Source organism: Candoia aspera, chromosome 9 (assembly GCF_035149785.1).
Source record: "Candoia aspera isolate rCanAsp1 chromosome 9, rCanAsp1.hap2, whole genome shotgun sequence".
NCBI classification, from domain to species: domain Eukaryota; kingdom Metazoa; phylum Chordata; class Lepidosauria; order Squamata; family Boidae; genus Candoia; species Candoia aspera.
The window spans coordinates 15,144,573-15,254,713 of NC_086161.1; the positions used below are offsets into that span (position 1 = coordinate 15,144,573).

The 110,141-nt window shown below is 42.2% G+C and overlaps 3 protein-coding genes across 4 annotated transcripts; 1 reads left to right on the forward strand and 2 right to left on the reverse strand.

Annotated features, from left to right (window-relative positions):
• Window positions 1-11,408: 11,408 nt before the first annotated feature.
• LOC134502497 (G protein-coupled receptor kinase 5-like) lies at window positions 11,409-78,139 on the reverse strand. The gene is made up of 16 exons (XM_063310865.1): window positions 77,331-78,139; window positions 39,826-39,921; window positions 35,181-35,293; window positions 27,838-27,915; window positions 27,118-27,218; window positions 25,614-25,706; window positions 25,438-25,501; window positions 21,779-21,919; window positions 20,895-21,085; window positions 18,450-18,487; window positions 18,081-18,170; window positions 17,234-17,442; window positions 16,332-16,469; window positions 14,914-15,051; window positions 13,367-13,498; window positions 11,409-12,544 (listed from the first exon to the last, which is right to left on the reverse strand). Exons 1-16 carry the CDS (start codon window positions 77,380-77,382, stop codon window positions 12,455-12,457), a joined length of 1,764 nt encoding a protein of 587 aa, XP_063166935.1. The 5' UTR covers window positions 77,383-78,139; the 3' UTR covers window positions 11,409-12,454.
• Window positions 78,140-81,950: 3,811 nt separating this feature from the next.
• Window positions 81,951-89,504, reverse strand: LSM1 (LSM1 homolog, mRNA degradation associated). The gene is made up of 4 exons (XM_063311153.1): window positions 89,283-89,504; window positions 87,833-87,901; window positions 83,589-83,704; window positions 81,951-82,473 (listed from the first exon to the last, which is right to left on the reverse strand). Exons 1-4 carry the CDS (start codon window positions 89,479-89,481, stop codon window positions 82,303-82,305), a joined length of 555 nt encoding a protein of 184 aa, XP_063167223.1. The 5' UTR covers window positions 89,482-89,504; the 3' UTR covers window positions 81,951-82,302.
• Window positions 89,505-91,600: 2,096 nt separating this feature from the next.
• Window positions 91,601-102,662, forward strand: BAG4 (BAG cochaperone 4). Of its 2 annotated transcripts, XR_010068456.1 has the most exons (6): window positions 91,601-91,757; window positions 95,930-96,031; window positions 97,582-97,836; window positions 98,914-99,159; window positions 100,655-101,258; window positions 101,739-102,662. XR_010068456.1 is itself a non-coding variant. In XM_063310889.1 (5 exons), the coding sequence occupies exons 1-5, from the start codon at window positions 91,608-91,610 to the stop codon at window positions 101,141-101,143; spliced, it is 1,242 nt and encodes a 413-aa protein (XP_063166959.1). In that variant the 5' UTR covers window positions 91,601-91,607; the 3' UTR covers window positions 101,144-102,662. The 2 variants fall into 2 exon arrangements, 1 of the variants encoding a protein (XP_063166959.1); XM_063310889.1 differs by having other exon boundaries at window positions 100,655-102,662.
• Window positions 102,663-110,141: the final 7,479 nt, after the last annotated feature.

Below are 110,141 nucleotides of genomic sequence, written 5' to 3' on the forward strand. Positions count from 1 at the left end.
AATAAACTAGTCACACATGTTTTATACCTCTTTTTATCTGACCAAGCAATCTCTGGAAACATACTTTTCCTGTAGAATGTTTACATAAATTTGCTTATACGTACTCAAATGTCCATCTAAGTTCAGTAGGCTAATTCAGTGAGCTTATTAAATCCAAATATCCTATACAGAATTGAACACAGGCAGAAGGAGACAGTGATGATAGTTGTTGCAACTTTGCCACAGCTTCTGAAAAAGAACCTTCACCCTTTCTGATCCCATATTCTAATACGTCCTGACCATACCTTCTAAAATGTAAGCAAGTACTGTACATCATCAGGAAAAATACATTTTTGTATTTCATGTTGCATACTTCAGAACTTTATCAAAGATAAGCTCACTCACGTATCTTGGCTCTGCTCCTAGTCTTTAAGTAAATAATGAACTCTTGAGGTCCTGAATGCAAGTGAATTATGAGTCCTAAACTGCAGATAATTAGCTAAGATCGTTACTTTATCATTTTTACTATTATCAGGCTGACTTTGTCCTTAAACAATAGATCAATATTCCATTGATAAAATCGGTATTAAAAGATCATGTGTAGGGGAAAAAAAACCTTGGGAATGAAAAGCAAAGAGTGTATTTGGGAGGGACAGAATCAAACTGCTCACAATAAATACTTTGATTTCAGTTGTTCAGAGACTGATTTTTTGAGGACAGGGTTTTGAAGAAATAATAATGGTTTTATAGCTTTGGTACCATGGCCCAGTGAAGAGGAAATGTCTTGTTTACAATATCTCTTCTTTAGCTTTGATATCCTTGGATGATGATGATGATGATGATGATGATGATGATGAAGATGAATAAATCATCCTGATTTTGATAACCTTTTAAAATGATTATTTTTAAAATGTCAGTCCAACTGTTAACTGAACATTGCAGCTCAAACCAATAGTAAGACCAAGAGTGTTTAGTTTTTTTTTTTAAAGTAACCTATTACAATGTTTTAACCTTTTCAAACTATCCTTAATTTTAATTCATTCAGCACTGTCAGAAAAGAGAATTCAACATACTTCAACTTTTGAATCTTTCTGATTGGTGTTAAGTTATATTTACAAAAATAAAACAAACTGACCAAAGCCTTGATGGGTAATGGAGGTCTATAGTTAAGGGTGATAAGGCTCATCTGTGATATTTATTTATTGCTCATTACCTATCTTTACAAAAATATCTCTTTACTTTTGCACTTCACTGAGGATAATACGGAACTGGTTAGATCACTTGGTGGTTAAAAGTTGATCTAAAAAGAGATATGTTATTAAAAGTTACATCATTGTAACCTTCAGGGCAGAAGGTTGAATCTTGCTCTGGAACTCAAAGATAAGAAAATAATGATTGAATGTTCAAAATGTTGCAACATGTATTTCTTAACAGTGTTGTGATCACTTTATCATCCCTGCTTACTTATTTATTCATCAGTATTTGTTGCTTGCAAACAAATGTTTTTCAAAAATATGAGTGATTTTTAAAAAAAAAATTTATTTGATGGTGGTGGTCAAAGTCACCTTCAGTAAATTTCAGCAAGAAGTTGCCAGTCCTCAAAAGATATTGCTGAAGCAAAGGGATCTCCACTTGGACCTCTCCTTCCTTCTTTCCTTCCTTCCTTCCTCTTTCCAGAGTAATTTAGCTTGGAGCTGGCCATTCATCCAGGGCCAAAGGAAAGTGATAAATTCAGTCTCCTGACTGTATCATGTCTCTAGGCTACAGATTTAGGAGAGTGATAAACTTTTTAAACAAGAGGATACTTCTTAACATTTCTTAAGCCTATCAGAAAATAGAACCAAACTCAAAGTTAGATACTGTGCTAAATATACATTCCTTTAAGTACTTGGATTTATTTGTAGATAGAGCAAGGCAAGGGTCAGTTATTTCTTTAAGCTTTTCAGACTCTAATGCATGGACTGACCATGGGCACAAGGCATATTCTCTTTTCAAAGAGAATCCAAATGATAGGCCATATCCCATTTTGGACCCTGATCCAGAAAGCATCTTGAGTAGCTGCTACTGGAGACCTCCCAATTGCAGATTGGCCGTCAAAGAATTACTAGATTCCTGTTACTACTTCCGAAGACCAGCCACTTCTAGGTCAAGCTGAGCTATGGGAACAATGGACTGTATTTAAAGATGAGGCAGGCCATATCAAACTAACAGATGGTATAACTAAGTAAGAAAATCCCATGATTACAACATAAAAAGAAGACAATAAAAAACTAAGCTAATGAGCTAATCCTCTGAGCTACAGAGAAATGTTTTCACAGCTCTCATTATGCTGAGATCATGATCATCAGTCAGACCCTATATGTGAATCATTGAGTGCTAGTTAAGATGTTACACCTCAAAGAGAGGGCAACTTAAATTTGCATTTGAAGAATCTTGATAGCAAGAGCTGATACTGAGTTCAGATCAGGAAGTTCAGATTACTGAATGCCTTTATTCCCCTTTTGTTCATTCACTTGCAAAGAGAATTGAGTGAGTTAACCAGGTTTTCTATACATCTTTGGCAGCTGTGATGTCTAACTGGTGGTTGGGCTATGATTATTCTAACAGCAAACTGATGCCTCAGTTGTTAAGATAAGGGTGAGTAGTTATGCAAGAGGAGAGCCTTACACTGTTCTCTATACCCAGGCAAGTTAAAGCTCAGCCATTTCTTCTTATGTCTCTGATTTGTGATGCTGGTAATGGCTGTGGATACAAATCAGCATGGTCAAGGTAGTTATTTTAGGGTCAGGAGGCAGCTGGCTAGGCATATCCATTCTTACAGATGAATACAATCCTTCTATTAAAGATGCTTCTTTCCCTCAAAGTAAAAGAGTGTTTATTCCCATGTAAGACCAATGGTTGTCTGGAGGAGGGAGAGGGACATATGATTGTTGTCCAGTATCTAAAATAACTTAGCTGAGCCATGCTGTATCAGACCAGATGCTTAACCCCACACCAACTGAATACCTATGCAGAGTCCACAAGCAGACATGTCTTTCATGTCCCCCAGCCATTAATACTAAGGGACACACTATCTTTGACTGTGGAAGTAATATATAACCCATCATAATTCAGCAGCACTCAACATACCTCATTTTCTTTTGAAGCCACCTAAAATTGGTCCCCTCCTTTGTGGATGTGAGTTCAGTTGCACTTCTTTTTGTCTGCATAGAATTCCCCCTCTGATCCCCATTATTGCATGACCCTGAGCTGTCTTACAATGGGATGGAGGGATGAATATTCTCCCCATAAATGAGCAATCATCTTTCTTATAGCCAAATCCATTGCAAACATGTACAGAATCACAAAGAGACAGTAAAGCTATGGTAGGTACAATGCAATTAAATTTCCCCATTGCAGGACCCATCTTCTGAGGTCTTCACTTTGCCCTTCAGTCTGCTGCTATCTTGCTCAAATAAGGAGTCCCAAACTTTCTTGCAACAGCAAACTTGCAACTGGGAACAAAGGGGCAACAATTGTCTGCCCCAAATTGATAGCCATCTCCTGTACGGAAAAAAGTCACCCTTTGTTGGAAGATGGAAGCAATATTTTCTCTCTAGGGATCAGCATAAATCTCACTCAAAAAGTAGATAGGTGAGATATCTTCAATTGCTCCTCTTTCACAAGAAGACATTCAGAGGAATTTGAGAATACCTCCAGTGTTTGCTGAGGGCACTGTTTGCAGTTACCTTAACTCGGTAAAGGCTCTGCCTGACATGGAAAGAAGTTTGACTTGAAGATACCAGTTTACATAGCTCAGATGGCATACAAAGGCAGCCCTTTAATAAAAGTTCTTGACGATAACTAATAATTTCAAGGGCCGAAAGTGTGTATGGATTTAGATTGTTCTAGGTCTTGGGGAAAGGGGCAGTAATGGTGATTTTCAGCTTTAGGCTTAAGTGTTATGTGGCAAGCCCCTTTGGGCTTATTGGTCTTGCACAGATACCCCTCTTTACTCATTTGTCTATTTTAAAATGTGATAGACCAGTCAGGCTGGGTTTAGAGCTCCCCCTTCTCAATTAGTCTGGTGGGTCTTAGTTCCTGCTCTAAAGTCCTGCATTTATGGCATCACTGTCCCACAGGTTATTTCATCACCCATCCCTTCTGCAACCAAAACAAAGAGGACAAACAGTTCATGTTTACTGAACAAATGGGGCTCTGGTCTGGTCAATCACACTGTGGTGTCAGTGCTTGCAGATCTTCACATGCACATGTATTGTCTTATAGGACAAGGAGATACCATACATGTTGATTGTCTCTTGAGGTCTTGAAACAGGTCTCAAACAAAGAAGTCATTACCTGAGCGAATGGAATTGGGGAGCATGGAAGAGCTCCATTCTATTTGATGTCAGATCTGCCATGGTTCCTAATGTATCTTTAGAATGGTATATACAACCCACCTTCCTTTTCTTAAGCTCTTAGACCAGAGGAATATACAGATGCTGGGGAGTGTTTTTACTTATATGGGCCTCCAGGAGACAGTACATGAATGATTTATCCTATTGGGGACTCATCAGACATATAACTTCATATGTGAGGACATAATATAGCATCCATATATTTCTCTGGTTTGACAGCTTAGGAAAGGAAGGTGGACTGTACCATTCTAAAGACAGACTGTACTGTATATATCCTTTCCTGAAACATTACTGAGGACCAGGGCTCAGGGCTGGATAGCGCCTAAAGCTAATGCAACGTATATTGTCATCTAAAGTGCAATAGCCTATGAGTTCAATTCCTGGTAGAAGAATCCAATCCCATAAAAAGATCTGAGGCTACGTACATCTGATAAATCCTAAACAGGTTGAAACCAATCACGTACTGCCTCCTAGTGATCAACATAAGTAAAAACCCAATGCTTCTGAGTAAACAGATACAGAACTTGCACTGGCTGCTGGATATATCAATATGTTTTAAAAAAACAAAGGGATGTTGAACCCTTAAAACATTAGTTTAAAAATGCTAAATAATGAATATAGATAGGACTCCTTTCTTCATTACCATCCCTTTGTGGGTGTGGGTAGGTGTGCCTTCAAGTCAGTTTTGACTCCTGGTGACTGCATGGACAAGTCCCTGCAGTTTTCTTGGCAGGATTTCAGAAGTGGTTTGCCATTGCCTCCTTCCTAGGGCTGAGAGAGAAGGACTAGCCCAAGGGCACCTAGCTGGCTTTGTACCTAAGGGGGGACTAGAACTCATAGTCTCCGGTTTCTAGCCTGATGCCTTAACCACTACATCAAGATGGCTCTCACCATCCCTTTAGCCAGATGCAAATAGGTTGGGTTTATACATCAGACTCAGCTGAAATTGGATTATGGAGTTTGTAGTAACAACTCAGTAATTGTTGGAGAATTGTTTGTGATCAAGGCTATCACATTATGCCAAGAGATTTATTTACTCACTTACTTTTAGGTACATGGTAGGTAAAGGTAAAGGTTTCCCTTGACATTAAGTCCAGTCGTGTCCGACTCTAGGGGGCGGTGCTCATCTCCGTTTCAAAGCCGAAGAGCCGGCATTTGTCCGTAGACACTTCCGTGGTCATGTGGCCAGCATGACTACACAGAACGCCATTACCTGCCCGCCGAAGTGGTACCTATTAATCTACTCACATTTGCATGTTTTCAAACTGCTAGGTTGGCAGGAGCTGGGACTAGCCACGGGAGCTCACCCCGTTATGCGGATTCAAGCCGCCGACCTTCCGATCGGCAAGCTCAGCAGCTCAGCAGTTTAACCCACAGCACCACCGCGTCCCTTGGTAGGTACATGGTACTTGTGCTTTATTTTACCTGGGTGTAGCGTTTGGTAAACCCAATCATAAAATCAGCAGGCACAAAGGAAACGGTTCTGTAGATAAGTTTATGACCTATGAGGGAATCTAGTGGACTGGCCAAAGCCTTGTAACTATTTGCAGAAAAAAATGCATTTATTTAGAAATTCATGTGCAGTGGTGAGTTTAGCAACCAATTTTTTACATGACGAATAACTCACTTCAGGGATTGGCTGACTGACTGACTGACTGATTGATTTTTGGCCAGTAGGTTATAAACAGGGTGGGGGATGCTGGCCCTAGCCAGCCTGATCAATGGTTAAGGATGCTGGGAGCTTCAAAACAATTGCAAGAGTTAAAAGATGATATGATGGCACAGGGTAGCTTTGTTTGCAATGCTTGTAATACCCAGCACAACACGAGTATGGAAATGACCCAACTGGGACATCCAAGATTCCAAATCATCTCTTCCTCTGCATTGCGCCCAAGGAAATAGCCTTTTATCTTGAGAGAATAAGCAGCAGGCTGGACGTGTCTCACATTCCTATGAAATCGCAACACCAGACAGAGAACGTCATTCCAAAGCTTTTGTTTAGGATAAGCCTGTAGCTCTTGTGCATGCAAAGTCTGCTTGGAGAGATAGGGGACATTCTTGCTGAAACCTCATCTATGGATGAGTCGTGGTTCCAAGACGATTGTACCCATGCCCTGATTTCTTCTCTTCTTCTTGGGAGCATGGGCAGATCAGCTTTCTTGGCTAATTCAGACCAGAGAATGCAGCTCTCTTTGGTGGAGATTCATGTATATGTTTATTCAGTGCAGATTACACACAACCCTGGGAATAAGTAACAAGAAAAAAAACAACAAACATAGCACATATATACTGTATGAAATTTTAAAATCAGGAGGAGAAGAAATCCCAGTTGGCTCACTGAGATAATTTCCCCCCTCTCCACTCAGGCTTCCTTTGACTTGAATAGGGGCTTTTTGCTGTAATAAGTTTGGATTCATTTCTCTCCCCCCACCTCCCTCTGTATTCCCAATTAAAAAAACAAAAAAACCCTGACACATCTGGGTTACCTTTCCAAACATGGCTTGGCTTGCAGCTTTTTCACGTTTAAAAATGTACATCCAAACATTCAACGTACAAATATTTACAAATGTACAAAATAAAAACCCGAGAGGTCAGCCCAAATGCTCCAGAATCAGAAAGGAACCATGTAAAAAAAAACAAATAAAGAAATAAAAAGCATTAGATCAACCCAAGGACACTGATGTACAAAGAAAAGGGAATTACAAAAAGGTGTAAGTGTCTCAAGTGAAAAGGGTCACCAGAACTGCAGAACATTTTCCCCTTTCTTTCTTCCCAGACTGAGAAGGCAATACTTCCTTAATACTTCGCTTAGAGTCTTTTCAAATATCTTCCAATTCAATTCATCTGGAAGCTCTCATGCTAACGAGGTTCACCCATCACACCATGCCATTATCCAACCATAACTTACTGAATAAGCTATCACTGGATGGGACACACAGTACACTAAGCTGCAAGCCATCCATCCATCTTATGGCTTAGCATGATGTGCGAATCACCATTTCATATGAGCCTTTCAGAAAATGTTTTCCCTTTTTTTCCCCCCTCCTGATTTTGGCTGAATTTTTTCATCCATTCCTTGTGAGAGAGATCTGGGATAAAGGATGTGATGGTGACTGACCCAAGAGATTTAGGCAGAGGGGCTGACAATGTGTGACCATCTGGCTCATTACAGCCCAGCAGCAGCTCACCTATTTTGGACCAAGCCCCACTCAGCCTATAATTGACTTTAAAGATTGAATCAACATCAAATGATGTAAACACTGTTAACTGGAGGACTCATCTATAGAACCAACTCCCTTTCAATCAGTTAAATTTTTGGAGAAGTTCCAGGAGTCAATATGCAAAGAGGTGCTAGTATTTCAAACAGCAGGATCTCCAAAATTTTGCCCAAAAGGTCAGGCTGGCATTAATCCTGATACCTTCTCATTCCACTAGAGGGCAGTAGGGAACCTGTGTTGACATTGGGGCTTTTCACAAAACCATTTGGGCAAGGGACCCTTATCTGCTTCTTTAAGAAGGGGAGCAGGCAGGGCTGATGTCAGTATTGGGCCCCATCATGTCGGCTGGACTCCTGGCTGCTCAAAGATGCTAGATGAGGAGTTTGGACTGGTCTTCCTTCACCTGCAGAAGCTGTATGCATGTCTCCTGTATGAACACCAGGCCCCTTCCCTCAAGCATGCTGTCAACACATGAGAGAGAGGATAAGCTATTTAATCGAGATCAAAGGTATCTAATCTAACCTCTCCTACTGTGGCAGAGCTTCCTGCTTAAAACTGCTTTTAAAGGGTCAACATAGGAGCTAATTGAATAGCTGGAAGTAGGACCCAGTTTCCCTTGGGGTATTCCATTTTGCCCTTTTTCCAAATTCATGCCCAATCTGGCTTGCAGCCCTGCCTATAGCTTCTTACAGCAACCTGAAAGATTTTCTGCCCCAGTCTGTTAACACTAGAGCTGTTCTGGTACATCTGTTCTTGAAAGTAAAGGCAATCCAAGTCCACCTGTTCTTAGGAGAGTAGGGGTCAACATCTCTGGCTTGGAGCTTCTTTGGACTGGTTCACACAATGCTCTAAAGAAGCCATTCCAACCTTTTTCAGGAGGCAAATAAGGATCCATCAGCCCACATGGAAAATTGGTCAGGGGAGGGAGTAATCGCTTCTCTTAATTTCTAGAGTTGAACTTTATATTAGGAAGAAGAAATCCTAGGATTCCTGCTCTGTATTTGTGTTCTAAGGGTAATGCAGGCAGTTTTATGGAATAATCAACAGATGGACAGTAAGCATTTGCACAGAAATGGGAGGTGGGAAGGAAGCTTGGCCCCATTTGCTGCTGTGCGATTTCCATGTGCAAAGCCACACACCCACATATGTGGTTCTGTCTCTTTGCAAACATCTGTTGGTTGACCTTTTAGAGAAATGGCATTAGATAGGCACCTGGAACAAAGCAGGACAACTTTCAGGAGGCAGGGGTCGCACTTAAGTTTCTGGGAGGGTCTCAGTGGGCAGAGTAATGATGCAAAGTGGGCGAATAGACCCTGACCAGGATTTCATGTCTATTTACTTTGCCCACTAACTTTGATTGCTTTTGTTTTACAACAAAGGTTCATGTTACGGATTTTGCAGATTCACATCTCAAAATGGCAGGAAGGTTTGCCTCCAGTTAGGGGCAACTGAGACTGCACCCCCCCCCCAAAAGAAAGGGGTGGAAAAATGCCAACAGCCCTGGAGGTTCAGGTGGCCTACCTTGGACATTAAGAGGAGACTGTATTTCCTTGACCATGATCAGTATTTGTGCAGTTTTTAAACAATCACACACACATGTGAAGATTGCAATTTCTCCCTGGCTCTACTACTAGAACCTTTGTTCACCATACAGTTAATAATGGTCAGGCACATATCCAAAATATCAGTACTGTGTCACTTGCACAAGAGGAATGTGCAAAGGAAGGCCCCCGAGTTCTCCCTGGTCTCTCTAGCCTCAAAGACAGCCACTGCTCTTTAGCCTTCCTTAAGGATTTGGGCCTCCAGGAAGTCAAACTTTCTAGATGGGGCTTGCCAAAAGCTGGAATTTAATGGACAGGGGAGCTTCAGTCTTTGGGTGAAGCTTGCAGCTTGCTCATCAGGGCTCAGCTTCTCACCATGGGCCCAAATTTCCAATCCTGCAGCTGGGAGCCAGAGGGCAATTCTCATGCTCAAGACTAACTGCTGAGAAATCAGCCTGCAGAGTTTCCCTGATATTTCACCCAGAGAGTCCTTCCCACCCCAAGGACATCTCTGCCTCTTTAAAAAGAAAGCACCAGGCTGAGAGCAAGCCATTCCCTCAGCAGGTCATGCAACAGCCAAGTGATAAGATAAAGAGGAGCAATTCTGAGTAAAAATAGATCTATCTTCCCCTGACCTTCGCAACAAGTGATGGCCTTGGGCATGGCAATTTAGAGCCAATCCCTTGCAAGGTACTTTGGAAGGCAGAACTTCAGATTTTGGGAAGCCCCCTCCAGCTGTTAACCTTAGAGGGAACTGGTGCATGGTTTAAGTCTCAGCCTGAGCAACAGGCATCAGTGGAAAGAGCATCACACACTGGCAGCCTGAGGGGGGACACAGCTTGGTCCACAGATCTGCTATCCCCTCCTTTAGAGCCTCCTCTGATCACGGTCACTAAAAAAAACAGCACAATTTTAAGACAAGCGGAGGTGGGAAACAAACTGTAACACTAAAGTAGGCATATTTTAGCTAAAGAAAATTTCCCCATCCTAGCCCTGTTTGGGAGTGGAAAACCTATAGCTGTCCAGAAGTCGCTAAACAACAATTTATTTATTTATTTTATTTTATTTATTTTCCATCCCGCCTTCATTATTTTTTTTTTATAAATAACTCGAGGCAGTGAACATGCCTAATCTTCTGTCCTCCTCCTCTTTTCCCCACAACAACCACCCTGTGAGGTGAGCTGGGCTGAGAGGGAGTGGCTGGCTAAGGTCACCCAGCCGGCTTTCATGCCTAAGGTGGGACTAGAATTCTTATACCACACCTGACTGGCTCTTGGGCTGAGAGGGAGTGACTGGCCCAAGGTCACCCAGCCGGCTTTCATTTCCCAGCAGGGCCACCTAGCAAGGTCATGGAAAGAGATGCTGAGAGTTGTGGTCCACCAGCCTCTGGAGAGCCATGGGTACCTAACTCCCACCCTGCTCTCGAACACAGCTCCAGAGACCTGCTCCCGGCTCTGGGCTTGGAGAATCCTGGGAAGAATGTTTCCTATGGTGGGTCTTCCATCTCCTCCCCACTGTTGTCATTTGCTTTTTCTCTAAGCCCAGAGAGAAACACTACTCACGCCTTGAATCATCATTTCAGGAACTGCAAAGAAAAGAAGCAACAGGGATTCCCAATTATTTAGCAATAGCAGCAGCAAAATGATCTTTCCCCCCACCCGAAATGAAATAAGTTGAGGCAACCAGAAGTCAACCTTTCGAAGGCAGCACTGTGATCTCAGATTCCACACCCTGTTCTTTATTTTGCTTGCCCTTTGGCTCTGATTGGCTAATTTCATTTACTTTTGTGTTAGTACGTTTTCAGTATATCCTGTCCCAACCTATGGCAAAAAGAAAAATAGACCCAATGCACTTGGGGGGCATGGGGAGGATCCTCTCTGAGAGTTGAAATCCAGAATACTATGGATTAAAACTTTAACCCAGTCTTACTCTGCTTTTCTACTTGCAGAGAGGTTTTATTTTTCAATGCAGAGAAGCATTTTAAAAGACGATGGTCCACCTGCATCCTGCCTCTTTATTATCCTCACATTCGGATGTTGCACTTTTTAGGACAGGCTTAATTTTTGAGGAAACGGACAAGGCGGGGTTATCTGGCTCCATCGTACTTGTGCATACGATCACAGCCAGGGAGACCCTGCATCAACTTTAATTCATCAGGATTCAACCAGGTTGGGTGGCATAAAAAGAGAGCGGAAAGGTCAGGTGGGAATAGGGGAATGGAAATAGAGAGACAGAAAGGAAAGGAAATAATAATATAGATGAGTAGACAGACCTATGGAAACCAATGTAATAAAGGTTAAAATATATAAGGATTTTAAAAAAAAGTATCTCTTCAACACTGCAGGTTGAGGTTAAAGTCCTGGGTTTGGGGACACTGAAAGCTTCAGGCTTTATTCAGGCTGAGATGTCAACCATCTCTCCTCTCAGTCTTTTCCTACTGGTGTCTCTAAAGAAGCGTTCTGCACCTGGTGGTTTCCACACGTCCTGGATTCCAGTTCATGTTGCCCAACTATCTGGTCCGAAGGCTGTATTGCTAAGGGATGACAGGTGCTGGACAGCCCAGCGCAGCTAGAGGATGGCCAGCAAAGAAAGGGTGTTGTAAAGGAAAGACTACCAATTCCTCTTCACCCTTCTTTGTCTTCCATGTTCTGGCTGTGCAATGGCCCCAGGCTGTAGAATTGACAGTGTGGGTGGGAGAGATTCCTGGAAAAATCCTGAATGAACTCCAAGGAGCTAAAAGTTCAATACATATCCACATGCAAACCGACACACACTTATCCATGAGTCTCAGTTTGGCATTCCCCAGCTCCGGAAATGCGAAGGCAAGAGTAGGGAGTCTTTCTCATCCCCACTGCAATTTTGTCCAAGCTGTGCGTTCTCTTCTTCTCCCCAGTCTAGGGCTCCAGCCCTCATCTCTGCCATCTCCAGGTGTCACTGGTGGTTGTCTTTTTTAAAATCCTCCATTCTCAGGTACATCTCCCCAGTCGATCTCCCATTAAAGTTGGGTCAGGAGGTGGTGAGATAAAGAGAATGGGGGACAGCCGTGGATGTCCCCTGTGCAGTCAAAGTACAGAAAGATGAAGGAAGACCCTGTCAACAAACAGCAGCCAAGGCTCTGGACAACAGGAGCCTCCATGCCCCCAATCCACATCAGCACCAGGAGGTGGCAAAGGCTTTCTGGCCCACTGCTGCCCTGCCAACTGGAAGGCTGTGTTTCTTCAGCTCCAAGCAGAAACAGAGCCTGGCCCAAGACAGGGACTTCCACATTTCAGCCTAAGGCAACCCTGAGAAGGCAAAGGATGAGTGCTAGTTCCAGGGGTCAGGAGGGAGCCTGTGCCATGGGCCAGGCTGGTGAGGGGGCCGCTGACAAGTTGGAATGTACGTTGGTGCTGATGGTGAAGTCACTTGGCTACAGAGAAGAATGGAGAGAGGGAGAAAGGTGAGCACAGGTCTTGGAGATGTCAGGTAATGAACCCAAGAACTTCTTTGTGCCATGCAGTTGCTCAGCCACTGAACTACAGACCCACCACCATTCTTCAAACAGAAGAATCCAAAAACATAGGAACCTAGGAAATTGCCTTGTACAGATTGGGACCACTGGTCCAGCATTTCCCAGCCATAGCAACTTCTAGAATGTATGGACGTCAACTCCCAGAATTCCCCAGTCAGCATGGCAATCGCTGAAGATTGTTGGAGTTACTGCACACCAACATGTTGCCAAGGTTGGAAAACACTAATCTAGCATAATATTGCCTACACTGGCTGGCAGCAGCTTTCCAGAGTTTCAGGACAGATCTAAGGGGCACCCAGAGATCGAACCTGGGAACTCCTGCAGTGCTTTATCACTGAGCTGCATAACATTCCTCCAATCTCCAGTCTGTAGGCAGAGACCCTATATACCAGGCTTCTTCAACCTGGGTGACTTCCAGATGTGTGGACTTCATCTCCCAGAATGCCTCAGCCAGCATGGCCATTGCTGAGAGTTCTGGGAATTGAAGTCCACATATCTGGAGGGTGCCTGGTTTGGAGAAGACCCCTATGCAAATTTACCTGGAAGTATGTCCATTCAAAAATAAACTTCTGACAGACAAACTGCATGAAGTATCTCTTGAAACTGAAGGCACAACCCTGCTACTTCGCTTCACCAGGCTAAGTGGCTACTGAAGAAGATAAGCATGGAGTGGGCTGCTGCAGAGATATAAAGCAAGAAAGGAACAAGACTGGATCTTACGTTACGCCGGAAGAGCCTCTGCAAGAGGCTACGCTTCGGTGGGTCAGGGAGCTGCTTCCAGTCCAGATCTGGGGATCGGGTGCCATTTGGTCCAAAGATGTTGAGATCTTTAAAGCATTCTGTCTCGATCATCTAGGTAAGAGGAAGATGATGATGCAATGGGTAAGAATGGTGGGGAGACAAGGTGTTTTACAACCAAATCTTTAAACAGATACAGCTGGACTGAATGGATAGCTGAGGCACCCTACTCTCACCGCTATGTGCCTCCTTAGATCAAGAGGCTTTGCCAATGATTTTTTTTTTATCGTATGGCATAGCAGTTTGGTGTTCATGCTGCTTTTCTTGCTGGGAAATCCTTGTTGAGGTCCAGCACCCAGATGTGTAGACTATTTAGCCATGACAAGTCACGTTGCCCAGGGTGCACCACGAGGAGGCTAGTCTACATTGCACCGAGTTGGGCTGAGAGACAGTGACTGGCCCAAGGTCACCCAGCCGGCTTTCATGCCTAAGGCGGGACTAGAACTCACAGACTCCTGGTTTCTAGCCCAGCACCTTAACCACTAGACCAAACTGGCTCTCTTGCCAATGATCTGTTAGCTTAGATTGCATTAGCCCCAGTGGGTACTTGTCACCAATGCCTTTAAGTCTGATTATAGGCAGGAGGTGACCAGAGAAAGTAGAATCAGCTGGAAAGGAAAACGGGCTGGGCATCACCCTTCCCATGGATTATCTTTCAGGGTTCTTTTGGTCAGCATTTCTCCTCAGCCATACAACCATACTGCAGTGATGGCAGTCCTTGATCCAAATGGGTCAACTTAGGGCATCCACAAAAAGACACCTTATGTTTATTGAAGCAGGATAGATCAGCCTTTCCCAGCTTGATCCTTCTTGATGTATGCCAATATGGCATTCCCATCTGGCAGAGCTGAAGAATACACCTTCAGTGTACAATGATTTTCACTGCTGTGGCCTTCTCCTCACTAACAGAGTTTGCATAATATCTACCCAGCCATCATTGTCATGCCTGACCTCTTTATTGTTATTTTGGTACAATGGTGGTTGGAGGACTCTAGGAGATGCTGTAAGTTGCTAGTGAAGAAATTACCTAGGGTTTGAAGGAAGGCATAATAGTCTGCTAGTTGGTGAATGGACCAATTATGCAAATAGGTTAACTGCTTTTTGGTCCAATTACGCCAACCTGAAGCTCATTGTCTTAAGGGAGGTGACATCAGACAGAACATTACAAGTGAACAGTGGACAACTGAAATCAGAAGTGTAAATTTCTAATCTCTTCTGTGCAGCTATGACAGATGGGACCAAAGATCTTTTGGTCTTATTTTCATTAACTTCAGCGATGTTTGGAATGGCAGCCACTGTGTTTTGAACTCAAGATTCAAGTGCTGATTAAGTGATTAAGCTTTTATTGTTCTGTTTCACTGAAAGTCTTAGTGGAACTCCCGTTTTGGTATTTTTAAAAACAAGAGGTAGTATACAACTACTTGGAATACATCAGTCTCTTCCCTTATTTGTAAAGGTCAATTCCTCACCTCATTCTGCCAGGGGATAGGGACGCAGCCTGTGGCAAATTTGGCATAGAAGTCATTGTCGGTTTGGTCTAAGTTGACACCCTTCACAGTGGAGAATTGTTCAATGTCCAGTACATCCTTACAGTACACAGCCCGAGGCTATGGGAAAGACAAGGATTCCAGTAAGTTTGTCATCTCCAGGACTTATGTATCAAAGTGTGCAAGTCATGTGCAAGAAGAGATGGACTTTTTCCCTTTGGAAACCAATGGAAGGATTGGGACCAATAAGTTGAAATTAAAAGAAAGGAGATTCAGGATGAATATTAGGATGAGTTTCCTGAAGATAACAACAATTAAGCAATGCCACCGTCCATCCAGAATGGTGGTGGAGGATTCCTCCTTTGAAAATGAGCTGGGGGGTGGGTTGGTGGGCTGGATGGCCATCTGTTGGGGATGGTTTTGTAAATTCCTGCCCTCAACTATGAGTTAAACTAGAAAGACCCGTAAGGCCCCATCTAGCTCATTTTGTCATGAGTACTGATGGCGAGCAGGAGGAGGCCTCTATCCAGGGGGGAAAACGCATGCGTAGTACTGAGGAATTAAGCAGCCATTCAAAGAGACACAGATCAGACCCGCCTTAACGTTTGGGGTTTATCTGTCTGGGTTTCCCCACGCTTCTTCAGTTTGTTAGGATTCTGTCTTATGTAGCAGTAATAAACACTAGAGACCTACTCCTCGTCTCAGCGTGATTCCTGACTGTTAGGACACATTTTATGATATTAAATCTAGCTGAAAAGGCATAAAGTGGACACTGAGGAACTCATAAAATAATTTCTGTTTCTTTTATTTGGCTTCTTTGGGACAGATTTGGAATTTGGGGGAGGGGAAAAAAACTGGTGAGGATAGAATATATGGAAACTAATGCTATGACAAAAGGCAGAAGAAACCAGACATTGTTAGGGTGAGGAAGGGGGATATGATAGCGCTCTTCCAAGATCTGAAGGACTGTCCCAAAGATGACAGTGAAGAGATCTCTATTACCTGAGAGGACAAGAATAGATCTAAAGGGCTGAAGTATCACAGACTGGACAGCTCATGGTCCAAGGTTATAAGAAGCCTCCTGCCTCCTTTTTGTTCTGAAGCCCCTAGAATTCCTTACAATTGGGGCACCAAATTGTGCATCCACAATTGCCAAAAATCAGGAGGGTTCTCCTATGTTAAAGGAGGTAACCCAGAAGCAGTCCTGCATGCCTAAAACAGACTTAACCTAATTTAAAGACAAAGAATATCACACTACAAGGATTGTGGCAATAACTGTAGGAGGAGGAAAATTTTGGCTCTGTCCCCTTTGGATTAACCCCTGCAGACAACAGGTTGGCCTGTCCATGGTCTTCCTATCTCTCTCCTTGAGTTTCTCACTCTTACGTGTAAGAACTTACATCTGGCACGAATGAGGGCTTCATAATCCCAGCTTCCAGTCGCTTGAAGTTGATAGTCTTGAAGAATGGGTGCTGCTTCACCTGGATGGCCCCCTCACCTTTGCTTCCAAGCCGCTGTTTGGGGTCCTTAGTCAGGAGCTGAAAGGAAAAAAAAAACTTACTGTAAATGGAGAAGGTAAAGCCTGTGACAGTGTTAAACTCAGAACTGTGGTACTAGACTTGGTAAACTGTCCCCAAGTTGGCTCTTTCTGCCATGGAATGTAAATCAACTTGGTTCTCAAGCCCACTTTGTTCCAGGATATTTGTCCAACATTGGCCCTGTAAGTGCAGCTTCTTATAATAGAAAGAGGCTATCCATGCAGAAGAGGAAGGCATCACCCGCCTCAGCAGAGGCATTTTTAAAAACATACCATCAATATCAACTGATTTAAAAATAAAACCAATGGAAAAGAAAACAACGGGGAGTCCAAAAATGGCCAAACACACGATACAACAATAGCATGGCACAGCTGCTGATCAGAAGCATTCCTTGCTGCAAGTTTTGTATCTCTTATGTAAAAGAAAGATTTACAATATAGCTTTTGAAAACCCCTGCAGAGTTGAAATCTTACGTGAATAAAATTTGGGGCTGCTTGACTAAATTAACCCAGCCAATATTGACTGATCACGAAACTCCAGCTTGTCCTTACTTGACAGACCAAGTGGAAATTCGTTGACAAGCTGAAACAATATCCCAGCAGAAGATAATGGCGAACTATTTCTCGATCGTGCCACAACAGGTTCACATAGTCACCCAGAGTTGACCTCAGCTCAGGGGGTATTTGATTCTTCATCTGATACTACAGACTCATGGCAAAGACTCCTCCTTATTTTGCTTGCTTCTCCTGTTCTCCATCACTCACCAACTTGCAAATGGCTTTAGCATCTTCAGAGAACTTGTCTGAATACTGCTCATGGTCCTCCTGAACCCGCTTTTCCACCTCCTCCCTCTTCACCCGTTCCTTGCGGGCCCGGAACGGTGATTGGCCTTCGATCATCTCATAGATGAGGCAGCCAAGCCCCCACCAGTCTGGGCTGAAGGAGTAGCGCTCATTGTTAATTACTTCAGGAGCTGGGGAAGGGAGAATAGGGGTGGAGAGTGCATAGTGAGAGATAATAATTTCATGTAAAGCACTTGATCCCTGGTGTCTCAGCTCAGGTTGCAGAGGATGGGAAAGAATCTCCTCTGTTTTGTTTCTTGGAGAACTACTGCCAGTCGCAGGTGATAATGTAGGATCAGATGGGCAAGAACCTTTCCCCTGGTAAGGGGGAGGGATTAAATGGGTTGCTTTTTAGCAAGTAGCAGCACTTAACTAAGTTCAGCTGGTTGAAAAAGTGATACCTGGTTGGACCTGGTTAGTTCTTGGATGAGAGACTACCCAGGGTTGTAGGCTGCATTAGTAAGCTGAAAGAAGAAGGCAGTAACAAACCATTTCTGGATTGTTGACAAGATTTCACTGGGGCTCAAGGGAATCTTTACCTTATTTTACTTAGCAATGGGCTATATATACATAACAAGGGAACCAACAATGGTACTAATGGTAGAAGTTTGGTTTTCAGCCTCAAATAGCTTTCTTGTCCCTGTCTTAAAGTACCATGCCCTCTCAGCTTGTGTGGTCAGGTAGACCCAAAAAGAAGGTTCATGGATTGAGCCAGGTTTCTCTTGAGTCAGCAATATAACAAGACCTGAAACAGTTCTCCAGCACCTACCCATGTAGCCCACAGTTCCTACACGGCCACGGATGGTGTCGCCTTCTGGGATCTTAATGGCCAGCCCCAGATCTGAGATCCGGATATGACCTAAATGGAAGAAGGAAGGAGGCAATTACAGAGGTTATGGAATTATGATGGCTATCCTGTGATCTTCCATGATGGATAAAGCTCTAAGGGAAGACAGTTCTCAGTGGCAGAAATGCTCATTTGCACAAAAAAGAGTTTGAATTGTTGGAGAGGGTCTGAAGTTCAGTAGTGGAAGATGTATTTGGATGAAGGAGGACCTGGCTGTGACCCCTGGTATTTCTAGGTAAGAGTGACCCTGAAAGTCAGGAAAAATGCAAACATACAACACTCAGCACTCACCATCATCATCCAGGAGAATGTTCTCTGGCTTTAAGTCCCTGCAGGGGAGATACAGAAACAATCCAGAATAAGAACCAGGTAACCAAGGGGCTTCCGGAGCACTTAAGACTTTCCAAACATAATAGATGGTTTGATTTTTGTCTAGGCACCTGTCCTAACAGCCAGGAACCATGCTGAGATGAGGAATAGGTCTCTAGTGCTTTATTACTGCTACATTAGACAGAAAATCCTAACAAACTGAAGAAGCATGGGAAAAACCCAGACAGATAAACCCCAAAGTTAAGGCGGGTCTGATTTGTGTCTCTTTGAATGGCTGCTTAACTCCTCAGTACTACGCATGCGTTTCCCCCCCGGGATAGGGGCCCCCTCCTGCTCACCATCAGTACTCATGACAGCACCTCCAAATAAAAGTACTTCCAAATATCCACCTCTCTTTTGGTTGCCTTTCAAAGCTCAGAGGACCACCTTTTAATTTGGACAATCTTTTCATTTTGCAGCTGTTTTAATAGCCTTCATTACCCCATTTCATGGTTGCTTGCTCACTTTGTGGTTATGTTTATCTTTAACAGAGCCTTTCCCAGACTAGTGTTCTTGGGAGGTGTTTGACTACAGTTCCTTCAACTCTCCTGCAAGCACAGTCATGTTGATTCAAATTTCACATAAGCCACAGTGCAGTTAGTCTGATGACATATTATTGAATAAACTTGGTTAAGAAACCATGGCATAATACAATGGGCAAATCCATGAAGGAATGCTTGCACATGTGCAGACAGGTAGCTGCAATGTATCACACACACACCCTTCCCCCCCCCCCTCTCACATGAGCAGGAAAGAACCCAGAATTCACAACACCAGTTGTTTGGTTTGCTACTATGTACAAACCAGAAATAATTCTTGACTCCTGTCAATTATTACACAAGCCAACCACTTATACTGGCTGATTTTGCCAGTTTGTTTAACAAGACAGAATATATTTTAAACCAGAATGATCTTGTCTTATAATACCCAGGCATTTCCCTGACTCTTCGCCAGTGATTACACGTAGCTGATGCTCCTCGGTTTCTAGTTTGTATTAATTTATATTTATTTTAGTGAATTGCATTATAGTACTTTCCCCCCATTTTATTGCTTTATTGCAAAGTGCTGTGGGAGTTTTAAAGAAATGAAAAGCCATATATATGTTTTTAATAAGTGAATATAAATAATGCAATACAATTTTCCCAGTTGCTAAATACTTCCCAGTTGTTTTCATTCCATTTGTGACCAGCTGTGTTGTGTGCATTATTGAAGATAGATAATTTTGAAGCTAATCATAGCATTATATTATTATAGTGCTATTTCCATACTATGAAATAAAGCACATTATGATTTTCAAAAATGGGGAGGGGGTTCTAAATGATGCCTGCACAGATTTTTAAAATCAATGTATGAATACATGTTAAGTGCTCCTACTGTAGATCAAATATAGAGCGATGTGTGGACAGATAATGCAATATTCCCAGATGCTGCGTTTGTACTTCCAGCTTACAAGGAAAGAGTAAAGACTAGGGAACATTCACAGTGTAGAGTTCAGCTATGCAGGTATGGCTCCTGTGACTTGGCACCATTTACACACAAGAGGGAGCTAGTAGTAAACTTGGGAGAATCCCAATTTCTGTAGAAATAGAAAACATACTTAGGGAGAAAGGTTAACAGAGTGTGCTTCCCCCAAACAGACCAATGAGAATAGAGAACACTCATGGGTGCGGAATGCAGGCTGCTTGGGAAGGGGAGCTTATGAAGAAGTGGGGTGGTGGTGGAAATAGAATGATGTTTTTTTGGAAGAGGATGTGACTGTCTAACAAGCTCAGTGATCAGAAGGACCACACTCTATAGCATTCTGTTGCAGTTTTTACTGATGAATGTTATCCAACATGAGGTCTGAGTGCTGCAGAGCTATCTTGGAAAGTTCTGAATCCAAAAGAGATAGATGACCACAATTAGGAACCTGCTTCCAAAGCTCTACAGATGGACAATTGTCTTCCAAGTTTAGGTCTATGATGCATTCATTTGGTCAGTGACATCAAGTGACAGGCCGATAAATGTTATCCAGTGCCAAATCTGAGTGCTGCTTTAAATCTCAAAGAGATAAATGACCACACTGGAGTTGCATGTTCAAAAGGGATACAGAGAGAACTGGATCCATTTGTCTAACCCATTATGGTTTAGCACATCTCTCCCTCTGAAATTGTTGGTCACAACTCCTAAAGAATCCACATGGAGTATGCCAGGTAGAGAAATGTTGGCTTAGCAGTTGATTCCCTCTGCCTTTTAGATACCTCAACACTTAATCAGATGAAGGATGATGATCATTTCCCCATGATGCCAGCTAAGCAACAAGAGAGACCTTACATTAACACTTCCTCTACCTTCTTAGAACCAGGAAATAACTCCATCCCCTCTCACCTGTACACAATGCCCTCACGGTGCAAGTGCTCAAGGCCACAGCAAATCTCTGCAGCATAGAAAGTGACCCGTTCATTGTCAAAGCCTGGGTTGCCCATGTTGTAGATGTGAAACTTCAGGTCACCTCCATTCATGATAGTGAGGACCAGACAGAGAGCATCCTTAGTCTCATATGCATAAGCCAAACTGACCTGTAGGCACAGACGAAAAGAAGGAGCAGTTGACTCCAAGCAAATATTATTATCAACTCCAGAATTCTGCTTTTTACAGTGTCCAACCATCAAGGAACCTGTAAATTGCAATGATCTTCCTTTTGTTTATCCCCTTACACAAACATATGGCATTCAATAGTTTAGGAACACAGAAAGCTGCCTTATTTTCTTATTTGTTAGGACTGTGCCCTAACAAATAACAGGTACATTTTCACTGAAAATGAATCTGTTCAAATCCTTCAGAATACAAGCCCAGCTTCTCTGCTACTAATTAAAGCAGCCACAAGTTTTTTCAGACTTACGAAGCCTGGAAAATGACATGGCTGCTTTAACAGTCACATGGGTCAAGTAATTTCTGGAAATGGAAGTGTAGTTTTGGTACAACATGATATTCCCAGTTGTATCTGGAGAAGACAGACATTAAAACTGGGCCGTGCTGCCCCTAAAACATACTTGGCTATTGCTTTTGAATCCAGGAAGCTTCATTTAATTATCAAGGTCGATAACTGCACATAAACCAACCATGCTGAATCTGATACTGTGAAATTCCCCTTAGAACACAAAGCCAGATGGCATTAGCAAATGAAAGTCTTTGGATATTTCAGGGGAAGACTCTTCTAAAGGCCAACTCCAAATGCAGTAATCAGCAGTACAGGCAAGACTGTTGCTCACCACAAATCGGCTGTTGACCTTCTCCAAGATCTGCTTCTCATTCAGGGCCATGGCTTCCCCTTTCCGTTTCTTGATGCGCTTCTTCTCCAGCTTTTTGCAAGCATACATCTTCCCTGTAGCACGCACTTGGCATGCGCAAACCTAAGGGCAAGACAAGGAGGGAGTTCAGTGGCTCATTTAGTGGTTGCTAGGGGCTGACAGAAGCCCTACTCTGTTAAAGCAAGGTTCCAACATTTAAGATAGCACCACTTTATTCTTGCATCTTGACACTTCTTCCTTACTCAGTCATGAAGAACAAAGCCCTTCCTCCAAGTCACCTCCTGGATAAGTGAAAATCACAAGCCTTCCTTAAAGGCATAACAACGACTTCTGAATTTGGCTTATGTTCCAGAAGTTCTCTAAGCATCAGACCAGAATCAGCACAGAACTCACTTTCCCGTTAAAAGTCCTGTTGAGCCAAACTACAAACACATAAATGTTATGCTTATTTGCCTTGATAATTATGTAAAAACCACTTGCAAGAAATATGTATCTTAATGAAAACAGCTTTAAAGAAGCAAGAAGGCAAAGCAGGAAATGACAAGTCATCCCCTCTGCAATCTAGATGATTCCTCGGGTGACGTTGAAGGCATCTTTTGACAAGTGGGCAACAACCGAGGGGTGGAGACTGCAACTTAGCCTCCCAAACTTCTGAAGAGGAGCCAGACAACACTGTATTATTCCAGTGACACCACTGGAAGGGGCAGGGCTAAAGTGGTTCAGCTTGTTTTTTTCCTTTTACTGGGAGGGCTATGATATGGGGGAGCAGCAGGAGGACTGCTAGAGGCAAATGGTGCTCATTCCCACTCTTAACCCCACTGCCCAAATGGTCTGAAATTGCCCTGCTTAAAACCCAACCATTTTGCTTCCCAATTTCAGCAGGGCAAATACAGGAAGTTGTGGCTTGTTGGGTGAAAAAGGCAAATATGAGGAGAGAGTTGATTAGGAGCAGGGAAGGAAGGGAAAAGATCATGAGTCACTCACACTAATACTTAGCTCCTTCTCAAAGCAGCTTTTAGAATGACGGAAGGATCTCTGGCTGCAGTGACATGTCCTTGCAGGCACCAGATGTAGCTATGCGGCCTCTCTCCCTAAACAGGTGACCCTCTAGAGCAATGTTTCTCAACCTTGGCAATTTTAAGATGTGTGGCCTTCAATGCCCAGAGTTGGCTGGCTGGAGAATTCTGGGAGTTGAGGTCCAAACATCTTAAAATTGCCAAGGTTGAGAAACGCTGCTCTAGACGGTCCAGCTGCAAGCAATCCTTTCTCTCCCTATGATCTACTTGGATTCTGGGTCATCTTACTGTTCGTAGCCACATTCTACTTCCTGCCTTGGGCTTTTAGGAGGAGCAGGAAGGAGAATGCCTCCTCATTTTTCTAATATTTTGTGCTTCTGTAAACCTTGGGAGTCCACTAAACATGGTGACATTGTCCTTTATTCCTCAGCAGGGCTCAACTTGGCTACAATCCTGTTGGAATTAAAAACCCTGAAGTTGCTATTCAAATGCTCTATTCAATCAGTCTAAATATTTATAACAGGAGCAGGCAATCTGTGGCCCACATTCTATTTGAGGACCATCCCCAAGACCATGCTACAGAAATCAAGGGGCAAGATGACATTTTTTGGTGGTGTGATTTTTTTTTTTTTGCTTCCCTCCTTCCCCCTTGCCAACAAAAAATTAATGTGAACATGGGTAATGGGAGCCATCTGCAAGATAAAGTTTCACTGCTTTCTTCTGTGACATACCTCAAAACAGCCTAAACTGTATTGCCACCACATTGCACTGAATTGTGGCCATTTTGCCACCAAAGTTCAGCAATGCAATTTGGGGCAGGTTTGGGGTGGGGTTCTTTCTAAGCATGGAAATGAGAATGGTTTGCTTCCCAGTGACTTCCTCCCTCCACGTCCACCCTGGAACCCTCCACCCGAAAACCAAAACGTAGGCAAAATAAATTGTCCCAGCCTCAGCATATGAAGTCATCACCCTAAATTTTCTAGCCTGACTTTTGGCTCTGAAATGGAGCCTCAGCCCCCTCATGCAGAACTAATAACAAGGATTTAGGTGGAATAACCAGGAAATGAGTCATGTCTATTTTTTACATAATGTAAATACAGCCTCTGGGTTGAGATACTAGACTTGGGGCTGCACACCTTCAGAACAGACCTCTTCTGGCTCTCAGCAAATGACTTCATGGAGCAGGACTATAGTACATACTTCCCCCTTCCCCAGCCTGATCTGTCTTGACAAAAACTGTAGAAAAAGCGGGTAAACATGTTTAATTGGATGGAGTTGCAACTCTCCATGGAATTGGAATCAGATTCGTTGGGCACAGGGCTCCAGCCCTCATGGAAAGTTGTGGTCACATTCAGATGAACACAAGTTTCTGCAGACCTTTTCCATCAAAACAGGAATGTCAGAGAAGAAGGAAGGAAGAGATGGAGCACTGGTACCCATCCTTCTCCACACCTTTCTTTCTTAGAGGTCTCTACATTTATTTCAATCTCATTTCAGGACTTCCAGCAGCCCAGAAGAGGACAGGCTGAGTGGGACTTTCCTGGTTTCTTGAATATTTTGGTGGTGTCTGATGCATCTCTAGTTGGAATGATTTATAAGCACCACCCACTCCTGCCAAAAATGCCATTTTCAATAAATGTCACTGGGAGACTTTCCCCCCACATTTTTTTTCACAACTACCAGAAACTCATTGAGTGTGAGCTGTTGGGGGACTTGTTAGTGAGATATTCCATTTCTCCATTACGCCTGATTCAGGAAAAGGAGTGTAATGCTGAATTAATGCTGGGTTCTCCTAAGCCATAATATTATGTGTTTGCTCTTGACTTAGTGGGTTGCAAACCATAGGCCAGAGAGATAGGTGTGAATTCAGCCAATTGTGGGTTATTGAACAAGACCAATCGTAGCTTGGTGTGATACGCATCTAGAGTCTAGAATTACTCAGGAAGCTCTGAAGATAAAGGCTATTTTACTAGGTGGCTCCTTTGCTAGAAAAAACTATGCTCACCCAGTTCTGGATGGGACTATATTACCTCTCTAAAAATCAGGATCACAATTTGGAGGTGTTCATGCTCATAGGTTGGTCACATAAATCTACCCTGGTCTGAAACAACTTCTACAGACAACAGTGAGCCTCTCATGCTCAGCGTTAGGAATTGCTATGATAATTCACCATTTGGCAGGCCATAATAGAAGTGTTATAAGTGGGCACAGCAGCAAAATCAGTCTGATGCATTTTGGTGAAAACTTAACCCATGTGCACTTCATAAACCTAGACCCCAACTGCACCACCCTTAAATGACAAAATGTCTACTTTCCAGAATTTCTTGATGCGGTTCGTAATTCAAACACTACACCCCCAAAAGCACACAAATTTGGAAAAGTGCTGATTACATTTGAGGAAGTTTGTGGACTGATGTGGAAGAAGACTGAAACCAGCTTTTGTTGGAAAACTGAGAACTGAGCAAAACTGACTTTGGCATATTCAACCATCCCTAGATAGAACTGTGGCCAAAGAGATGATCCTAATGAATTTGAGATTACAGGAGTCAAAAGCTGCTCCTGACCCCTAATGGGGAAGCAGCTGAAGCTGTCACCACTTCCTACCTCTCCGAAGCCTCCCTTGCCTAGGATCCGGTATTGCCTGAAGGTGTCTTTGGTCACCGATTGCCTAAAGATATCAAGAACATCATGCTGCATCATTGAAAACCCATTCTTATCAGCATCAGTTCAGCAAACGAGTAGGACTGTTGGATTCCAGCTGCCCAAGGTTGTCGTCTTACCTCTCCAGGTATTTCCACTGGAGGAATCTGTCAAAATACATGCTGTCCTGGTAATTTGTGAAAGGGGCACCACCCAGGTATTCATGCAGGTGCCTAGGAGATAAAAGGAATTGAAAGTGGGTGGCTTTTTCCTACGATTTAGGAAGGCAGCTTCTTTGGGGCTGTCAAAGTGATTGATATAGGATGCTCTCTATAGTGGTATAAACCCAGTGCTTTTTCTTGGGCTTAAGGCTACTGTTGCCAACGATTGTCCAACCTGGAATTAATAGGCAAGAAATACAGCCTTGGTTGATTGTGGATTTCTTACAAAATGCAAGATGAACCACTTAGGTTGGTTTCTTACGTGGTACTAAGCCAGAATAGGATGGGATGGATGGGATGGGATAAACTTTTGTCATTTTATTGTCATTCCACTGTACACCAAGGTGCACATTAAAATGAAATTTCATTGCAATTGGCTCACAAAAAATAATTACTATAATACAATATATAATATATATTCTTAACCATTCCACTGCCCTAATCATTATCCCTAATAAATATCACGGTTTGTTTGAGATTGAGAGCAGGATTAGGGACTCAGCCGTCATGGTTTGTAAACCATGATTTATTGCTTAGAGTGACACATGAATCCAGTAAGTTGTGGTTTATACAAGAAAGCATGGTTAAGCAGATTTTAGCTTCATGTAATATGTAAAGCCAATGCAATTTAGGAACTAAATTCCTACTGGATAAATTGGCTACAAATTGGTTATCACAAAAAATCAGCTTTCTTCCGTCTGGTGCCCCCATGCATCTGAAGAATATGTAATAGGGGAAAACTGCACTAAGCATGGTTCATTGTAAAGGGAATGAATTCAGCCCCACTTCACCTTATGCACACCTCTCCCTTCACTGGGGGCACACACACACACACACACACACACACAGAGTTGGGAGTTATTAGCTGTTTTTATGACACACTGAGCCCCAAGTTAACCAAAATCCTTTCAATATAGCATTTTGTGAAAATTCAGCCCTTGTGGTTATGAATTAGTGTAGTGTATGAACCCAGAAACCTGGACAGAGTTCAATACGGTTAACTATGAGTAAGTGTGTTGCATGAATGTATTAGTCACATCTAGCCACATCATTCGAACCCAACAAATTGTGGTTCTTTTAATTACCCTTTGAGTTTAAAACAAGCCAACTTCAACCATGATTTATGAAGCTGCCTTGGTTTTAGAAAATTATGTTTAAGGTAACCATGTTTTGTCCCAATGTTCTATGACTGGGCACCCTCCACCCATACACTTCAACTCCCATAATTCTCAGCAATGGTCACTTGGACTGGGGAACGCTAGGGTTGGTCTACACATCTCAAAGGGTTCCTAGATTGGAGAAGGCTGGTTGATCATGCAAAAAATGGGATTTCTATATATACAAATGCAAGCTTGTCCTGACCAGAAACAAAGCCCACTCCCTTGCCCCTCCAGCTTCCAGTTCCACCGGATGCAGCACTCACTGTACACAACTGCTGAAGAGGTCCTTGCAAGGGCTTCTCTGTAGATCTTCTATGCACTGGTTCAGAAGAGGTTCACCAATCTCTGCCATATAGCCCAGGGACTGAGACCAAGACACATACACCGAAAAAGAAGGAAACCAGACATGAACCAACATACTTAATCATTCTTAATGCCACTGAACCATCTTGCACACTAGATTTCATTTCTTATACTTCTCTGCCCCTCACTCCCTACCTCAGCTCCTCTTCCTTGGGGTAAAACAAACACTTCCTAAATGCTTCTAAAGTCTCTGCTCTGGGTTCATAGACCAGCCTTCCCCAGTTAGTGACCCTCTGGTTGCTAGAATACAGCACCCATAATCCATCATCCATACTGTCTGGGAGGATGAGAGTTGGCATCTGGAAGGCCAACAAATTGGGGAAGGCTCTTCTGGATTATTCAATGTTTGGACTCTAAAATGAAAAGATGGGGATACTCTGAAAGCCAACACACAAGATCACATACTTTGAAATGGGCCGGGCACTTTTACTCAACCTAAAAATCTCACATGATGGCTGGAAGAAGGAAAATGGGGCAATTTTTGAGAAAGGAAACGTAAGCTCCTGCAAAGGACAATTGAAGCATTTGTTAACTACACTTTTGAACTTCTGTGTATAGAACCACATTTTCACAGGGGCCACATCATCCCCCACCTTCATCCTGTGAAGACATATACTGACCTCCTTGTTGAAAAACTGCCGAATAACTTCTTCGCCCATTTCCTTGCGCTTCTCGTCTGGAGAAAGCTCATATTCTGCCTGGAGAAGAAGAAAAGAGGATCACCATACCAGAGGCTCCATCTGAAAAGGACACCATCCTTCAGGGCTGGGATTTTGAGTCTGAAGGCCAAAGAGAGCATCTATCCCACACATCTAGGGGCCATTTCTTGCCTCCATCAGGCTTTTTTGAAGCCTTTATGTTTCTCCTCATTCTCTGCTGGCTCACAAACCACATTTTGGGGCTGGCAGGGAGGAAACCTAGCTCAAAACTAGAGTGCCCTATTCATATGCCCAAGTCCCAGGTTCAGTCCCTGAGGTCTTCCAGCTTGTTCCTTTCATTTTTAAAAGCTCAAGTGGCTATTCAAGGAAAAGAACCTGAAGAGACCTCTGTCCTGATATAAAGTTGTGAGTTGCGGATGAAACATTGGTTGCTGCTCTGCCTTTCCTTTTTGTTTGTCTTCAGAATTGCAACATCTCCTCAACTGCAATGGTGATATTTCAGGTGCAGTTCCAGAGAAATGTTATTTCTGCTTTGTATTTAATAACTGGCTTGTTGGCCAGCCAGAGTCATCAAGAAATTCCACACCCACAGATGTGTCTTATTGCATCAGCTACGTGAATGGGCTTCTCTATTCCTTCCCCTTGCCCTCTCAGTTGCAAGGAGGAAGGAAATGGACTGTTTCTTTATTATCTTGAAAAGAAGCCAGCATCTCTCCTCTTCTCTGAGGTCAAAAAGAAGTCATAAGTTACTAACTACTTAGTGAGCTAGTAAAGAACCAAAACGTGACATAAGTTACTTTTGCAAATTTAAGGCTGCCTTATACTGACTGTGTTCACATTAGGCCAACTGATGCATTACTTATTTATGGTTAATTGACTAAACCACAATTGAATGGGTTCACACAACTTGCTAAGCCACAAACAGGGCTAGTATGTTGTGTGAATCAATCTCTTTCTCAGACCTCTGGTCCGTTGACCTCAGTGTCATCTATTCTTAGCTAGCAGCAATTTTCATAGCTGGGATGGACAATTCACCAATATTTTCATTTTACCAAATGCAAGTATTGATCAGTATATTTATTTATTGAACAGGAAAAAAAAGTATGCATGATTTTGTGCATCTTTGCAAATACATGTATTTTGTATACTTCCTGGAATGTGTCAAGCTGCAACCGTTTTTTTTTTCAATAGTAAAAGGAGCTTTAGGTTTGCTTTCTCCAGTATCACATTGTTTCAGTATGTCTTTTACCTTAATACATTCATCTAAGTGCATATACATGGGGATGGCACACTGGATTGAAAAAGCTCTGTGTGTGTTTCAGGTATTCCTATATCGAGGATAAGCAACCATTCGGATGTTACCCACCAGAAGCCAGATGAGATTTTCAGGGCCCAGATTTTTTGTGTCCAGGCATGAGCAAAGAGTAGATGGGAAAGCACAAATACTAGAGCTTTTCCCTGGGGGAAAGGGGATGTTTATAGCTCCCTAATCAGCAAGATGCCTGGGACCATGGATGGAACACATTTCGCCTACTGGCTCACAATGACAACTGTGATGAAACACATATGGACGTTGCTAAATTGGTTTACTTGTATATAAACTTGAATGTCACCAATTTTCCATGCATATTTGTACTAGACTCTCAGGGAAGGACCTGGCCCAATCTAAAAAAACCCCAAAAACACAAAAATATAAAGGAGCTGTCAAGCTTCTTCTAGAATGTTTTACTGATACCAAGACTAGCCTAAAGCCTTAGGATTTCTTGATCTCTTCCATCCAAATACTAACCGGATCTCATCCTGCTTAGTTCTTCAAGCTCAGCAAAGATTGGCTAGGTCCTTAAGCATCCTAGGTATCTGAAGATGCTAAGGAATGAACACCCAACATCCTGCAACACCACACATGCCCTCAAGCACTGAGCTTTACCATCTCCTTAGTCTGCTTCTGGAAGGGATGGAAATAGCCATATTGCAAATGCTTGGGAATGGCAAGATACATTTTCTGATCTAGCTCAGAGCTGATCCAGCAGTGGTTCAGGGCAAGATGCAAGAGTGACCAGGACCTGTGGACATCCTAGCAGGGTCACATCCCACCCAAAACAGCAGACAAAGTGGCAATGCTCTGTTAGGCTGGATTGTGGGATCTAAATTGGGGAAAACTAAGGCACTTGGGCTTTTCACACCACAATGGGAAAGCATTATAATCTGCGCACTGATGCTGCTGTATGAATGGAGAAATGCTTCACATCCACCCCTACTAAGAAATAAGCAAGGATTTCTGCATCTCCCAGAGTGGAATCCTAAAGGGAACTCCTAGAATTGAGACATGAAGCCAAAAGTGTGGCCCCGCATTCAGGTCTGCTTCTGGATTCAGGCTTAGAGTCCCTGTCTGAGATTCCCTTTAACCCCCCCGCCTCCTCCTCCCACATTCTTTTTGTCTCTCTAGTATCCCACTCACTCCCCTTCCTGGCCTGTTTCCACAGGACCACAAGCTGTTTGCCTGACAGTGGAGAAGAGCACATTGCTGCTATTAAAAAATCTGACCCACAGATCCCCTCCCCATTGTTTTGGAACAGGGCTTGCTGCTAAGCAACAGAAGAGAAACAAGACAATGACTCCTGATCCTGTCCCAATACTGACAGGGGGAGAGGCAGGTAAATTGGCCAAGCATGCACCAGACAGAACCAACTTCAGCAGACCACTGCCATAAAGTCAAGTGTGAAAGTGCCTTGCACTCCTTTTCAAGTACAAGAGAAAGGAGCTGGAACTCTAGTGGCCAATCAAAGCAGGTGGATACAGGTGGATTTTCTTCTCCGCCTTAAATAAAATGCCACAGCATCTCCCCACTTCCTCAAAAACAGGAAGATCCAAATTAGAAGGTCTGTGTCACTGGGATGGCTTGCAGGTCATAGCTACTCTCAAGGCTCAAGTGACATCTGTGTTTTTGTTACTGAAAAGACTGCTGGGCAATTCCCACAAATGGGAAGGAATGTACAACAACTCCCCAGGGGAGGAGATGAATGATCTCTGCTCTGTCACCAACTACAGGGTGCTTGATGAAAGCTCCCCATCTTGCTACTGTACAAGACTGTCGACAGCTAGGAAAGTAGGAGAAGAGTCTTGGGTCTGGGGAGACTTTGAGAAAGGGAGGAAGATGGAAGAAACTAAAGGCTGAGTTGTTATAAACCCTGCACTGCTGAGCCACAAAATAATCAAGGGGACAATGATTTACTAGAGGGGCCCCAGATCTTCAGCAGGACTGGGAACCTGCATGCACACCCAAGGCATCCTGGTGATGGATGAAGCCTGGCTAGAGAATGAACGCAGAAAACAGCAGGAACTTAGAAGGATAGGGATCTAACAGCCCAACAATCAAATTAATTATTTTTATCCTGCTCCCCTGCCCCAAGGGTCAACAGAACGGTGCACAAATTAAAAGAACAATTGCACAGTTTTAATATAAAATAGCACTCCATCGTCATAAAAGAAAGGGATGGGAAACAGCAGCACATAAAAGCTCAATCTGATGAAAGATAAGCACCATATTATAGCAGATAATTTATTAACTAAAAGCATCTTGAAACCACCTTCAGGAAGAATATAAAAAAGAGAGCCCCAGAGATTTCTGTGCAGGCTATAAACAGTGCCACTGCTGGAACAGCTCAGGCATCCTGTTACAGGCGTGCCTGGACACAGACTGGGGCCTACATTGCTGGTGATACTTGTAAAATTCTTCCTCTAGCAGCACCCAGCTATTGCATCCAGTTTTATTTTCCCAGATGGCAATGGCTCCAACTTCTAATTCCAGTGCATTATGGGTTTAATGCAAAAGCACAATTGCAGATGTCAAAATAAATATGGCAACCACTGTGACATCACTGAACTCCCCATGTTGTTGGATGTTCAGATAGGAGGCACCCCAAAATGGCACCCTGTTAAATCCCTCACCAACTTAGGACCTAGCCCTGTGCTCTATAAACACAGTGACTAAGTTCATACAGTGTGATTGTTTGGTTTGAGGTTGGCATGCTGTGTGAATCTAAAATTAATGTTTTTAAACTATGGCCTATGGATTTGCAGTATATGTAAATTCAGCTAGCTGTGGTTTGTTCAAGAAACCATGACTGAGGACAATGTGTGAGCCAAGACAGTGATTTCCAGATGTGTGAGATGGGCATTATTAAAAAAAGAAGCATGTTGCAACTGGAAGGCTTTTTCCTGAAGCCATTCTAAACTCAGTAAAACCAACTCTGCAATGCTCAATTATTATAATTAATCAGGCTGAAGATATATTTGGTCTTATTCAGACTGTTCAGTATTATACAAGAATCTAGCCTTACACTAAATAGGTTTCCTTAGACCATAAATTTAGTCCTGGCTAGACCACTGAGAGAGAGCCAGTTTGGTGTAGTGGTGAAGGTACCAGGCTAGAAACCAAGAGACTGGGAGTTCTAGTCCCACCTTAGGCATGAAGCCAGCTGGGTGACTTTGGGTCAGTCATTCTCTCTCAACCCTAGTAAGAAGAAGGCAAGGGCAAACCACTTCTGAAATCTTGCCAAGAAAATTATAGGAATTTTTCCAGGTAGTCACCAGGAGTCAACTCTGAGAAAAAAGGAAGGAAGGAAGGAAGGAAGGAAGGAAGGAAGGAAACCACTGAGAACCCAAGGGGTGGGGAAAAATCTCCACCTGCTGTAAAAGATATTAAGGCTGCTGGTCTGGCATGGTAGAGCAACAGGATCATTGGCTTTGGAGTTACATACAGTAAAGGTACCATCTGGACCTCTATAAGCAGCCTGGTTCCATTACAGCAACCACAGAATTTTAAAATCTGGTACCTGAATGTTCTTATTTTCCCCTGCCTTCTTTGTCAACTTTTCCCTCTGTGTGTGGAGGGTTTTTTAGACCACAATTCTGAGAGCTGTCCAACTGTTGTTATTATATAAGCTATTCTGGGAGCTTTTCAGGCTATAGAGCAGGGTACAAATGGTTGATACACACACACACACACAAATCTAGTGACAGATTTCTTGGGATTGTAGTTGTACCCATTTCTACTACCTTGGAAACAAGAGTGGGAAAACGGGGTGCTTAACTATGAAACATGAAAAGCATAAATCCTTCTGGATCCTTCAACACCACACCTGAAGCATTTGATGCTCACCAGTTTTAATTTCCCTGAGAAGAGATCTCCCGGTCTGGTCAAGTTCCTGAACCAGATTTAAATAAACCATGAGTTTTTATCACTCAGTCTTTTTCTGGCTGTAAGAGTCCAAGCCTTACGGAGGATTGCTTTCCAAGCATGTGTTTCCCATTTTGCAGCCAGCTGACCAGATCGGCATTCCTGTCACTCACATTCAACAAGCTTATGAAAATAAGAAAAAGGCCCAAGGTTCAACAAACTCCCTCCAACTGAGAGGAAAAGAGGGAGAGAGAGAGAGAGAGAACAACGTTCAATTGCATAAAAAGTTTGGTAATGAGAAACACAGGGTGTTTTGTGAGGTTGATGTTCCTACTTAAAAAGCATCTGAAAAGGCCTCCTGGCCCAGGAGCAAAAACAAATCGATTTCTGATCGTAATTTTGCCTTGGTTCAGATGTGGAAGAGGGAACTTGAAGATGAAAATGAGCTGAAGAAACCCTGAGCTATGGTTTGTTCTACTTGAGGTTAAAATGCTTTCGGACTTAGCAAAATTTTCAAAAGAAAGACATGAGTGGGGGTTGCAACCCACAAAAACACTAGGATAGTATTTCAGATGAAGCACTGACTTTTAAATTCCACGTCATTCCAATGGAATTTTTGCACCGTTGACTTTAGAATGGGCTGAAAAACACACACTCCTCTCCGATCCTCTCCCAGAGGTCACTCTTCAGGAATTTGGGTGGTTTTTTTCCCTCCCCCCCTATTTTTTTTAAAGTTGTCTTCCGTCTACAAGAAAATCAGGAAGGCAGTACTGACAGGAAGAGGTTATGTAAAGAACAGAAGATAAAAGGTTGCTGTTAGAGTTTCGGTGAGCAGAATATCTCAAAAGAGCGACTGATTTTGTACTTCCTCTTTCGGTTTCAAAGCTGGACACTTGCAACCAGAAAGTTACGAATACATACCCCTATCTAGGAAGGAATCTCCCACAGCAGAGTGATTGAGGCAGCCACGTGAACAAAGCCACAAAAGTTCCTAACCTGCATCCAATGTTTACTAGCCAGGCGGAGAAGATGGATGGGAAACTTCAAGCCACCAGCGAGAGACCACCATCTATGATGAGCACAGATGAATGATTGTTTTTTTTCTCTGAGATTCCTCAAACAGAAGGCTGTAAGCTGGGGGTAGTAAGTGAAAAGCTGAAGAATAGAGGGGCTGGGGAATATTTTTGCATGTATGTTTGAGTGTGCACTGCATGGTTTACCTTGACATGTGTGTGTGCTGGTGGAAGGGTAGTGTAGATGTGTGTGTTTTCTGAGTTTCACCAGCTTGGCTTCTGGGAAACAGGTATTCTGCTGTGTTGTGTGAGTGCAGATACGCAGTCTGGCACAGGAGGCACAAGGCTCACCTCCATCCGAGCCTTCTTACAAAGCTATTTTTCTGTTTCCCTCATCATTTTGCCTTGTGATAAACAGTGGCTTATGCAGACCTGGACATGAGCAGCTTGTTAGGTGGCTGTCATTTTGTCATGAGAAACACCCATGAAGGATTCTCCAAATTACAACTGGTTGCAAAGGATGAAGGATCCAAGCTGAAGCACCTCTCTATAGTGCTTGGAAAAGGACCTTTCTCAACCACTTGCCACCAAATCTTGCTTGTTTTCAGTAGGAGACCCTACATGACTGACTGAATGGAAAGCAGGTATTTTATACTCAGCTAAAGCATTCCTGGAGGAGGAGAGAAAACAAACTAATTGTTTAATTAGATAACTGACCCATCTACCTCAATTTGCATCTGCTATCAAGGGTCTTTTCCCATCACTCTTCTAGACTTGAAATATCAAGGATTCCATCAACTTTGCTATTGAGCTACAATACCGTCATCAATCCCTTGCCTTCCAAAGCTTTTTGATATTCTAAACCAGTGGTTCTCAATCTGGGCCATTTGAAGATCGGTGAACTTCAACCCCCAGAATTCCCCAGCCAGCATATGCTGCCCGGGGAATTTTGGGAGCTGAAGTTCACCCATCTTCAAATAGGCCAGGTTGATAAACCCTGCTTTAAACAGAAGTTCCAAAGGGAATCCAATTGTCCCACAATGGCTAGCTCAGCATGCTGAGTGTTTGTCAGAGCCAGACCTAGAACCAGAGCCAAACTGCGCTCGCCTTACCACAGCATCCAGGAAGTGGATACACCGCAGGAGTTCCAGACGGGTCTCACAGAACTGGCGAAAAAGCAGTTGGCCAATGGGTTGCTTGTCACACAAACTGCTGTAGTCTCGTTCTACAAAGGAAGAGATAGGGGAGGAATGATTGTCACTCGCAAGCAGACAGCTCTGGGCCATGGGGCTCTCAAGGGTGACCCGCCCTACAGAGGGGCTTCAAATCCACCAAGCTGGAGTGCCATCTTTTAAAGGAAATGCAATAAAACTAAAGGCTGTTTGAACAGGATTCCCCCCAACTCATTAAACCAGGGGCCTGCAATTTTTCCAGGTGGCAGATGCCAAATGATAATGGTATGTTAATACGGCTAAAATCTCAGCCTCGAAAACTCATGTAAAACCCCTGAAATCATACAAGAGACACTGAGATTCTTTATGGTGGTCAACGACCAGTCCATAAAACCATTGCCCACATAAAATTAGTATTGATTAATGTGAATGAGGTAAGCATATTAATCAAACTGCTCCATGTCTTACATACTGTATTACATGACAACGTTTGTCCATACTTAAAGTAATAGAGTAATTTGAGTGCAGAAGTAAGAGTTTTAAATAAAATTGATAGGAGTGACCAGGTAATTTAAAGATGGGGCTAAGAACTCACAACGTGTTTCACCATAAAATGAGCAATATAGTAAGACACGTTGAGGTGGTTTCAGTGGTTCCTTCTCCCCATGGACATATGGATTTGGATGGGATGCCCTTGCATCTTCCCTCTAAAACTGCTGATGGGAGTGCACTGAACCTTGCTAAGATTAAGGCCTGCCTTACTTTGGGGATAGTATTTCATTTAAATATCTGGCAAGTCTGAAAGGAGTGCAAAAGCTACTTAGAAATACGCCTTCAGGGAAGAACCCACACCAAACTAATCGTATCTTATGATACCTGACAATCTTGCAGGAGTGCAGAAATTAACATAGTTATTTCATTTTTGGATCCTAACCATAACCTGGAAATAAATCCAGAATCTAAAATCATCTAATTGTGCTACTATAAATAATGAATTTTCTGAACAGTATAAGTAGGGGGGAAAGAAAGATGCATCCTTCCAAGATTCTCCACTATTGGGAAAGAAAAGGGACATATAACCAACATATATGCAAGAATGAAACAATCTTGTCAATGAGGTGTATGAGGGATTTTTTTTTTCATTCTCGGCCAGGAGTAAAATGGCCCACAGCTAAGATATTTACAGCTGAAGATGCACAAAACTCCCCAAAGAAGAGGGCTATGTTTAGATTTCAGATCAGATCATAGTTAAGGAGATTTAAATTTGCTTTGCAAATTCATTTCAGAATTGTCTGAATGGCTCAAGAAAAATGAAACCAAGTCTTGCTATGAGTTTGAAGCCCATGGTTTGGGCTAATTCAAACACTGTTTTAAACCATGGTGTGCTTAACAGTGGTTTATTAAATAAGCAACTATTCTAACTAATTAATTATGCTTTCAAAACAACAATGGCTGGGTGCAGGCTATACGCTAAGTCTTAACAAACAAGCTGCATTATTGTTTAGTGTGATGCGTGAACACAGATTATGACTCTGTGCAACATTTTCATTAGCACACCTGAGGTCTGAGCATATAAAAGTAGAAAAGCAATTCTAAATCGTAGTCTGTCTGTGTAGCTACAAAACTGTCCAGCCTTGGGATGATGTCTTCGCTGATCCTGAAACACAAATTCTTCATACAATCATATCAAGCAAAGAGGACATTTGGAACTGGGTGCAGAATTCAAGGTCCTTGAAAAAATTGGATTCTCATGACTTGCTTTTCAGGTACTGGGGAGGCCAGCAAGTTCTTGCACTCAGCTGCTCATGGCACATTCCATGCCTGCAACCTCTGGCTTTGACAGTCACGTCCTGCTGAGTCCACTCGCAAAGTTGCCCCGTCCTGCCTTGCCTGACCCCTTAGCATCCTCCATTTCAGCAAGTAGGAAACTGCTCCTTTGACTCTTCTGTAAACATATTTCCAAGCAGTAGGAACATGTCCTCATTTGCATCTCAGCATGTGTCTTTTGGGAACAAACTGAAGCATGAGAGGATGAGGGCAGGGGCAAGAATCTCTAATAGTCTGCAGGGGGCTGGGAGAAGAGGAGGCTTACTTACTTTGAGAGGACATGTGTTTGTGGAGCACCCGAAGTAGAAGACATTGCACATGTCCTGTTTAATTGCCAACTATATGCCCCAGCAAGGGCTCAGTACCTTCAGACATAAATTGACAGAACCACATACTGGGACCGTAACAAAAGATTAGGTTACTTCCTCCAGGGCACAAATATGTATGTGGTCAATAGAACTGTTAAGTTTCTAGTTAGGGCTGTTGAACTGAGAACGCAATTTATAGAACGCATTGGGGTGGCATGTAAAGGTGATGAATGCATCTAAACTCACATTGTTTCTGTATGTTATTACTTGTTTTATTACATCTTGCATTTTATCTTACAATTTTATCTCTATTTTACCCTACCGTATTTTATTGTATTTTATCTTACCGTAGTATATTTTAGCTAACTTTACTGTATTTTAGCTGTTTTATGGTATCATATTTTATATTTTATATCTTATAGTGGCTGATGCCCAACTTTCTGATATGGTCATTTGACTAATCAATAAAGTTACCATACACACACACACACACACACACACATATATATACATACATACATACATACATATACACTTATAGTCAGAGAGCAGGATGCACAACCGTCAAGGACATTAAGTTATACTTTTGTGTTGATTCACCTGAAGGAAGGCTCACAGAAGCTGTTGGAAAGAGATGACTTGAAGATGATCCGACACATAAAAATCACACAGTAGGCACCTGATAGACCCAGGCTCTAGTCCAGCCCCTCAGTCATTCACTCACAATGACTTTGGGCCAGAAATTCTCTGTTAGCCCACTTTATTCTTCAGGGTTGCTGTTGTGGGGAATAAAAATGCAATGTGGTCCTCACACCGCAAATACACAGTTGCCATGCATACATCAGAGGTGGGTAATTTCTTTAGAAGAGGAGCCCACTGTTCTCTGCTCCTCATATTCCAAGGGTTATCTCAGCCCATTTTTTCTCCTGCCCTGCACCAATATACCTTCAAGGATTTTAAGAAGTAAAATAATACTAAGCCTTGCAAAGGCCCTAAAAAAGAGAGAAGGAGCTCTGAGAAATCATACAGCCATATTTTATCAGATGTCATCAAATTTCAGAAGTGTAGTTTTGGAAAATCTGGAAATCATTGGTGTGGAGGTGGAAATGGATGAGATGTACATGGCCCATGATCATAAGAATGCGCTGGATCAAGTCATGGCCCATCTTTATGCAGCATTTTATTTCTCTCAGTGGCCTACTAGATGTGTCTAGGGCAGCCTTTCTCAACCTCTTGACCCTGGAGGAACCCTTGAAATATTTTTCAGGCCTCAGGGAACCCCTGCACATTCAGAAGTTACAAAATTATTGTATTAGCTTCATACGTAGGCCTGTTTATATGCATTAATAGTGTTCTTAAACTAAAAATAATGAAACTTACTTCTTTAATATGAAGTTCCTCGAATTTGAAAAACTTTTTAAAATAAATTGTAATCCCCCAGGGAACCCCTAGTGACCTCTCACAGAACCCTAGGGTTCCATGGTACCCTGGCTGAGAAACCCTGGTCTAGGGTGTACACAAATGGGAGATGGAAAGACTTCTCTCCCACCATAATTTTCCTGCAGATGGTATTTGGAAATATGCAACTCAGAACTACGCCGATCTTCCAGACTAATCACCTTCAACAGACCAACCCTCCCTGAATTGATTCAATCCCTTTATTAAGTCATCCAAATTAGTGGCGATCACCACACCTTGTAATGAATTCCACAGGTAATTATGCACTGCATGAAGAAGTGCTTCCTTTTGTCTGTCTTAAATGTTCTTCCAATCAGTCTCATTAGATGGTATCTGATCCTAGTGTTTGGGAGAGGCAGAAAAATAATGTCTCCTTCCACTTTCTCACGCCATGCATGATTTTTTCCTTCTCAATCAATCTTGCCCAGTCATTTTTTTCTTCAAGCTAAAGAATCCCAAATGTTCTAGAGAAGGTGCTTGAACCCTTGTTCAGTATGATTGCCCCCTTCTGCTGTCTTCCAGCCCCATTATATTCCTTTTCATGGACTGTGGCTTTCCCACCTCTCCCATACAGTAACTTAGCTTAAGTATCCAAAATAAGTATTGATTCCTCTTGCTTAATTTTATTCTCAGATCCTTTCCTTGCTTCTCTGTTAAATTTTAGGCTGTGCATTCCTTGGAGGAGGCATATGACCTCTAATACCTTTTCTACTCTGTAAAGCACCTGCATGTTGATGGAACCAACATCAATCAAAATAATAGCAACAGCAATAGCAAAAGGTACACACACACACACACACACACACACACACAAGATCTTGTAACAGGAAATATGAAATCCTACTTTGGTGAGGCAAGAGTTTCTGTGTTCTGTGCTGATCACTAGGAAGTAAGGTAGGCAGTGCTTTGAGATTCTTTCAGCCACCAGCTCCTGCATTGAGGGCCAAGCTCATTTTCTTGAGCAGGCTGGGTCTGTCTCATGTTGCACTTACCCAACCCTTTCCGGAGCTCATCACACTGGCTGATGTGCGGGAACCTGAGGATCTCCCTCCATTTCTTGCTCCTTCCTTTCCGCTTCCCTCCACCTCCTGCAAACCAGATAGAAAAGGGGGGAGGGGGGCAAATGATAATATAATGAATAATATAATGACTTGTAATTGTTTGATTTTCTGACAGTTTTATCTTCCTTCTAGGATGGCCAGGGTGGTGTTGGTTCACTTTGATTTGGACAGTTCAGCACAGCACCACCATGCCACTCAATCCTTTCCATCATAAATGAGAAGAACATCCTGGTGTGATTTTTCCTGGGTAGAGTGCCTGTATTTAACTTAGTTATCATCTGCTCCAAGGGTATGTCAGAGCATGACACTTTGGATTCAGTTCAGTTTTATTTATTATGGCCTTTAGCCAGGAAAGACACTTTGGATTGTGCAGTAATCTCTTTAGAATTTGCAGCCTCCCTGGTATCCCATGTATCAGTTAAATCCAGGGAAAACTATTGCACAAAAATAAATTAAAGGTGAAGCAGAAAAACAGAAGCCTCTTCCTCAACAGAAGAAAACCTTCAGAAAACCAAAACTTCATGACTAAATGCAAAGCAAAGACTGGCTGAGAATGTCAAACTGCTACCCAGAGAATTCACAGAAGCCATTAAATTATCCGACACATTTCAACAAATCTGTTTGTCAGGTGCAATAACCACAAGCTCTTTTAAAGTATTTTTACTGACACATACAAGGAGGCCTGGACAGACTAAGCAAGTCTTGGCATCAGCCAGGATAAAAAAAAAAAGTCTTGGCGTGAGGCTGCTTTACAGAAACACCCAGCTCTCTGCAAATTATAGCTCTTTGTAGGACTTCTTTCAAGCAAGGGGTAGGCGATGTGTAGCCCCTCCCCAGGTTTTATCAGGCTAAAATATGGTCACACTTGACCACTGGCCATGGAAACCTGCGCTAATGAGAGTTGGAGTGCAACAGGAATCAAGATCGCCCAACTATCTGAAGCACAGACAGCGTCGTGTGAAGGAGGTATAGGGATGCATACAGCTTACTGATTGAACGGGAAGATTTCAAGTACACCCAGCTGAATGCAGATGAATCCCCCTTCACAATTTCCCGTGAATGACACTGGGATTGGATAAATGGTGATTTCAAGCAGAGGTGCCACGCTAATTCCCACTGTTTTTCAATATATTATTTTTCTGTGGTTTAAAATAATGCCCGAGTCAGGCTTATGATTTGGCATGACCTCAAAAGTGATGAACTATAGTCGAGCTATTGTTCCACCTCCAGAGGCTGCTTCACCATGGAAACAGGAGTGCACTTATGATTCTGAGTGCTTGAATGAGAACATAAGTGCTTTGCTGGATGAGATCAAGGTCTTCATGGTCCAGCATTCTTGGTAACAATCCCAGGAACCAGAAGATATTAGATCAGCCTTCCCCAATTGGTACCCTTCTCATGGATAATCCCAACATATTTAGAAGGCACCAAAATGTCATTAGATGATTTGTGAGAAGAAAGTCCTAGTGGTCCACCCTGAACCTATTGCCTGCTTATACAACCTACACTTCATCTCTAGCTTGTCCCTACGCTGCTTGTCAGCATTCCTCTCCACCTCCGTAACAAGTAAAGCTATTATATTTTTGTCCTTCCATATCAGCAGACTTCCAGCCTATAGTGGATAGCTCAGAAGCACTCTGCTCAGTACATAAATAGAAGATTGTATCTCCCTGTATACGGTGTCCTGAAAGATTCTACATGAGATGACACTTCCCATTGCATAGACATTATTTCATGTGGACTAAGAAGAGAAGCTAAAGTGAGCATGGTCCTTGACTTACTCCTGCAAGGAGTGTCTTAATCCAGTGAACCCCAAATAATTAGGAGGAGGAGGAGGACTTTAGGTATTCCAAGCATTTCATACATATTATCTTGATCTACTTGTAATAGCTAAGGCTATGCAAAGCATTTGAAAAGGGTGCTTGCAGTGGGTGTTGGCATGAGTGAAACAATCCACCCCAAAACATTCAAGCAGCCATATTTTTAGGAAGGCTCAGCATGGATGCTTTGAAGTCTTCTCTGATGGTCCATAAGTACATGTGCATGCACAGATACCTTCTGCTTGGATTGCTATCAAGAACAAAGCAGCTATTCCTGTAAACCTACATAGATAACCAAGGAAATCCTTTGAAACATCCATATTGTTTCCAAAGGAGGTAGCTGATTTAAAAAATTGAGGAAGGGTGCTTGTATTCTCACTAATGCAGTTTGGAAAGTGTCCTAATATTAATCTTACAAGGTAGATTCCAATATTGTAGTGATACTGGTGGCTGAGACAATGGCTTGGGCTGCCAAACTGAGTAAGTCTGATCCATAAGAGGTGAATCAAGGATCTTAATCAGCCCATTACCCTGGCTCACGCTGGATTCTGGAGGGCCATTGGTTCCCAACCATATCATGGTTACCTGAGCGACCATCTCATCCCCATAACATCGACCTGCCCCACCTGATCATGCAGACAGGGTATGTTACGGACCCCGTCTGTAAAAGAATTTCATCTGGTGGGGTCCAGGAAGTGGGCCTTCTCTGCAGTAGCCCCTGCCCTTTGGAACATCTTGCCCCCAGAGGTGAGGCAGGCCCCTTCACTTCCGACCTTCAGGAGGATCCTGAAGACTTGGTTCTGCCGTCTCGCTTGGGGCAGGAAGGTGGGTAGCCATTCTTGGGGGTGGCTTGCACCTTAGAGCCCCTCCCACCAGATTAGAATTTTTATAGCCTCTTGGATTTTATATTTATACTGTATTTTATATCTGTAAATTGCTTTATTTTTATAGGATTTTAATCGTTTATTATTATAGTATTAATTTTACTGTAAACTGCCCAGAGTCCCTCTTTTGGGGGAGATAGGCAGTAGCAAAATTTGAATAATAAAAGAACAAACAAATAAATAAATAAAATTTAACTCGATGTGTGAACCAACCTAGGTGTGAGCCAGAGAGATGGCATGGTTGAAAACGAATGACCTGTTCTCACTCAGTGATGAAACTTACATGGCACACTTGGGCTAATCATCATCTCTCAGCTTCACCTAGTGTATACTGCGGTACTGTGATGAGAAAAAAAGGAGTGGGAAATCATGTATACTGCTATGAGACCTATAGACAAGAGGAAGGATACAAATGCAATAAACAACAGACAGGAAGGAAACAGAAAGCACTCAAGTGTTTGTCCCTTTACTACAGCTGCTGCAGGAACTACCTTCTAACTTTTCTCAGAGTTTTCCAGTCTCCAGGAGGGGCTGTTCCATCCCTGCTGTTGTAATCAATCTTTTCCCTTTCATAAGAGCTGTCCTTTCAGTAACCTTGTTGGACCATTTCCAAGGGATGATGGACTTCACTTTCAGAACAGATTCTAGGAGCTGGAGACCAAAGGTGGTTCCCACTTCCGCCATGGACAATGCTCCATCCTCTGGACTCACCCATTAGCAGTCAACTAGCTACCTTATCTCGCTGGCTGCCATCGGGAGACTCCCGTCTTGTCCAAGACAATGCTCTTGCATGCACAATGCAGACGCCTTAAGTTTAGGAAATTCCCAGGAAGGATAATCCACCCATAGCACGTAGCCATAGTTTTCTCTTTCTCAGACACACTCACATATGTACATCATACACTCTTTTGTGTAATCCAAAAAAAAAGCTGGGAAGATCCTGCACTTTAAAGAGCTCATGATGTCACACATCAAAGCTGGCTTCCTGTGTTATCCTAAGTCATAATATGGTTAGTTTTGATTTAACGTGAACATGAACATAACCTGCTAATAATGGGTTATGAGGGAGCTGCATTTTTTTTTTCAGATGGAAGACCACATCTTGGACTTTGAGCAGTATCATTCCAACAAGTGGGTGGATCCAAGCCAAAAACTAGGACCAGGTTAAAACAAATAAATTTTGTTTTAATGTTTTTAAATTTAATAAAAATCAAATTAATTAAATGCACATGATAAGATTGTCCCCCATGTATTTAATAATGTTGCCGTCTATCATGTTAAATATGGCAGTAAGATAGCACATTTTGGAAGAGTTTTGTATCCAATGTTTTTGGCAACTGCACGTGGAACCTTTCATTTATGGATTAGAGTTGGTTATAAATCTTATCAATCAATGTGTGAACTCAGCCAACAAGTTTGCTGTTTAGTTGGCATCTCATTATTATGACTTATGAATCTAATTGTTGTTGTTCCTCTATTTACAAAGGCAGGTTAACTTCTGCGTCAGCTTTTTTGCAGCTTCTGTGCTTAGGAGCAGGGTTGTATGTTGTAGAGTGTGTGTGTGTGTGTGTAATTGTTATATGCCACCCAGAATCACCTGTGAGATGGGTGGCCATATAAATCAAATCAATCAATCAATCAATAAATAAATAAAATGTTGTGGCCCTTCAGGAATTTTGGAACATGGACCCACATCAGCTATCACCAACGTGATAGTCAACAGTTAGGACTATCTATTATTCAGCTCCAGTATTCCTTACTTTTGGCCTCCTGTTCAGAATCACATGCCTTGCTGTTTCATTTTCCCACTCCATCCTTTTTCATCCCTCTTCTACTTTTCCCCCTATGGCTTCTAGCTTAGTATCTTGATACCGTCAGATATATTTAAACTAGCAAGGCTAGATCTGGAAGCACCTATATTCCTCTGTTCCCGCAAACAGGCTTGGATTAGCAACCTTGGAATCTTCTGTTAGTTAAGCAAAAGAAGTTCTCTGCTCCAAAAGCTGAAAATGTGCAGGGAGGCGGTATTTGCTGTTACAATTCAAAAGCGACACTGAACAGGCTTAGGGCATCCAAATGGGTATATAGTCTCCAGTGTTTCTTGGTTCTTCCTTGGCTTAGCAAAAATCAGAATAATCCATGGTTTGGCCTTTAGGAATAGCGGAACACCAGACCTCAAAACAGCACCCTCTGGATTTTCAGACTGTTGCCAAAAACCTCAAATAGGGTTGGGTGAGAGAGAAGCAAAGACAATCCATGGGTCTTTTGAAGTTATAATTATTCAAAAGACTCAGGGGATCTAGTTACTGCTTATGCCTGATACAGCTCTATACCAATGCTTCTTTTTTTCACTTTTAAAACTCTTTTTGGAAAAAGGAGACTTCTGGGGAGTGTGTGTTTGTAGGGGGGGATGTATGGATTTGATTTTCTTCCTTTGCTCCCCCCTCCTGCTCCCCTCCCTTCACAGCCTAAATGCTTCACTTATGAAGTAATCCCTATGGAGGTGTGACATCAGCACTCCTCTGGACAGCTCAGAGCTGGTGGCTGGCCAGGCAGAACTTCTTCCGTTGAACGTTTCCCATCCAAGAAAAAGCGCCTTATGATGTCAAGGTAAGCAAGCAGGAAGTGCCGACACCACCGAAAGGCACACGGCTCCATCACCCCACCAGCAGGGTTTGAGTGTGCCCCAGATCTTCACAAAACTTGTGGAGAGTCCTTGTAATTCTCAAAAACCCTCCAGGGAACAGGCTGGGCAAAAGCTTCCTGTTGGAATCAGTTCACTTCCTCTCCTATGAATAGGCTGAGCATCAGAGCTGGAACGGACTCCTTTCAGTAAATATGCAGGATAGCCCAACACGCTCTGTTTCTTCCAGTAATTTCAGAGCCTCGGCCTGTTCTGCCTTGCTAAAGGCTTCTGCATCTAACACCAGTGCAGAGCATATGCTGGAACCTTGGATTCAGAAGGAACACACTAGTCTTGGGCAAGGTAACAACCACAGTGCAGACATGCCTATCTGGGAAAGACAGAGACACAAGACAGCCCCCGTCCCACCCCCCCACTTCTGAATGTTAACATGCTGCCAATGTATAAAACCTCAATAAACTGCCCACCCCCCGCCCTGAATAAAACATGCTGACAATACCTGCCTTGTACCCAAAGCACCTATTTTGCACAACAAGGTTCCTTCGGTAGACAAAGGGACCAAGAGCTGCAAACTGCCATTTCAAGAATGAAAAAGAACATTGGTTTTCCTTTTCTGACAGTGCCCTAAATCAGTGTTTCTCAACCCTGAAAACTTTCAGATGTGTGGACTTCAGCTCGCAGAATTCCCCAGCCAGCATGTTAAAGTTGCTTAGGCTGAGAAACACAGCCTTAAATCATTCTGCATAAACCAACTTTTCTCCTGATTGGTTAAACAATTATTTTAGCCTAACTTTAGCAGGCCAGAAAAGGGCCTAAAAGGTACTCAAAGTAGAATGAAAGGCTTTTATAAATTAAAGTTTGATTCAAACATTTAAAACAAAGCAAAGCATTCCGGATGGTATTGCGACGACCTCAGGAGGCTGGTGGGAGACTGAACTCTATGGTGTTCTTGTCCTTATGTTGAACCTGGAAAGCTAGTATACGGGCTAAGAAGATTTCTCAGCCTGACATGCTAGCTGTCAGACTGAGAGAAGCTTCTTCCAGTCTATAGCATTTGGCCATACAAACCATTTCCTATACTTCGGAATAGCACTGGCCCCAGAGGATAGAATTAGATACTTTTCCCAAAAGTTTCCAAACATATAAATAAGGATTTTCATGTGAGCTTTACAGCACAGGAGGAGATCAGTCCATTATGCCATACTATAGTTGGCCTTCAGGCACATAACTTTTCAGAAAATCACATGGAACGAAGGAAGAAAAGAAAAATGTAGGGTTGTTGGAGAAGCTGGGCATGGCAGAACAAATTGGAATATTGAGAAATTCAGCTCAGGATTTCTCAGTAGCTTTCATGTCACCAGAAAAGACTTGAGGCAACTGAGTGAGACATTTCTTCTTTGAGCTGACCATTGTTTCTTTCAATAACAAAGCATAATAGCAGAATGATCTTGTTTGTTTATTTAAGTGACTCCATCAACCAAATTGCCTTAGCTTTGCAATGCTGGAGTCACACACACTACCACCACCACCACCACCCCCATTACCTCAAGCCTGCAAAACAATGAGAAGTTTATAGTATCCCTATCTACAAATGAATTAAGGAGCAACATATTTGATCCTGTCTATAAAGCAGGCCATTTTTAAAATAGAGAGTAGAATACATTGATGCATTAGACACAGGACTACCTTCAAAGACTCTAACAGTGCACCCAGAACCACATGGGTGGCTTGGCCCTCTACATAATGTGGCATGACAAAAAAGTACTATTTCCCCAGATTTCAAATTAGTAGCGGAGACATGGTTTAATTGTCCTCATCATGTGGGTAGATACGACAAGATACGACAAATGATTGGCTCAGCCATGTGGTTTTATTCATCCAGTAGTCAAACTTCTTCACAGTAATAGCCATCTATTACCAATAGATTTTAAAGCACCAATTGAAAGGGGAGAAAATACCATACAATGTCTCAAAATCACCTCAAGGCTGCCTCCTGTCCATCTAAATATTTAATGCTTGTCACAATGAGTTTTTAACTGTTTCTGCAACAGTGAGCAACACAACATAGGATTTATGGTCATCCCACATTCAACTCTTGGCACTTCAGTTAAAACATCTTTAGCTGCAAAACTGGGAAAAAACTTGGTTTTTTGAACTGAAGACTTGGGCTAGGTCATGGTGAAATATGTTTTCTCTTATCTCCTTTCCCCAATTTCTTTTGCTTATTACATCTTCCCCCACTTTTTCCCCCTGGTGCTTTACATAAGGTTGTATTCTGTACCCCAAAGGAAGTGGCAGGGTAGGTATGTAAGTATATACTGTATGTGCTAAGCCCACACAACATTTATGAAACCCTGAAAGTTGCTTCGATCTTCCTACATTATTCCAAAATGTTTCCACTTTGTTTCAATGTCCATGAGGTGGTACCTATGGTTGAAAGAAAATGCACTAGATCTACACTATCCTCCAGTTCACAAGACCCACTAAACCATGCTGTAATTTATTTTGTTTTTCCTGACTGCACAGTGTGAATCTAAGCATCATAGCTTGGAAACTGTACTTTATGGCAGAGATGCACAAAAGGTGCCCACCCCAGTTTGTTGCTTAGTGTACTCCCCAAACCCAGCTAGTTGTGGCTCATAAATCATGGTGTATCTCTCAGCCTGCTGTACAAACCCAGATACTATGCATTCTTTATTGGGTTGTTTTGGCTGGGTAAAAGCGGCTATCGTTTGACTAGTCATTTTTGGAAGGAAAAAAACGTCCAGGAACCTCATTCTCTTTTGATTCTGGTCCTCTCAAAAGAAGAATGATTAGTCATCAATGTAAGCGGGGCAGAGGTTTCCAGCTGCAGTTTGGATTAAACGAAGCATCCTTTGCCAGATGAAATTGAAAACAACCGACTACATCAACTTTGCAGTGATGAAAACAGAAGAAAAACCTAAGCCCAGCCAACAGTGATTGGAAGCCTCCCATCACCATTATTTTCCAACCTGTACAAGGGCTGAGCAGCTGAAGGGGTAACATGAGCTGAAAAGATTTGGCTGGAAAATCCAGGCCTTTGGCTTTCTTAACTCTACTTACGCACTGTGAGGTTGTTAAATGGACGGCTGGATTTCCTCTTCCTAACTTGCAACAATAGCAGGGCTTGTCCTTGCCAACTTTTAAAGAGATCTCCCCCTCCCAAACCTCTTACCCCCACCCCCACCCATCTTCTCAAGGTCCCTTCCACCCCTCCATCTTAATAGAAGCCTGATAATGATCTTATTAAGGGCTATTCTTACCTCATGTCTGCCGTCAGCATGAATTCTTGACAAGAACACAGACGTCTGGACATTCTTCCACATGTTTCAAATTGAGTTTGGAAAAAAAAAAAAAGGAAAAGGGTGGGCAGGGTGATTTCTGCCAGGCCCACTTACCCTTTCTGCTTCTTATTATGATTTTTTAGGGGGACACCATTTCAGAATAACACAGGACTAACTCAGAGGAGGACAGAGCCATGGCTGGTTCCACCAACTGGTGCATCAATATGTTGGTTGTGTTCACAACTGTGCTAAGCTGGAAACAAACAGACCTCAATACGTGGTTTAGCAGACTATAGGGACTGAGCTACTGTTGCTTATGGCTGAGCATACTGGGTAAATCAACTGAGCTTTTTCAACCAATCACAGCCAAGCAAATTTTTATTTATTTATTTTATTTAATTTTCTATCCCACCTTTATTATTTTTATAAGTAACTCAAGGCAGCGAACATACCTAATACCCCTTCCTCCTCCAATTTTCCCCACAACAACAACCCTGTGAGGTGGGTTGGGCTGAGAGAGGGCGACTGGCCCAAGGTCACCCATCCAGCTTTCATGCCTTAAGGCGGAACTAGAACTCTCAGTCTCCTGGTTTCTAGCTTGGTACCTTCACCACTAGACTAAACTGGCTCTCGCAGAGAAAACTGTTCTATAGCAAGCCAGAATATCTGTTCATCGGGCCCTGTCTTGCCTACTGCAAATTGGCCTGTTTTTCAATATCTCCAGTAGGAAGAACTCTTGCTATCCCTATGACCTGATGATAATACCATTTTTCAGCTGTAGTGTATTGCTGCCTTTTCCAATTCTACCCCTTCCAGATGTGTAGGTGTACACACTTCCAACACACTTGGCTACAGGATTATAAGAAAGACAGCAGGAACAGGGAATTCTGTTGTTTTGCTTTATCACCAAGAAAATGTTACCAAGCTGCATGGTACATCATTCACCTTTTTCCAAACTGGCTCCCATTGGTTTAAACAGGATCAAGAAGCTACTGATGAGAAAGACTTCCTTGATTTGAGATGCTGAAAACTGAGATCAGCCAGAGGGGCTAATACTGGGTTGAGAACTCAGATAGGCTAATCTGGGTTTCACCCCATGAAAGATGGGAGATTTATTTATTAGTCAAATTTTTATAGCCACCCATCTTATGAGAAGTGACAAGGTGAAAACAATAATCACTGTTGAGAGAAAGTGGTCCTTAGGTTTTCCCACTGTTGTCTATAACTAATGCTGCAGAGTAACTTCCTTATCTCTACCCAAACTGCCAAAAGTCACATAAGCCAGGGCTTTTATTAATTATGATTATTATAACAATTAAATGCAACGGAGGAAGGGGCTCTCATGTGGATCATTGCAGATAATTTTTTACCCGTTTCTTTCACATCAGTTCTTGATTTACCACTCTCTTGTTCCCTGTGAGTCTTGAAGCTCCCCCTTGACCAACTGCAGAAACAGTGAACACAACAGCAACGCCAGGAGACACTGCTGATGATTTATTGTTATTTATTTATTTTCTATCCCGCCTTTATAATTTTTATAAATAACTCAAGGCGGCGAACATACCTAATACTCCCTCCTCCTATTTTCCCCACAACAACCACCCTGTGAGGCGGGTTGGGCTGAGAGAGAGTGACTGGCCCAAGGTCACCCAGCCGGCTTTCATGCCTAAGGCAGGACTAGAACTCTCGGTCTCCTGGTTTCTAGCCTGGCACCTTAACCACTAGACCAAACTGGCTGATGATGTCCTACGTTGGAAGTAGGTTGGATTAATAACAACAGAACACTTGGTACAGAGCTGCAAACTTCAAGCTGTTAAATAGCTGAATTTACAGCACTGTTATCGTTTCTGACAAGGAGGAAGGGAAAAGAAAAAGAGAGGATAACAGGCAAAGAAGATCTGCATATGACTCAATTTACGTCTCTCCCCATGCCTTGGAGCAGGGCAAGTTAATGGTCTGTGTCAATGGCATGCTGGGGACGTCAGCACTGACACCCACATTTACTTCTTGGCACTGACACCCACATTTACTTCTCGGCACAAGAAAAGTTGAGGAAGTCCCCTGGCTTTCTTCCCGGTGATAGACAGAATTATCAGTGATCAATGCTGCAGTTAATTTGGCAAGCTCAGTTAAGGAAAAAGAAGAAATACGGATTGCCACACACCATTTGAGCTATGGCTGCCCAGACAAATGGAAAGGCAGAACAACTTTACAGCAATTTTCCCCCAACGTTCCATTAAATTGGAAGGCGTAAAAAGAGATATATTTAAATCCAAGATCTCGATAATCTTTATCAGAGCATAATCACTAACACTCACAGATTTAAGACTAACTCCAAAACAGATGCAAAACAGATGCAACCATTTCTTCCCACTCTTCCTCCTATTTATGCATTTGCAAAAACAGTCATGCAGTCCTCTGGGAATATCCAGGATGCTTAGCATAACCAATTCAGATCCTCATGAATACAGGTCTGTTTGAAATTTCTGCCTGCCTTGGTTTCTATTCACACCAGCCAGTTATATATTGCCTCTCATGAAAGTTTAGCCTGTATTCCCATTTCTGGTGGTGGTCATTCTCAAACCATTCCCATTCTCCCTGACCCTGGCCCCTTTTAAGTGTACATTCTCAGGAGATCAAATCTGAGACTATCTGCATATAAGCCATGTGGTTTACCTCCGAGATCTTACCCCTTGTTGGGGGCGCGTTGAGTAAAAGGGCCAAGGTTTACAACTTGTGTTAACTAGTTCATAGTTTTCCTAGCTATGGCTGAGCAATGTTGAGTGCCACTGAAGTTTGCCAACCACAGCTTATGGTGTGTATACTTAGACTTTGTGGCTAATTTAATAAACAACGGTCATTCAGTGAACCATGGTGTGACATAATGGGTGAAACAGTGATACTCTTACAAAAAGCCATCTTGCCTAGAACTCATATAGAAAATGTTATGCTGACAGGCATAACACCACCACTAGGTTAATTGAAGAATAATTCCATCTTCACTGCAGATGCTGGACAGGGATTCTGTAGTAGAAGATTCTTACACCTGGGCAGAGGGTTGGAGATGATGATGTTCAAGGCCCTTTCCAACTCTGATATTCTGACTCCATGGGATGGAACACCAGGACCGCAACTGGGGGGAGGGCAAGTGGGGCATGTGCCCTGGGTGCAGCGCTGGGGGGGGGGGGCGCCAAAATGACAAAATACTATTTGTGTACTGAATGTTTTATTAATTTAATGTATAATAGAATAATAAAACTTGCTAACACCTCCCTCACCAACCCATGGGGGGGCACGGAATCCATGTTTGCCCCGGGTGACACAGACCCTAGTTGCGGGCCTGCGGAACACCGACTTCCTATTAATTAAGGGAATGGCCTAAGATGACTTTGGCATTTTATTTATCACCCAGTTCGTGGAATCATTATTGGCTACCACCTAACAGCAAAGAATGATGTCCTCGGACAGGAAGATCTAAGTGGAAAAGTGAAGAACAAGGTGACACAATAAGATTTGGGAGCCAGGGGAATAGCCAGGCAGGGGTTGTACATCTCTCTCCCCTGCAAAGTCTCCCCTTGGCATGGGTTTTGCACCTGCACATGCTCAGAATGCTCCTTTCAGGCTCCCTCCCTTGTTGATGTGAAAGCTTTCAGGATGGGAAGAGCAAGGATTGTTCCTCCTTACTTCCAAGTGCCGCCAATTCCTCCTACCTAGAAGAGGCTGAAGTCAAAGTGCCGAGAGAGAGAACATACCACAAAGGCCACATTAGTCATTCCCTCCCACTCAGGTCCCCTTGCTGTTACGCTCAACCTCTGGGAAGCCAAGAAGGCCGGGGAGTGGGCTTCATGGGCGGGAGCTCCAAGGTGACAGCAGCCAAAGAACAAGGCCTGTGCTTGCATAGCACATCAAGCTGCCCTGACAAGCTCCTCTGGGGGTGAGTCAGCTCTCCAACCAACCCAAGTGCGTAATCCATTTGTTTGGTTTGCTTTTTTTTTGTAGTTCCATGTGAACCCATTCAGGAAGGAAGAGCGGGAGCTGTTTTCTAGCACAATTGCAAGCCATGAGCTTTCCCTTTCAGAACAAAGGCAGTCACAGAACAACTAAGGTAGAAGGGAGGGTTATAGATCTCAGTTTGAGAAGGAGATTTGGACTGGGAAGGGCAGAGGGGTATCAGCGTGACAAGTGGTTGGCTGCTTGGCACACCTGTTTGCTGAATTATTACCTGGCTACCCTTACTTAGCATGCTCAGCCATAAAACACTACTGTGCCTTGATCCTGCATTACAGCTTTCCGCAATGCATCTACCCAGAACTCAAACATGCATGCACACACAGAACTAAATGTTTTTAACATAGCAGGACAGTCATGCAGAAAGGTTAATGGATGTACCTTTATCACCTGTCCTTAATTAAAGGGAAAGAACACAAGTTACGAACCACTGAAAGGGAAGAAAGGTTAAATATGTGTGTCCTGTGCAGCCTGCACCTCTCATGCTGTTATGACCCCTATCATTTCAAAGCACAGGATAAACATCCTCACAGTTCAAGAACTCAGCTTGGGTTTTCTATGACTCAACAATGATCAAGGGGTCTCCTCTAGAGAAGTACCTGCTGTACATTCTATTTCTGTCCTTTGATTTGATTTATTTATTTATTTATCCCGCCTTATTTTTTATAAGTAACTCAAGGTGGTGAACATACCTAATACTCCTTCCTCCTCCTATTTTTCCCACAACAACAACCCTGTGACGTGAGTTGGGCTGAAAGAGAGTGACTGGCCCAAGGTCACCCAGCCAGCTTTCACACCTAAGGCAGGACTAGAACTCTCAGTCTCCTGGTTTCTAGCCCAGCACCTTAACCACTAGTTAGACACTTTCTAAAATAGCAGCTACACAGTTTTTTTTCAACATACAGCAAGTGTGGAATTTGCGCAGCTGCAATGAATAAAATAAAACCATAGCATTAGTAGTAATGAGCCTCAGTATTAGTAATACAGAGCTGTAAGCCTGTAATTAAGACTAAGAACATGTAAAAAGTATCACACAGTACTCCTTATTCATCCATGTCTCCATTTTACTATTCTCTATTTTTCCTATGCTGAATTTGAGGTTGTTAGTTCTTCTAGGCAGGGATCCATCCACTTATTTTCGGGAGTACTGCATTACAACTACTTCCCTAAAAAGGAAAGGAAAGGAAAGGAAAGGAAAGGAAAAGAAAGGAAAAGTTTTTGTGCATTTCTCCCTCTGTAGATCTGGCTTCATTGTATGTAAGTGTTCAAATAACATTTGAAAGTGAATAGGAAACTTATTCCTACCTTAAGAACTCCATTTGCCATCTTGGATTTAAAATCACTAGTTTCCTGACAAAGTTCTGAGACACTGTCCCAACATTATACAAAAATCACCTTTCCCAGAGTATACAGAAACCTTGCTACTGTCTGTTCAAGTATTGGTTCAAAATATGAATGTTCATCACTTAATGACTGTTGACCTGAAAGTTCTGGGCAGCTATGATGATTGGGCTGAGTATTCAAACATCTCCATGTCATAGTCCACAAGTGCCAAACACATGTGTGTAAACCAAGCCTTATGGTAAACACATTCCATCATATTGATTAGAGGTGGGGTCATTTTTTTTTTTTTTTGGTTTTGCACATAAGTGTGTTTTTGAATCTGGCCAATATCAGAACTATAGAACAGGGACAGGAAGATGACCACCTGTCTCATAAAACCCATGGTCTGCATAATGGGCAGAGATTAAGGGAACGTTAATCCCACATTTTCTGAAGATAACCGATAGCCTATCTGTGAAGATCTGCTATACAGAAGATAGCAAAAACAGGCTTACGAGAAAGCAACTCAAAGCAATGTGGTAGAAATTGTACAGAAGGAGACAAGCATTAGGAAAGATAGCCGAAGAGTATAAGGTGTTTGCTCTGGGTATAGCGCTCTCTCCTTCACTGAAAATGTGTTCACAGAAGCAAAGTATTGGAGCTCCAGATGTTATCAGAACACAATACCCGTACCCCTTAGTACTATCTTGGCAGTAGGTCATGAGGTCAACATCTGGACAGTCACATGTTGCCTATCTTTAATGCAGAATCTGAGTGACCTTCTATAAAGGATCATGTAGCTATGAGCTTCCTGCCCAGATGATCTCTTTCCATTGCACCATCTGACACTAAAATTCTATGAAATATACTACAGCCTTGTAGTTTATATACATACATACATACAGTATACACACACACACACATACTGTGTATATATACACACACTGTATATACATACATACCCACATAGTATACATATACTGTATGTATGTTTGTGTGTGTGTAAACACACACACACACACACACACATATAGCGAAAGATTCACAGAATAGCACTTTGGAGCTATAGCATTCAGAATGCAGGGCTAAATGGTCTCCATCAAAACACTCCTTATCTATTATTTTTTCCCCTGATGTAGCAGCTTTCAATGCACACAAAGGTTATTAATATTAGATAGCACAGGGATTTTTCTTTTACTTTTTTAAAAGTAGAATTTCCTGCTAATTGAAACAGTACACAAGATTTCTAAACATACACTTTGGTTGTTCCAAACTGCCACTAAAGGAATTGACAAGAGCAGCTGTGCTCAGAATGTCTAAGAATGCAAGGAACAAACTCGAAAATAATCACACAAGATAAGCAATGTATCCAATATCGATCGCATATAATCAGAATGTCAAGTCAGATTTTTTAAAATAAAGATGTCCTCCTTCTTAAGAGGTATTTTTACTTATTACTTGTTGATCTGCTGACAGAGCTATTCATATTGGAAATGTATATTGGGGAGGGAGGAAAAGGGTCAGAATTGAGTGAGATCCTCACCACTCCACTACAATTTGACTAATGCCATCAAATGATGCTGTGCTCCCTTCTTCAACCTGATCTGTAGCTCCCATAAATTTTAGTCAACATAGCAATTTCCTTAAATGTTTCTCCCACTCTTTTTCTAAGCAATCACATGTTCCTGGGTGCCTTCATCATTCTCAAACTATGAAAAAGTGCAAGAGCTGGGGAACTGTATGTATGTATGTATGTATGTATGTATGTATCAAATTTCTCTGCCACCCATCTCGCACATAATGACTCGGGTAGCTTATGTGTGTATATATAATATATGTGTATGTGCTGTATAACTGCCCAGAGTCCCTCCAGTGGGAGGAGGTGGGCGGTGACAAATAAAATAATAAAATAAAATAAAATAAAATAAAATAAAATAAAATAAAATAAAATAAAATAATAAAATAAAATAAAATAAAATAAAATAAAATAAAATAAAATAAAATAAAATAAAATAAAATAAAATAAAATAAAATAAAATAAAATATAAAATAAAATAAAAATAAGTGTATGTGTATCCCTTCTTACCCCTATGGGTGGTATGTGTCTTCCTCAACCTCGGGTCCTCTACCAGAGGCCTGGAAATTTGAGGGTTCTGCACAGTATCTTAGCTGTTCCTAGCACTGCACTGTTCCAGACAGAGAGCTCTGATGTTGTTCCTGGGATTTGTTGGAGACCCTCTCCCAGTTTAGGAGTCACAGCCACGAGTACTCTGTGTGTGTGTGTGTGTGTGTGTGTGTGTGTGTGTGTACACACACTCTTTCTCTTTCTCTGCTGGAGGACCCGACTTGGAATCTTGTGATGCCAATTATAGAGAAACTGCCTGGGGGGTTCTAGGAATTATGGTCCCAAGACATATAGAGAGTGCCAGATTGGGGTAGGCAGAACTAGATAGGGATATGGATTCCATGCTGATGTTAAGACTGAATTTCTAAAGCCACAGAATGCCAATCTGCAATTTACCGCAGAGGCCAGGATAAAATCCTTGTAGTCCTATCAAGGCTACCTTCGGTGATGGCAAAACTGGTAACCACAACTGAATGGAGGAAATGTGCTGATGTTACAGAAGCTGGGGCCATAAGATATTATACCCTAATGTGGTTTGTGGGTGGTATTTTAGCCATACTGTACAAACCCAGTATACTGTACTGGGGTTTATTCCATCAAACATGTTTAAATTCACTGTGGCTTTGCACAATGTATGAGCCCAACTACAATCTTAACTATGATTCTTAGACTTAGCCATTTTGGAAAAGTTTCCTGCTGTCGAACAACCAATCATGTGGATTTTCCAGCAGTTTTTAAAGCATTTAAAAACAATCACATTGGAATGGGGTATGTTAAACATCTAGGATATGAATGAGCATTGCATCTCAACAATTAAAATCTGTTGTGCTGGCCTTGCAGAAAGGGCTGCATTGTTAGCTATACGTGACACCCAAGGAAATGATCCTAGGTCATTTCCTCTCCCTGCCACATAATCACACTTCTCTAATGAATAGAGGACTCATTTTGATGTTCTACTAGGAAAGACACATCTGCTTGTCAGCTTTCTGCTTCATTTGAGTCACAGAGAGTGAAAGGAAACTTGCTTAATATGCAAACACACACTGGCTACTATGCATTTTAATTTGCCAAACAGCTATTGATCTTTCAGAGTAAATTTCACTGCTTCACACAGAGAGATAGGAGGGCAGCAGCCAGAAATCTCATTGGCCCAAATGTCTTCAGGCAGGCACCGAAGAATGATGCCACCTGAATTCTGAAGGGATCTCTGGAGGAACATCCTTCTAGGCACTTGCTTATTTATTCATATGCTCTTTCACCTGTGAAATAGGTATTCTTCAGCCACTTAGCCAAAATTAAGGGAAATCCTTTTTCCTCTTTATCTTTCCCTCTGGATTGGGTAAAGGGAAATTATTGTCCTACGCAAGTTGCTGACACACCTTGTGAGGGCAAACAGCTACAGAATTCTCTGGCTAGGTGGCCCACAACTTCTTGATTTAAAAACATACATACAATGAAATGGGGTATGATGGCTGTGGCTGATAGTAGCTGCAGCCCAAAATACCAAGAGGGTGCTGCCTTGCCTGCCTGGGCAACATCTAAATCTTGGTTCATGTATCACCCTAAGTAATGTTTTGCTTAACTGCTCTTTCTGAAATGAATAAAATTGGTTGGACTGATGCAACCCTAAGCCATTAAACACATTTTAGAAACTTCAGAAGTTGGGTTCACACAAAATGCTAAACCAAAACAAACTGAATACATTATATCTTATTATAAAGTGCCAGGCCAATATTCAGCTTACTGAGCAAATGATCTTACCTGTTGATAAAGGATTTTTTATGTTCCTGGTCCACAGCAGAAGCAATTCAGATTCTGCTGCAAATGGTGCTCTTCATCCCTGCCTGCTCCCTACCTCCCACTCAAGGCACACAAAGCTAGCCCAACCAATTTAGTAATTGAAATAGAAAGTCCTGTCAGTTTTGGGGTACAAAAATCTGGATGAGCACTAGATGGGAACAAAATGATATGGAAAATCTAACTTTGCTGTTGAACATTTTCCCCCAGTCATGGCCCTTCCTAGCTATGTGACAAGTCCTACCAATTTAGCTTTCCAGCCCCATCCATTGGACCCTCCCTCCTAAATGTTGAATGTGGCCCTTGTCTACCATTGCAGTAGATGGACCAAATACATTGCAGGAATATCATCCTACAACTACTTGGTAGTGGCATGTTCTTTTGTTATTGGAAATTCTTAATAATTCTTAAAAAGATAGGGCCACCCAAGGGGGAGAATGGTGTGAGGCTCTTCTAGAGTGAAAATAGGAAACTTTGAAGATTGGAAGCCTTGGCAGCTGGAGAACAGGATAAGGCAATGCAGCTGGCACCTACGCCAGGCTTGCAAGCTGCCACAACTGATAAGATTCAGAAAAGGAGGTCAGACCACCCCACCAGGCAGTGGGTATTTAAAGCAGACCTGCTTAAAAATGGAAGCGGAGTACCCTTCTGCATGGTCAGGAATGACTGTATCTTATTTATTACATTTGTTCCTTTTTTCATTCTGTTCTCACACCTGAATCTCCTGTTTTGGACAGAATTCTACTGCTAATTTATTTATTCACAATTTTATTAAACAAGTGTATATGGGTGCCTATCTAACCAATGGAACTTTGCGTGGCCATATTGGCACAACTGAACTCTCCAAATTTCTACTCCAGCAACAATGCTACATTCTAAGTCACGATGATAAACAATATGAAGAAGCAACCTTATGAATGGAGGTACCCATTCCAAGTCCTTTTCTTTAAAAGACCGAGGATGAAAAGATAAAATCTAACAACTTGATTTCCTGGCCAATTTACAGTCTAAATCTCATGCAGGTTACTCACACCCAGTTTGAGGAAACTGCTTGTCTCAATGAGCTGTGTAATCTACTTGTTATCTCTCCCATTTCCAAACCCTTTTTTCAGCTATTTAACCTAGAGGTGGGCAACATATAGCCCTCCATGTAACTAGAAACAATCTCTTGATCTCTCATCAATACCCATGATGACTAGGCTACTCCTTGCCCTCTTGTTTTATTTCTCAGCATCCTTAATATGTGCCATTAGGGTTGCATAAGTCAAACTGATAGGCTGAATTTAATGAGACACTTACAAATAAATCTGGAATACCTGGACCTGCTTCAGTGCTCTGATGGGTTTTGTGCGTATGCAGACACACATTTTCTGAATTGATTCAGAAGTCCAAATTGATTGGATTAAAAAATCCAAATCAAACTGATGATCCAAACTGTCCAAATTAATTTGGACTTTTCAATTGTTTGAATTGGTTTGAACGTTTGGATCTGATTGAGGATGATGCTTCCTCTCGTGTGCCATGATTTTGTCTAGGTTTTGAGCCAGAAACATAGTCTCGAAAGAGCTTAAGAAAATGAGAAATTCTTACAAGAAAGCCAGAACATAAACCCAGCTTCCGTAACACTTTACTGAAATGGTTCCTTGCTCAGCTAGAGAATAGAATGTTATCCTACTTTCCCACAAGGAAAGGGCTAAAGATGTACTTTTAAAAAATCAGAAGGAGACCAAATGAGGAGGGATATTAAATACTCCTGAAGATACTAGCTAATCTTGAACCAACAGAAATCCAAGCTTCTCTTCACATGCACACACACATTAAACACCAAATATCTGTCTGGTTGGGGTTAAGGATTGCAGGAATATTGAAGTTCAAATCTGGGACAAATATATACAAAGGCATATAATGTAATAAAACAAAGTATGTCTAGTGACGCTTTAGCCCACTCTCAACTGGACTGCAACTCTGCTAAAAATGTTCTTTGCCTTGCCTCTGACCTCAGCTTGAACACAGAGCTGTTGTGAAGGATCATGGGTCAAGTTACCTGCCCTTCATATAACGTAATTCATATAATAATACACCCTTTTTGTCTGTCCTATAATCTTAAGCCACCCTTTCCTGGTGCAAACGTCTTCCAGGCCTATGACTGCCAGCCTCTTGTCAAAACATACAGCTGACAACTCTAGAGGAGGAGAGGATTTAGCTAGCCAACCCTGTCCTCAATTCCCACAACCCAACTGGTTGCTCCAGTACTTAAAGAGGAATGTTGGGAAGGCAGTTGGCCATGTTTGCATCAAAGAAGCAGGTGGAAGCCATCTTCCCCTATTGCCAGTTGTTCTTTTAGGCCAGTCACATTCAGTTGCTCCAATTCTAAAAGGTATGACTAATACACAGTCAAAAGTCTAGTCCTTCAGTTTCCATAAAGAGATTTTCCCCTGCTAAAGGTGTCTGTTTGTCAACCTCATTCTCAGGGTGCTTTCAAACTACTTCAGAATTGTTCAGCTTTCCTTATTGTGAAGGGGTGGAGGATAAGAGTATGACTGTTATTTCCTGTTACACATCTCTCCAGCAATCTACAGCCTCCCTGGCTGACTACATTTCCTGATTTGAAAAAGCTCCATAGAAAGAGTTTCCTTACGATGTTTCTCTTTGGGATGTAATGGTTCCCTTAGGAGGTTTTCCTTTGGGATTTAGCTGAAGTATGGGAAGCCAGGGCCGCTGCAGGCCACTAAACAGATAACGGAGGCAGGACACCCATGACTTGTATTCTATTGGTCTTATATTCTGCATTATGTGCTTTAATTATATCTTGAACAATTAATTTTTTTAAAAAAGAGAATCTCATCATATGAAACAGAGGCCAGAAGGGTGTAGTGGTTAAGGAGCTGTAGACTAGGACGAGGAGACCCCGTTTCAGGCTCACCTCTGCCCTGAAAGCTCACTGGGTGATTTGAGGTCAGTCACTTGTTCTCAGCCCAACACATCTCACAACATTGTTGTCAGTGGCAGATGACAGTACTAAGTTAGTTGCCATGTCTCCAGGAGGAAAGGCAGGATATAAATCCAATGAATGAACACCCATGCAATTTGTTTTGGGGAGTAAACAATGTTGGGGGTGGGTGAGCAAGAGTAAGGTATAGTAAGCCAGAAAGATTAAATGTATAAAAGGGGGGGGGGGGAGGAAACGTAGCTAAAATTAGTTCACATCATCGGCACCATTCACTATCCTTCTCTGCACTTTTCCATCCTTGCAAACCATCCTCTTGTCCACCAGGTTCAGACACCACATCACTCTTTGCCCTTTGTTCTTCAAGAATGAATCAGTCAATTAATTAAGAGCATTTAGCTTCAACCAGTTAGAAGGATATTCCTGAAAAAATAAAGACGCTTTTGGCACAGGGACAGTTATCATGTTAATGCCACAGACAAGCAAGGCTAAAAAGGGCTTGGTTCCACCTTATGTACCATCAAAAGAAGGGGGGGGGAGCTGTTCATTCATGACCCTCCCTATCTGTGCTAGCTCACTGTTCAAGTCTGTGCATCATTTAAGCAGATTTCTTTAAAGGAGGAGGAGGAGGAGGAGGAGGAATGCATAATATCCCTTTCTTTCAGCCAGTGACTCATGAAAGCAGACAAGTTGCTGAATGCAAAATAAAACTCTTCCCTCCAGGAAGGCGGAGCAAGACCAACTTAACTCTCATGCACCAAATGGCAAGACCTAAGCCTTCTTCAGTCTGTTTCACGATCAACACATCTGTCTGCAGAAGGAGAGCTCTTCTGCCTGCACAGCGCATAGCAGATCTGCGCATTCAGGGCCGGCTGGTGTGGAAACAGCCAGAAGGCAGGAAATGCTACAGCAAGACCAGCCCTTCCTGCATCACCATCTTCCCTTTCTCACACCCTGCCCCAAAGGTTCCAATCCTTATGGTGCAACTCTGGGGAGATATTTTAAAAGTTTAGAGTTCAGCAGGGGGGAGTTCAACAGGCTGCCGTTCTCCCAAAAGCCAGGTGGGAGCCATTAATGAAACCTTTTGCCTAGAGGAATTGGATTCTTCCCAGGATCCCCTCTGGGTGGGGGAACAGAGAAAAAAAGAAGTAAAGTAGGGGGGAGGGTTGGAAGGAGAAAAAAAGGGGCACCCATATTCTGTCTTGGCTCCGGCTGGGGCCGATGCTGCTGCATGTTCCCTTTAAAGTTTAGAACCTCCTGATTGTGGGGGGAAAAATCCTGGTTTAGTTAACTGAAATTAGTACTCTCCCCCCACTGAACCCCCAAGAGAAGGGCAGCCTGTCCTATTTGAAAATGGCCCATTATTTTTTATATAAATTTTTAATAGATTTACAAAGAACATAAAAACTAACACAAACTAATAAAGAGAGGGAGGAAGAGAGGGAGGGAGGGAGGGCAAAAGTGAAGAGAGAATAAAAAGAAATAGAAAGAAGAAGTTTCCGATTTTCTTTGCAGCAAATATAAGTTCAATTACAAAATTAACTCTTACTCTATGATTACAAAAAGAAAAGCTCACTTTTTTCTGTTATCCAGTTTTTTTCTAATCATCAAAACCATGAATCATAAGTGCATTTTGTTCCATTTCATGCAAAAAGTCTAAGGGGTTTCCAGTCAGTCATAAATTGAGATATTGTTTTTTTCCCCCTAATCAAGGAAGTCAATTTAGCCATCTCCGCTAGTTGCATCTTCACCAACCATTCCTCCATTGCAGGTAGTGCCAAGCCTTTCTACCTTTGAGCATATAATAGTCTCACTGCAGTTACTGAAAATTGTCCATTATTAAGATGATGGTTTTCATACTGTCTGAAGGCCAGCTACCCTTCATCTTGAGAATGAGCACCAGTCTTTTCATGTGTCCTCTTTGGTCTTTCAGAACAATGCTCTGGCAGGAGGAATCAAGCAACAATGCCCACATGAAGGCTGACTGATCCTAAAAGCTGCATTGTTTAATGTCATGGTAGGCAATAGGAAACCTTGGAGTTCTATGCAGCCAATGAATCCTGTTTTAATGGCCCATGGACCTCCCTCGATCCACTGTTGCCCAAACTCAAGGGGAAGATGTCCTATGATTTGCAGGCATAAAACGCACGAAAAGTCTAGTACCAAATCTAAACTGGCTTGAACGTAAGAAACATTTCATAACAACCTAGAAACATTCCCCACTGAAATTTAGTGCAGCCTTAGAATGCCCTTTCTGTTTCAGAATCATTAAAAAAAAAGATGATGCATAAGAATACCCTGCTATAATCAGTATGCCCTATTCAAGCAATGAAGGAACAGGGTCTATCATTTTGGGCAAATCCTGGTCTCACAATTGTTGGGAGCTCCCCTTCTTAAAAGTCCATCAAGGCTGTTTTTATTTTTGGTTTTCCTTTCTTTTTATTTAAGTTTGACAAAATAAATAAATAGATTAAAATGGCTTGAAAGCAGCTCAGCTAAAAGGGGAATGAGAAGTAGTTTAAAAAAAATCTTGCTACTTAGAACCCTTAGGATGTTTTGTACAACTCTGATAAATAAACAGTTGCATTGTCCTATTTTTACAAAACCTAAATCTTCAGGCAAGAATTGACAGAAAACTCAGATTAAAGACCCAAATGAGGCCATTCCTAGATTGCAAACCCTCACTTAAACAACCATGCAGCAGGGTTTCCAAGACTGCTCCCAGGTAAGTAAACTTCAGCTTTCAAAAGAAAAAGAAAGGAGAATCTGTGTCTATGTGCTAAAGGATGTTACTTCCTGTTGGAGAAGCATGTAATCCAAATACAGGTAGCAAAGGAGGCACAGAACTGGACTTTGAACTGGAGGAGAGGGATAGATACTGGCAGTGCCAGTCTATGTCGATGTTGATGTCAAGATTCTCCATATCTCTGGCTGAAGGAAAACAAGAGTTAAGATAGACTGATATCTCCCAGTTTTTTTTTAACATGAAGGAATTGATTTCAAGTAATACATCAGTCTATTCCACCATCTCAAAATTCTACCACCTCGTTCTGCCATGTGTGTAATCCAGGGACTAAGATCCAAGCAAGATAAGATGATCTTCCATGGCTATGTTTGCACAGCACATGGAAACACAAAGTTGTCACCCATATTTTACTTACTGTGTTATGCTGACCTAATCTGCATGGTCAGTTTATAGTTCAGTGTCTTGTGTGAGCCTAGACAATTGGGTCACATTAACATGGATAACTGTGTTGTGTGATACACTTGCCCCTTTTCTTGAGGTTGTGAAATACACTGACTAGGAAGTCAAACTAGAGTCATTCACCCATCAGTGATTTATAGTGTCAACCAATCAGTACTTGGCTGGCTGGGGTTCCAGGAAAGAAGACAGGCTTTATATTGTCACAACAGTAACTGGGAGACACTATTAGACACCACAAATCACGAGTGAGGAAGAGGCATAAAATTTGGTAACCCAAATTCCAACATACCCTGTGTGACTTGGGACTAATTTTTTAAGCGGCCCTTCAGGTTAGTTATGAGTGTAAAATAAGGGTATGGAAGGGAGAGGAATGTTGAACTACTGTACAACCCCACACACTTGGCAGGCACCAGGTTGGATGAACTTACTTATAACCACCATGTAAGACAAGACATTAATAGTATTCTTCTTCTCAATAGCCTGATACATGCAACACATAGCTTGGGCTAAAATGGGGTTGGTAGCTTTGTGGTTCAACATACTGTGGGGTTGAGGCCCACAACAAAGCTTATAAATAAATAATCAAACTCACTGATTGTGTTAGGCTGATTTATACAATATGCAGTCACATATAACCATAGTTATGGTTCTAGATCTTTGGTCATTTATGTTTTGTTAACCCAGGTTTAAGGTTTGGCATGTTTGATTGACCCCAGCCATTGTCTAGGCACCTACATGTGGGTGGAGGAAAGATGGCAAGGGCTGGGTTTCTAAAGTGGTCTCCTACATTTGTTGCACAGATGAGGTCTAAGCCAGAAACCTGGAGTACAAGTGATTTGGATTCTGTACCTTTGAGGTCTTCCTTGTTTCACTCTGGTTTTACAATCCATTTCCAAAATAGCCTCTTCTCATCTCATACCATACTGACTCCCCCTCTTCTACCTCATGCCACCCAACATCGCCCCTACGATTGCTAGGAAGTGCAGAAGCACTGTTAATAAACATGTAGCAGATTCTATCATGCATCATCCTTACATAAGTATGATTCTTCTATAGCATTTAGCTTGCACAAATGTTGAACACAGCATTGTCATTCTACACCTCCACTCATATACCCAGCTATAGGAAAGTTGGTAGGTCACATGAGAACCGTCGCTGTACAGAAATTTTCAATAAAATATAGTTCTTACAATCTGTTGGCACATCATCTCCTGATCAATTCTTCCCAATTGTTCCAATCTCACATAATTACAGAGTGAGTGCTGGCATGATGCCAGCATAGTGCTCCTTCTCCAATCATTGTAAACAGACACACACACTCAATCGAGTTACACTGCAACACTCAGATTTTCACAGGCCACCCCAAGAGAGTAGCTGAAGGTACTCCTGTAGGCAGAATACATTAACTAAGACAAATAAAATGACAGTGCTAATTGACTAGCAAAATTAAATTTAGAATGTCAGAGAGTATCCTTTCCCTTTAACTGTACTGAGCTTTGAAAGAATAAAACTCTTCATGCAGACATGAGTAGCATCCCACTGTTGATGACAGAGGTAGGAGAATGGGGAGGGCAAGTTATGTGAAATAAAGACCAGATTAGGGATGGATCCTCATGGAGAAAATCTATCTATGTGGTTGCTAGGAGTCAACAACAACTTGATGGCACTCAATCAATCAATCAATCAATCAAGATGTAGTAAGAAGACATTAGGCACAGAGGACACTTACTTGCATAAATAACTTACTGGTTATTTGCTTATTTGGATCAGTCAAATAGGGGTAGCTTTCTAAGTGCTCAGGCAGAAGTTCTGTCTAAGAGCTACTATAGGATGTATCTAGAGGGATAAGGAACCAGAGTCTGTCATGTTGCTGGGCTACAACTCCAAGTAGCTCCAACCAGCACTGTCAGTTATGAAGAATGCTTGTATAGCAAGATGGAAAGCCATAATTCTTCCCATTCATATTTTATTGCATTTTTAAAAAAACTTCTTGAATATGCCATTGATTGACCTCTGGGTCTGCAGAAGTGAATGGGAAACAATGGACATCCTAACTGAATTGCAACCTCAAAGCATTGCTTCTGACCCAAAGTTTCCTCCTACCTGTTGGTGGGTGGTCTCTCTGAATGTTCTAAGAATGAGCCCCATTCCCCAGGAAACACGGTAGTACTTGTGGGTTTTGTCAGCTGTTCCTCTCTACCCCAGAGCTTGTCTCACTTTCCTGAGTCAACCTGTACTAAGCACCACATTCCTGATCTGTTCTGGCACACAGCCATCTCCATTACCTCTGTGCTCTGCCCTGCAGCTGAAGCAGCAGGTTTGACTAGATGGGGTGGGGGGCTGGGACTATCAGGGTTTCAGGAAATGAGAACACAAAGGATGAAGGAGGAAGCATTCTGATGTTAAACTGTAAGCAGCACCATGTTTACAATGCATGCAAGCTTCCATACTGAAAGCAGCCCCCACCACCAGTAGCTAGAATGGGAGGTGGCACTCCATCAGCCACTCTGGTGCCCAGGGTTTAGAAATGTAAGACTGTACCCAAGAAATAATTCAAAAGCTTGAGAGATATAATCATTTTCACAGTTATACTCAAAGTGTTCTCCAAGCCATCATTGTACTGCTGCTACTACTATGCTCTTTTATAGCTAACGAATAGGCTGAAAATCTCCCTCCCACCTCAGTTTTGGACCAAATTAGATTAATTACTCTATTTGATTCCAGGGGAGCAGATATGCATGGGGGAGAGGGGCAAATTAAAAATAAAGGAAATAGATGTAATGTTGCCAGGAAGGTAGCTTCAGATAGAATCTGTGGGGGGGGGCATTAATTTTCTGAGACCAACCAACTAAAAATAAGCCAAGTAACTTCTCAAGAGTAGAATCGTTATGTTTAAAATGGAGACGTAATTTTTACGCAGAGTCAGGGTCAATTAGTTGCACTGGCTTAGGAGTTCTAGCAATTGTTGACCCAATAGATTTAGAAGGTACTGAATCAGAGAAAACTGTTTTGATGGTTTATGATTAGTATAGTCATTGCACTAAGCCACAGCATGCTTTGCAAACCCAGTCACTGTAGTTTGTAAAGGATAGTTTATAGTTTAGCATGGGGTGGGCAACCTGTACTTCTCCAGATGTTGCTGAATTACAACTCCCAGCACCCTAGAAAGCAGGGTCACTAATGAGAACCTGGAAGTTGTTGTTCAGCAACATCTGAGCACTACAGGTTGCCCAGCCTGATCAGGCTCACTGAAAAGAGCTTGGCAGTTTCTTAAATACCCAGCATGGCTTTAGGTTTATACATGATTTAAGGCTGTCTGGCATACATTGCAGCATAGCTAACACTCTTTATTGCTTATTTTTGTTTCAAACAATTGACAGCCCTCTGTCAACATGAAGGTGCAATTCCTTCTTTGTACTCACTGTACTTTACAGTGACTTTTTCTCCTGTCCTTCCAGGGTTTAATGGACTCTTTGCACTGCCCCTTCTCAGCCTCAAAGCTGTGCAATGGTTGGTTGTTGACACTATTCACATGCCTGTCCTGAGAAACTCTGGTTCTCAAGGTAACTCCCCCACACCTGGCTTTGCATGTAAAACATAATCAGTTGTGGTTTAGTCAACAAGCCATGGCTTCATGCAGTGTGAACTAGGTTATAAAAGTATCTGGATAGCCTTGAGAACTTGTTCTTCCCTCTCCATCTTCCATCAAGTTGCAGCCTGTGTTGTCAACTTTAGTTAACTACAGTTTGCATTCAGACAGAAACCAAATCTGAATTTTATTCTTGCAACCAAGAGAGAAGAGGGAGGAAAAGAATATTAACCTGCCCAGATTAGCTTTATGTAACACTAGATCATACATTGCAGGCATCCTCCATTTGTTTCAGAACATAAATTCCATTGATTCACTCAGACAGACAGTAACTGGGAATGTTGGGAGCTGTAGTCACCCAAAATATCTCATAGATGCCAGATTCTTACCTTGGGTTTAGCATCATGTCTGCATAAGGTCTACTTTTTAAACCAGGAATGAGCAGCAGTTTGCAGACAATGGCATGCTTTAAAAAATAGAGCCTCTGAGGGCCCCAGAAGGTATGATTGATGATATTGTGTGATACCCAAATAACTGATCTGTTTTGGAAGGGCTGGGAGGGGCTAAGGGGCAACATGTATCTTTTTAAGCCTCCGCAAATCAAGAGGAAAATATGAACATAAATATGAGTTTACATATAGACTCTGGATGCAACTTACCAAGCCTTGTCTTAAATTCCTGCTTGTTTCTAATATATCTATGCTATTATTTTAAAAATTGCCTCATTAACTCAGGCTATGTTATCCAGGCAGATTCAATTCAATTTTCTCCCATGTGATATTCACACCAACAGCACCTTCCTTCTTGTGAGGAAAAAGCATCTTGGGGGACATGCTTTTTTTTTTTTTTAATCAGCATCACAGCAGGAAATATGAACCTGCTTTTTCACACAGTACTGATAATCCCCCGCCCCACAGACACATTTTTAATAGAACATGTAGTTCAGCCCATAACCGATCTGAAGATTCATGAAAGGAAATTGTGTCTATAGACAGACTAATCCATCCCCTTATTTTAACATCACTAAATTTAGAGGCTTTTGTTTTTCTAAAGGAGGGGTAAGCAAGAGAGTTTTCAGTCAATTCTAAAATGTCTATTCTCATCAAACCAAGGAGCTGGACTTACAAAACATCAGAGTTGTGAAAGACCAAGTGGGAAGTTGATACACAATCTCTGCTCTCACTTAACAAACTCTATAATTAGAGTAAATTGTGTGGACTAGAAAACTTTGATATGCAGAAAGATGAACAGAAAGGAAATCCTGAAGGACCTGAACAGAATCTTTGTTTAGAACCACACTCAGAGACTCTGCATGTAGAGTTGGGACCCCTGACATACTGTATATACCAGCCCTTTGCAATCTAGGTACCTCTACTTGTGTTGACTTCAACTCCCAGAATTCTCATCAACATCTAGGCTGGCTGCAAAATCTAGAACCTGAAGCCTGCATCCAGATAGGGGAAGGCTGATGTATAGATCATTATGTTTGAACCCTATTCTGTGAGCCACCTTAATTCCATTTGTCTGAAATGAGCCAGCTACATAAACTGTATTTTATAGATGATTCATTTCAACCAACTATGGTTTCCTACTTTCAACTGACATTGCAAATTAGATGGAAGTAGGGAGAAAGCAAAGGACACAGTACAGAGTCAAGAGCATCTTGTGGCTTCACTGAAGAAAGAGTAAGCATGCCTAAGTGCTCCACTGTCAACCTGGGTGCCCACCAGATGTGTGAACTTCAACTCCCCACTCAGCATGGCTGTTGCTCAAGATTCTGACAGGTAAAGCCTACACATCTGGTATCCAAGTGGGAAAAGGTGGCTCTGACTGCAGGGTACACAATGTTTTCAGGCCAGTGTTTGTACCTGATCTTTAATAGGGTGTGCTAGAGGCTGCACAACAACAAATGGATAAGACCAGGACAAAGTTTACTTTGTTCTTACTAGATTTACATTCAAATCAATGAATTAAATATGGCACTTATAATTCCCCCATACATTTATTAATTTCCCTTCTGTAACATAAGCAATTATAATTTAGCGACTGTTTCTAGAGAGATACTAGAAGGAACCCCTGGGATTTTAAGAGGAGCCATGCTGCCCTGGACCATGTTGCCCACCATTGCTCTAGAGCAGTGTTTCTCAACCTCAGCAACTTTAACATGTGTGGACTTCAACTCCCAGGATTCCCCAGCCAGTGCTGGGGAATTCTGGAACTTGAACTCAAGACATCTTAAAGTTGCTGAGGTTGAGAAACACTGCTCTAGATTAAAGCTAAGCTAAGGATCAGTGTTACTCATTCAGGTTATCAACAGCATAAAAGTTGCACACACCTAGATTATGTGTGTACAAGATCTATGCATATAAGTATCTTTATTCATTTCTTTACTAAGTACCTTCTTTGCTTATTATTCATTCACTTCATTCTGGATTGCTTTGCATTGTTATTCCTTCTTTGGTCCACTGTTGCTTTTACTATTGTTGTCACTGTTGCTAATACATATTACCAGACCACCTCAAGGGTGGGTAGGTCCTGGTCACCTGGGAAGCTAAGAGCAGGAAGACAGAGCTCCACACCACAAATGAACAAGGAAGGGGGTCATGAAATGAAACCCTGCAAGTACCTATTTACTTTGAAGACAGTGAAAATTAAGCAAAATGACACTCTGTGTGGTCCATTCCTTCTGTGATGAAACAAATCCAAATCAGTCTGTCTCCTTGCTTTCACTGCTGTGTTCCCATACCTGAATGGCAAAGACGTACACCCAAAAATGTTATGCCACCCATATTATTTTCTCTCACAATAGATCCTGATTGGAGAGAGAGCTCTCAGTCAGTTACCTCCAAGTAGCACATGAGATAGATTTATATTTAAAACAAACCTTTTGGCTGTTTAAAATCATTCCTTCTGGCAGCTTGGAAGACTTCAGCCCAAGTTCTTTCATTCACACTTGGCCAAATGGAGTACACAGTTGCAGTTCACCAAACCTGTTAAAAAAGTCTTTGAATGTTGCCTTAACTCTCTGCAGAAACTATTCCTCTGAACCTAGGCTAGATTTATGTCAAGATGCACACTGAAGAATGGAAAGACCCATTCAAAGTTTAGGATTCACTCATGTTGATGATTCATTTTATCTTCACTAATTCCACAAATCTGGAATTAAGTGAAGAAAAAAACAAGAATGGCAGGCAGAGAGAGGTGGGAAGGAAGGAAGGAAGGAAGGAAGGAAGGAAGGAAGGAAGGAAGGGAGGGAGGGAGGGAGGGAGGGAGGACCACTAGAATATAATGCTACATTCCAAAAGCAGGGAATCTGTGAACTAAGGAAGTGTTTGTGCTATTATCTCTGTGCAGCTTCCTGACATCAGTTAAATTCCATGGAAGACGACGTGATGGAACTTTTCTTCTGAGACCTTTTTAGACCCTAATCTGGCAACAAATGTATTTACATTAATTTTACTAAAGTTATTCTGAGAAACCAGGTCATCTCCTTTCTGCCTATCAAAAGTGTCTTTTGCAGACAATTCTAACTATTGCCTACTCATTAAGAATAACATAGCCCACTATTTTCCTTTGTATTTGATCAATCTAGAAAGAAGGAAAAACAAGTATAGATGGGAAATACCTTTTTCTCTCTCTGATACCATTTTGCAATTTGAGATTAAATATGGTTTTTGGGTCAGAAAAGCCTGATGGCAGCCTGATTACAGATGGACAGATGCTAAATCAAGATATTCTAGGAAGGAGCCAGAATATTCTGAAGTAGATGGGTCAGAGTTTCTGAAGTTTGGTGACTGGAGAACAATATCAGAAAAAAAGCATTTTTTGTTTGTTTTAAGAAAGCTTGTGAAGAAAAAAGAGGATCAAAATCTTGAGCATGTAATGGTCAGTAATTTTACATCTGCCTACCTGAGTCTAGGTGATAGACTTCCTGGTTCTAGTGAAAAACACAATTTCTCTACCCTGGCGTACCAATTGCTCTGTAAGCGGGTTTATAAATCCTTCACTTCTGACGTGAACAAGCTTTAGTTTACTGATCTATACATTTGGTTTTTAGATGGATAAAAGCAATTTTCAAAGCTTCTGTTGTTTTAGCAGCATCTAAACAGTTGTTTCTGTTGTTCTGTTCTGTTGTTTTAGCAGCATCTAGCCCATCTTGGCTGATCTTGAAAAACTAAGCAGGGTTAGCTCCACTCAGTACTTGTCTGGGAGATAACCTGAGAATTTTAGGGCTGTTAGCTAGACGGAGGGATTTAAAAAAATTATCTTGGAAGAAGGTAATGGGAAACCACTTCCACAACTCTGACCAGAACAATGAATGGATGCAGTTAACCAAGAACTGATGACATCTTTACCTTTGTGTTACATTGCAAAATTATCTCCCCTTCTCTCTAATCTGGATATTTAGCATCCTGCACAGTTTCTCCCAAAAAAGGAAAGGGAGAGATTGGAGTTTTAAAATGGGCATCCCAGTGGCACATTTTATATTGCATTAAAAGTAACATCACTGGTTAAAATCAGCTAGTGTTCCAACCAGGAAGATTGTTTTCTTTTTATTACTTATTTTTCATTTGTGCACAAAGGCCTTTAATCAATTAACCCAACCAATTAACAGGCTAATGGAGCACTGCAAGATGACAAACCCGGCTGCATTGGTAGAACAAGCAGATGGCAGGTCTGAAACACTGCCTTAGAAAAAAGTCACACTGAAAAGCAATAAAATGTCCTGTGTACTGTTTCAGATCAAACAAAAGAGTCCCCCTTTCGGGGGAGATGGGCAGCGATAGAAATTTGAAATATAAATAAATAAACAAAATGCAATTTTAGGAGATTCTAAAGCAACCTCAGACTGAGGTGGAAAAACAAAAGCCTCTTGTGCAGGAGAGGAAATCTTTCTGGGAACTGAAGACATTACAGAGGAATTCCTTCTATGCTTACAATTATAGTAGCAACTTCAAACTAAATAATTCGTTAAATTCCCCAGTAGTGTTAGAGCCCATCTAGAAAAAGCTTTCACAAAATTCCATGTTCAACTGCAGCACTGCATGGTTCTCATTAGGAAAACACACATGCATATACCTTTTAGATTTTTTTAAACGTTTCACTGTATAAAGAAAACCCAGCTTAAAGCCAGACCTTTTATAAGTTTTTTTTAAAAGTATCTAACTGTATTTACCCATCAAGGCAACCCTAGGCCTTTCTTTTTACAGTCCCCTCTGTCATTTAGGTGATTAAGAAATTATACAAGATTTGGTATATCCCATCTCCTCAGTTACCCTTGCAAGATCCCTGTGAAGCAAGATAACCTGAGAGATAGCCCAGTGTTGCCCAGATATAGTCATTATTCAGTGGTAATCTGAGTTTGATTTTTCCTGGAGAAAGTCCAACATTATCCACTCCATCACAACAGCTCTCTTAGGTTAAATTTAAACTTAGGCGAGGACCAACCAGATGGAAACCTCCTTTCATAAGGCAACATAGGTCTTCATCAAGATTGGCTTTCAGCATGCAAGTACGCTAGGAAAGGTCTACATCAGCTTGTCAAAAACATGGTTTCCCCCGAGATGGCCTGGGTTATAACTCATACTGCCAATGGTCACGTTATCTGGGGCTGATGGAGATCGTAGTCCAAAAATCTAGAAGTCATCACACTGGAGAATCTAGGCATCTACCAGACATGTGGACTTCAACTTGTACAATTGGAAAACATGGCCATTAGAAAACAATAGCTTAGATCAGTGTTTCTCAACCTCGGCAGCTTTCAGATGTGTGGACTTCAGCTCCCATGCTGGCTGGGGAATTCTGGGAGGTAAAGTCCACACATCTTAAAGTTGCCAAGGTTACGAAACACTGTTTTAGATCCCCAACTTGCCAGAGGTAACGTGCCCTGCCTTTTTTGAGGTGCTAGTTCCATCCAGACTAAGGTTTTATAGTGCACTTTTATACTGGAATTTTATTTTATATATATTTATTTATTTATTTATTATTACATTGTAAACCACCCAGAGTCCCTCCAGTGGGAGATGATGAGCGGTGACAAATCTGATAAATACATAAATAAATAAATAACCAACCAACCAACCATTGCCTGGTTCCCACCCATAACACCAAGCTAGGGTTTGTTTTGTTTTGCCTTATTGGGGTTCACTGGAACTTTTAGGCCACAAGCCACAATTTAAACCTACAGATTGAAGATCATGGCTTGTTTTACATGGCCTGTTATTTACAGCTGAATTAGAAAAGCTGGATTTGCTTCTGTGTTCTGCCCAAGCCCCCTGCCAATTCACAGAAGTGCACAACAGCAGCAGCGAAAAACAGATGGAAAACAAACCCACCGCAGTCCCAAAACATCGCTGGTCTGGCTTGTTCAACAAATCATGATTTAAAAAATCCTGACTTTGCCCCCATGTACATCTAGGACCCATAACAGAGCTTCTTCCTTTCTATCCTGTCCAAAAATGGTTAGGGAAAATTGAGGATGATTGTAACCAGTTAACACTTTAATTTATTTACAATACACATATTGTAAATCATTGTTCTCTTCATCCATTTTATTCTGAGACATTTTAGAGTGTACGCAGTGTGCTCTCAGCTAATGTATATTCAGACAAACAGCCACATTGTTATAAATGCCCTTAAAGACATGCTTGAAACAGCATGCATCCTGCAGACATGCAATGCACATGCTGTTTTGAGCACGAAGTTTCTGCTCAAAATAAAATCTGTGAAGCCTTGAAACACCACAGAACAATACAATCCACTTGTCTGATTAAGGGACATGGATCAAGATTCAGGAATACATGTTGGAGCCACTAATTTGAGCACAGGTATGAGGAGGATCATATATCACTTCTATGAAGAAAACCTCAGATTTAAATTGGGAGCTGGGGGCAATTTCCATCTGAAAATCTGCCAGGGTTGAATAGGAGCAGAGGTAAGCAACCTGAAGCCCAAGGCCAAATATGCCTCCACAGATTCTTCTGCTAGGAGGCAGGAAACAGGCAAATATTCCTAAAAGAAGCGTCTAAAAAGAACAGCCCAGCCGCAACGTCCAAAGTCGGAAGGGGGAGAGAAAGCCAAACAAACAAACAAACAAACGATCAAATCTGCGCATCACCTCTCTGCCCATCCAAAACTGTTGCCCATGATGTTGGCATCAAGGTTACCCAACACTTAACTAAAAGAGTTGAAAGCTGGTTTTCTAACAAGACCATTGTTTATTCTTTTGCTGCTTTTAATATTGTCTTGATGTCATTTCACTTTTTACTGTTTTTTTTAAATAGCATTATACAGCCTAGTCACAAGAGGGATTAAAAAAAAAAACCCTTTCCCCACTGATGTGTTTCATTCAGCTCTGTGGTCCACTGGGGTTGCAACCTCTTTCCGTATTATTGACATATGGATGACATGGTAGCTTTCTAGGGGAAGAAGTGGGGAAAAATGTCCCTTGTTCTGAAGGGCTGAAACCAGGCAGGGTTAAGACAGCTCTGTACTCTCAACAAAGCTCATCATTCCACAAGGGTCATTTACAAAATTCATACAATAACCAAAGGCTTAGGAATTCAGCAACTGTGTACGTGCATTTTTTTTTATAAAGAAAAGGGTATGTGAGGACAACAGCATTCCATTGCTGAACTGCATCTTCCTGTGTTCCAGTCATTCAAACAACCCAAGGAATTCTTTCTCATCCTCTTGTAGGACCAGAAATTGTGCTGAGCAGGAGTTCCTAATTTCTCTTGAAAAGGCCTAACTGCCCTATCAACTCATCCAGAATAGTAACTTCTACAGCAAATTATAGCAAACCAGCTCCCAATATATTTGGCTTTGTAGCATCCTGCCAGGGCACCTCGGAATTACAGATTAGGAATGATAAGATCTGTACCATGTATTTTCCTGTGGTCTCTGCTTTTTCTGCCCCCATCAAAAAGAAGCCCCACAAGGGTTCTTCCCCTTCCCCTAATGCTTCATGACCTTGCTGAGGAACAACTGCAGGAGCCTTGAAGATATAGGCATGGGCTTTCCTCCTTAAAGGCCACCCTGTTATTTACTCATTCACATAAATGGCAATGCAGTCTTGACAAGTAGTAATGGCAGCTGAGATCCCCACACCTAACAACCAATACACACAGAGTATTTTGTCTATACTGAACTGAAGCATGCAACTGTTTATTTGGCTGGGGAAGTAAGAGTTTAACAGGACTCCACTGATCTGCACAAAGCAGATATATCTCAATGCACTATGGAAATTAACACATGTGACATCCCAATCTTGGCTACACACAGGAATTAGACTAGTTCAGCTCTGAACAAAATACCGTATGCTTCTTTATTCTTATCTACTTAACCTAGACAACAGTATAAAAATGATATTTGTAGTAAAAATAAATGTTAGGACACAAACTATTTTGTGGAGTCCTTGGCGCTCTCTGAGCTTGGTTGTTTGCTTGCAGACGTTTCGTTGCCCGACTAGGTACCATCATCAGGGCGAGTGGGTGTGGGGTTTGCTCCCTGTTCATATACAGTAGCTTGCCCTGCCAGTGTTGGTGGGGGTGCGGTTTTCTCCTTGGTAGTTCCTTGGTAGTCTCCCTGTATAAACACAGGGAGCAAACCCCACACCCACTCGCACTGATGATGGTACCTAGTCAGGCAACGAAACGTCTGCAAGCAAACAACCAGACTCAGAGAGCACCAGGGACTCCATAGTTCAACCCTGAGCTACAGACACTCTCTTCTATTGGAACAAACTATTTTGTAGTCTTTAATTTGTTGATCTTAGCACCATTTCAGAAAGGCAATTAACCTTTCCATTGATAGAATAAAGGCTAAGAATTTTGTGCATAAATGGACTAAACAGGGTTTTAGACCCAGAAGCAAATCCAACGTTTTGTCCACCACTGTTAATTTAAAAAGGGTGAAAAAATAATGAAGGAAGGATCCTAGGAGTAGAGGTCTTGCCCTTTTATTTTATGGCTCACAAAAAAGCTGCAAAATCATCAAGTCTGTCATTAAGGTTACACTCTTACAAACTTGAGAGTAAGCCTGCTAATCTAAATGCGATGCACTTTCAAATATGTATGTTTAAGATCCTGTTAGTGATTTAAAATCTCACCCATAGAACAGAGCAACTTCCTTTAGGATTTTAACCTACTGTATTTCCATTTGGGATTTCCAGACATATGCATTGCATTTTTATCCCCTTGGATTTAACCCTCAAAGTAACTTCGTAAGGCATCCATGATTCAGATGAAGTCGGTCCCAACCCAGCAAGCAAAGCCTAATGATCCCTCTATCTGCCCCCAGTTCTAGACCTACAACTACTGTGGTTCACCACCAGCCCACATATCTGGATCCGTCACTCAGACTGCACTTTTATGATTGCAGAGGTGTCAGTGTGAGTAAGAATTGTGGTTGAAATATTCATGCAATTCATAAATCTTATTGGGTGACAGTGGACCAGTCTCTACCTCTAACAGTAGCCAACCCTGCAAGAGTGTCGTGAAACTAAAACTCAGGAGGGTAAGACTGCAGAGTTGTGTAAACTCCAGGGCAGCCACACAAGGCTTTGCGATGCAATGATTCCATAAAGTATTCCTTTCCCTTCACGCATTTGCACGATGCAGCTCAATCAACAGACTCTGCTGGCCAGAAATCCGTGGGCTGGCTCAACTTTTTTCTTTCCCTACTCAAATTGTGCGAGGCTCCTTCGAAAACCACCACCAGCTCCCTCCCTCCCTCCCTCCTCCCCATCGGCTCACCCGCCGCCTCGCCTGGGCTGCCCGACCCTCTTACCTTCTCTGGCTTTCAGTAAAACTGTATTGGCTACGATGTTCTCCAGCTCCATGGCGCTCCAGCTTGGAAGATGCTGCGGTGCGGCACAATCCAGAAGGAAAAAAAAAAGGTGGGGGGAGGGAAGAGGGGAACCGGGCAAGAAAATAAAGGTGCTCGAGGGGGGAGCCAGCTGTTTCCTCGCAGTCGTCTTCCAAACACTGGTGTTTCCTCCAGCTTTTTAAAAAGAGGCCGCCAGCATCCTAGACCTCAAGGTATCGCATCCGTCCAGCGCTCGCTCTCGGTTGCTCGCAAGAGGAGTGAACTAAGGTCCGGCAGGGCGTGAGGGGGAAGCCAGATCCTCTCCCCCCACCGCTACGGAACAAGAACCGCAGTGCAATCCAGACAGAGAAATCCTCTCACCCGCGCTCGTCCCCCCTCCGCCAGCGTACCCACGGCTTTCCGGCGCCGGTGAAGCCCTTCGCCTGGGGCGGGCGGAGGGGGTCAGCAGCTCTGAGAAAAAGCCCCCCGACCCCCCCTGCCCAGCACAGCATGCCCGGGGAGGGGGCAGGGGAAAAAAATCTGAGGCTCAGCCCCGGGGATGTGCGGGCGCAATTCGGGGGGGGTCCTTCTCGCCCCCCGCCCGATCAATACCGATCAGTGTTTTTTCCAAAGGGGGAAATCGGGCTAAAAAGAGATTCTTCCCGCCGACGCGGAGCGGAGGGAGAAGGGGAAGCGAGGAAAGACCTCCGGAATCTTTCTGTCCCAGCAGGAAATAGCATGGATACTAGAAAGAGCCCGTAGCGATCAAACTGGCTACAAAACGTTCCAAGAGGGCGGGGCTCCGAGCTGGTGACGTCGCCACCCACGGGGGCGGGATCCGATGTGTCAACGTTCGAAAGAGTTATGTAATCGCCCCGATCCCACCTTTTTTTTTTTTTTTAAACGATTCTCGAGTGCTTCCTGGGAAACGTAGTTTGGCCGGGAAGCTCTTGAAAGTTTGGTCAAGTCAGAGAAAAGACTTGATCGAAGTTTCATGCTGACTTGAAACCCCTTATCGACTTTTTGCGTGAAACAGAAAAAAAAATGAAATTATGATATACAGTTTTGATGATTGGAAAAGAAAAACATTATAGAAAAAAATGTAAGTCATGCTGTAAAGTAGAGTAAGAGGTTAAATTACATCTACTATATTTGTAACTGGTGTAAAGAAAATCTGAACCTACTTCTTTATATATTTTTTTCCTGAACTTTTGGCTTTTTCCCCCCTAAATATTAGTTGTTTTTATCTATCTTTTATCTGTCTGTCTGTCTATCCTATCAGTTTGCCAAGCAAAGGTGGGCTCTCTACTGGCTACACCCCCCTAAGTTTACAACGGTCTGTAAACTTGTGGCAGAAGGCACCAAAACTTTGGTTTCAATCGTGCTCTTGCATGGAATGGTCTTCCCATTTCTGCTTTATCTACCCAAGTCTGAGGACCCCTCCATCCTTAAGTCAGTAGACAATAATAATGGCATCAAAGTAGCTGTACCCTTGGAGACCCCAATCCTGTCTCTGTTCCTGGTCAGTCCCGATTCCTCTCCAAGACAATGAGTGGCAAAGCCTAACAGGTGTCATACACCTTGAGGCTGCTAGCAGACAACATCAGAATAAAGAGGAAAATGCTACTTTAACACTAGTGTGGGTACAGATGAAGGACACCTGCTTCAGCCCTGAGCTGGGGACACAATGTAGGCAACCTCACAAGGATTGTTTGTTTCCCTACCCCTCCCAATTTAAATCCTAGATCGGTCTAGCCACTCTATACATCTGATGAAGTGAGCTGCAGCCCATGAAAGGTGATCCCTTTTAATAAAATTTGGTAAGTCAGAAAAGGCAGTACTAGGCTCCTCCAGATTTTTCACTACCACAGATCAGTGTTTCTCAACCATGACTTTAAGATGTGTGGACTTCAACTCCCAGGATTCCCCAACCTGCATGCTGGCTGGGGAATTCTGGGAGTTGAAGTCCACACATCTTAAAATTGCCATGATTGAGAAACACTGCCACAGATTAACACTGCTCTCTTCCTACAATGCTATTGAAGCTTGATGTTCCCTGGTTAGATACCAGTGAGGTCTTGAGCAACAGGCCAACCCATGAGGAATGAGTTGAGAGTAACTTGCTAGATTTGGGACAGGTCAAGATTTGATTGAGCTTGCTTCTCACCAGCATCGTACTACAAACTCTGGGGCATGCATACACACATGCATAAAATGGGTGAATTTTTCAGAATTCCCATTTTGGCATCTTATGGACCTCCCCTCCAGATATAAGTTCTTATCAGTCCTGCCTAAGCAGCATAGGGGAATTATATGAAATACATCTGGAGGATGACAAGCTGAGAAACAGTTGCTCCTTCTCCCTCAACCCACTACAAAAATGTTTTCTCTGTGTTAAACTTCTCCATGGTTGTGCTCCCACAGTACTGTATGCTGAAAATCAACCTAGCCAAACATTCTAGTCTGTTCAGCATGCTGTACAAACCTCATCCATGCGGGGGGTTGATGGCTCAATGGGCCCTTAAGGGTTAAATGAGTAAACCATGGTTAATGAGTTAGCAGCTTCTGCGATCAGTTATCTTTTTATCAACTCACCCAGAAACCCTTGAATACAATGATAGTAATACAAAGGAACTCCCCCCCCAACACACTGTTTCTACTAATTTGAAATGACAAGGGGGCACAGAGGGAAAAAAATGGTTTACTCCCTTGAGAAGCAGAGCAGTAAATGATGTTGATGAAGAAGTGCATAATTTACAAATCTACATGCCTCTAGGGGGAAAAAAAAGCCAGGATTGGGGGAAATGGATGTATTTCCCCTCTTTTGGGGGAAATGGGCAGTAATTAAATTTGAATGATAAATAAATTTCTGCCCCATTGCACACAGAAGTGTCCAATATGGTATCATTATGTTGTTCCAGCTAATCTGATCTCTGCCTGGGTACCAAGGCAAATAAATCTATAGCTACCTTATAGGTTAAAACAGCAGCCCCAGGCCTGTAGCTACAGGGAATCTCTTCAACGTACACCAAGCTAGAACCAGAAGTTCCCAGGCTGCCTGACTTCACCCTGTGGTTTTTCTTTTTTTAACCTGCAGATGCATGTTCGTCACTATCACAGGCAGAAGTAGGCAGAGCTCAACCCTGGCAGCCCATCTATTACTCATTTATCTCTTCCTGTTCCATCCAGAGGCACTTAAGGCAAGTATGCATAAGCTAAATTAAACAGATCCCCTAAAAGCCAAGCAGCGAGCATTACAGGCCCACTGCTTAGAAAGCATGGGCAGATCTGCGCAGCAAAGGTTTTTTTCCCACCTACCCCAACAGGCCCTTCCCTATCAATAGTTGCCATGGAGGTCACAGCTTAAGCATTGCTTAAGGAAAACCATGCATTTTGCATCCTGAAGACCTTATTCCTTCTCAGGCTACTCCTGCAAGCTAATTTTGACTTATTCAGAAACTGAAAACCACAACTCTCAAGCAGATATCCACTGCTTGCTGCACCAAGTAACAGACTACAAGGGGAGGTGACCATTTTCCCACATAAAGTTGATTTTTGGCTCTTACCGTGGTCTCTGCCCCATGGGACTTTTGTTTTACATTCATTTGTTTAAAGCAAATGTGAAGCTGGCCTGCTGTGATGTGCCAACTTCTAGCATTTACCTTTATTTACAAAATGCTTCTGGGCTCCTGGGCCTTCTTAGGATACAGCAAGGGAAGCCACAGAAACCTCCCTTTGTTTGGAAATGCTGTTGCCCAGAAAATAAGACCAAGAAAAGGTGAATTAATAGGGATTGTTCTTGGGGGCTGGAATGGATGGCAGGAAACCACCTTACTTCTTGCTTTCTGGTAAATGGCTGTTTTATGATTGCACATGATTACATCTGATAAATCTTAGTAGACAAGAGCAATGGAAGAGACTATCTGTAGCTCAAGCTTGAACTGTGGAGTCCTTGGTGCTCTCTGAGCTTGGTTGTCTGCTTGCAGATGTTTCATTATCCAACTAGGTATCATCATCAGTGCGAGTGAGCGTGGTGATTGCTCCCTGTTTATATACAGTAGCTTGCCCTGCCAGTTTTGGTCGGGGTGTGGTTTCCTCCTTGATAGTTCCTCGATTAGGGTATTGTTTCCTGCTTGTTTGTTTGTCTGGTGTTAATCCCTGCTTATCTGGGTGTAGGTTGGAGAGGATGGGTTCTGGTCTTTTTCTTTCCTTCTTAGCTTTTCATTGTCTCTTTTGAATGGTGTGTAAATGTGGTTTATCTCTGTGTCTATGGATGGCTGATTTGTCTGAATGCCAAGCTTCCAGGAATTTAAACAGGGAGCAAACCCCACACGAACTAGCACTGATGAGGTTACCTAGTTGGGTAATGAAACATCTGCCAGCAAACAGCCAAGCTCAGAGAGCACCAGGGGCTCCATAGACAAGAATAACTCATTTGCTCCTGTCAAACCTTCTCCATCCTATCTGAGGCTCTTCAAGTCTCCACCAGTCCAGTTCTTAAGGCAAAAGTGCTTTCCTGTCATTTCTTTGTTCCCCTAGAGAAACACACTGGTGACTAAAAAGAGAAAAGGCAAATTCTCAGCAGGGCTTCCACCTCAGCTATAGCAGTGTTCAGAATCACCTTTTATTTACAGATTAGAGGGTTACTTCCCCCCTTCTTCCAGAAGTCATTACTGTATTTAAAAAAAAAAGATAAAAGAAATGTCCTAAACCAGCATTCTCTTTTACAGCTGCTCAATCATGCTGGATTATATGAAAATATCAGCATTTTTGAGGTCTTCAGAAATAATGATTTTGTGAAACGGGAGGAACTACAGTGTTTGTCACAATGATTAAACTGTTCTCTGTGTTTGGGGAAAAACCCAAAATAATACTTTTAAAAAAAAGTTGTCCATCACTTGGGCGCTTCAGTACACAATCTCTTCAATTTTGGGGAGACCGTTCAAGCAAACACTTAATATTCATCTAGCGTATCAGCCCTTGGGATGGAGAGCCCTCGCTCCTTCAGTGCTTGCATTTTTAACTTCTCCGATTCTTGCTTAGCTTGCTGCTCTACACGTTGAACTTCCAAGATCTCCTCTATTGATACTTGCTGCAAAGGGGTGTCACTTTCCTTCTCTAGATCCTGCAATAGAAAAAGAGTCAAGCAACATTTGGGGCCTGGAAATTGGAAGGATACAGCAACTTCCTCCCTGTGAGACACAACACACAAATATGGTGAATTTGTACAGTTATGTTCAGCGTCTCTTGCCCTACACCACATTCTCAGATAGAATTCTCAATTAAAAAGTAATGTACCAAAAGACGTGTTTATGATACAATAAAGAAAAAAATACAAGAAGCTCCTCAAAAATCAAACTCCTTCCCCAATCTTGTGGCCTCTAGATAGATCAACCTATAATGCCTGTAATCCCCATTCAGGTCAGCTAATATTAAGTACACAAAGGTCTCTGGGCAGTTTACAATAAGACACACTAAAAAGTACAATTCAAATAAAAAACACATAAAAATGAATGAAATGCAAAATGAAAACAAGGTATAAAGCAGGCAGCCGCAAGGTAGTTATTCAAAATCTAAAATTATACAAATTAAAATACAGTTAAGAAGCCATTGTTAACAGAGACCCAGAAGAGTCAGACTTCAACTCTCAGAATCCACCAGCCAGTGGTGCAAGAAGTGCACCATTGCAAGCTGCAAGAAGTGCAAGGTTGGCAAGGATGGAGAAGGCTATACCAGCTTATCTATTTCTAAATTCACGAATGTTTCAGTCTAGCACAGAAGCAACAAAGGAATAGTGGATAATTCCACTGCCTGAGGTTAGTATCCAACCAAGCTGCCTTGCTGATAAGGATACAGATCCATCAAGCCCATGGGTGCCAACTGCCAATTGCTCAGTGGCTGCACTTCATTTTTTTTTGCATGATTTTGGCCTTGGAGGACTACAAGGAGCATGAAGATGACCTTGCTGGATGGGAGGAGTAGAAAATTCTCAGCTCATTTTGGGGAGACATCAGGATGATTTAAAGGTTCAAGGTGATACTTTAAGGGTATAGCACATCTGCTTTAAACTTTAATAAAAGACACTGCATGAGCATCACCAACACCCCTGGCACTGGATTCTCTGAGATGGGCCACTTCTGCAGAAGAGAGGTTCTACTCTGATATTTCCGCAGGACAGCATGACCCAAACAGGCACATAGAAGTCCACATTATTTGAAAAAAAGCAAGTTGCTGACTTACAATTTCTCCCAAGAGTACAACATTCTCGCCTCTCACTACGAAGATGCCACGAGGGATGTCACCATATTTTTTGCCCACATGAATGCGTTCCACTGTTTGGTGTAAAACTAAATTTGCTGCAGATTTAGGGAGAAGGAAGGGAACAGAGATGGAAACAGTAATGAAATGTGTGCCTGCTTGTAAAGGAATATACAACCTGTAACCTTCCAACTTTGCGTTTCTGGGTAACTGTGCTCTAAGGAGGTAACCAAATATTACTGATTGGCAAATATTTCCGCTTTGTTGTCTGTCTTTGGAAGCATTAATTCTATTTAGCACTTATATTACCTCCTGTTTTTCTTCTAAGATGCCAGAAGTGAATCTTTACCTTATTTCATTCACGTAACAGCCCTGTGAGATAGGTTATACTGAAAGCAAGCAACTAGTCAATTCACGATCATCACGTAAATGACCTTCATAGTTGAATGGGGATTTGAGCATGGGTATTCCTTGTTGTCAAACATTCTATTATACCACACAACCCTCTTCACTACTTAGATGTTCTTCACAGTTCTTTTGACAAACATAATGGCATTTCACCTTCCTTTTGGTATGTAAAAAAAAAAACCCACATACCATTGTCATATATATAACTTAAACTGGATCCTTGAAAACACTTGAGTAATGCAAACTCTAGAACAGAACAAATGCCTTGCTGGCAGAAAGGACCACCTCAAGCCTTCACCTCTCCAGTAACAGGGCTAGAAAGACCCCTAAATTTGGGGTAGACAGTTCTAGACAGGAAAGGTTATATTTACATTCAAGTGTCCTGAAAACAAAGAAATGCAAGTCAACAGCTCAGGAATGACCAGCTAGTGACTCTGTTTGCACATTGCTCTAAATCATAGTTTACTTAATTACTGTTAAATAATCCACAGTTAAACAATCCACAATCCATACAACACTCTAAGTCATAAACAAGACTTTATAGAACAAAATGGCTGGAGCGAGACCCCATACTAAACCAGAATCAAACACTGACGTAGCACAATATGTGAACCAAGAGTATATACCTTCAGCAATCAATTTCAGTGATCTGAGAACACCACCCCACCATTTTCTAAAGCTAAAAACAAGCCCGTTTACAAAAGCTTCCCAGCTTGGTGATCAGGAGCTAATAGGATCATGAAAATAAAAATGGGCATTTACAAATGAACTCTTAGAAAAGAATGGCTCGTTTGGAAAGATGTGCTATTGGGAAGCATGCACTACAAGTAGTCCTTGCTTAGCAACTGTTCGCAGTTACGATGGTGATGAAAAAGTAACTTTACGACCAACCCTTGCATTTATGACCTTCACGGGTCTGTAAAGCAAAGGAAAGCTGAAGTAATATCATTTGCTCTCCACTCATGTTGCATTTGTGGGAATGCTTACACAGGGAAGCACAGGAAGAGCTACAGATGCTCTGCTTTGAGTCATATGTCCAGAACAGCTAAGAATGGTCCAGTAGAAAACATTCCAGCCATTGACCAACATCACAGAGATACATTAGAGGTCTTTTTCCTCTGCTGCCCCCCGTTTGTTCTGGCCCATTTTCAAACTCAATATTTCTTTTACCAGCTTTTCACCCTATACCAGATTTGGTGCCATTCTACTCAGCTGTTAGACAATTATCCTGCTTACAGACAAATGGACAGAGTCCCAAGCCTTTCTAAAATTTCTTTCTTACTTTCTGTTGTACAAGAAAAATTAAATATAGAGAAAAAGAATGACAGGGGCCTATTAGGCATCTGCCAAAGAATATAGACTTCTGAACTAAATCTGAGAGTTGGCCCTATCCTGGCTCTTGTTATTTTTGCTCAATCCTCAGTATACCAGAACTAGCCTGAGCTCTAAAATAGCTTCATACAATAAGGGGGATGAAACGTAGCTCAGGATTGAATCATTGAGTTCTTGGTATTCCTAGCTTGTTTTTGTGGATGTTTCACATCTGCAGGAAGAAAAACAAGCTCAGTAAACAACCCAATAGTGGTGTGCTTCTAATCTAAGAACATAAATTATTTTTATGAAGTTTAAAATTATATTGTTCAAGTGAAGCTCTCTAGACCCAATTACATGCATGCCTAAGGTTTGATCTTCTGTAGCATTTGGTACCCTCTAGTGGTACAGCAGAGTTCAGCAGCAAACCAAACATTTATGTTTGCTTTTATGTATTCCCTCATTTCACATGCCAGTAAGGTAATGCTCAAGATCCTGCAAGGTAGACTTCAGCAGTTCATGGAGCGAGAATTGCCAGATGTACAAGCTGGGTTTAGAAAAGGCAGAGGAACTAGAGACCAAATTGCCAATATCCACTGGATAATGGAAAAAGCCAGGGAGTTTCAGAAAAACATCTATTTCTGTTTTATTGACTATTCTAAAGCCTTTGACTGTGTGGACCATAACAAATTGTGGCAAGTTCTTAGCGGTATGGGGATACCAAGTCATCTTGTATGCCTCCTGAAGAATCTGTATAACGACCAAGTAGCAACAGTAAGAACAGACCACGGAACAACAGACTGGTTTAAGATTGGGAAAGGAGTACGGCAGGGCTGTATACTCTCACCCTACCTATTCAACTTGTATGCAGAACACATCATGCGACAAGCTGGCCTTGAGGAATCCAAGGCTGGAGTTAAAATCTCTGGAAGAAACATTAACAATCTCAGATATGCAGATGATACCACTTTGATGGCTGAAAGTGAAGAGGAACTGAGGAGCCTTATGATGAAGGTGAAAGAAGAAAGTGCAAAAGCTGGTATGCAGCTAAACCTCAAAAAAACCAAGATTATGGCAACCAGCTTGATTGATAACTGGCAAATAGAGGGAGAAAATGTAGAAGCAGTGAAAGACTTTGTATTCCTAGGTGCAAAGATTACTGCAGATGCTGACTGCAGTCAGGAAATCAGAAGACGCTTAATCCTTGGAAGAAGAGCGATGACAAATCTCGATAAAATAGTTAAGAGCAGAGACATCACACTGACAACAAAGGCCCGCATAGTTAAAGCAATGGTGTTCCCCGTAGTAACATATGGCTGCGAGAGCTGGACCATAAGGAAGGCTGAGCGAAGGAAGATCGATGCTTTTGAACTGTGGTGTTGGAGGAAAATTCTGAGAGTGCCTTGGACTGCAAGAAGATCCAACCAGTCCATCCTCCAGGAAATAAAGCCAGACTGCTCACTTGAGGGAATGATATTCAAGGCAAAACTGAAATACTTTGGCCACATAATGAGAAGACAGGACACCCTGGAGAAGATGCTGATGCTAGGGAGAGTGGAAGGCAAAAGGAAGAGGGGCCGACCAAGGGCAAGATGGATGGATGATATTCTAGAGGTGACGGACTCGTCCCTGGGGGAGCTGGGGGTGTTGACACCGACAGGAAGCTCTGGCATGGGCTGGTCCATGAAGTCACGAAGAGTCGGAAGCGACTAAACGAATAAACAACAAAAATTCCCATACTTAAAGTCTGAATAACAGCTAACAGCTGAAAATCATGCCAACTAAATTCCATGGCAAAATGGCTGAACTTTGGTAGCACAATTTCAGGCCAGGTAGGGATTTTAAAGGTTGAAATGGGAGATTTCTCACAATCACCCTTACATTTGAAAATAAAGCATGCCAAAAATGCTATTTATTACTGATTTCAGTGGTATGATTTTGGGGTGTTCACCTCTGGTCCCAAAAGACTATTGGAAGGAAGTTGTCCTCCCCCAGATAGCACTAATCCAGTGCTGTGTCAATTGGTGTTGGCTGCTCAGATTTCTGACAGATCTTTCCAGTCACCTGATCGTTTAGAACAGGACATATCAAAACTAAACATGGGAGATGCTGGGATAACTTCTGAACTACAGGTAGTCCTCACTTAAGAACCATTCATTTAGTGATGTCAGTTTTGACTCCTGGGGACTGCCTGTACAAGTCCCTGCAATTTTCTTGGCAAGGTTTTTCAGAAGTGGCTTGCCATTGCCTCCTTCCTGGGGCTGAGAGAGGGGGACTGGCCCAAGGTCACCCAGCTGGCTTTGTGCCTAAGGCGGGACTAGAACTCATGGTCTCCCAGTAGCCTGATGCCTTAACCACTACACCAAACTGGCTCTCTATACTCAAACTATGTAGTAATAAGTGCTATTAAGTAAGGATATTTTTTCTTTTCTTGTGAACTCCTGGCTATAACCAAATACTAGCTGCACACCTAAGGGCAAATAAATGGCAAGATTTCAGCGGCATACCAAACTGATCAATGCTGCGTAAATAGCCAATCAGTGTTCTGCCATCTCGAAGGAGGACCAAGTGTTTCTCTGGAGAGGGAAATAAAAAAAGTAAAGTCATATTAGAATAATTTATAAAAATCAGGTCTTTTGGAGGGTTTTTACAGTTTTGAAAGTCTAACCCTTGGAGTTGCTCCAAATATATCAATGTCGCTGTGTTGTTTTCCAGTAACCCTATTTGGTTTTCACAGACATGCTTGTCACCTAAGTTTGCTACCTGGAAGAGCAAAGAATGATCCGATTCACTGCGAAAATGGAGATTATTAGCCTCACTATTTGGATTTGATTTTCACTGTTTGGATTTGACTTTCCTTCCTCAATCTCTCTGTTGGCTAACTGAAAACCCTCCAGTCTACACCATTCTAAAATGTTGGTTTTTACGGTGTTACCAGTTTGCTATATTTTGTGCTTATAACACACCGTAAGCTATGGTTTACTCAACTCAATGTTCTGGGTTTCTTTGGCACAGTGAAGCCTAAACTCACCACATGGACTGCATATATACAACGCGGTAGCCTAAAAATGTAGTCTGCTATTTTGCGGTTCAGGTTGTTATGCAAGAAATAGATCTAAAAATGCTGTTACCTTTGACCAACACTGGAAGGATAAATGTTTACCTATTATGCTGCCTTTTAAAAGCCATCAAGAAACATCATTAAAGGAGCCATCCTACAACACATCAGACTATTGTAAAATAGGGTTGCCTGGCTGATGTTTCAGTGTCTCCTGTGAACAGCACCAATTTCTAGAAAGAACTTTATGCTAAGGTGCAGGAAGGAAGGAAGGAAGGAAGGAAGTTTAGGCTTCAATTCTTCCACTTTGGTGCAAATTCTGGCTTTGAAATCATGGGTTACAGCTTGGGGCACCGTGCAAACCCAGCCAAAGGTAGCTTGTCCCATGAACAATGGCTACACCAACTCGCTCAAAGCCCACGCAAATCAAGTTAAAGCCTTCACAAGCCATTTCCAAGGCCGAAATAGGTGGGACCCCCGAAGGCAGGGCCAATGGATCCGCCATGCACCCTCCAAAACAGAGAGAGGGGTCTTACCACGGAGCAGGGCTCGGAGCGCTAGCCAGCTACAAATCCTTTAAACCGAATTCGGCGACGCCGAAGGAACGCAGGCGCCAGGCCTCTCTTTTTGGGAAGTGGGGGTGGTGGTGGTTATCGCCCTCTTTTTCCCCTCTAATATTCGTTGCCCATCCCCAGCCTGCTCCTGCAGCAGCGCTCTTAGAGCAGTGCCATTTGCTAAAGAAAAGGGAGCTTTGTCTAGAGGAGCGAAGTGGAAAGAGAGCGGGTTCAAGACCCGAGAAGCAGACGGGGAGGACGGAGGAGGAGACCCGCCCGCCAGGAGCCATCCGCCAGGCCGAAAGGGACCCAGCCCCGAGCCGGGCCGCCCCGCGCGCTACTCACTATCGATGTCTTGGATGAGGCTGGCCGTGCCCGGCATGTAATTCATTTTTCCCCCGGACGCAGCGGAAGCTCCGCCGCCCGCATCGGCCCTGGGAGAAGCGGAACCTCCTCTTGGCCTCTCCCCGCCCGGTCCGGAAGCACAAGCTCCGGCGGGGCGGGGAGACAGAAGGGGATCCGTGCCCGGCGGATCGGTGCGCATGGAAATTCCCAGAAGACCGCTGGCGCCGGCGGCCTCGACCCTTAAATAGGCGGCGACGGAAGGGTGGAGGGCTCGGGGAAAGCCCCACCCGTCTGGCTGGAGCGCAATCCCAGACGGGATCTGAAAGGGATCGGATGCGCCCGCCTGCCGGCGGAGTCTGGACGATCGGTTTGGGGTGGAGGGATGGATGCAGCTGCCCCATCTTCGTTTAGGGCGGCTGGTTTTTGACCCCATCGCCCCGAGAGTTGGAGCAGCGCGACCCGCAAACCACGTGCAAACGGGTGTGTGGTGGGAACCCAGCCGTACCGTAGCATGTGGGAATCCGGCTAATACGATGTATTCAGTAAACCATCATTTAAGGTGGTGTGACCCCAGCCCCAGAATCATGATGTCCTGTATCTGTAAGCTCCACGGATCCTAACTCAGCCTGAAGATCACTGGGTGACCTTGGGTTATTATTGCACATTAATTTTAGTCTTTCGGTCTCATATTATTCTAGTTTTTAACTCCAGGTGACTGCCTGGACTAGTCCCTGCAGTTTTCTTGGCAAGATTATGGAAGTGGTTTGCCATTGCCTCCTTCCTGGGGCTGAGAGAGAGGGACTGGCCCAAGATCACCCAGCTGGCTTTGTGCCCAAGGTGAGACTAGAACTCCTGGTTTCTAGCCTGGTGCTTTAACCACTACACCAAACTGGTCCTCTGGGAATTTGACTAGATGGGGAATTAACAGCTGCAGCCACTCTTCCCTATCCTAAGGCCATTATAGCACAAGGTGGTTTAACCTTTGGATTCTTGGGTGGGGAGTGCCTTCAGGTCAGTCTTGACTCCTGGCAACTGCCTAGACAAGTCCCTGCAGTTTTCCCCGGTAATGCTTTTTTGGAAGTGGTTTGCCATGGCCTCCTTTCTAGGGCTGAGAGAGTGACTGGCCCAAAGTCACTCAGGTGGGACCAGAATTCTCAGTCTCCCAGTAGCCTGATGCCTTAACCACTACAACAAACTGGCTCTATTCTATTTTAAATTCTATTATATTCTTACTTTCTAGTCTGCAGTCTTAAGTTTGAATACTAAGAACTCTTATAAAAAAGATCATAGTGTTTTATGTTACAGTATTATCTGGATAATGCTAGGTTTTAGGTATTCTTTATATCTGACAGGTTTCATTGTTATTGCTGAACAATTACAATTTGTATTGATATTATTTTCACTGGTCTATGACTGATAAAGATACGTACAATATCTGTTTATGTGTGCTACTAATTTTAGGATAAAGGAGGAGAAAGAGAAAAAGCATTCTAAAAGATTTGCATGTAATTTGTCCTGTATTTATTGTTGTTAACTTTATTAAGACTAAGAAGATTTTGATTGTAAATGTAGCTTTTCCCAACCTGCTCCCCTCCAGTTATATACCTAACAGTCAAGATGGGTTCAAATACCACTCTGAATTGGGTTAACCAAACCCATTTGCTGAGTTTCCTTAACCTGTACACACAAATTATATTTTAAACCTGTTTAAAAGATGATATTTTAAAAACATTCCTGGCTATAAAATCCCTTTCAAATTTCTCTTTCAATTGTATGGACAATTATGCAATCTGTGCAATATTATTTAATTTAATTTCTGTCCTGTCCCCAGCTTTTCAATCTTTTTTTGATGGGGACTCTCCATATGCCCTCCAATCTAGGAACCATCTTGTGGCTAAACTTGTGGAAGAAACTACCCTCCCCCCATGACAATGCTGCTCTTTCGAAATAAAGTTTGCAAGCAAAGTTTGTTCCGTGAAATGAATGACAAGTGACAGGAGGGAAAAACGGAGGCGAATTTCCCAGCCGGGCACTAAGTAAAATACGAATTCCTCTTGTCTCCGGCGCTTTAAGAGTTAACACAAAGGGTCTCCTAATCAAGTTCTCTGATTGGATATTTTTCGCGGTGACGTTGCGGAGCGGTCCTCGTTTACTGACGTCAGCCGTAGCCTCTATTACCTTTAACAAAACCCTACAGCTCTCCCCACATCCGGGAATATCGTAAATAGCCAATCGAAGGCGAAGAAGCGGGTTGATATTTGTGATTGGTTGCGCAGGCGCAGTGCTTTACCGGGGGGGGAAAAAAATAAACGTTGAGAAGTGGTAATGGCGGCGGCGCTGAGGAGGTTACGCGGAACAGAAGCGGAACGAGTTCGGCCTGAGCCGGAGCCTCCCCCACCACCGTGGGGCACGGCACCATTTAGGTGTGCCCAGCACCGCGGCAGCGCGCAGATAGCGGCTCAGGGCGGCTCCCAGGTAACGGCCCAATCCATACTCTTATTTTTCCTCCTCCAGTTGTTAACGCTATGTGACGTAATTGTTCCCCTCCGGCCACCGTCTTCGTCTCCCCCCCCTCGTGAAGTGCTGCCACGTGCTCCTAGTTTGTTGCGCCTACTACGAGAAGGAAGTGAGAGGAAGCCAGTCCAGTTTGGCCTCCTTGTTATGCCCCCCCTTTTTAAAAAAAAACCGATTGTTTTGCTAACCCTGGCTGATGCATTCCTCCTTCCGCACCAAGTGCGCGCGTGCTGGAGCTGATCCAAAATAAAACCATTCCTTGGTTTAGCTAAGAAACAGGGGAGGAAAACGTCGGATTGGTTAGAAGTGAAGAAAATGGTAAGTCCTATATTAAATGTCTTCCGCTGGTTCCTGTTTAGAATTTTTCCTCCTTGTCTCCCAACTCCCCGCCCCTTGGAAAAACGTACAGACTTTGATTCTTGAAAAATGGAGCCCAGAGGTTCAGGAAGTGCTTTATCGTGGTGCTGTCCTAAATGTTGAGACTGCTGGCTAACGCATTCTCCGTTTAGAGAAGAAAGAGGAAGGCATGCTGCATAAATCGGGGGGGGGGGAATGCCCCATGCTCTCTAGCAATTCTGGGTCAAGAAGATAGATTCTGAGGAAGTCTTATTTGACGTAGTGGTCTTAATATTTTGTATTTCTAGAGGGTCCTTTCATTGATGGTTACGTTACATGTCAGTGGTGCTTATTTTCAAAGCTTAGGTGTGGGGTTAGCTGGCTCTTAGCTGTTTTTTGGTGTCGTTTTCTGATTTTGAACGTGTTTTATAGTTTTTAAAATATCGAAGCAGGTGCAAACGGGTCTTCAAAAAGTAGTAGTTCGTAGTGGAATTGTGGTAGTACTGTGTAAAAGAAAGATGCCGTATTGAAGCAGATGCTTGTAGCTTACTGTACACTAGCCTTTTCCCAACTTAAAAGTTGGGTTTGTAATAATAAAACATTCAAATAATGGGTGATAAAGATTCTGATTGGGTACCAGATAAATCCTAGGTCTAAACTGTGGACACTTGTCTGATATACCCTTAACATCCAGAAAGTTCTTCAGAACAAGCAGGGGTATGATCTGAACTGCTGTTTCTTGTGAGATTAGTTCTTGTACAAACAGCTGCACCATCTTTGAATGGCTGTAGTGGAGGAGAGGAGTTGAGGGAAAACATCTTGCACTGGAATCTTTTTGTATGTGAAATTCTTACAAGGTGGGGTATGATTTTTAGCGATATTATACTCATGAATTCCTAACCTATTCACACACGTGCAGATATTCAGATGATGACATTCCCAAATAAATAATAGAGCAATAAAAACCATTAAAAAGGAGCCATCTTTTTGCACTTGAATGTGAAATATAATGTTGCATTTTTAGCTTGGCAAACTCACGCAAGCAAATGATTTTGTGGAGGAGGCAAGTGCCTACAAAATTTAGAGAACTAGAGATGAGAAGGCAGCCTCAAGCATCAGTTCAGATTTCATTTAGTTAATGAAACTAGTTGTTGTTTATTAGAGAAAGACAATATTATTACTATAATTCTTGACACCTTATTTTAATACTGGAATGAAAATAACTTTGATGTATTTTAAAACTCACATGGAACTTTATTATTAACTTTCTGTTCTGGTAAAAAACATTTTAGTCTCTGGAATTTTAAAAAATAATTAAATATGTGTACCTAAGGATTCCAGTTAAACCACACTGAGGACAGATGACAGAATACTTATACCTGCATTCTATAAATTCTTGGGACAGTTTGATAGGCTGTGAATGAGAGTGTCAGGCAAGGTTTTCAATTAGTTTGACTGCTGAAGAGAGAGATTTAAGATAAAGGCTTCCCTTTAGTTAGTCACTGCTGGCAACAGTTCAGTAAATAATGAGTCTGTAAGTGTAAAAGGAAAGGTGTTTCCCAGGTAACTATTAAATTAAACATAACATAGGTTTACCAATGTTATTTTAGTGCACCCACAAATATTAACAGAAGTTGAAGATGTAAAAACATAATGATTTCAAATTGTGTTTTGATACCACGCAAATTAATTGCTCAATCAGCATTTAACAACAGCAACAACATGCTGGTAGAGTAAAATAGGTACTGAAAGATTTTGATCTTTCTACTATTAATGGGTAAAGATTTCTAATACAAAATATCTAATTGAAACAGTTCATTAAGGAGTCTCCTAAAATAAAGGATAAGAAGGCCCATTGGAAATCATTGGTTAAAGAAACATGGATATTAATAGGAGCTGCGAGTGTTTTCCTTGAGGAAAGCAGGATGGTACTTTTATAAATTATTGATATTTCTTGTAGCATCTTGCACTTCCATTTCTGAAAATATGGCTCGATCTCAACATTTAAACTGAGATCAACAAGTGTTTATGCAGTAATAAATTAGCTGATCTTTTAGATGCCACTAGGCCCTTCTCTCTCTTTTTTTAGAGGATTTAGTGTTACTATCTGACTTAGTCTTATATAATTGAAAACAGACTAAAGTCAAAGGTGTGTGTGACTTATTTGCATCTTAAATTAATTGAGTTTATTGTACTTAAGGTGTGCTTAAACATTTTTAAACTTTTTTTTTTAGGTATTGTTAGGATACATATTAATTATTCTGATGAGTTCGTTATTTGTACTTATATCTCTTCATATTTGAAGAATACAGATTTCCAGTTATTGCTTGGAAGAAACCATAGTTATACAGCCACTATTTCCAGATCCAGAAAACTGCTATCAGATTATTGTAATATTCTTGCATGAATGTAGTATCTAGACGTTTACCAGCATCAAATCCCCACACCACAACAGTTTCTGATTCTTCTGTGTATTTTAACGATCACATAACAGATGAACCACTGTAAGCTTTAAGATATTGTAAAACATTTCAGAAATGTAATATTTATTATTACAATATTAATATTAAATTTTATATTATTACAATATCATCATTAATATATTATAATAATTATATATAACAATATTATTAATATTACAATAATAAATATTAAATGTAATATCTATTAACTATTTGTAATTGTTTCCTATAGTGTACTTTTATATATTGTAATTTTATTATATATTTATTGCTTTATTGATTACTTCATTGTAAACTGCCCAGAGTCCCTCTGGTGGGAGGAGATGGGCGGTGACAAATTTGATAGATAGATAGATAGATAATACTGGAAGTACTGCAGAGCTCAGTAGTAAATTCTCACATTCTTTTCCACTTCATTCACCTGCTATCTGATTCTCTCCCTCCCCCCTTGTAGGATTTGTGATTGTTGCAGGTAAAATCTAGATTTGTTATTAATCATAGCTGTGCTCATACATAACATTAGAGTATGGTCTTGCATTATGAAAAAAGTAAGTTCCTTCTCTTTCCATGCCCTGGTATGACCTTGAAAAGACTGGAAGGTTTTACTTCCACTTTACAATGTGTTCGTCCTATTTTTGCCCAGTGGTTATGAGTCAGTCTTATATACAATCAATAAAACAAGACTTTCTTGCCTGCCTGCCAGTCACCACTTGAAATAGATATATTGTTCTTAAACTGTTTCATGTTCACTGAAATGTAGTCACACTCAATCTATGCATTCAGGAGCATTGCTAAAGCACCTAGCAGCACCTAGTGGGTTTTTTTGGAGCTCAGTTGTGCCTCATTCAACTTGGATGGAATTCTGCCAGGGTATACGAGGGCTGTAGACTACACTGTGAAGTTGAAAAACACCTTGGATGAAACCAGTGGCAAACCACTTCTATACTGTAGCCAAGAAAGCTGTATTGCTAGTCCCACACAGTCATCAGGAGTTGAGCTCAACCCAAGGACATCATTACTTTTCAGAGGCTCCTCTGCTACAAGGATCTTCTTAAAACACAAACAAAGCATGTTGCTACAAGCAGACTGGTGAATTTAGCTTGGTTGCCGTGGATTAGCAAGATCGGAGTCCCTCCGTTTCGGAGAAGATGGGCGGTGACAAATTTGATAAATAAATAAATAAGGTGGTCTCTGAAGCAGCAGCATTCTGTTGAACCCCCTATTGATGTCCTGACCTTCAGCTTGTATGCAACAGTTAGAGGCAAACTATTCTAGGAATGTTTTACGTGTGAGCTAATTGCTTACAGAAATTAAATGTATTGTTCTATTCTGCAGGAACAGCCTCCTTATCCCAGGTATGCCCCCCACTACTGGAATTCATCTCCAAGAGCTACCTATTCAAATCCATATCCTGTTGGACCAGAGCTTCAAGGCCAGGTAGAGTAATAGGAATAATGTACTGCATGTTGTCTTTTTTTTTTAATAAGAATTTTATTAAGTTTTTTAAAAAAAGATAAACACAATGAAAAAACAAAAAAAAAGAAAAAACTAAAAATGTGAAAAAACGAGAAATCTTTTTTCAAAGTTACAAAAAGATGTGACTTCTGAGATCTTCAAATTTAGTACAAAAATAATAACAGGAAGACAATTGCTTACTCCCAATCCTCTTTAATATTTGGAAGGAAAATGAAGTCCAAAACTTAAAAAAGAATTTTTTGAAAAGTAATCCTAAAAATAACAATAAGCAAAAAGAGAACCATCTTCTCGCTGTAGAAAGCCTCTCTTAGGGTATGCATACTTAAAAAATATATGTAAATTGGGTGATTTAGAAATGAGGTGGCCGGTCTTAGTGTCTCTTTAAGGCTACAGCATGGCCTGGAAAGTGATGACACCCCCGCCTCCCAGCTAGCTCTTACCAGTTGAACACAAAGGCTGTTTGTGATCTTCTGGCTGCAAGCAGCCGTCCGGAGGACAGATGGGGTGATTCCAGGTGTTCTTTATCTGGAGAATGTTTCTGGGCTTCAGGAAAACCTGCCTGAGCCTGAAAAAAACTGCCATGTTGTCAGCTGCGCCTGCTAAACCTGTGGGCACAGCTGCTCAGTCCACCATATCCCGACCAGAAGTCCATCTGGACGTGGCTTCTTGTAGAATCATTTAGCTTCTGGTTTGAGAGTAGGTAGTATCTCAATAACAATTTTTTTTAAAAAGATCAAATTTAGTACAGCATGTAATTTTTCAGAGGGTTTCTGCTGTGTAACAGCACCATTCTGTGTAAGAATTTAGGTGTCACATGGGTGCAAAACTCAAGAAGCTGTAAGGGTCTTAGCACCTGGTCTCTTGCCCTAAATGACAGTTTGTAAAATCTGTCTCAGATTACTCATTAGCCTGCCATCATTGTTCATAGGACTTCTTGTTCTGTGCAGATCGGTTTCTTTCATATATAACAGTGTAGTTTAATATTTTCCCAACTGGGTCATTTTGCTTTATTGTTACCAGAAACAAGCAAACAGTTATAAATGCAACAGCTGTTTCTGCTGTGGAGTCCTTGGTGCTCTCTTGAGCTTGGCTGTTTGCTTGCAGACATTTAACTACCAACTCGGTGACATCAGTGAGTGTGGAGTTTGCTGCCTGTTTATATACAGTAGCTTGCTCTGTCAGTGTTGGTGGGGGTGTGGTTTCCTCCTTGGTAGTTCCTTGATTAGGGTATTGTTTTCTGCTTGATTGTTTGCCTGGTGCTGGCTGCTAGAGAGGATGGGTTCTGGTCGTTTTGTTTCCTACTTAGCTTTTTTACAGGCAATACTCTGTGTTGCCTTTAACTAAAAGTTGCAAGATCCAGAAAATCTTAATAGATGCCACTTTATTTACTGAGCCTGCTGCAAAGCAGATAATTCTGCAACTGTCTTTGAGTAAGGCATGGACATCCTAATTAATTCTTGCCTTTAAGTTGGGCTCATCTGTTTCAAATAGTCTCCCCTTTTGTCTTCCAGGGAATTGATTCTTCCTACACAAATGGTGTCTATGGATCTTCGTATCCAGCTCCTGGGACAGGGCCGCAATATCCCAGTCTCCCACAGTCAAATACATACTACTCTTCGGAGCATCCTCCTGCCACTTACTCCACAGAGTCTTCTAGCATATATAGAACTCCATCATCAACATCGAACTGGAATTACCCTCCTCCAGATTGTCCAGCTGAAGGTTCCATGGTGAGGAGGCAGGTAGCAGGATACTCCCCTCCACAGGTAAGTATCTGATATGAATCATCATCATCATCATCTCTATCTCAATATATTATTTATACTCACTGTGTGTGTATAAATAAATATATAGTCAGCTTAAGGTGATAAGGGACGCGGTGGCGCTGCGGGTTAAACTGCTGAGCTGCTGAGCTTGCTGATCGGAAGGTCGGCGGTTCAAATCCGTGTGACGGGGTGAGCTCCCGTTGCTAGTCCCAGCTCCTGCCCACCTAGCAGTTCGAAAACATGCAAATGTGAGTAGATCAATAGGTACCGCTTCGGCGGGCAGGTAACGGCGTTCCATGTAGTCATGCTGGCCACATGACCACGGAACTGTCTACGGACAAACGCCGGCTCTTCGGCTTGAAACGGAGATGAGCACCGCCCCCTAGAGTCGGACACGACTGGACTTAATGTCAAGGGAAACCTTTACCTTTACCTAAGGTGATGAACATACCTAAACTTCCTGCCTCCTGTTTTCCCCACAACAACAACCCTGTGAGGTGGGTTGGGCTGAGAAAGTGTGACTGACCCAAAGTCACCCAGCTGGCTTTCATGATTAAGGGAGGCCTAGATTTTTGGAAAAAATCACTGTGCTGAAATGAGATGGACCTGCCTGTTTTTACTTTACAAAACATATGAAATAGAAACTGATGTACTATTTTGTCTGTTTCAATTGCCACCCTTCTTTCTCCTTTTAAAGTGACAGCTGTAGAGACAATGAATTAAAAAGGAGCCTTCAGATACTGGGAGGAGAGGAATGCACGCAGGATGCTGAGAAGCATCTACTCTAAAGTGCTGGCATGTGTCCTGATCATGAGAATTAGGAAATGGGAGGGCAAACCGTTGCTTACTCAGCTGTATTACATCCAGCGTGGATGGAACATAATTTGATGTGCACTTCAGAAAAGTGCCAGGCCTTTTGAAGCATGAACAGATAGTGGGAATGTTGTTTTTCTATTAAAGTTATAATTAGTGCTATAGAAACACTGCTACTAGAAATGCCTTTAGAGTTTTGTTAAGTGATATACTTTCCTGGGGTGAATAAAGAAACAGTGTCTCCATATCCCCCTTTTCCTGCAGGCCCCAAGCTTTCCACTCCCATCCTATTCATATGGCGACTGCAATCATAGCATTCCACAGCAGAGGCCACCCCCTCCTCAGCCAGGACTTCAAGATGCAACTTGGCAAACACCTGGAGTTTACGGAATGCAGCCTCCCTCCTATGGTTGGACTCCTGCCCCAGCAGGGCATGGGAATCAGTATATTACAGAATCTTGGTCTGGCAGTGGTGTGTCTGCTCCACATCCTCCAAATAACAATCCAAAGGTATGTTTTTGAAATACACAAGGAGGTGTATTCCTCTCTCTGATGCATGTGTTGCCCTTGCCTATAATTTTATGTTACGCGTATCATTTTGCTAATGCTGATTTGTGAAGAGCTAAACAAATAAGAAAAGACAATTGGCAGTACTATATGGGATAGTGGCTAGCACACACAAACACGCACAGAGCTTTGGGTTTTTTAAAAAAACCGGAAATCCAGTAGAATTGAGTCCGATTGAAAACACTAACGATCAGTCAGAATAATTTGATTTAGTTATTTAATTTAAAATAAGCATGCCAAAGTTTATCACCAATCTGAAGTAAAGAAACCCAGGTGAACAAAATTAAGACAGTTTTGAGCAAGCAGATGTTGATGACAGGAAAGTGATTTAAAAATTTACAAATACCTACGTTGAGAGTGTCTAAGTCTTTCTATACTAACATACTTGCTAATATACAGTAGGAAATTAACGTAAAAAGAATGATTGGAAGTGTTTGGAGTGTAAAGGCCTAGATAGAGTTAAGGCAAAGTTTATTAAAAATAAAAATGATGCTGATTTATTTTCATCTCCGTATACATTTATACTATGTGTGCTATGTGAAATCAGTCTGTTTTAATAGGAAATTTGCAGTCCCAGACTTTAAATATTAGAAAAGTGGAGTTACCAGTATTGTAGTACCTCTAGAGGAGATTTCTATAGGTGCAGAATTGCAGAGGCAAAGAACTATTTAAAAAAATCAAGGTGATCAGTATTCAACATGTATTGATGAAGAAACATTTTGCCAAGAGCATTTGAGCAGAATACTAGAGAGATCTTCTAGTTTGATTGTAGTTGAAATGCTTGGATTTTGCAGAAATGGGTAACCTTATAAGGGGACATTATTAGTAGGAGAAAATTATATACAATGAAATTTAATTTTAAAAAAGTGGATGGTTGTTATATATTGGAATAACACAGCGTAACCTTCTTTACAGAGGTTTATTTATGGAAAAATAAAGTTTGAAAAAGAAACCTAATAGGAAAAGTAATTGAGGATGCTTGTCTTTGGTAGATTTAAAACTTACAAATTGTCAGTCTAGTAGCTGTTGGGTTTACTTGTTCATCTACCATCTCAGTGCTGTTTCCAGTTGATGGTTTTGTATGTATGTGAGGAAAGAAGCACTTAGTCTAGTGAGCTCTTATTTTTTGGGGGGTGGGGGACTGCTTACTATGCTATAGAACCTATGAGAAGGTCATCTGGGTTTCAGGCTATTGGATCATGGGACATTGTGATGTCGTTCTGACAGGTTCAAAGTTCAGGTCCTGATCACAGTGCCTTTCAGTGCCAGAGCCGCCTTTGCACTGACATCTTGAGCATGCAGATCTTACAAATATGCAGAAAGGCAGGCTGGCAATATTGGCCACCTAAGGATCTGTTTTCACAGCATTTTCAATACAGGATGGGGGGAAAATGGAATTGATAGAGTGGTTGAAATTGTTTTTTTTTTCCTGCTTTAGGACTCTTATAGCCAAATGGATCAAGGAATTAACCAACACGGTTATCTTCCTGAAGCCAGTCATTTGCCTTCTGGGACCATGAATGACTACAAGCCAGCCCAGCTTGAGACTAAGCCATCTGCTTCCAACCCCAAAGTGCAGTATAGCGCACAGCCCCAGCTGTATGATAATGTACATAGGAAACCATCTGTGATTGATGGTGGATCAGCTTCTAAAATAAACGTACAGCCTTCAACTAATGTGCAGTCTGGAATACAGAAGATTGCACAAGTTATGGAGGGAATTGAACCGTTGGAAGAAGAGGTAGATGAATTTGTAGGTAAAAAGACAGACAAGGACTACTGGTTGCTGGAAGAAATGCTGACCAAGAAGTTGTTGGAATTGGACTCTGTAGAGACAGGTGGCCAGGACAGTGTGCGCCAGGCAAGGAAAGAGGCAGTTCATAGAATCCAAGCTACACTGGAAGAACTGGAAAGAAAGGGGCTCTAATGTGAATGGCAGCCTTAAAATCCAGTCCTGAAATTATTATAGGTCTCTGGCTTTTCTCTTGACCTCCAAAGCAATAAGTGGGGATGTGCATTTTGACTTTAGAATAACAAACATGGTAAGTTTGATGTGATTTAACAGAGGTGTCAGATCTAGAGTCTAGTTTAGTATGGTGTTTCTCCCAATCAATGAATAGGAAGGAATGAAATGCTTGCCCTGGTTATTTTAAGGGTTTTGCTGCATGGTTTTACTGGCCACGAGAGAAATAATTGGGCAAAAGGATATTTTGGTATTGGGATTTACATCTGAAAAGTGATCTCTTGGAGCGTCAAGGACTTCAGTGAGTTACTTGTCATATTTGCAAGGTAAAAAAAAAAATCTAAGTTGCAATGCAGCACCCGTAAAGCCAAGACTTCAGACTCTTTAGCTACTCTTTCTGTGCATTATTTACAGATTCTTCCATTGTCAGATAAATTTTGTAATATCTTTTGGGATATAATACGTTCAAGTGCAACCATGCTGATAAGCCATATATCAGTAGGGCAACCAAGACCCATATATTTTTCCTGTTATTTCTCCCCCATCCCTTATCATGCAGGTATAATCCACAATCCTTTAAAAAAAAAAGATGGGATAAGAAGAAGGAACCTAGAAGATGCTTGAACTGCTGCCACTTCCAACTAATGAACTGATTATAAGGATTTGGGGCCAGGAGTATTTGGTGATAAATGCTTAGTTGTGATATACACTGTATATGTTACAGTTGCCCATATTCCAGTTTAATCTGTTATAGCTGATTCTGAAGAATCAGCTCCCATATCTGTGGAAGTCAAGTAAGGCTACTACCATGAATCTTCAGCTCCTCACAGTGTGGCCGTGGTTCAGAAAGGCAAGAAATATATCTTTAAGCTTTTAAAACATGCATTTATTGCAAGAGTTCGTAAAGAAGACCACTGTGTCAGATAACTAAAATAAAATAGACGCTAGAAGTGTCTGAGTGACAACTCCATACAATATGTAAAAGACTTATAAACCACTTTGGGAGTCTTTCTGGTTGAAAAGCAGGGTGTAGCTGCTTTAAATAAAAGAAGATTGTATATAATGATACAGAAAACACATCTTAAATACGGTACTGTAGTTCCTGAGTTCTTGTGCCCTAGTGCTCTGAATATCAGTAGCAAGAAAAATATATGACTTGGCTGTAACATTAGCTGTTGACTTTCCTTGTATAAATTTCAAAAGCCTAGTTTATGCTGTTTGTCACCATATACAGTATGTCCAGTGAACTCACAAGCTCCCAAACATTCTGTTTATATTAGCCGGTTGTTTATTTTTTTAAATGTTGCATGTTCTTTTTCTGCTGTAAATCTGAACAGTTTATGAACTATAAAATCAGGATGGGAATATGCTATAAAGATAATAGCCTGCTGGTCTTTGACCATAATAAAGGTTTGTTTGTTTGTTTGAAGATAATACAACTCAGCAATGAATAAAACTCCAAGAACAGATCAGCCAAATTAAATAGATCTGTGCAACACTTCTTTAAACTACTGGATAAGAAAACCACATGTTCTCTGTGTCTTAAGAGCGCAGCTTAGTTCTCCACCCATGGTAGGAAAGAAGCCTTCATGGAATGTCCATGTTCTGTTTTCATATTACTCCTTTAAAGAGTCATTACTATTTTAGCAGTTTTACCCGAAAAGCTTTTCTGTTGTATAAGGAGAACAAAAAGCATATCTCACTTAATTTGCATGAGGGCTATAGTTGAGTTCTTGTTCTCAACTTATCCAAAGAAACTTCATTTAAATTTTGTTTTGTGATTATTTGCATCAGTTACAGAGTGAATAGTAGTCTCTGAGTCTTTCATGTGTTATACTTTAAAAGGCAAGTGGTAAAGCAATATAAAAATAGGATGATAGAGTTGTGATTGATTTAAGTTTGCAACGTTAGGCTGTGTGTGTGTTTTATACCATTATTGGGATAAAATTAGGGAAGGCCCCATGTAGGCAGCTTTGGACTTTCTGAGAAAAGGAGACATATACCTGAAATGAATAATAAAGTGATTTTCACTTTCAAAACTCAAATGTTGCCTCTTTATATTGACCATGACAAAAACAGAGATGGTAGATAAATACTGTATGTTTTATACCTTGCATCACTATGCAATTGAATATAGTCAACTCTGTGTGAAGGAAATGCAGATTTACCTTTCTGCTATAGAATAACGAATTAACTCTCTTAAATGAACTTGTAAAGTCTATTTTTCTGCATCTTAATTTTTAAAAGAAATTAAACCACATTTGTTTTTAAACAATGTGAAATGCTCAGAAATGAAACTAAATAAGGTTGAAGTATAGTTTCTGATCTCCTTTCCAATTTTGGGTTTGCTGGAGATAAGTGGAATGCATATCTTAAATCTTCCACTTTTAAGGCAACGTATTCTCAATTACTGCCATTCTTAATCACCATCATGGAGTGCATGCAATGATAGCTAATTATGGCTTATCTGTACAGTGTTTCAGCTAGCAAAATGCAGTGTCTGTCGTATGGAGTTCGCTCAATGAAATGATTCTTTCATTGTTCTACTTTGTGGTCTCCCCGCTTTTCTTTCTTGCTGGCGTAAGGATCAATCCATACAAATTCCCTCTGCCAGCTGGCAGTTTAAATAATAAAATTTTTGAGAGTGACTTGTTCTATGTTCAGGGAGATAATGGCAACATCTGAGAATTTACAGTGCAACCCATTTGGAAGAAAGTACCACCCAATAAGTATGTACAACATTATTTTGGCTGTGCAGTCTAGTGTTCTGAGGGCCACAAAATGGGTCTGGAGGCTACATGCAGTGCCCAGATGGCTCATTCCTCCCTTTTCTAGGGAGATGGGCGGTGATAAATTTGATAGATAGATAGATAGATAGATAGATAGATAGATAGATAGATAGATAGATAGATAGATAGATAGATAGATAAATGCAGCCTGACAGGTATGGATTCAAAAGGCCGAGAAAGCTTTGACTTTAAAATATATCATGCATTTTAACACTGCATGAGATTTATATAGATTTCATGATCTGAGTACTTTAAAAACATGCAGCTCCTGTCACGTTTTGGCCCCCTCAGGTAAAGTATATTATATTCACCAAACCAAAGGATACTGTATAATTTGATATGACTTAGCCTTTTTGAGAAGCTTAGCATAAAAGGCATTTGCATTGGGTGGGTGGGGAGTTGCACTAAAGTGCAGCAATGACTCATTTCAATCCCTAAGCTCCATATTTTATTTGCGTCACTTCTTTCTGACCTTGATTAAAATCTTTTCTTTCTTGCTGGATTTGCTACATGGCACACTTTGGTTTTGTAAATTCTGAAACACTGCCCTTTGTCTTCATGATCTAAACAGCCTCAGAATGTTTTAATGGCTACCTAGGTCACAAACCTAGTATAAAGCTATAGCAAAGCATTGAGAAATATAGTAAGAGACCGTGTGACTGGATTGTCATAAAAAAAGGAGCATCTGTAATTGCTGAAGTCTAGTTTTCTGACCTCCTTGTTCTTCATTTCGCTAACAAGACAAAGTATGCCAAAATCTGGTTTGTAATTCATTGTGCTTTAGTGTTTTTTAGTACCTGTAAGTGATGGGTACCATTTGGATTACATTATAGGATTAACTGGTACCATTTATTGGTTACACTGTAGTGGTAGCACTTGCCCAAGGCTAGGCTGCTTGGCACTGGAATGGAAATTGCCACAGAATACAATACTGTAGGCTAGTTTGGGATGTCAGACCACTTCCATACTGCTCCCTGGATAAATGTATCCATGCTATCATCTGAAATGGAGCTAGCTTTAAGGAGCCTTAACTTTTTATAGTGTCCTGACAGTAATGCAGGGATGCGGTGGTGCTGCGGGTTAAACCGCTGAGCTTGCCGATCGGAAGGTCGGCGGTTCAAATCCGCGTGACGGGGTGAGCTCCCGTTGCTAGTCCCAGCTCCTGCCAACCTAGCAGTTCGAAAACATGCCAATGTGAGTAGATTAATAGGTACCGCTTCGGCGGGCAGGTAACGGCGTTCTGTGACTGTCATGCCGGCCACATGACCACGGAGGAAGTGTCTACCGACAAATGCCGGCTCTTCGGCTTTGAAACGGAGATGAGCACCGCCCCCTAGAGTCGGACACGACTGGACTTAATGTCAAGGGAAACCTTTACCTTAACAGTAATGCAATATGGTGGTGCAGTGAAGAAGCATTGCATTGCATTGCATTGCATTGCATTCATTCATTGCTGATCTTAATTAAGCTTTATAAATGAAGCCTGAAGGGCACTTACCTGCATCAAACCTAAGACAGTACATAGATTTACACCTTGTGAAGGTATGGCTGTATATCTCCAGACTCTATGCAGCAAATGGGAGCTGCTGTTTCTAAACGTTACTTAATATACTATGCTTTATCTGGAGGTGTGAGATGCATTGACACAAGCTGCTTTTCATAATATTATTGCTCACTGTCCCTGCCTTTCAATCTTATTGATTTATTTTATTTATTATTCACATTTCTATCACCGCCCATCTCCCCCTAAAAGGAGGATCTGCACAAGCCATGGGAAAAAGCCATGTTGTGAATCTTTTGAATGACAAAATGTGGCATTGCATGGAGAGCCCAGTGCACTGGGGATGTTGCCGTAAGACAGTCCAGATATACATTTGTGTAATCTGAATGGGGAGTCTGACCTTCCAGGTGCTGTAGAATTGCAGCTCCTGGCAGCCACTACCACTGCATAGTTCTGAAGGATGTTGGGGGCAACAGCCCCAGTGCATTTGAAGGACACCAGATTAAAGACATCTGCCTTCAATTACAATTCCTCTTTGGAGACTGATAAAACATTTTTGAACCCCTTTAAATGTGATGCAGAATGTTGGTGCGGGACAAGAAGGGGTCAACTCCACCCCCAGACGCAGAACCTCACTGGGTGATGTTAATCCAGTTGCTGCTTCTCATTCAGACCTATTTCACAAGGTTGTGTCATCTGGAAAAATAGAGCAACGTATATGGAATAAAAATAAAACCGACCACTGCTGCCCTTTCCAAATGACTCTGCGTGAAATTAGTGCTGAAGGTGACGGCTACTTTGCTTTGACAACTCTGAATAGTGAGAATAATTTCCAGAACAGTGGCTGGAACGCTCCTGATACTTGTTTGCACTTTTTTATGGAGATCCTCTTCAGTGCAGTTTGAATCTCCACCTTAGGCAGTGGCCTATGTAGGCCCAGCTGAAAAGACTAGGAAAGATAGATATTTTTAGACTTTGGATGTAATAATGATTTGTTTTTCCAGATAGCACTGTGTATTCAGTTACCACTAAAAATGACAACCCAGCCCTGTAGTATGTGACTTAGATTTCAGTCTCAAAGTCCTGCCCTGATGGCAGAAGTGTTGGTCAGAAAAATGATCAAATGATAAGTTAAGCTGCTGGAAGGCTATTGGAGTGGCTGGTGATTCTAGCTTTTTGATCCTTATGACTACCTTCATAAAAGCCATGGGTAGTGGAGAAAAGATCAGCCTGCCACAGAAATTCTGCTTTCTGATCTAAGGGAGTCTACCTCTGGATGTTGCCAAATTCTGTTACGCTGCTAGTAAGACAAGATTCAAGCTGACTAACCCCCATCCCTCAATATAGTATAACTCTGCCTAACTTTTGAACAATCCTAAAGTATAGGTAGATAAATGTCACTTCGTTCTGTTTTACTTTAACCTATTTCTATCTTAGAATTTTAACTTCATGACTTAGTTTTTAGACAAATAATATTGTTTTTTAGTCCTAGAGACCTAGCTTACAGTGACAATATTCTGTACTATTCTTTTAGTTTGTGTTTTATGTCCTCTTTTAAACAGTTTTGTTTTGTTCTATATTGGTCTTTGACTGAAATAAAGTTTGACTGGCTGGCAAAGGCCTATCTTGGAGGAATATCCTCAGTTAACACCTTGTTTATTCTTGCAAGGGGATCCTCTCGGTACATTAGACACACTGCATGTTATAAATATGTTGTCTATTGAGTATCGCAGACTCATATCCTTTAATAGTATAATACTTGATCAACTTCTACATCTTTAATGTCATTCACTGCTTTTAAATGTATAAATGCTAAAGAGGCATATCAACTAATACCTTCTCCTGCCCGCAGTAATAAACTGCTTTCAAGTGTCTATCCAGCTGTCATCCAGAAGTTATGGACTTCATTCTCCATTATTCTCAAAGTAAGGATTATTCTCCATTATTCTTGCCCAAAGTAAGAAATTGAGAGCATTGTAGTCCAAGAGCACCAAGTTGCTGTTGGCAACCCATAATTCAGATTAGCCATTAATTATCTGCTTAAACAAGCTCCAGCACAACCAGTGTTTTTGGATTCTGATTTGGGAGAAACATATTTTTAGAAGTGTTGCCTTTACAGCCAATTATGTACAACTGTCTCGTGCTTAGCCATGTGGTGGGTGACTGATTCATACCAATCACAAAACGTTTTTTTTTTCTAAAATGGGCTGTAGGCATTAGAGCAAAAAGCAACCCATTGTGCAAAACTCTTAGTCAACAGTTATATGGTATGTGAAGGGTCAGCAGGCCTCTTTGAATGCAACTATTTCTTAAACGGGTAGGCCTATTCTTAGACTCCTTGCTCTTCCAGCCAAATTGCAGGGAGCTCTCTACTTACAATCCTTTTCTTTTAGAATTCTCCCCAGGAGCTGGTGCTCATTCTTGGCAATTTTCTCAGGAGTGGTCTCTGCTATCCTCTGGAGCTCTGTCCTTGCAATCGATCAATGGCGATGAAGCTCCTGTTTCTGCTCTCTTCCACCACTTTTTAAAAAAACTTATTAGGGACAGTTCCCTGTCATTAAAAAAATACAAAGGAAAAGAGCTGAGTGAGTAAATAGTGCTTGGCTTACTTTCGCGCTCTGCCTGGAAGCGGGTGGAATGGGGGGTGGGTTACAACCTAGAACCCTCTGGCCCCGCAAAGCTCTGGGTTCTGAAGACCAGCTGAACAAACGGGTTGACCACCTCCTCCCCAGTCTCATTATGCCCGGTCCGCTCCACCACGCTTACCCTCGCCAGGTGTGAGCGCCCAGAAGGCTCAACGAGGCTGAGCTGCGGTGCCCCGACTGGCACCGCCCGGCGATCTCCACCCACCACCCTCACCTTTGGCGGGGAGACGGCCACGAGGCCCCGCCCCCTGCCTATGGCCCCGCCCCCTGGGCGAACGCACCACCCGGCGCTCCCCGCCTCCATCCTCTCTTTTGGCGGGGAAGCGGCCCCGCCCCCTGGGCGGTCCCATTGCCCACCCTCAACCGCCGCCGCGCTTGTCAGTAGCCGCGGCGGCCGTGGCGGTAAGGAGGTGGCGCGGCCTGGCGCTCGGGCTCCGGCGAGCCGAGGGAGGCGCCGGAGACGGGGGTCGGGGAGCGCGCCTGGCGCCGGGGAAAAAACAGGCCGGGTAGCTGGCGCGGGGAGGAGAGCGGGGAGTTACACCGTCTCCGGTTGGCTCTTTCAGACGTTCGAGCGATGCGTGTCGGAGGGGATGCGGGTCTCCTCCGCCTGGCCTCTGCTCCAGAGCGAAAGGGTGCGGGAGAAGGAAGGGGCAGGGGATGGGGAGTAGCGACCCTGGGGGGGCGGCTGGAGGTCCCGGGAGATGCTTCTGAGAGGGGCGAGGAGGGTCAGGTAGACCCCAGCAGCAATTTGAGTAAAGCCGATGCTTTTTTCTCTTTTTTTCTTTGGCATTGTGCGAAACCACCCGAGTCTCGCCCCTCAATGGGGGCCGTTGCGCGGCTGCCTTTGATGTTCTGTGCGGTTTTCCTGCTGGTTTTTTCGCCGCCCCGAGTCGTGCCTGGGGCGGTTGGCCAGTGCTGCCAAGACGTAAAGGGGGTGCCTGCTGCCCCCGGGTTTACTCCGCGTTGTGGGGTGGCACGTACCTCTTGCCTTCCCTTTGGGAGCTCCAGGGGGCACACCTGGGGACCCCTCCCCATGGCCCTGAGAGCCGGGCCATGGGAAGACGACCTGAGCCCAATGCTTTCCCCCCTGCCCAGGTTGTATTTCCAATGCTGGGTACCTAGGATGGGAGGATCTCCATTTACCTGCAAGTCAGTGGTGAAATAAACAGGGGTGGGGGCAGAGAGACCCCTGGAGAGAAGGGGCTCGGCTGGTTGCAGACCTGCTTCATTTCTTTACTGAAAAGTTGGGGGCATCCAGTGGGCAAAGGCTGGGTTGCAGGTGTGACCTCTGGAGAGGCTCCTCAGAAGGTGATGGATCGGAAGCTGGAGAAAAGGTGGTACTCAGCAAACCCTTGGGTGGTTGCCAGGGAAGATGGGCAGCAAGGCCTCGAGGTGGCATCGGTACAACAATGGCTGGGAGTGGGCACATGCCAATGTGACAGAAGGCTGTTTCTTCCAGCTCCTTCTCCAGGCTGAATCCATCACATTGTGTGCTGATGCTGTTCAGCACAATGTCTTTGATGAAACCGGGAACAAGAATTGAAATGTCCACTCCAACTGTAGCTTCTGCTTCTGTATTTATGTACTGGATTGTTGCCAATAAAAGCCTACACTTGAATGGCTTTGGGAAATTGGTGTTTCCCTTGTGTTAGGTTGCTAACTATAAATTGATTGGTTGTATGAGTTACCTACAATGTTAGCATAGCACATGTAAATCGCATCCTCCCTGATATTTCATAAAGACCTGGAGTTCCACAGATATTTGGGTACCATATTGATGCTGAAGGCAAGGGTCTTACTGTATATACTATGGCCTGTGGCAAGGAGATATGGGAGATGTAGTCCAAGAAATCAGGAGGGCGCTGCAGAAATAACATTTGTTATTTAATTTAGCATAATCTGTAGTGGCAAAAAATAATAAAAATCTGAGTTAGTAGAACAGTTGCATAGTTAGACATGTAAAATTTCCAGAAATTTGATGCAATGAGGACTCTCTCCCCTCTTTAAAAGGAATACATATTTTGGGG

What these genes read in the sequence shown, in the direction of transcription:
- LOC134502497 (XM_063310865.1), bottom strand. Translation starts at nt 77,382, where the DNA reads ATGGAGCTGGAGAACATCGTAGCCAATACAGTTTTACTGAAAGCCAGA. An exon ending in AGCCCTCATTCGTGCCAGAT is followed by an intron (nt 15,052 to 16,331) that starts GTAAGTTCTTAC and finishes TCTTTCCCATAG; the next exon opens with CCTCGGGCTGTGTACTGTAA. An exon ending in CTATCCCCTGGCAGAATGAG is followed by an intron (nt 13,499 to 14,913) that starts GTGAGGAATTGA and finishes CCTCTTACCTAG; the next exon opens with ATGATCGAGACAGAATGCTT.
- LSM1 (XM_063311153.1), bottom strand. Translation starts at nt 89,481, where the DNA reads ATGCGCACCGATCCGCCGGGCACGGATCCCCTTCTGTCTCCCCGCCCC. An exon ending in CCTCATCCAAGACATCGATA is followed by an intron (nt 87,902 to 89,282) that starts GTGAGTAGCGCG and finishes TTCCCTCTCCAG; the next exon opens with AGAAACACTTGGTCCTCCTT. An exon ending in ACGCAGCATTGATCAGTTTG is followed by an intron (nt 83,705 to 87,832) that starts GTATGCCGCTGA and finishes CTAAATCTGCAG; the next exon opens with CAAATTTAGTTTTACACCAA.
- BAG4 (XM_063310889.1), top strand. Translation starts at nt 91,608, where the DNA reads ATGGCGGCGGCGCTGAGGAGGTTACGCGGAACAGAAGCGGAACGAGTT. An exon ending in GACCAGAGCTTCAAGGCCAG is followed by an intron (nt 96,032 to 97,581) that starts GTAGAGTAATAG and finishes TTTGTCTTCCAG; the next exon opens with GGAATTGATTCTTCCTACAC. An exon ending in CAGGATACTCCCCTCCACAG is followed by an intron (nt 97,837 to 98,913) that starts GTAAGTATCTGA and finishes CTTTTCCTGCAG; the next exon opens with GCCCCAAGCTTTCCACTCCC.